The sequence below is a fragment of the Sciurus carolinensis genome, chromosome 3, assembly GCF_902686445.1.
Source record: "Sciurus carolinensis chromosome 3, mSciCar1.2, whole genome shotgun sequence".
In the NCBI taxonomy this organism is placed as follows: domain Eukaryota; kingdom Metazoa; phylum Chordata; class Mammalia; order Rodentia; family Sciuridae; genus Sciurus; species Sciurus carolinensis.
In genome coordinates, this window is record NC_062215.1 from 112,614,896 (window position 1) to 112,716,606 (window position 101,711).

General features: G+C 34.4%; 2 protein-coding genes across 4 annotated transcripts; one reads left to right on the top strand and one right to left on the bottom strand.

Moving 5' to 3' along the window:
- Positions 1-8,167: 8,167 nt before the first annotated feature.
- On the bottom strand, positions 8,168-61,674 carry Ifih1 (interferon induced with helicase C domain 1). Of its 2 annotated transcripts, XM_047545430.1 has the most exons (17): positions 60,857-61,674; positions 53,717-53,885; positions 45,729-45,875; positions 44,964-45,110; positions 33,476-33,580; positions 27,667-27,887; positions 22,084-22,294; positions 21,062-21,279; positions 19,878-19,994; positions 18,132-18,255; positions 17,342-17,620; positions 16,628-16,887; positions 13,153-13,302; positions 11,733-11,894; positions 9,406-9,596; positions 8,795-8,885; positions 8,169-8,694 (listed from the first exon to the last, which is right to left on the bottom strand). In XM_047545430.1, the coding sequence occupies exons 1-17, from the start codon at positions 61,307-61,309 to the stop codon at positions 8,515-8,517; spliced, it is 3,225 nt and encodes a 1,074-aa protein (XP_047401386.1). In that variant the 5' UTR covers positions 61,310-61,674; the 3' UTR covers positions 8,169-8,514. The 2 variants fall into 2 exon arrangements, with proteins under 2 accessions (XP_047401387.1, XP_047401386.1); XM_047545431.1 differs by lacking the exon at positions 11,733-11,894 and having other exon boundaries at positions 8,168-8,694.
- Positions 61,675-79,667: 17,993 nt separating this feature from the next.
- Positions 79,668-99,118, top strand: Gca (grancalcin). 2 transcript variants are annotated; one of them, XM_047542771.1, is made up of 8 exons: positions 79,668-79,823; positions 83,640-83,795; positions 90,573-90,642; positions 94,281-94,324; positions 94,612-94,759; positions 97,248-97,361; positions 97,674-97,732; positions 98,386-99,118. In XM_047542771.1, the coding sequence occupies exons 1-8, from the start codon at positions 79,797-79,799 to the stop codon at positions 98,410-98,412; spliced, it is 645 nt and encodes a 214-aa protein (XP_047398727.1). In that variant the 5' UTR covers positions 79,668-79,796; the 3' UTR covers positions 98,413-99,118. The 2 variants fall into 2 exon arrangements, with proteins under 2 accessions (XP_047398727.1, XP_047398728.1); XM_047542772.1 differs by lacking the exon at positions 79,668-79,823 and adding an exon at positions 80,009-80,124.
- The last annotated feature ends 2,593 nt before the right edge of the window (positions 99,119-101,711 follow it).

Below are 101,711 nucleotides of genomic sequence, written 5' to 3' on the forward strand. Positions count from 1 at the left end.
CATCCTTCTTCCATTCTTGCCTCCTTCCCACCCCATGTTATGTAACATCATCTGCTTATCAGAGAGATCATTCAGGCTTTGATTTTTGGGGATTGTTTTATCTTACTTAACATGATATTCTCCAACTGCATCCATTTACCTGCAAATACCATAATTTTATTATTCTTTATAGCTGAGTAATATTCCATTGTGTATACATACCACAGTTTATTTATCCATTCATCAGTTGAAGGGCATTTAGTTTGGTTGCACAATCTAGCTGTTGTGAATTGAGCAGCTATGAACATTGATGTGGCTGCTTCACTGTACTATGCTGACTTTAAGTCCTTTGGGTATAGGCCAAGGAGTGAAATAGCTGGGTCAAATGGTGGTTCCACTCCAAGTTTTCTAAGGAATCTCCACGCTGCTTTCCAGATTGACTGCACTAATTTGCAATCCCACCAGCAATGTATGAGTGTACCTTTCTCCCCACATCCTCTCCAACACCTATTGTTGCTTGTATTCTTGATAATTGCCATTCTAATTGGGGTGAGATTGAATCTTAGGGTAGTTTTGATCTGCATTTCTCTTATTACTAGAGATGTTGAACATTTTTTCATATATCTGTTGATTGCTTGTAAATCTTCTGTGAAGTGTCTGCTCGTTTCCTTATCCCATTTGTTGATTGGGTTATTTGTATTCTTGGTGTAAAGTTTTTTGAGTTCTTTATAGATTCTGGAGATTAGTACTCTATCTGAAGTATGAGTGGCAAAGATTTTCTCCCACTCTGTAGGCTTTCTCTTTGTATTGCTGATAGTTTCCTTTGCTGAGAAAAAGCTTTTTAGTTTGAATCTATCACAATTATTGATTCCTGATTTTATTTCTTGTGCTTTGGGAGTCATGTTAAGGAAGTCTGGTCCTAAGCTGACATGATGAAGATTTGGACCTACTTTTTCTTCTATAAGGTTCAGGTTCTCTGGTCTGATTCTGAGGTCCTTGATCCATTTTGAGTAGATATTTGTACAGGCTGAGAGATAGGGATTTAATTTCATTTTGCTGCATATGGATTTCCAGTTTTCCCAACACTGTTTGTTGTACATTTGTCTTTTCTCCATTGCATGTTTTTGGCACCTTTGTCTAGTATGAGATAATTGTATTTATGTGGGTTTGTCTCTGTGTCCTCTATTCTGTACTATTGATCTACCTATTTTAGTGCCCTCTTTCACCACTTACATTCAACATTGTCCTTGAAACTCTAACCAGAGCAATTAGACAGACCAAAGAAATTAAAGGGATATGAATAGGAAAAGAAGAACCCAAACTATCGCTATTTGCCAGTGACATGATTCTATATTTAGAGGAAAAAAAAATCCACTAGAAAACTTCTAGAACTCATAAATGAATTCAGTAAAGTAGTAGGATATAAAATCAACACTCATAAATCGAATGCATTTCTATTCATAAGTGATGAACCCTCTGAAAGAGAAATTAGGAAAACTACCCCATTCATAATAGCCTCAAAAAAAAATTGGGAATCAATCTAACAAAAGAGGTGAAAGACCTCTACAATGAAAACTACAGAACACTAAAGAAAAAAAATTAAAGAAAACCTTAGAAGATGGAAAGATCTCCCATGTTCTTGGATAGGCAGAATTAATATTGTCAAAATAGCCATACTATCAAAAGTGCTATACAAATTCAGTGCAATCCCAATTAAAATCCCAATGACATACTTTATAGAAACAGAGCAAACAATAATGAAATTCATTTGGAAGAATAAGGAACCCAGAATAGCTAAAGCAATACTTAGCAGGAAGAGTGAAGCAGCGGGTATCACAAAACCAGAACTTCAACTATACTACAGAGCAATAGTAACAAAAATGGCATGGTATTGGCACCAAAATAGACAGGTAGATCAATGGCAGAAAATAGAGGACACAGAGACAAGCCTCCTTGTCTTTGGCTAATAAACGGGAGCTCCGCGTTTGGAATTTTCAGGATTCACTCTCCTTAACTTCAGGAGTTCGAGCCCCAACACCAGTCCTTTTTTATTTTTTATATTGAGACACTGTCCACTAAGTTGTCTAGGCTGGCCTTGAACTCGAGATCCTCCAGCATCAGCCTCCTGAGTTGCAGGTATTGCAGGCATGCATCACTATGCCTAGCAAGTTTAAAAATATCCTTTATGTCAATATTATTTTCTTTATACATTGCTGACATTAACAAAATCATCTCTAATTATACTCTTCAAACCATAAAAGACTTTATTCTGAATGTAGTCCCAATGACTTGCTTTTCCAAAACATAAAATATTTTATAATAAATTATCATTTATGGGTTATCACTTGTTCTCTTTTCCTATCTCTACAACATCTATCCTTGATACTTCCAACCACCAAATGGAATAACAAAAATAAATTTGAGAAATCTCCTAGGCATTCTATGATCCAATGTGACCTTTTTTCTCCATTAAAAGTTAGTTTCCCAAAACCATGCAGGTTATAGCTCCCCCTCCTCTATTTCTCCTCTTACTGTATTAATCACTGTCTTCAACATGTTAGCCGAGGACTCAGTTAATCTGTGTGTGCAAATTCTGAAAGCCGTATCCCCTATAACTTGCACCTAAAATACTATTCCTTATGTAAAAATTCCTTAAATATATTTATTAAATACATTAAATATATTTAAATAAATATTTAAATTATTTATATATTTAATTCCTTAAATACATTTGATAAATGAACGAAGGTATAATTGGCAATTATTATATGTTTGTATCTACCTCAATAAAATTTATTTTTCATTCTTTCTTTCTTATTTTATTGTCTACCTGCCTTAATGTTGGTATCTTTAATTTCCTATTGCCTATGTTTTATTTTTGTACCTATTTATTCCCTTTCTACCTTTGTTTCCTCTTTTTTCCTCTTCCACATGGGACACATTTTATATAGACTGAAACATTTTAAATGTTCATTGTAATCATTCAAGTTTTGCATTTTATTATAAAATAAGTGATAAGAATAAAACACAGAATTAAGTGTTGTTTCCTATAAGATTGTGACTTTCGAAAGAAAAGGTATTTGGTGCAACTAAACACAAAAGATGTTAATGTTTCCCATCCAAGAACTAACCAGTTCTGCTTAGCTTCCAAGATCAGACAAATCAGGCATATTCAGGGTGGTATGGCCATAGACTAAAGAAAATATGGTATATATACACAATGGAATATTACTCAGTCATAAAAAAAAAACAAAATTAAGTATTTGCCAGTAAATGAATGGAACTGGAGAATATCATGCCACATGAAATAAGTCTATCTCAAAAGAACCAAAGACCACATGTCTTCTCTGATATGAGGATGCTAACTTCACAATAAGGGGGGGTTGGTGGTTAGGGAAGAATAGAAGTGCTTTAGATGAGAAAAAAGGGGAATGAAAGGAAGGGAGGGGGAATGGGAATAAGAAAGATAGTAGAATTAATCAGACATTACTATCCTATGTGCATATGTAATTATACAACCAATGTAATTCTACATCATGTACGACTAGAAGAATGAGACTCCATATATGTATAATACATCAAAAATACATTCTACAATCATGTATAACTAATTAAAACAAATTAAAAAGTCACACAAAAAATGTCACTGTTTCAAGATTCACTTATCAAATAAGACATTCTATGAAAATTATTCTAAGTTGTAATTTTGAACTCAACAGGTTATTTATCATAAATTGTGCACAGTCAAATCATAAAAATACAAATCAGGTTCAAATTCACAGAAAAGGGTAAATTTATTATTAGAAATGTTGCAGTGATATTCATCTCAGATGGGCAAATGAGTTCTGAATAACTCTAAATCAATTATTTTGGTCACTTTAGTATTGTACAAATCTGCACAGATTGATGAATTGTGAGAATATTTGCATGACATGTGAAGGGGTTCAAAATGAAAAAACTAGCCATCCAGAAATCCAGTCATTCTTTGTGTATGCAGTCAGATACACAAACTCATTAATATGGAGGAGATAGGATTTAAAAGAGACATCTATCTAAAAGTGATCGTCTTTGGTTTATTCTTTTTTTCTATAGGTAACTAAATCAATCACTTAAATTTGTCCTCATGAGTATCAAATATGTCCATTTTTAAAATTAGTATATAAAAAACTAAAATATTTTATAAAATACATTCAACTTAAGTAGTGGTCTGAGTATATAAAAACTGTATGGTTAAGTATTGCTTCCTATAAACAGTTATCTTACCACAGTCCTATAAGATCTGACCTCTTCTTGGATTTTAAAATATTAAATAGGGCTCAGTTATGTCACATTTCATCTTCAAATGAGATGCATATGGAATGAGTAATTTCACAAAGACAGACTTTGTTTTACACTGCAAAAATTTTTCTGAAATTACAAAGAATATCTTCAATGCTTTCCACATATATTTCATATTTTATAACTTAGGCCCTGTGAAAAAGTTTTGGGGTTTAGAAGCAAAAGACAACCATTATTAGTGCCACATAAAAACTACTGTTGACATCTCAGTTTTGTTTTACTCCCTCTCTCTCTTTTTTGCAGTTGCTGATTAACTCAGAACAACTGCATTATCATACTTACTTGAAGATGAAGACAGGATCTAATTAAAATGGCATCTATGTAATGGACCTAGTTAAGTCTAATAACCACTTAATATGTTGATGTTTGTATTTATATTAATACATATCTTTCAGTTGTAGCCATAGAAGATCTGGATATTAAATTCACTCCTGAGTTTCACTGAATAGTGTAGTCATAATAATCATATTTTATTACAGCTACTACTAACTTCTTGTTGAGGTGGGGGATTCCAATCTCATCTATGTCCTATTAAAAATTGAACATAAGTCTAAAATTTACTATTATTATTATGTATCCCTGACATCTGTGCTGACTACAGCTGCTGATCCTCTTCTAGCAACACTTGTTACTATATTTCATATATCATTCCTGCTAAGTGCCAACCGTAGGATATGTTCCATGCAATATCCAAAATTTCACGACAGTATCTCAATGTCAGTAGTAGTTTCCTTGACCTTAGAGACATTAAATGGCTTGCCCAAGTCACAAAGCTAGTGAAGATCCAAACCCAAGTTTGACTCATTCCAGACTCCACATTCTTATGCGTAAAGTCACATATTCAATAAGACTAAAGAGAAATGCACAAACCAAAGAGAACAGAAGTTTGTAGTTGTTTGAAAATAACTTCGTAACTCTTAGAAGGAAACAGAATTCTTGTTTGTCTTTATTACTATGTTTACCAGACTCATACAATTGTTTACCAGATTTTGGATGTGAGTATTTTATTATGTTCGGGGTAAGCACGTGATATTTTGCTTCCATGTACTCTCCACTTAATTTCTGAAAGTGTGACTCGGCTTGATTCTGGTAACTGACATCTGGGTTTTGTTTTTGACATCGTAAGGGATATCTGCTTAAGATGTGTTAAAGAATACTTTTAATCATGTGCAAAGGCATATTTGAGCAAAGATCAGAGTGACCAGAAAAGATTGTAGCAAGAGCATTTGGCAGAAAATATCAATAACAGCCAACAAGCAATTACTTCGAGGGTAGAGAATGCTAATATTTTCTACTACCTATTGCTCTTCTCCAACATCAGTTAAGACTGTTCAGGTCTCTTACATCTTAAAAGCAACAATGACACAGAGAAACTCCAAATTCTTCTGTTTTCATGTTTAACTGAATTTAAACAGTCCCTTAAATGTCTTTCTCCAAAGCAAGGCCCTCTACTGCTGTAGGGACTACTAAATTGCAGAGAAGAAAATATTCACCTCTTTTAAAGTTCTATATGTTTTCAACAATGACTTGCGACATGTATTAATCATCCCTTTGGAAGCTATTTCTTATTCATGTTCATGTTACCTCAATGTCTTGTATTCAAGACATTTGTACACACTCTAAGTTACTATATTTTATTTCATTTGGTCTGAAAGAATCCCAGACTGTTTGGGGTTTATGCTTTACATTTCTTACCCTTAATGTCTTCTGAAGTTCTATTGATTTGGAAATGTTTGTTCTAAAATTTCCAGTCACTTTTGGGTCCTTTGAACCTGCTTTGTGACATATGACTCCAGCCAGTGTACCCATTCTTTGGGATACCTGGAAAATTCTTTAGCAGACATGAGTTACATTCAACTGTAGAATGTACGCAGCAGGTATTGAGTCAATAGCTGATGTTACTACAAGTTATTGGACAAGGTCTCAAAGTAAAAGCAACCAGACAGCAAGAAGTATGGACTATGATAACAATATAGTTTTAAGGGGGTTTGAATATTGTTTAATCCAACCCTTTGTTTTCAAGGAGAAGCAGCACAGGCTCTGTGAGACAAACTTACTCAAAGTCATTCAATCAAATGGGAACTAAAACTTAGGCGTTCTGTCTTCCACACTGATGTCTTCTTGTCATCAGCATATTCTGTAAGTGATACTGAAACAGTGTGAGCATTGAACTGTTCAGTAACAATCAAAATGCCACAATTACAGTTGTTTATAAGTGACATATATACATCTTAGTTCAAGTTTTTAGGTACCTTCATGTATTGTTTTATTCTATTTGAAACATGTATTTTAAGCCCTAGAAATAACACTTTTTATTGAAAAAAGTTATAGAAAACATAGATGGAAAAACCTGATATTTGTTGATGTTTCAAAAACAGTCTACATATGTTACAGTAGTACATTTAGCTTTTTTATGCATTTGGTTTCTTGCATAGTTTCCAAAACATCCTAGAAGACAGCAATACTTTACCGGGGGGGGGGGGGGGTCAGTTAGAGTTTTACAAAGTGTCTTAAGAAAACCACAATCTTTTGTCCTCTTGTATCCCAGAGCTCTGATTGGTTGATATTCATCTTTACTGAGGTCTTATCGAGAAAAGATTCAGATCTTCTATAAAATTGAATTCAACCAATCCACCAAAGCTGCAGATGAATTTTCACTCTCTCCAAGGCTGTGTTGCTTCGTGGTAACAAGGAGTAACTGTTTTTGTGGAGCAAGCCATCTCTGAGACTGGGTAGTATTCAGTTTAAATATTTAGCTGTGGTTTCTGTCTCAATCCTATTGTTCTTTCATGACCAGAAGAGGTTGTGTTTCTAATGGGAGAATGTCCTGTGTGCAGACCACTGGCCTGGTGTTTATCTCCATATGATAGTGCTTTCTCATTCAGAAACACTAAAAGTGTCACTACTTGGGGTGGTTACTCTTCTACCAGGAGCTAGGGAGGGTTAGAGGAAGCCATTTTCTCTTTACTTTTAAGTAACGTCTAGCATCTGCTTCCTGCTAAATCCCAGGTGAACTCTGAACAGGAAGGTGAGCTTCTCTCTCCATGGACACAGGTAATCTCATGGGAATTAATAATTAGTTTGAATTTTAACACCACCCTGTCATTAGGAAGTTTTCCCACACAGTGTAATGTTCATGGAGGAGGAGAAGGCAAAAGAAGTAAGCCTTAAATGACAAGATGCTAGTTCTTGCTAACACTGATTTTTTGGTGATGCTTCATGATTGTCAAAGTGCTTTCCAACCATTAATGGCAGAGACTGGACAAGTGGTGTGAGGGGAAGAATTCTAACTAGGTTCCCCATATTCCCACCACCAGGTGTGATCCAGAATAATTCCCTCACTGTGAGTGGGAGCAGGGCCTACAGATATGATGGAACAGTTACTCCTGTTGTTATAGTTAAGTTACATCAAAGACTCCACCTTGGCAGACTTGAGAGTTTCTCCTACTGCCCTGAAGAGTGAAGATCAGTACTAAAAAGGGACCTTGAGCAGGTCCCATGGTAAGGGTGTTCCTAGGATGTGAGGGCAAGTCCCAGTGGACATTCAGAAAGAAAACAAAAGACAAAAACAAAACAAACAAAAAAAAAAAAAACAGGAACCCCAGTGAGACATCTCAGGAAAACAAATTCTGGCAACTCTGTATGAGCCTAGAAATGGATTCTTCCCTCAGTGCCTCCAGGTAAGAACGCAGACTGGCTGACACCTTGTGAGAACCCAGGCAGAGAACATTTCCCAGACTTCTGACAGAACATGAGCTGCAATATAGGGGTGTTGTTTGAAACCATTAAATTTGTGGTGATTCTTATGCAGCAATAGAAGACCAATAAAATCAAAAGCAAATTATGTATATTATAAAAATTCCACTGATAAGGAGCCAAGTTCAGAACTCATTTGCCTAATTTTATTCTGAAAATTAGTAACAGAACTAACATTGGTACCTTGGGTTCTCATTTATGTTGCAGTACTGTTCCAGTGGTACTAGAATGCTCCATCCTAATGAGTATTAGTGGTAGATTTTCTTTACCCTTTCAACCAGTAAGATGGATAATTGCAAGCATAATTTATGGGCTCAATGCTGATGAAAAAATGATGATTTTATTAATTCTCACATCAGAACTTTAGTATAATGAAAACATTAATCAAAATCATATTAAATTTTAAATTGATAATGTTTTAAAAGAATCTAGAATCAAATGCTAATCCTCATCACTCAACATACAATATTCTGAGTAGTCAAGATCAGGAAATGTGATAGGTAATTCAACCCACTTTTTGTATTGTTTCTTTAAGGAATTGTTTTTGAAACTCACTACAAAATTCCTTATTTTGAGACAAGGCAGATCTAAGCCTTTGTGAACCATCATTGTTCCCCAGGCCTGGAAAACAAAAGAGAAAAGGGAAGGAAAAATTAAATTTATATTCTTTTTAGCATTCCTCTTGGCCAAAGTAAAACTGAGTCCACGGCAATTTACTTACTTGACCACATTTGCAGATGATCTCTCCATTTGTTTGGTAGTCAGCAAACTTCTTTTGCAGTGTTTTGTTTTCTGTCACAACATAGAGTTCCCTAAAATCAAGGAAGAAGAGTCATCACTGGGCATTAGCAAAATACCAACATGTAGCCCATGGGTCCACACTGAACCCCAGGCTCAGCCAAAAGCCTGCATTATCCCACGCCTCATTCTTTCTCTCCCTCCGGCTTCTCAGGATGATTGTGGCAAATCTGGTTGGTGTCCCCTTTCTACACAAATCTCTCAAGGGTCATGTTTCCTTTTGTGGCTTCTTTCAAATCAATTAGTTATGTTTAACTTGACTTTAGTTGTCCAAAAATCTGAGAACAAATACAAATATCTGCAAATTATGTGCCTTGGATCAAAATGGCCATGGAATTTATATTTTTCCTTTTTAGTCCCAGTATAGATTACTTTAAAAATAGACATTTGAAATGGGAATATAATTGGAAGGGAGCAAAACAGGACAATTTCTGAAAAAAAGACCCTATTTTTCACCATTTTAGAAGAATATTTACAATATAGTATGCTTTTCCACTAGTAGAGAAACTTAAAACTGGGTCCTCCTGAACTCACTTGAATTCTGGTGTCATATTGACATGATGCATCTTCTCAATTACATAGATATCTTTCCCTGAGCAGGCTAACATATTACAGTTCTTGCAGAGAAAGGTTATTAATGATGGATTGTCCTTGCAATGCTTTGTAATACTTCTCTTGATTTTCATTTTCTTTTCCATTATACTTTGCATCTGCAATTCTGAAATCTGCATAGAGAAAAGAATAGTCAATTTTCCCCATAGTTTTATTGAAATAAGTTTCCTAGAATTCAGAGATCTTAGTTGTAAAAATATACATTAGGCTGTGTTCTACTAAAAAGAAATAATGAGGCAATGATCCCAGAAGAATGTCATCTATCACTCTCTCCTGTAGTCAGCCTAAGTCCAAATAAAACGTAATAACGGAGTAACAGTTATTGGGTCAATGTTAGGGAAAAATTTAAGCTCCTCAACTTGATCCTGATTTTATTTTAAGAAGCTTTCAGTTATGTCAGCTCTTCATATACAAGAAAAATAGATTTCCTCTCCTAGTTTACTAGTGGTTGCCTAGTGGTTGCCTGAGCACTGTGTTGAGAAGAATTCACAAACCAGAAAAAGGGAGACATTCTATTAGTAGCTGTGACTTGGTGTCACATACCACTTCACTGTCATTACTGCTCTGAGCTCATTCACCTGGAGTAATCTTAGGAAAGCAGGTCTCGTAGCCAACAAAGGCCTAGAAAGGCAATCTATTCTGGGATCCCCAAAGAGACCATATCTGCTATGGTTTAAATGTGGCTTATTATCTAAATTTATGTCAGTGTTTAATCACCAGTTCTCATGTTAAAGAGTATAAGAAGGTGAAATGGTCTGGTTATAGTGCTTAGAGATAGAACCTTTGGAGAGTGACCAGATTAGTTCATTAAGACAGAGTTCTTATTACTGAGTCCTGGAGGTTTTCATAAGGATAGGGAGAGAGATCACACAGATAAAGAGATACACATGCATTCCTACCATGATGTGGTACAGCTTGGGGGCCCTCACCGAAGCCTTCACCATGCTCTTTGGACCTTGTACTTCTAGAACCATGAATCTTTTCCTTATAAAGTAGTCTACCTCAGATATTTTGGTATAGTAATGAAAAGCTAACTAACACAAAATTTTATTTTAATGATTGGGAAAACTTGACCCATAAATTCCAGAGACTGTCCTAGAGTTTACCATAAAAAACTTGTCTTGAAACATCAGCTTTTACAAATATCTACTTGATTCTTTCTCTTTGGACATTAGATGTGAAGCAGTAACTTTCTAGTGGTATTATTTTGTGGAAAAAGTTCGACACTCTAAATGTTTGGTGTGCTCTATATCTAAAAGGGTTTTAAAATGTAAGTTTGTATAGAAACCTGGCCAGGAAACCTTGGACTTGGTTATAGTTTTGCACACCAATTTGAAAGCATCCCTTTCCTGAAACTCTATTTAGGGTACAGCCAATTCCAATGTTAAGAAACTAACATTCACACCCATATGCAAGGGTGTGAATTTTCTTCTAAATGGATTGTTTGCTATTATAGTAGTTACAGTCTTTAATTCAGTAATTTGAGGGATTTCCTGAAATATTATAAAAATACATTCTTCTTTCACTGTAGTCCTTCACACAATTCACGTAACTATGTTAGTAAACTGAGATGCAGTTAGATGACATATTCAATTTTTTTAATCATTCAGTTCTAGTTTCAGGGTCACTCCCTCTAAGAGGCCTTCCTTAAACACCCCATCTAAAGTAGCCATCTAGTAACTTGTTTTATACAATTCTGTCTAATTCTCTAGTAGTTATCTTTATATGGTGTATATGTTGCTTTTTCACTTGTACCTATGGTTTTTCTTCTCCAAACATCACCAGGGACACACTAGAATATAAGTTTCATTCTGCAGGAGTATGATCTGTGTTGTTTGTTACTGTGTTCTCTGCTCCTAGAACATTGCCTGCCTTACAGTGGGCATTTTATAGATGTTTCTAGAATTTAAAAATGTGCTTGTATAAACAGATTGGATCAAACCAAAATTACCAGATTTTGTTGAATGAGTGAGTTGCATTAGTTTTTCTATATCAAGGGTAGCCTGAATTTTTCTTATCAAAGTTTGCAGTTGGTTTTATTGGAATGAACAAAAGCTCCCTGAAAATTTCCTGCCCACCATAGATCTTGATTCTTTATATATAATTCTGGACTAAACACAACTCAGCAAATTGGAACTTGTAATTTAGCACAATTTTTGTCTGGAAAAGTAGCCACAGAGATATCAGTGGTAACCACATGCAGCCATTTCTAAATACAGACCAAATTCAGAGGTGAACAAAAACAATACCTTATGAGCATATGCCTCTGGTTTCATATTTTGAACACACTGTATAGCCTTGTACATCATTTTCTCCCGGAAATCATTAACTATCTCACGTTCAAGAACTCCCGAACTGCTGGGGGCAACCACAATGTAGGTGCTCTCGTCTGCTCTGGCTCTACCACGGGCCTGAGAACATGAAAAAAAGTCAAGCAAATGAAAGGCTATGCCTCACTACAAACTCTACTGGTTTTGGCCTGGAATGATATTCATTGCTCAGCCCCTTGCCTTCAAATGATCGCTCTATTCCTTGTTAAGTTAGTTATTATTAATTCCTTTTAGGTCAGCTCTTCAAAACTTAAAATGTGCTGCAATTCAGAAATTGGTGTTCTAGTGCAAAGATGGTGAGGCCCCCACAGTCATTTTGAAAGGCCTCTCAGCAAGGCAAGAGGGATGCATGAGAAAGGTCATCTCTGACTTGGCACCAGGACTGGTGAGGCTGCAGATCTATTCCTGGCATCCTACATTCCATTTTGATACATTTCCCAAGGACACATGCTCATTAGAAAGACAAATTTCTCTTATGCTTCTTAATAAAGTGATATTCAGGTACGTTTTGAGTAATAGAAATGTAGCCTCGCTCAGGAGCCCATCAACTATAATATAATCCTTAAGGAAAAACAAATACTCTAATAATTCCTAATTAGATGACTGCCTGGTTATCTTAGTCTTCTATGATTTGACTTTCATCCAAGGATGTTATTTACAGTATAATTAAAAATCCTTTAGTTCATGTTATGGGAAGCATATTAAACCTATTAATGAGCATAACTCCTATACTTGTTTACCAAAAGGTATTCATATCTAATGTAGGTAGATAAAAGCTAAAGTGAAATTTAAATGGAAACTGGGAAATCTTATTTATTTATTTATTTATTTATTACATTTCTTAATATGACCTTACTAAACAATTTATCATGAAAGATTTCAAACATATAGAAAAGTTGAAAGAACAAGGGAAGAAAATACAGAAACAGCAGGATTCCCTAAGGTTGGGAGAGTTAGTCTGCCAGACACTTGTGGGACAGTGTGGTTCAGATTCCTGGTCCCACTGGGGTCACAGACATCCTAGGAATAGAAGGCCTCTTGATTCTTACACATGGTCCTGTAAAGTCTCAGGTTACATAAATACCAACCTAAGAAGAGTTTTTGATTAAAAATACAATAGGTATCTAGTTGTCAAATGAATTAAACAGCAGTAATATAAATGGCAGTGCTGCTCAGTTCTTTGAGAATGCTCTTTTAGCAGAAAAGGAAATTTATTTTTAAAACTAAAGAAATTTTTTTTTTTTTTTTTTTTTTTTTTTTTTTTACTGTTTTACTAAGAGAAAGCAATCAGAACACAGAAGTAAAAATTAACACATTAGATAAAGACATCTGAATGTACCTGGACCATGGCTATTTCATTAGTGACAAGGCCATAACGGATAACGATGTTACATTCTTTGATATCCAGACCTTCCTCTGCCACTGTGGTAGCGATAAGCAGATTTATTTTTCCAGTGCGAAATTTACTAATGACTTCTTTTTGTTCATTCTGTGGAAACATTTTAATAAATTAAATTTCATGATGCTAAACACATTAAAATCTTCTAATTAAGAGAAGAAATAATAAATTGCAACTGGTCAGTGTAAATCAAAGGATTAGATCATACACGAATCTGCTGCCATCTGTTTTTGGCATTGAACAAAGACCTGATGGGGAGACAACATTTGATTTCCAATCTGGGATTACCACACAATAACAAAAATATTTCCCTCCTCCAGTCTGGAGGTGGGAAGATCATCATTTATGCCAAGGAAATAAATTGATGGATGATTTTGGGAGGAAGAAAGGAAGATGCTGTTGGCCGACAAGAGGATATGACAATGAGAAGCTAAAATGGGCTTTTACTTTCTTACATTCACTTCAGAATGTTTAATATTCAGAAAATTAGATGCAGAGATGTTTTTATAGATTGTTGAGTTTTGAGTCACAGGAAAAAAAAATGCACATTCTATACTTTATTTGGTCACCCTAAGAATCATTCAGGGAAGAAACACAGAATATTCCTGAAAGGACAAATAAGAAAGTGAAAACACTGGCTGCCTGGGGGACTGGAAAATAGTCTAAGATGAATTTTAGAGGCAACTTACCATAAGTGCATGTACAGGTATACTGAGAATTAGGGTAGCCTTATATCTTATTAATTTTAAGCAAGGTCAATATAGGATGTATTCAATGGGATAACAAAAATGGAAGAATATGTTATTAAAAACAGATTTACAAGTATTTTTAAGCAAAATGTATCTGGATTTTAAAAGTTAATATTAATATATTAAAATATGCCCTTTGGTCCTTTCATAGGAAGAATAGGTGAACTTGAACCTAGTCTGATGTAACTGGTGATGTTTTATTTTCATACCTGCCTTGATCAGCGCTCTTGGCCATTTGGTACAGATTCACACTATCTTCTGTTCCTATACATTAAACAAAAGTAAACCTCCCAGACCAACCATGTACTCTCTGATCCCTTTCATCTTAGGGGCAGTATAGGTTTTTATTTGACTCTTAATGGCTGGAGAATTCTCTAGAAAGGCCCTTCTTGCGTCTTTAAGGATTTCTCCCTCATGTTTTCACATCTGCTGATAAACTAACATGTCCTTGGTTTTTAACAGAAGTTGTCTGTGCCTCAATTCAAAGGAATAACTTTAATAATTAAATTTCAGACACAATATCAGTTCGTTAAATCAAGTAGATGCCATTTCCTCTTCTAAAGTACAAATCCACTCCAGTTTATCAGGGTGGGAAATGAGGAATGCAGGGAGTGAGGAAGGGGAGAGGGTTCAGATTTTGGCATGTAACCCCCAGATTTGAAGTGGATAAGAAGCAGAAGTAGTTTAAAAAGAGGCTTTTCATTTGTACCCCACCCCTTTTCAAACAGAAGCTGAGACCACTTATGACAAAAGTCTCAACATTAAACAAATAAGTATATAGAAAATAAAAGATAGAACTCAGAGCGAAAAAGTATAGATGTATCACTTATAAGATAAACACAGAGGCTGTGAGACTGAACTTCTGTTTTGCCTTCCAGTTACCTGGAAGCCAGGGAAAAAACAGTGTTATGGTTTCAATGTGAGTTGTTCCCAAAAAGTTCATGTGTGAGACAATGCAAGAAAGTTTAGAGATGAAATGATTGGGTTATGAAAGCCTTAATACAATCAGTGAATTAGTCCCCTGATAGGGGTTTAACTGGGTGGTAACTAAAGGAAGGTAGGGTGTGGCTGGAGGAGGCGATTCTTGGAAGTGTGCCTTTGGGGTATATATTTTGTCCTTGTAGAGGACGCTCTCTTTGTTTCCCTTTACCACACTCTTTTTTTTTCTTTCTTTGAATGCCAAGTGTCTGCTGTACTTTCTTTTATTATCATCATCATAGTCTTTGCATCAAGATACATAGCAATGATAGCAGGTTTCCTTTTAAAGCTTAGTATTAAATATTAAATATCTTTCCCCAGTTTAATTTTACATTACTCTGCCAAGAAAAAAAAATTAAAACTCAAGTTATTTGAAGCCTGGACACACTTCCATGATTAGCTGGGCTATGTAAAAGTTGGTGTCTTTATTCTTCCTGCTATGTAAGCAGAACTAGGTCCTAGAAAGATGGGACCAGGTTATAATTGTTTTTGAAAAGTGTGCTACAAAAATGGATGGCCTGTTATAAGCCAGGTTACAAAGTGAAGACGGGGGTAAGGGAGGGACATTTTCTTTCAGGGAAAAAAAAAAATTTTTTTTTCTGAAGAGTCTCAGTCCATAATTTTTTTTCTGAAAATGGTTGAAGGAAGGGGTAAAATCTCAAAATGAGTTTCCCAAAGTACTGTCTCTGTCAGGGACCAGTAGTTGTCTTGCTGAGGAGGGTGACTGCCGAGGAGAGGGATGACTATGTTGACCATCCCCACCCTCCCCAGCTAGGGGAATGGAAATTCTACCACACTCTTCCACCATGATATTCTATCTGACCTTCAGCCTAGAGGAATGGACCTGGCTATTTATCAACTGAGACCCCTGAAACCACGAGCCCCCAAATAAACTTTTCCTCCTCTAATTGTTCTTATCAGGTCTTTTCATCACAGCAGCAAAACAAAAAAAAAAAAAAAAAAAAAAAAACCAACTAAAAAAGAACATTAAGTAAATTGATTCTCATATTATGAAGAAACAAGATTGTTAACCCAAAGAAAACAGTGCTTTATCTGGTTTTAAATTTTAGAGACAACTTAACATAAGTGCATGTACAGAGTATATGGAGAGTTATGGTGGACAATTCCAAGAATTCTTTCTTCTAAAACAGATTTATTTGCTCCATTGGCCTGAATGATGATGGCCATAATAGAACTGAAGTATCTTCTTGTCCAGCAAGGGTCAGTATGACTTCAGTCTTCAGAAGAACATTTTATTTTAAAAAGAGATGGCTGTTGTACTCATACTTGAAATAAGTAAGGGTCTTTTTCTCCCCCAAGTTTTGTTTTGTTTTGCTTTGTTTTGTTTTTTAATGTGCACACAATAAGTAGTATAATGAAATGCAAATGAAATAAAACAAAAACCTTGAAAAGAAAACATTTCTCTACACTGTATTGTATCATTATTTTTTGCAAGAGAAACCCAACTTAATGATTCTTCCAAGTATGGGGGAAAAAAGGGACTCTTAAGACAATGCTTAGCTTATCAAATACCAGACTAGACTGCTGTTAAACCCAAACTTGATTCCAAGAAAAAGTGTTTCATTCTGTAAATCTATTTTAGGTGAGAGAGATGATGAAAAGCATTAAAAGCAATTTGAGACTGATAATAATGGCATGAGAAAAGAAGCCCAAAAGGGCTTTTGTACCTGTGTCATAGGCTTGAACTCACTGCTATGGCCAGCTCCAATCAGATGGTGGGCTTTCACTCCGACCTCAGCAAATTTTTCATTTTCAGTAATCCACTGTGAAAGGGCATACGCGCCCTGTCGTGTTTTTGTAAAAATTATTCCTCGTGCAGATTCCTCAGTCCTGGTATATTGTTCCAATATGGTGTTTCTTAATTTGGTCAGTTTTTCATTTTCATGTTCTGGGTTTTCAGCCAGTTTTTTCAACATTTTTTTGTTTTCTTTAAGAAATAATTATAATTACTTAATGTTAATTAACTTCATTTAGTCATTCCACAACATATATATATAGCAAAACACTAATTTGTACATCATGAATATCTGTTTTAATTATTAAGAATAAATAAATTTTAAAAACCACAATTACACTAGAGAATTTTATGTCTTGATACATTGAGATGTGACTTATCTTCCACTGATCTTATGCTATATCTAATAATCAGACTGGTCTGATTACTAAATTCATTGCAGTCATTTTGACAGTAAAACTGATGATCAAATGGTTGATTATTGTTACACAAGTAATCCTTAATCTGGTCACATCAGTAGGAGTGGACCTTCTTCTTTCAAAATGAATTTTTAAGAGGACCTTTGGGATTGCTTACAAGAAGCAGTGGTTCATGATAAAGAGGTAAACTCATGAGACCACACAAGACATGTTTCTTTGAATCTTACCAAAAAATAAAGTCATGAGAAATTTATCAGTGTCGTTCAGCTTCAAACGTTTCTTTAAGTCACCCTCATCTTCATCACCATCACAGTCATCGTCATCCACACTTGTGTCACTGTCGTGTTCTAGGACCGCAAGCTTCTTCTCTTTCTCATCATTATAGAAAGTTTCAAGGTGGTTATATGCATCGATCATCCGGATGGTGTCATTAATTTGCAGGGCTTCATTGTACTTTCTCAAATGTTCTGCACACACACGGTCTTTGCGATTTCCTTCTCTAGCAGCTGGGAAAGAATACATTGTGTAAGAGAAATAGCAAGCGAAACCCTATGACTGTGCTGCAGACTTGAATAAATTATGACTCCAAAATCAGCTTCACCTTCCTTTTGAAATGATCAAGGTAAGACTTTAAAGGTATCATGAGCTCTCAAAGGGGGAGGAAACATTTCCCAACTCCTTGATGAGCTGCTTTAAGCTCTGCATCAGCCAGAACATGTACCTGATCCATGTAGGAATGGCATGAAAAACTCGACCATGGAGCTCGCCATAGGAGACAGAGCTGTTAGTATTAATCTTCATACTTTAAATACACAATAAATGAAGGAGAAAACTGGATGAATTGGTACCTCTTTCCTCAGATAAGGGATTAGAACATGTTTATGCTTGTCCCATACAGAATACAGAAACCCAATTTAATATTCTATTTGCTTACAGTTTGCTTGTGAATATGTGCTATAATCATCTGAAATCTTGGAGTAAACATGTGATAAACTGTTAGTTCAAAACCCAAATTACCTTTTTTTTCCTGTTGAATGGCCCATTGCTCATAAGGCTGAGTTCCAAAATCTGACATTGGACTCATTTGGCAGTGATTTTGAATGCTTGTCATTATTTTTACAAGTTTCTCTTTAAATGGATCCTAAAAATAAATTATACACTTATTCTTACATATTTATGTTGTTATGGGGTACAGTTATCTTTGTTAAATTTGTTTACATGCTATAATAAATTTGAGAATCTTTGAATGTAACAGGATAATCTCTGATCACATCTTTGCATATTGCATTCATTTTTTTTGCTTCTATATTACTTCTATCATCAAGTCACACCCACACTAAAACCATATACCTCTACTGTAATTTCTAATTTAAAAGTTTTACAGAAGTAAAATTAATGGACATTATAAATCTTAAATATTAAAGGTAACTTTAAAAACACATATTGAATTAATGTCACAAGTATTTGGAAAGTCAACAAACTTAAGAAGCATTCTTCTTTGAAGAACTATTTTCAGTATTGTTTCTACCAAAATGAAAAGTTGAGTTTGAGAAAAGTCAGATATGCAAAAGTTTATGCTATATGAATCCATTGTATAAATTTCAATATCAGTCAAAACTCATCTTTGAGAAGAAATCAGGATAGTAGTTTCCTTGGGGCACTGTGATTGACAGGGTAAGGGAGGGAATTTTGAGACACTGGCCATGTTTTATCTCTTTATCTGAATTTTATTTGCATAATGTGTTCCATTTATGAAAATCCATCAATTAGTACACTTAGAATTTGTGCTTTTCTGTGCATGTGTTACACTTCAATGAAAAGCATATTGAAAAGTATATCAAAAAATTAGTAAGCTAAAAAAGAAAAAATTCTCTTCAAAAATATCCTGAGAACTTTTTAATGATTATGAGTAAGAACATGCATATAAAACAAGTAAAACTGAATGAATAACAAGTGAAAGTGAATGAAGTACATTTGAGCTCACACAGCTCAAACAGATAGTACTCTTTCAGAATTGAAAAAAATTATGGAGGCTGATCACTAACATCGGTTTAATACCTACTACATTTCAAGCACAGTATTATTTACTGAACATGTATTATTCCCTTTAATCCCAATATTCTTACGAGGTATATTTTCAATGGGATTAAGTGCATATAGCTAAAATGCAGCATGCTTTTCAATTTTATAATTGGTCATAATATCTAAATTGGCTCTCCATTCATTTTTATAATCAATAAAAATATTCATTAGAGAAATGCCATTAAAATAAATATTTCACTTCTTTAATATGACAGCATTTTACCAGAGAAAGTAAATATGCAGATATGCAAATTAGGTAAAATTTCCATTATCATTGCCAACTATAATTTAAGAGTAACAAAATGTTTCCATGCAATGTCAGAAAACTAATCCTGGAAGTCACCAAGAAAGTAAAAATCAGGATAAAGTTCACTGTTATAGTCCTTTAATTCTGAACACTGCTCCTTAGCCTCATGTCTGTTATTGGTGTCCCTCCAAGGTTCACATGTAGCCAATTACTGAGTTACTTTTCAAATAAACTAGAAAACTAAAAGAAGAATGGAAGAAACACTTAGCATCAGTGCTTTGCTGCCCAATACCAAGTTTTGAAAGCATAAAACTATAACTTGTCTGCAAAAATTTTTAAATATTATCCAGATGGTCAGTATAAAATAGCCTTTGCCATCTTTCAATTGAGTATGGCATTGCCAACCAAAGAGATACAAAATGTTAAGGACATACTTCTCTGGTGTCATCTGCAATTACAAACTTCTTACATGGCTCCTTTATTTGGACTTTGAGTTGCTCAAGGTTTTCTTTCACAGTTTTAATGGTAAATGCATCAAGATTGGCACATATCTGGAAAATAGATATTTTAAAATTCAAACAATTACTTTCCCCTTATAATTGATTCAGTATAGTTTTTGTGTAAGGAATATGTAGTATATAATTTCTGGCATAAATATGTAGAATAAAATATCATGTAAGTAGTAAAAATAAGCTTCTAAATCAAGTTGGTGAATAATTATTTCAAAAAACATATTTCTTCTCAACCCTTAAATTCCATTCTGCAACTAGAAAATTGGACATGGAAAGAGTACAGCAATTTACAGAGACTGACAGAGAATGGATATGAGATAATCATATTACACATCATCTTGACAATCATGGAACATATTACCAACCTCTCCACACAATGAAGACAGTGCAAAGCTGGAAGCAGCCTTATCTCTTGTGTCTGGATTAGACTGGAATTAGTTCCTAATCCCTGTGATAAATTTTATCTTGAAGCCAAAAATTGCACCTCGGAATGTTGTCTTCTCTAAAGATTTTTTACTGAATTTAACTGCAAAGGACTTAAAACACAAATGCAATTGCTTTGCTGCCAACATATTTCTTGGGCTACTCTGATTCATTTCACACTTGAGATCTTTAACACTTGACTGGTTTATATGGTATCACTATTCTGGGGCAGCTGACAATTTCATCTTTAATGAAAGATCCTCCTATCTCTATCTCCCATTTGAGTAGTTCAGATTCAAAGAAAGAAACATAACAGAAAAGACACAGGAAGCATGCGGTCTTGCCACTCATTGGGTAAGACATTTTAATGTGTGAAATCTATGAAATGCTCTATGTATATTTCCATATAGAGTAGGTCATTAAGTTGTAGATACTTGAGAAGAAGGCATTCTGTTTGTCTCAATCTCCCATCAATTATATTACTCTTTATAAGTGTTATGCTCTTCTGCATCACAGTTCTTTAAGGTTTATCACAGTTTTGTGGATTGTGTATTTACCATAGTTACAGCAAACAGATTTCATTTAACTGATGATCATGGAACTTGAATTCAACCTTACATAAAAAGCCTGAGGAACAGTTATTTGTTGTAGCCTTTCGATTATACATAAAGTTAATGACTTACTTTTAAAATGTGTTCTTCAGCCTTGGCTTGCTTTGTGGCCCCTCCAACACCAGGTGAAGCTGTTAGGCCCAATACCTGAGGCAGAGGAATGACTGGTTTGTTTTCTTTTTCTAGACGTTTGTTTCTCAACTTCTGTTTCAAATAACGCCTCATGATATTATTATAGACTGCTTCTTTGTTGGTGTGATGACATTCATCAATGATAATGAGGGAAAAGTCTTAGAAGAAAAATCAAATGGTCAATTTTGCAATACCCATAAGCTAGAAGAAGAGAAGTGCCCTGAAACTAGTGAACTGAGTAACCATGGGGATGTCTTTCTTGGGCAGGGAACTGGCACTGTTCTCTGTCAGATTTTAAGAGAAAGTTTAATCATACATTGCATCTGTGATACCTAAGTATGGGATACTATTCGTCTAGCTATAACTGTTGCCTACTATCCCTGGTTAACAAATGGGTTTCTGAAAGTTCATAGAGCTAAAATGTTAGGGAATGAAATTCACATTCTTTCTTTAATAAATATTTCATTTTGGGTTTGTAAATTTTATTTTTATTACTTCAACTGAAAAAATGCACTATTTGAAAAGAGATAATTTTGTTTTAACATTGTATTTAATTGTTATAATTATTTTTAGTCTTTCCCTGCCTTTCTCCTACCTTCTCAACCCATCCCAGAAAATAGGAAGGATTGTTTGTTCACTCTGCAGAGAAGGTCATGGTTCTAAAGGGATCCTTTAGCAATTAAAAAAATTAAAAAATGTTGTCAGAAGTAAACAGAGAATTCAGTGAATGCTTGATTTAATAATGATATTCTTATGCAGATAAAGTGATCTACAAAAACTTCTTTTTGTTTGTTTCTCCCAGTAAGTGAAGGGTTTTAGTGAACTCTTAAAACATGAAGGACAATGTAAATGAAGGTCAACTTCTTATCGACATTTTAAAAATCATTTGACTAATACAACCTCTGTTACTATCAGCATTATTACTAATTTTTCTTTTTCTAAAAACAAACACTTCAACCAACCTGACAAATTGACACCAGCATCTTCTCCACTTTCTGAATTTAAGAGGGAGTTTTCAAGGATTTGAGCTGTACTGATAATAACATCATAGGATTTGACAACTTCTGGAAATGATATTTTCAGTTGGGTATCACCACTTAACCCAATAACATGATACCATTTCTTCAAAAATGGTTTGAACTCTTTGAGGAAGAGCTGTTCAACTAACATTACCTTAAAAAATGAAAAGATAAAAACAAAAAGAGAGAAAACAAAGTCAAAGTAAATGGTATCAATCAAAGGCCTACTATGTGTGAAGCATTGAGATGTGTTTACATTATCAGTTAATTAGGCATAACAACCAATCCTTGTATTCATCTGTCAATGAACATTTACTGCATGCTTGTTAGGTGTAGACATCGTATCTGGCACATAAAGGTGTTTGGGATATGGTTGATGGCTTAGAGCAACTCAGTCTAGCTAAGTACATTTATCAAGACTTAAAAAAAATAACCATAATGCAATGTAATAATTCTCTTGGAGAAGGAAATACAAAATGACAGCAAAGACGAGGAAACAACTAGCTCCTCAAAGGAAGTGTTTAGAGGGAATTCAAATCTACTCAGCCATGGGTTAATAAGGATATCAGTTGAAACTAAGTTTGGATATGGAATATATTTTTAATTTGTACAGCAGAGCCAGGCTGTGCACACTAACAAGAGTATTTTAAATCTAGCATGACAGTTCATAAGATCCTTATAAGTTGTATGTAGAGGTGGTTTATCCTCAATGTTGGTTTGGGAATCAGGCTAAGAGCGACATGTCTGAAGGATTAGAAAGAGCAGGGAACTGAGAGTAAAGATGAAAGACATTGACTGGCAGCATGGGTAGGAAGTGAGGGAATGAACTACTGGCATAGTTTTGGTGACTGAACAAAAACCAAAGAACAAATACCCTTGACAAAAGAAGTGTGAAACTTTTTATCTTGTTCAGCTGATTCTTTGCAAGTTGCAGTGACTGCTGAAGTTGGCTGGGTAGACACTGCAATGCTTCCTAGTAGTAGTCACTGGGGGAGGGTCCTTTTCTAATAGGATTTATACAATGGAAGCCCAGGGTTACGTAGTATGGCAGATAGTTGCTGGGAAGAGTTTCAAGGGCAAGCCTCAACAAATATGCATTATTTTCCCCATAATATGATAACCTAATAATGCAAACAGTGGTTACCTTTCCACTAGTTTGCTGAATATCTGTTCTTCTTTTTACTTGAGGTAAGCCCCACTTATGTATTAAATGAAGTATGGGTGATCTCCCTAGTGGAGAATGGCAGAACGCAAAAAACACGACTTTGCATTATTATTTATTATTATTTAGTAGAAATGATAGAGGCTTCTAAGAGTAAATGTCTAGGGAGGGGAAAAGGGAAGAGGTAAAATGGAATCCATGAATTCCAAGGAAGTAGACTTGAAATCAATAATCAAGGTTGGTGAGTGGAAAACATTACCACAAGGTAGACAGGGTAATGAGAGGAACTGTCATTCAGTGTTGTTTTCAAAATAAGTTCTCTCTGGTTTACCTGCCACAAAATCACTTAAGAGGTTTGAAAAATGCAGAATCTTGAGCCCCATTCAAGAACTGCTGCATCTAGGGACCACCTAAGGGCAGAGCCCTGAATTCTTCACTTTAATGAAGCTCCCATGTGATATTTAAGACTTCAAAATGTGAGTGCCACAGCTCTTCTGTCTCTTCCACAAAACCATCACTGATTCATTTTTCTAAAAGTATTATTTCTACTGTGCAAGACAGGAGGAATAATCGGAGAAGGGAGTCACAAAGATTCTGAAGAAGAGAACAGAAAATTAATGTGGTGGAAAGAGAAAGCATGTGCCAGAAGGAAAACATCCCTGAAAAAGAGTCATTCCAGTGCTTGATTTGTGTGACCTGGTCAAGGTCGAATCATCTCAGGTGTGTCCACTCCTCCTTAACGAAATGAGATGACATGGACCTGTCATAGGGTTGTGAAAATTAAATGAATTAGAAGCCACCATGTTTCCAGTACTCAGAAAACTTCCCCAATACACCACTTTGCCTTTCATTCTAGTGGAAGAGGAAGGCGGAAAGAGAACAGTTGACATTAGAGGATAAGGGTTCAGGTTTCTTCTAAGCTGCTTATTGACTGGATGATCCCTGGAAGGCCAATTAAAGCTGGAACCTCAGTTTTCTGATGGAAAAAAATTGGATAATCATGACTATCTCATAGGGTAACTGTGCTTAATGAGCTAATGTACAAGAGAGTGCTTTATAAAGTCCATAAAATATTAATTATCATATTATCAACATACATCTCTCATCTCCTTTTTAAACCATAGATTCTTTGAGAATAGAATCTGCTTTTGATGTGTTTTTAAATACACTCATGCTGAATGGCATAATTAAGAATCTCTGGACCATGGAGTGACATAGCAACTTCTACCCATAAAAGATGAATTAAAACCTTCTAAGGAAGCAGCATTCTCTTATCTACAAAACAAAAATGTTGTCACAGGAGATAGCAGGTGTTGGAAGTCCTGATACTCACTCTGGGTGGCACTGACTTCCTACTGAAGGACACAGAGAAAGCCAGATGCAAGTCTGACATGGCTAATTGGGAGGTGTGTGGTCCTCTTGGAGCCTTTTCCTGAGATGTGACAGAGTGCCTGCCAAGACTAATCAAACCCAACTGCTACCCACTTCTGCTGAATCATATGGGGCTACATTATAGCATCTGAAGGAACCTGGGATTTATCTCTCATGATGTTGAAACCCTAGATAGGAAATGGAAAGTCTGGGAGCACAGGTGGTGTTTTCATTTCTCCCTGCATTTGAAGGCTATAACTTTGAAAAGGATGGAGGAAGGGAGATAAAAGTAAATGGTATTAGGAAACATGATTTCTCTTTTCTAGATCAAAGGTTACAATAACTTCCTGTTAGGCTTAAATACAGAATGCAGGTTAAGTTACTGGACCAGAGATTTCTTGACTCAACCAAAATAATTAATGCTGAAATTACTCTAAAATTTAAAAAAATGGGATAGTAAATTATGCAATTATGACATAGATGGGAAACTAGTGGAGGGATTTCTAGTATTTCTAGTATTTCTGGGGAGAAAAACAACAGGGAAGCTCAGGGACTCAAGTTAAGTCCTCAAATGTTCACAAGACAGTGCAGTGAATATGAAGAGTGAGAATGAATTAACATTTAAACATGGCTATAAAGGTACACACTCATAAAAATCACCTAGATCTGATGAGATGAAAGTTTCCTAACTAGAATCAAGCACCAAGACAAGGAAATTTCATAGAAAGGAAAGTGCATTAGACATGTACAACATCATGAGACCTGAAATGATCAGGCAACATCAGTGATATGAAGAGAGAAGCACAAGTATTTGCATTTAGGTTAAAAACTTAACTGCACAAAAATTAACTCTAGCTTAACAGATTTTCCGAAGAAAAGGAATGGGTTCTGAGTTCACAGCAAGGTGCAGGTGAGTCTGTACATGTCAAAGCAAATCCAGTCACAGGCTAGGTATCGTATCACATCTCTCCTGAACTCTGCAATGCTAAGACCATAGCTATAGTATTTTGTCCAGCTCTGGACACTGTGATTTAAGAGGATTCTAGATAAAGTTCTGGAAGAATATGAGAACTAAGAATGATGAAAGGCCTGGAAACCATGTTATACCAACAATTAAAAGAACTGTGGACATTTATTCCAGGGGACAAAAAGAAAAGTCCTTTCATGAAGGACTGTTATAAGGCATGAGAATTATGATTTACTCTTCAGAATCAAAGAGGAAAGAACTGCAACCAATGAATTTGGGTTCCAGAGAAGCAAATCTGGACTTTCTAACAGTGTCAGTGTGTCAAAGAATGGCCAGGGCTGTCTTGTAGATGGGAGATCTTGATATACGAAGTTATTCAGTGGAAATGAGAGAATGACTCCACAAAGGAAGAAAGCTGCCTCTTAAAGGCCCCTTGGAGCTCTCCTGCTCTGTGCCCCTGTGGCCACATAAAGGAAATACAGAACTAAACCAATGAAAAATGGCTCCTAGGTTTTGAGGCTGTACGGTTTAGAGTAGGTGATATAACTAACAAAGAGACAGATAAATAGGGAAGGAGAGCCCTCTGAGAGGTTAGATGGTAAGGCTGAGTTTTAAAAACAGCAGAATAGCTAAATCATATTTTTTTAAAAAAAATCAGTTTAAGTAGCTTTAAATTCTGTTAACTTTGTTCTTTCTCTGGATCTGGTACTTAACCTGTTCTCTGGTTAAAGTGTTTGATTTCATTAGCTACAAAGATTTCAGAACACGGTGATTATTATTTTGTCAATTTTATAGATGAGGCAACTGTAAAAAAAAGTTGTCTACTAATTTGTCTGAGATCACACTGCTGGTAGGCAGAAAAAGGATTCAAACTTATTCTAAAAAGCAATACCTTTACAAAGGGAATATATTAAAGGCTATGGACAAATAAATTCTAATGTATCATCATTACCAGCAAATAAATAAATAAATAAGTTCTAATAGTGTAAAAATGTAAAGGAAGATATAAAAGTGTAAAGGAGTGTTCTTTACACATACCAGATACATACAAAATGCATTTGGAACAACATGATGGAAATTACTCAAATCATGGATGCAATCACTCAATCACATTCATTACCTTTTTTAGCACTGAAAAACAAGTTGTAACAAAAAGTTTGGGCATAAAGAAATCTAAAAAATATAGGAAATTTTATAGTCTACTGGTGAATTTTTTGTCAAAAAATACATAAGAATGGGAAATAGTCTATTCCTGGTCATAAAGCGCATACTCAATTTTATTCCCCAAAATGGTAAAAATTAATATCCCCAACCCTGCAAATATATAAATTAATAAATTCTCATTTGTTTGAGTAAGGCTTAATCACCTTGATTTTGTTTCACAATGTAGAAAACATATATCTGTTTATTAAGATGACCTTCACATAACCCAATATTAATTATTAAAGGAAAATAGTTACTTATACTTATTGCATTAATATATTATACATATATGTAATATGTGTATATATATATTCTTTGCTTATTGTTTACCTGCTTAAGTAGATATACATAAACCAACATTCACTTAATTTCTCTTTATCTTCAAATCACATTATATATATTCTAGATAAAGAGGACATTTCATCATCAACTAAGGGTCAGATCTTAAAGAGACTCTAAAAGACACTATTTGATCCTAGATTCCAGGGATATGTTGAGGTCATTTATGTTCACTTGCAATGAGAAACTAAATCAATATCAGTTGACCTTAAAATACATCTTATAAATATTATCTTTAAGCCTAAGTTATAGCTATTTGATTTAATGATCTGGTTTTATAGAGAAATCCAATTTTAAGCTTTGTCACTTAGTAGAAAGACATATAAAAACAGAGATTAAAAGTAAAATAAGTGGTTTATTTTGTCTTTACATCCAATTAAACTAATCTGTGTGATACATTGCTACAAATGTTATTATATAAAGACTTGAGAATAGTAAAATGAAAAATGAACAAATGATGCCATATTATGTGTTGTCTGAATACCTTATTGACAAGAACTATAACTTTTCCAGGCTCAGATGCTTGTTTCTTCTTGTCCAAGTGATCTCTGGCAATGTAAACCGCCACTCTGGTTTTCCCACTCCCTGTGGGAAGGCATATGATGATATTCTTCCCTTCCAAGGCTGGTTGGGCAACTTCCATTTGGTAAGGCCTGAGCTGCAGTTCTGGCTCAGGGGATGCTCTTTCTGTGACCTCCTCTTCATCTAAAGAAAGTTGAAAAGAGGAAAAATAAGAGAAGAGGCAATAAAATAACCAATGCTATGAGGCCTGAAATTGAATATAGACCTCTTGTGGCCTTAAATTCCTTCTCTGTATCCAAACCATCTATTTTCTAGTTTCTGTGCCAATCAATGTCAGGTGTCCACTTAAATTTGCAGAAACCTGGTGCTCTTTCATGGAAGTGACCCAAGGAGTTGGGATACAGGAATGAATTAAGAGCATGGGAGCCTGGGAAACTAGTAACATGGGGGAGAGTTTTAAAAGAGTGAGCAAAGCCAAGAACAATTTATAGAAAGGATTGTGGTGCATGATTGGCAGTTATGGTTGTTAGTGCATCAGAATTCCCATTTCTTCATTTAGCCAATATTGTCTTGTTTTTCTGAGTTCTTCTACATGCAAAATCAAGAGAAATTGAGAAAGCAGGATTCATTAGTCCCCCTTGTTCTGCAGTTGCCCTTATTTTTTATTGCAGAGAATGTATTACAGCTGATACTGCATTCCTTCATTTGTTAAAATTTTTTCTGACATCTAAGTAACAGAAAGCATATATATGCAATTGTCCCTTGGTATCTGTGGGGAATTAGTTTCAGGAACCCCTGCAGATAGCAAAATCTGCAGGTGTTCAAGTTCCTTAGAAAATTGCATAGCATTTGCATATTACCAGCATACCTGTATCTTTACTTCAGATCATCTTTAGATTACTTATAATACCTAATACAATGAAAACATCATGTCAATAGTTGTTATTTTGTATTATTTAAGAAACAATGACAAGGAAAAATTTGCAAATGTTCAATACAAACAATTATTTTAAAGAGCATTTTTGATCTGCAGTTGGTTGAGTCTGTAACTGTGTAATATGAAGGGCAGGGTGTATATGTTTGTGTATGTGTGAACACGTGTGTGTGTGTGTGTGTGTGTGTGTGTGTGTTTCAAATTCTCTCCCATTTGAGGAAATTAAGTTGTGCAGAAGCAATATATAGGAAATAGGAGAAAACTTCTCCCTTGCTAGCCTTTAATTTGTAGGTTTTTACTGAAAGGTAAAAACTAATTTTGTTAATTTAAACTAAATTGTGATTAATTTTGTCATTTAGTTTCAAATTGTGATCTTTATTGCATCTTTATTTGTGTATCTCCACACATTCATACTTATCCTGAAACCCAAAGCACAATCTATTACAAATATTTCAAATTGACATAGAATTTTTTAAATTGAAAATACTGGTAAAGTAAGTGCATTAATTTTAGGAATGTTAGAATGAGATTAATTTTAGGAATGTTAGAATGAGATTATTATAACATACATTGGTCTAGATATATTTTATTTAGAAGTGACCATTTTTATCTATATTAGCCAAATAAAAGCTTTAAAAATGTACAGTTCACAACATGGAATGCAGTAATATAAATGTTAGACCAATTTAAAAGTCTATCTTATATTTTATATAATCACAAGAAAAAATGAAATGACAGCACTTATCAGTACCTTATCACACATGAAATAGTGTTTTTTCTCTTATCAATGGTTGCCAATAAAGCTAAACTAACATAATCCCATTAACTTTTTAAAACTTGCTGATGTCTCTGTTTCAGCAAGTGGATGATTCTATTTAAGTGGACTTTAACTTGTTGTGATAGTACTAACTGAACAGGTAGGAAATTTCACACCAAATACCACTTAGGAAGAACCATCTATAAACCTGGCAGGAAATGTGCCTTCTGTATGAATGAGTGAAGACAGATGCGAGATATTTAAGCTATCATTGGGTGGTCTGCTGATTCACTTAATATGGTTTTCATGAAAACCTCATACAAGATTATCACATTTAAAATAGACATTTACACATTTACAAGTTTTCTATCTAAGCTTACTTTGAACTCACAGTATTTATAACTCATTTATGTAAGGTTTAGATTTAAGAAAAATATTACTTCTCTGTGAAGTGGCCTTTGTAACTAATCAAAATCCTGATATTTCACCTCCATTAAGAGGATATATATTATGTGACTTTTTTTAAAACAACCAGATTCTTGTTTTGTTTCGCTTCTTTGTTTGTTTGTTTGTTTGTTTGTTGGTGTTAGGGATTGAAAGTAAGGCCTCATGCATGCTAGTAGGCTAAGTCAGATTATTTAAAGCAGTGTCTAAACCTAGACCCAGGAATTTACTCTTGTTAAATTGCTATTTGGTCTATGATATTCATTAAAAGATACTGATAAATTCTGTTTTGCATTTCACTCTACTCATTTTTGCATTGATGCTTTTAAAATAATAAAATGCTGACTTCCTCATTCCAGTTGTATGTATTTTTTAATAATCATTCTTCCCTTTTTTGTTTTTCACGCTTACTTCTGTATCCTTGGGTAATAACATACAACAATTTTATAAATCTCTTTCCCAGGAACTTAACACCCTCTCAAATGAGTAAGATATCAACATCACTTATGCATATTAGATATTTACTAAACCAATAGATTTAAGAAGAGTTAGAATGTTCAAAGGACTATCTTGTTCAAAATTTAACTCTAGAAGCAAAGTCACAAGGTTTTTATGACACTTTACTGGTCATGTACCACTACTTCATGCTGCAATAAATATTTATTGGGTGACTATCATATGCCATGCATACCCTGCCAAAATGCAACCATTTCCTGAAGGACTTCAGACAAGAGAACTATACTGCTACCATTGAAATGGCTAGACAGACAGCTCAGTAACTTTCTATAATTTTGAGTCATGATTAGGAGATCTGATGGACAGCCCAAGTTTACAAGAAAGCACAGAGTAGATATGGAAAAAAAAGTATAGAGTTGGATTCAATGTGAAAATAGCATCCAAAGGAAAAGAGCTGGGTGAGTGCTAAATATTCAGCCTGATTTCTTGCCTTATCACATCCTCTGACATAGGGATGGAAGAATTTATCCACATAAGCAATGAAAAAGGGTTTCCTCTTCTCTGTCACCAGAAGGAGAAAACTGGGCTAGTATCAATGAGTCAGAAGCCAATTTCCTTTATGAAGAAATGTTTGGGTTTTGTTTGTTTGTTTATTTTTGGCTCTCTCTGAAAAGCATAATTAAAATGCAATAATAAAAAGAGTATTTAAAATATGCACAGGCTTTGAATTATACTGTGCCCTCCCTATAAAACAAATAATGACTGATAAACTTAACATTTTATTATACTGTATAAATGGTCAAAAAATGAAATTAAATAGGGTTTAAATAATAATATTCTATTGGAACTACACCATGTGGCAAATTTCATTCTCACATTGATTTTGACAGCTGAGTTATTCTTGGAGAGAAAAGGTCTGTCACTGCATGTGTTCGAAATCCACAAAGTATTTCTTTACCTATAGCATGTAACACAGAAAAATACACCATTCCAGTTGGACACATATTAATAGGCATTACCTCAAAATAGTAAGGAAACACTTTCTAAATATCAGATCAGTTTATATTGACAAAAATATTGCCACTTTTTGTGAAACAGTTTATATCTCTGAAAATGGGAAATGGGGAAAAATCCTTTTATAATATAATTACAATATTTAAACTCTAACAGTTACCAGCAATTATGCTTTGCTCTGGCATAATACTTCCTCAAAGAACATAATATAATTGTGTTGGTTCACACCTGTGATTGTTGTGGTCCATTATACAACCTTTGAGTGAGAATGAAGGACATAGAGAATAAGACCCTTTCTGATGTCAGCCTCAAAGGTTGAAATATAATGTCAAGCACTGTAATACTTTCCAGTGACCCAATATGTGTTTAATGGTTCACCAATTTACTGAAACCTTTTATTGAATTGATTTCTGTTTCAACTATAGCATGCACCAGAAGGTAAGGAATTTCACAATTTTATCATTTCAGAATTTTATTGCCCACTATACAAAGTAATTCTTTTTCTAAACACTGACCCATCTAGAACTTCAAGGGTGTCTCTTAGAAATGTGTTTGTCTTTGAAAATGTATTTGCCTTTGAAAACGTATTTGCTTTTCAAAAGTAGGTTGCGTTCGGATTTATCATGTCTTTCATGCCACATTGAAGACTAAAAATCAGCAAATACATTTGCTAACAGCTCTAAATAGGCAAAGTGCCCTGCATACAGAGGATATGCTTTAAATATTTATTGAAGGAATGAATATTGTTGAAAAACCCTTACTTAGACAAATAAAAATTAGGATGAGGTTCAGAAGCTTAAAACAATCCATTAATGTGTTAAATATTAGCTAGAGTATATTTTGAGTTCTAGTAGCATCAATAGCATGAAATAGAAATTATAATTATTAAATTTACCAATCTTAGGACAAATATTGAAAAACAAACAAAATCCATAGAAGTAAGTCCATGACAAGAACTTAATAATACTGATGGAAGTGAATAGAAAATGATTAACCCTTTCAAATTACAATTAAAATTTCAAGTGACATTTGGTGAATTGGCTTTCTTCAAACTAACTTAGTCTCAGGAATTCAGGAGTGTGATTGAAAGAAAAGGATATAAAAACAGAAGTGGTGGTACAACTTAGAAAGCTTTTAGGGCATATGACCATGTTTACATAAACTTGTTTTCCCTTCCAGGACTATTGTACATCTGTATTTCTATGATTCTGACAATGCAGGATAATCTGAATTATACAATATTTTCTAAGTAGAAATAACCACAAATGAAGGCTAAAATAATTTGCTTCTTAGTTTCCCACATTGCCAGTCACATTGCATAGCATTTTTCCTTTGTAATTCGTTAATTTGAATTATGAATGATTCATATAGACCAATGTAGGAAGGTGTATAATAGACATTTAAAGCCCATTACTATGCTTTAAGATATCAATGTTTTAGGTCAGTAATAATTATGCAATATAAATTCAGAGAACAGAAAAAAATAATATGAATCTATCAAACTGACACGTTAAAAAAATTGGTAAGAGTTTTGATGAAGGTGTGGGGGATTAGGAACAGGCACTTTCATTTAATGCTGATATGATACAAAACCAATAGGAAAAGCAACTTGGGAACTACGTACCCAAGTTATCAGTTAGTGTCCAAAGTATTTCCTAAACTCTACTGCTATTCAAGAGCTATGTGTACAAATTGGAACTCTTAACTATATTCTTCATTTCTAGTTCTTTGTTTTAAGTGAGGCTATTTGTCATCCAGTTACCTAGAGTCACATTCCTCTTATTGATAGTATCAATGTGCTATTTAAAATGTATCTTATTAAAAAGTAACATTTAGAAACAAATACCATGCTGCATACAAAATTTAAGTGCAGTCAGATTAATCAAAACAGATCTCATAAATAAAATAGATGACATGATTCCATGAAATTCAGCATGTACCAGACCAAAAAGACACATACTGGATCAAAATGAGTTTGGTTCTGAGACTTTTGTGAGTTGTACTTTTAAAGAAAGCCAGTGGCAAAATTCCAAAACCACTCACTGGAGAAAAGAATTGCTTTAATTGCATAAGTACATTAGGGAGGGTATGAACAGCCCCCATGCATTCCACTATATGGTGTCTTATTTCACACTTTTTAAGGTTTACACAACAGTTAGGCAGTACCTGAATCACTTCCCATGGTGCCTGAATCACTGCCCATGTTGCTGTTATGTCCAAGGCTTTCATCTAAGCAGCTGACACTTCCTTCTGCCAAACTTGTGTCTGATTCTGCAAAGGAAAACATTTTAAAATATTTTTAAAATATTTCTGAGAATAAACGTATTTTAACTGCACACCTCTACAGCACACAGTACATACAGTTCAATGGAAGTGGGGAAGGCACACCCAGACAATTATGAATAAAAGGTAAGAGTTTCTGGCAGGCTACATTAGGAAAAATCCACTATGGATGAGCAGCTGCTGAGTAGTGACTCAAATCCACATTACCTACTTAAAGTGCTGTAATTCAACGTGAGAACTGATGCAAATTCTTAAGGGCTTGCGACTTTTGTTATCCCTTTCCATGTAAATTTTGCCCCCCAAAAAGCATATCCAAGTTTGATAATAGGTTTCAAACAAAAATATTATATGGAAAACATTGAAACTATATTCATGTAAAATGGCAGAGAACTAATAAATACATAAAATTAATAAAATGCATGGATCTACTGATCAGTTATGAAAATATTTCAATGATAAACATGGATTTATAATATCATAATTGAAAATCTAAAACAAATTTGTTCAACAAGAATATCACTAAAACCTGGTTTCACAGTGGTACTATGAGCTTATGCATGTGGCTAGAAATAAATGTTTTCTTAAGTATAATTAAATTAAACCTCCATCAAAGAGTTATGTTTAAACATGAACATCAAGTGCACACCCTCCAGTTAGTTAATCTGATTTTCTGATTTCAGTAATATCAATTCTTTTGAAAACCTTAATTCCCTCAAGGGAAAAATTTCTTCAATGCAATTCAATTCCCAAAACTTATGCCATCCTCATCCTCAAGGATCAAAATTATTGCCAACTTGGTAAAAATCACTGCAGTGGTTACTAATGTTGACTTTGGAATCAGAAGGACTTGTGAGATTTATTATTGATATTGCTCTGATCCTAGGTTTCTCTTATTTAAAATGGGTCTAATACCATTAACCTCACAGGATTTGATAGCCATTAAGTAATATGGGGTACAAGAAGTTTTTGACATAGTGGCTTAATTGGTGTTAGCTGGTGTTTAGAAAATGAAAAATAAAATCGAGTAGTTGGCCTATTATTGGGCAGACATTTCATTTAATAATGTTCTTACATTTAATAATATTTTATAGTGTTTATACTTCTTAGGTAATTATCATCTCATCCTAAAACTCCCTCAATGCACCAGCAAGTTATAGTAAGGTAGCTTTTAACTATATAAAACTAGTCTTAAGTTTCATATATTTAAAGTTGGAAATAGAAATTGATGATAAACAGACACAGTGTGTTATCAATAAAACTTCTCCAAAAGAAATGATGCTCAAAACTTTAAGTACATTCTCTCTTTTGAAGTAGTTCATTTTTTCAAGTCAGAAGAGGTATAACTTCTACACTGCAAACATTACTGTTTTTAGTTGTACAGTTTGATGAATGTGATAAATGTATACAGTTCTGTAACTACTACTGCAATTAAGATATTTCCATAATCAAATTTCCCCCAAGTCTCTTTATAGTCAATGCCCTCCACTGTCTGCTGGTAATCACAGATCTGGTTGCTGTCCCTATGGTTTTGCCCTTTTCAGAATTCCATATCAATGGATTCATGCAACATGTAACCTTATGTCTTGCTTCTTTAATTTAGCATAAGATGTGTGAGCTTTGTCTATGTTGTTGTATCTGTAATTTCTTCCTATTTATTTCAAGTTATTATTCCATTTGTGTGTCCGTTAATGACATCTAAAACATCACCCCTCCAATTTAGTTAATCCTGTTTAACTTGGGAGATGTAAAGGAATTTCAGTCAATACCAATCAAATATGTAAGGTATCTTTCTTAAAAGTTAAAAGAAAGCTGATAAGAAAGTTGTAGAAAAATTCTCAATGGACATCCATACTGTTTAAGTATATTAGTACAACATAAATATACTAATGTGAAAATACTGTGCTTATCAGTTGTTGTAGATTAGCTCTAAAACTCAGATTTGAGGAATCCCTTATGATCACACGGGAAAACCTGTATATCTCACTGAGAGATTTTAAATATGGCACTTTGCAATTCCCAGAGGTATGTCTTGTTAGAAGCTCAGAGGCGAGTGTGGGATAGAACTGTCAAGTCGAAGAGCGTTTGGGCAGATGCACTGATGAAAAGAGAATATGATTTGTAAGGAAAAGGCAAGGTGTAAAATAAGATGGGGAAAATGTCATTGCAAGGATAATTCTAGATGTAGAAATATAGGCCAAGATTTTGAGGTAAAAAAAAGTAAATTTTGATGTGCTCTACATTTGTTGTTTTAAATGTAGGTAGGATTGAGAACTGAAGAGAATAACAAAATTACTGGAAAATACTAACAAGTGTAATCTAAATTCTAACATTGTTATCATTAAGTTTTCCACTAAGCTTAACAGAAATGAAAATTTTATTTGATCTTCATTTTCTAAGCATTTAGCAGTTAAACCACAATCTTAAACCTGTCCTTCGTATATGTAAAGTCAAGCTTCCTTCTAGCATGCATAAATTTTGGGGGAGCTATTTATGCAGTGTACACAATTTATAGAGAAAGTGGCTACCTAAACCAAGGTGTTATTAATTAAGTTCATTATCTGGATTATTTTGATCTCACAATCATATCTGCAATGTGTCAGGAAGACACTGAGCTCATAGTTTTCACAGATGTAAATTATGTCTGAAGTTCTAGGTAGATACTGATTATCAGTTTACTTTTATAGGTGAGAAACCAAGACTCAGAGAGGTTAATTTATCAGATCATGCAGTTATGGAGAAGAGTCCCCATTTTCTGAGTTCTTCAAGACTAGTGTTCCAGTGACTGATGACTGTGTGGAGCTTTATAAACAAGTAAGCAATCCTAAATCCATAGTGTTAAGAGAAATCAAAGTAGCTTAAAAAAATCAATGGACATTTTCATTGTGATGTCAAGTTTTTCACCAAACTTAAAACAGAGCTTATCTCTTCAAGAAAAAAAAAATAAGTTAGAGGGATGATTATATTTTACTAGCACTTCTAATTCACTGAACTCCCATTAACTTTTCATTTATGCAACCAAACTCATTTTGCACATTAAGACTTCTGTCCTCATTGCACAAATATCAATTGCAACAATTTGTTAGAGATTATTAAAAATGAAAGAGCTCTATTTCTTTGTCATTTTAAGGATATACAAATCTTCAGCTTCTCCACACAAAAATAATTTAGTTTCCTAGGCAGCAAAATTTTATGCACATATATATATATATATATATATTTTTTTTTTTTTTTGCTTTCTTAGAAACAGAATTACTAAAGGAAAGAAATTTAATAATAAAAGACAATATATCTCCTTTAAACTTGAAAACACTGTACTGTACCCAGGAGTTTTTCTCCTATATTCACTTAAAAATCATTACTCCCTCTCTCTCTCACACACAAAAACACACCACACACACACACACACACACACACACACACACACACAGTGAGATAAAGAAAGTGCTCACAGAAGATGCACCAAATAAACCAACCTATTGAGTTTATATACCAAAACTTCCTATAACTGAATTATTCAGAATCATCTTGTTTTGTTCTTTGAATATTTCAGAGCATGTCTTCTGGAGTTAGGTGCTAATAAAAGTCATGTGCATATGATTTTAAAGTAGATCTATAAAGTCAAGTCAATCAGAGGAAGGATGTTTCTGTACAAAGATCATGTGCTTTGGAGTCCAGTGGATTGATCTCCTGATATGAACACAGTCACTGCTAGCAAATGACCTAACCTGTTCTAAGAAATAGTTTTTACTTTTTATTTATAGTAAAAATGATTTTGTTCAATCAAGGAAAATAATCACAGAGAGAAATAAGGCTTAAATTCTTGTGAAGTTGCTGCTTAAAGGGGTGTTGAACATTGGAGTTACATTGTGTAATAGGTTTAATTAACTTTTATATAGGTGTTATTTCCTCTAGGGAAAATAGCAAAACTAACTATGAAATAGATTAGAAAATAGTTGTAATTTATATCAAACTCTAGTGGAATGAAAGAAACTTATGTCTGTTTGATTAAGAAATAGGATTTTCTGTAATAATTTTGTAAGTAAAAGAAACAGAAAAGAACAGTTTTGCTTACAATGATAGGAAATATCTAAGACCAGTTCATAAGTCATAGAAAACTACTGCCTCATTTTGGAATCCCATCTTGAATATTTTGCTAATATAGCAGGAATATTAAATTGAATCCAAGAAATTTTATATTTAACATACCCCAGACCTTAAATGCTTTAAAATATTTAAAAATCATTTAGAAACCAAAAATATTGAAGTTAAAAAAATTCAAACAAAAAACCTCTCGAAAGCCTTTTCAGATTTATTTTAATGTAAAGTCTGCCCTCTGCTGGAACGTGGTATTATAACAAGTAGTAGACAGACAATACTGTTCTTATTCCAAGAGCTAAGGTTCATCAGGCAAAATACAAATTGTTTCTTACTTTTGTTCTTTCCAGGTAATGTTCCTCCTACTTTCAGTCTAGAATCATCGTTTACTCCATACCCTCTCTCTCTCCTTTCTTGTAGAGTTTCTTTCCTGAAAGGCAATTTTGCCTTCCAGAAGGAAACAATGTGAGGGGCAAGGGACCATGTGGATACTGAGGGAGAACAACACCAACTGCTCTCTTCTCCTGAAATTGGTGCTTACAAGGCCTTCGAGTTGTCTCATCTCACTTTTCACAGTAGTTGTATGTTAGTCTTGTCCTGACCTCACGGTGCATTTCAGCATCACATCTAGCCATCCTCACCTTCCCTCCAGTTTCAGCATCCTCCCAGCCTGGAGTGTCAGACTGCCCCCAAAGCCGGAAACATGCGTCCACATATGGGCACACATGCAGAGATTGCATAGACTTCTTAAATGTGTTTACTTTTCATACTACTAATAATATATATTTCCTTTTTCTTTTGAAATAACTTAATCTTTTTAAGAGGAAATAGATCACTTTTATTTTCAGCTCTATGTATATGTATCTACACACACACACACACACACACACACACACACACACACACACAATTTTGGTCTGTCAGATTTTGCTCTCTGTGCCAGGGAACATGTGTTCCCACAGAATGGAGAGAAGCCACCTCCACCCACCTTGCATATTCTCTCCTGGATCCAAGCTTCTAGGAAATGAGTTCCCCAAAGAGAAAAATCTCTCTTGGAGCCACAGTCGCACATGGCTATCCATGGAGCTCCTCGGCTCCTGTTTATAGAATTTCTACTGCTGAAATATTTCAACCAGAATTAAATTTGAATTGCATGTAATGATTTTAACTTAAATACTAACATCTATGCCTGTTAGCCTTTGGACTTGGTCTAATGCAGAAAGACAACTATTAAAATATAAAGTTGTAAGGACAGTCACACCCTCAAGAATGACTCATTCATTCCCTGTCAATCAGTAAAGGAGGCAGAAAGTCCTAAAGACAGTCATGACTGATAATCTGAATGACATGGACGTAAGTCTGGGCCAGAACAAGGTTTAGGGATGGCAAAGTAAAAGAAAAGGAATTGGAAACCTCTTTAACTTTTGGTTGCTTATCCAGAAAGGACACAGGAGGTTAGCAGACTTAAGTAGGTGCCAAAGAAAGAAAAGGAGAGATATTTTGAGTGTCCAGGCAATATTCAACAATTGATGACTTGCAGAAGAAAAACCCCATAATTTAATAGTGTTTACCAATCTTTACAGTGTGAATATTTCCACCACAACCAATTTCAGGGTGTCTGTGCCATACCCTGAGTAAAGTTGTCACTAAATACCTTCTTCTAATTAAGGACTTTCCTACAGTTATCATCTGAAACCATCACAAATGCATTGTGCTGGCATTTCATAATTACCCAAACAATGAATCATTAATTTTTAACAGTTTTTTTCACCTTAGGAAAAACAATTGTAAAAATTACCTTTACGGAGACCCATTAATTCATTGATCCTTCACAAATACTTCCCTCTCAGTACAATGTTCTTCTGAACACATTTTGAGCTTTTTTATACCTGCGCTTTTACTCATTATGTACATGCAACCTGAAATGTGGCCTGACACCTCTATTCACAAATCCAGCACTGGACCATCAAGGCTCAGATGGAATGTCTCACATTCCTCCTCTGGTAAACTTTCTTGGATTAGTCTTCCTTCTTTCACGAGTCATCTCAGCTGTCCTCAAGCTTTGATACACACATTTGTGTCTCTTTATGAATTGATTACTCTTTCTCTTTGGGGGTAATGTGACTTGTTTTCTTTTTTGGGTACCAGGGACTGAACTCGGGCACTCGACCACTGAGTCATAACCCCAGCCCTATTTCGTATTTTATTTAGAGACAGGGTCTCACTGAGTAGCTTAGCGCCTCGCTTTTGCTAAGACTGACTTTGAACTCTTGATCCTCCTGCCTCAGCCTCCTAGTCACTGGGATTATAGGTGCACCCCACCGCACTAGGCATGTGACTTGTTTTCTTGAACCAGACTGGAACACAAAGGCTCAGGGTTTAGTTCCCTAATATGATTTCACAAACTCACTTCTTGCTTCCTACTATTCCGGCTCTGTCCTCATTCACATTCCCACATAGAGAAGGCAAGAGCTAATAATCAAATTAAAGTTGAAATGATCACTTTTGGTAAAACTCTATTTAAAATATTTGCAGTCATAAAGGGATGTCACAAAAATAAATCCAATCTGAACCAAGTATATACTGGGGAGGTTTCTTTCTGATAAAATATGTCCTCATCCTTAAGATATGAATGCTAACCCGTTTTAGAACTATTATGCAATTGTAAGTCATTTAACTGATCCATGTAGCTCAAGATAGTTTTGAAATAAAATACGAACCTATACAATCTATTAACAAACACCAGTACTGGCAGCACTAATCTCTCTCTCTCTCTTTCAGCTCAAAATATTATCTGCATTTGAATTGCCTCACTAGTACTGCTTTCTTAGTAATTAATAATAAGAAAATTTAGCAAGTAAAGGAAAGCTATCTTAATTTGAACCAATCCTGAAACAGTATGGATGATTCTGAGACAATATTATTGTATATGACTATAGCAATTATCTTTTCTACTTAGGTCTCAAATGCTATGATATTTATTTCTAGAGAGACTAAAAAAAAAATCACTGAATTTCTACAGGTTAGTGTTATAGAATGTTATTCTGGTCCTCAACTGCAAGGATAAAATTTGTGGCACTTTTACAGAAATTAGTATATAACAAATCTAAGATTGGACTTAGGTCTATAAAAAGGCAAAACAAAACAACAACAACAACAAAAGCGATTTAACAGATTGGGCCAGGGAGAAGGAGGCTGTTTTATAAAGGTCAATTTTTAAACTCCTCCTACAGAACATGATCTATGCAAAATATATCCACAATATATTCCAAAGCATAATGTCACCGGATAAACCTAAGGAGTTGAACATATGGGGAAATATGAAAAAGAAGGTATTAAAGTCTGAAAACAAGCAGGTTGGTAAGCTCATTAGCTGGGTGGAATTTTAAAATCTTCACGTGAACGAATATATAAATCAAAATATACACATGCAATCCCAGTCATGCGCAGTGTGTATTCACACACAGCACACTGCAGTTACGTTGTAATCTTCCACTTTGGAACAGTGAGATCCCACTCTTTATAAGTGTCAACGCGCCCTCTTCTGGTCAACATGAGGTATTTGTATTTCTTGATTCACAACAGGGAGATCCAACAGAATAATAAAAGAAATTTTCAGGACTTTTGAATTAAATTCAGCATGTAACATAAATTTTACTTAATTCTAAATATCCCCTACTTTAATTTTATTTTTATACATCATTAATTTCTAAAATTATATAACAAAAGTGTCCTGCTAAAATAACTACTCACTCTGACAAAGCAGCAATAGCAGTGAATTAAAAAATGGTTATATGACATTTTTGCTGGAAACTATAATAATAAATATAATTGGATTTAAATAATTGGTATAATTTAAATGGTTCACATGATTGCTTAATTGCTATAATGGAAATATTTTAATAGAAGAAAAACGTGGTTTTTATGTCTCTCTGTCCCCCCCCCCCCCAGGAAATTATGGTCTGAAGAGACATCAAAGTTTTAAATAGTTTTGTTATAAAGTGGCTTCAGAAAGCAGAATGATCACTTTCAGCATTAAAATAGTATTGACAGCCTAAAGAATGTTCAAATGTTGTTTAGGAATTATTGAATTAATTTGGAAAAGGGTGATTAAAAACTTTTTTGGTGTATTTTAATTACTAACTATCTTTTTAATGGGAAGCAGCTGATTTTCAATAGTGAATGAGGAGGAAGTAGGAAGAAATGCAAGTCCCCAATAATGGAGACAGGATGAAATCTCTCTCCTTAACTATCCCTTGGAGAATTTTGATATATTTCCTTTTAGGTGAAGGTGGCGTGATTTAAATTGGTTTCACAGTAATCCACTGTTACTAATGGTAGTGGTTAGATATGTTAGAAGTAAAAGGGGCAGAAAACAACATATGAAGAATCTTTGCATTATAGTTAATAATTAATAATATTTGAGTACCCCAAAATTACTATGCACTGAAAAAAAATGGCATATAAACTAGTTCAGAAATAATAATTAGAAAAGTTTTACTTTAAAATCAGAAATAATCTCACTTTTTTCTGCACGTAAAATATTCATATCTGAAGAATGTATGCAGCTTAAGTAACAAATTTCTTTCAATACTACAGTGGTAACTATTTGAAATATTAACCAATATATTGGAATTCAAAATAAAGAGTATACATTATCAACACCAAGAAGATACATACAAAAAATTATGCAAATGCATATAAGAAACTATAGAACACTTTCATATTTATTCTGATTGTTAATTCTAAGAATGCCCATGTAAGCAAAATCATTCTATATTAACTTTGTAGCAAACTTCAAACAAACTCTAATAACTTCTCTGTGATAATAATACTTTACAAGTTATTTATACCAGCAATTCTTAGTTTTTAAGATCAAGAAAATGAACAGATTTTTGGAAAGATCCATACCATGTATCATCAGCAGTGCCTAAAGCAAAGGCCCAGAACCAAGGCACTGCATTTTTGTTGCAGTTATGCTTTGTTACTGCTCTGGCAAGGGATAGAACGGATTGGACTAACCTGCTCACCAATGCACACAGAAGTCTGCACATCATAAGATCCTACAGACATGAAGATTTTTGTGAACTGGACGGAGTCCTCAACTCCTGTCCAGCTTACTGTACTAGTATATGCCCTCAGACTATTAGATATTTTAATATTCTGTATTTTTCTTTCATAGGATTTACTGTCATTGTAGCTAAGAGGTGACTACTTTGGCCTGATACCCACCACCACAGTGGGAAGCTCCATGGGAACTGAAGCCATTTCTGTTAAATATCTCACTGTCAATACAGTATTGTGCAAGGAGCGTGGCAAAGGAGAGGTGTTTAATTAATATTTCTAAGTAAAAAGTGCAACACAGGGTGTAGGAAGGATAAAGAGAAAGGGAGGGAGAGAAGATCTCAAGAGGAAAAAAAATGAAAAAGCCCAAAACCTTTCTAGTCCCTAAAAGCATTATTTATGATCCAGATTTTCACACAAGATACACTAAAAAAAAAAAAAAAAAAAAAAAAAAAAATTAAAATAAGGAGGAAGAAGAAGAAGAAAAGGTTTAAATCCTCTGCTTTTTGTTTTTGTGTTTTGTCCCCTTGAAACTCAGACTACATAAAGTGCAAAGTGATAAGATGCACCTGGTAACTTTTTAGAAATCCTAATTTGAGATGCAGGATCTTTTACCAGCCTCAGTTTAGTCTTCCATTCTTTCTAGTGTGGACTTGGAAAGCCATGTAACCCAGAGAGATATCAGGTAGCCTATCAAGAATGTTTATTAAAAAATAAAACTCTACTTTCAGATAGTCAATTTTGGCATTTCAATAGAATCATGATCTCTGAAAGAAAGAACCGGTGATTTTAAAAAATCTTCTAGAATTCAACTTTAAGAGCTTTGCTGTATTACACATAACAACCTTCCTGCTTAAAGTGTGGACCAGGACCAGAAGCAGCAGCATCACCTGAGAGCTTGTGAGAAAGGTGGAATCTCAGGTCCCACTGAGTATTGACTGAATCACATCTGCTTTTCAATAAGACTCTCCTACAGGTGGTTAATTTGATCATTAGAATCTCAGAAGCATTGCATTAAAAAAATACTATAAACAGGCTAAAAAGCAAGTAAGCCACAAAAAAACTGCCATCATTTCTGAAAAATATCAATATCCTAAATACTTTAATAGTTCAGATAAATCAGCAAAAATATAAATTTAGAACATAAATACCTTAATAGAAAAATGAATGTGTAATAAACAAAGAAAGAATAAACGTGCAAAAATGGTTTACAGTAGAAATCAGAAAATCAAATAAAAATCATATTTAACAGCAACCAAATTGGCAAAGATTAAAAATCATATTACCTACTCCCCTAGAAGGGAATCAAGAAAATAAGATACTCTCCTACACTGTGGGAGAACAAGTAAATTGGCGTGAATTACCACAGAGAATTCGACATTAAGTATCAAACGTGTTAAAATTGTATAAATCATTTGATCCAGAAATTCTAATTATATGTTTTTATAAGTAAACTGTGGCATCAGTAAGAAGGCCACCATGGCATTATTCATGACGGATTAATTTGGAAATAAGCTAAATATTTGACAATTGGTTAATTAATTATGCTGCTCCAAGTTGTGGGACTATTTTCAATAATTAAAAACCTTGATTTAGAAGAATATCTAATGAACACAGGAGAAATGCCGTTTTACATATACACATCCAGGAATGTAAAAAGACTGGAAGAACACATACCCAAATGTTATGTATAATAACTATCATGTGGGAATATGGGAGACTTCTCTGTGTGTTTCTATGTATTCCAAATTTTCTTCAATGCATCTGTATTGTTTTTATGAGTAGAAATAATGTACTTTACAGTGGTGTACTGGAGTCAGTTCATACTAGCTCTATTAGCTCACAAGAGTCAATTGTTAAATTTTCAGGAATTTTGTGAGCCAGTTACTAAACACAGCCATTACAAAAATAAATTTAAAGATAAATTATGTAAATTTTCAATTAGATAAATTCTAACTAGAGAGGGAGTAAATATTTAAAACTCATTATCTCCCAATTGTTTTACCACCTAAGTATAATCTATGACCTTAATGCTGCTCAGACCTATCCTACCTGTGCAGTGGGAACACTAATGGTTCTTCATCTTTGTGGAAAAAAGTATTACAGCAAGCCCAAATTTTCCTGTCTTTAATAGGTTATGATGTCATTGGTGCATCAATTAATTTTTCTGGAAGAAATAATTAATGGATATAAATTATCTACATTTCAATACCTGAAACCATAAAAGAATCTGCAAAAGATGACTCTGGTGTATTATTCTCAATGTCCTGATCCTCTTCCTCTAGGTTTGGCTGTTCTGTGGCTGAAAGAAGTGACTCATTTACTTCAGGACCATCTTCATGGCATGAATTCCCAATTTCTGTGAATTGAAGCATTAGAATGTCAATGGTAGTGCAGCACAGTTTTTCATTCAGTACATACAATCCATTGTTATTTTGAAAAAAACAAAAACAAAAAAATGGGTTGCCAAATAGAGGTTACCTGAATACCCTTAGATATTTTAGAATCTTGAACTGAATCTAAATTGAATTGCAAAGCAAATATTATACAATGTAAATAACTGTTATTGTTACTTTGAAAATATAATGTTGCCCCCTAAAACAAATTAGGTGAAAACCACTTCTCAACTTTGTGTCCAGAGACCTTATGTTGAAAGTATTTAGAAACCAAGAAACATAGCACATGCTTATGATGCTAGTTATCACATCAGAATGGTTATGGACTTCATATAAAGTAATATTAGAAGCAAGTATGTTCATATTTACAACATTTTAATACTGTGTTCATTTAAAATATTTTAGGGAAAGAGGAATCATTTTAATTTAATTTCCTGTAAAAATACTTTAATAAAAGTGCTCATAAATTCCAAAGCCCAGAGTTTCCCCTCTGTTTAATAGGTCATCAAACATCAGCGTACCAACCAATTTTTCTGAAAGCATTAATTAGTAGATATAAAGTACCTCGATATTTCAAGTACCTGAAACCATAGGAGAATCTGCAAGAGATAACTCTGATGTAATATTCTCCATGTTCTGGCCCTCTTTCTCTAGGTTTGACTGATAAGTGGCTGAAAGAAATGACTCATTTACTTCAGAACCATCTTCATGGGATGAATTCTCAATCTCTGTGAATCAAAGTATTAGAATGTAAATGGTAGTGCAACACAGGTTTTCATACAGTACACATAAGCCACTGATATTATGATAAGAACCCAGAGTTCAAAATACACTGAATACCCTTAAATATCTTAAAATTCTGAGCAGAATGTAAATTAAATTGCAATGCAAATTTTTATACACTATAAACAGCTGTTATTTTGAAAATAAAATGTGGGCCCCAATAGAGATTTACTATGATATACTTTGAATCTTTGACATTTTTAAAGATGTACAGCATGTTTTCATTATGGCATAATATTTTATTTTTAATATGAACATAGTGAGTAGTTTTTTGTAATGACTAAATTTTATCTAAAAAGACAATAAGTGTATGTTAATCACAAATAAAGTGAGATTATCTGCTGTCTGACCATGAACTTCGCTGACTCAGTGGTTCAAAGTTACATTTAGGGCTGAATTAGTGAAAATGCAAATTTGGCAGTTTTTCTTTAGCTTGTGCTCTTGCCATTTTGTTCCCTCACTGTATGTTCTGTGCAAGTTGTACATCTGCTTTAATGTCAGACTAAATTCATGTGTTCTGAATTCCTGGGGATTTTTTTTAATTCAAGGAAGTATTCTGTATTCCTCCTTTCCTTTTTTTTTTATCCATTCCTCTATTCCTGCTTTCCAGCTTTGTTTTATTAAGGGCTTTTATAGAACAACAAACAAAACAAAACTAAAAAAAAAAAAAAAAAAAAAAAAAAAAAAAAAAAAAAAAACTCAATCTGTCCAATGCCATAAGGAAAATTTCTTAAAGTCTGAATACACATTGACCTACCTTGAAGTATAAGGGAAGCTGCATCCAACTTTGCAAGGAGATTTTCTTGATGAAAGGGCTGTAAATTCTGACAAGCAGCCAACTTGACCATGTTTATAGCTAGCTGTTGAGCATGTTTGGGGCTTACAGCTAAAATAGTCAGTTTATTCTGGGCTTACCATATATTAAATAATTGCATATATTAAATAATTTAATCATTGAAATAAGCCTACATGTTAAATAATATTACTATTTCCACTTTACAGAGGAGTAAAGTGAGGGGCAGAGAAGTAAAGAGTGTGGCTAAAGGTCACATATTCAGGCAAGGAACCAGGAGTCAATAAATGTTAAGAATCCAGAGCCTGGGCTCATGCACCAACCTGCTTGGGCTGCTGCAACAACATGCCATAGACAGGCGATTTCAACAACTGAGATTTCATCTCTCAGTTCTGGACTTTGGGCAGAACATGACCATGGTACCCGCAGGGTTGATGTGTGCTGCAAGTTCTCTTTTTTAGAGTGTACACACACACACCTTTTCAGTGTGTCCTCACATGAGAAGAGAGAGAGAGAGATGCTTCTCTTTCTTCCTCTTCTTAGAAGGCCACAATCACATCTGACTTGGGCCCCTCCTTTATAACCTCATTTAACCTTAATGGCCTCCTAAATATACCATCTCCAGATACAGTCGTATTAGGGGTTAGGAGTCTAACCTATGAATTTGGGGGATTTCTTCCACAGCATTCCCTTGCTCACCACCCCCATTCATATTCTTGTTGCATGGAAAATACATTTATTCCATCTCAAGACCTCTGAATGTGTCAACTCATTCCAGCATCAAATGTACAGTCAAAAGTTCAAATGTTATTATCTACATCAGATTTGGATAAGATGGTGTGATTCATTCAGAGGCAAATTCTCCCCCAGCTATGAATCTGTGAAAACAGACAAATTATGGAGTTTCAAAATACAATGGTGGAATGAGCAAAAGATCAACATTCCATTCCAAAAAGGAAGAAACAGAAAAGAAGGAAAAGGTGATTTGAACTAAACAAGTTCAGAAACTGACAAGGCAAGGCAAATTCCATAAGATCTTAAAGCTCGAGAACTCTCTCTGGTTTGATACTCTGCTCTCTTGACCCACTGGGATGGCGGGATAGACTTGCCCCTTTTGTCCTTTCAGATAGCCATGAACTTTCAGGTCTCTGGAGGGTATTTCCACCACTGAGGCACTTCTCCCAAATCAGAGAGGTAGCATTACCCATTGAAACCAAAGAGGAAAAAGCCTTGATCCCTTGGCATGTGGTGGGAGTGGCAGCCCCAATGGTCTATAAATGGCTTTGGGGTCATTCTTTTCTTTCCTTGAAGAATAGCACAGGTTCCTACCCAAATAGATTAATGGTTTGATTCTGAAGAATTCAAAAGGTCTAATAGTCTTTCTTTACCCCATCCTGCCTTCTTTCCAATTTATTTCAAACTGACAGTCTCTGTCCTGCTGAAATGACTAAGTTCAAGTGTCACATCCACAATCTATTTATTAAGAATTCATTCAGTTGTACCTTCATGTTCTCTTCACAACATACTTTTACATATTTTTTTGTAAGAGGCTGAGAATTTCCCAGATCTTCAGGTTCTGGTCTCTTCTTGATTACTAATTCCTTCTGTTATTAGCAGGAGTCAGAATCAGGTTCATGTTCCTCTGGGTGGAAGAACAAATGCCACAAACGTGGCTAAGGTAAGCAAGGGTGCAAGACTTTTATTAAGAAGGAAAGTGAGTAATATTCCATTGTGTATGTGTGTGTGTTTGTGTACATTTTCTTTATTCATTCATCTGTTAAAGGGCACCTAGGTTGGTTCCATAGTTTCACTATTGTGAGTTGAGCTGCTATGAACATTGATGTAGCTGCGTCACTGTAGCAAGCTGATTCTAAGTCCTTTGGGTATAAACTGAGGGGTGGGATAGCTGGGTCAAATGGAGGTTCCATTCCAAGTTTTCTGAGGAATCTCCATACTGCTTTACATAATGGTTGCACCAATTTGCAGTCCCATCAGCAATGTATGAGTGTACATTTTCCCCCACATTCTCACCATTTGTTGCATGTATTCTTGATAATTGCCATTATGATTGAAGTGAGATGAAATCTTAAGAGTAGTTTTGATTTGCATTTCTCTAATTGCTAGAGATGTTGAACATTTTTCATATATTTGTTGACCAATTGCATATCTTCTGTGAAGTGTCTGTTCAGTCCTTAGTTCATTTATTGATTGGGTTATTTGTTTTTTTTGGTATTAAGTTTTTTGAGTTCTTTATACATCCTGGAGATTAATGCTTTATCTGAGGTCAGTGTGGTAAAAATTTTCTCCCCATCTGTAGGCTCTCTCTTCACATTATTGTTTCTTTTGCCAAGAAGAAGCTTTTTAGTTTGAGTCCATCCCATTTATTGATTCTTGATTTAATTTTTTGTGCTTTAGTATGGCATTTTGCTGGTAAATAGATGGAGATGGAGAATATCATGCTAAATGAAATAAGCCAAATGCAGAAAATCAAAGCTGAATATTTTCTCTGATATGCAGATGCTAATTCACAATAAGGGGGTAGGAGAGGATAGGGAAGAATAGAGTTACATTATATTAGGTAGAGGCAAGTAAAGGGAGGTGAAGGGGTATGGGGATAGAAAGGATAGTAGAGTGACACAGACATTATTACCTCATGTACATATATGACTGCATGACCAATGTGATCCTATTATATGTATGATCAGAAAAATGAGAAATTATACTCCATTTATGTATGAGGTATCCAAATGCATAAATGCATTCTACTGTGAAGTACAACTAATTATAACAAATAAAAAATTTAAAAATTAATAAAAAATAATAATTTTTTGTTTTTTTAAAGGAAAGTGAGAGAAAGATTCAGAGCTCCTGGCACAGCATGCCTGGGAGGGGCAAGAGTGTCATGGAAGTCTTACAGCTCTCCTCCTTTTAAAGGCAAGTAAAGAGAAGATGATAAGATCCCCTTGATTGGTTTTTGATATTTCAATTGTCCTGTGGCAGGCATGGGCCAGATTATAGATTACACAGTCACTTTTGGCAAGATGGAGACATCTGGTCTTTCTGAGACACAGGAAATGTCTTATAACACGTTTGGGACATGTTAAAATGGCTACCCACATGCTTGCCCTCTTGTGGACCTTCTCTGTCCTTTCCCTACTTTTCACTGTCCATCCTTTGCTATCTCATTTCTTTCAGTTTCTCTTTTTTTCTCATTTTACTACAAGCAGTCAGAAGAAACAGAACCACTCCTTCACCGTCTTGCTTAGAAATCTCATCAGCTAAATATCCAGTTTCATTGCCCATAAGGTCCACCTACAAAATACTGGAGCACTCTTCCAGGTTCTTTGCCATTTTATAACAAAGATCACCTTTCTTTCAGTTTCCAATTTTCCACCTTTCGTCATCAGTATCACCCTTATACCTGTATTTCTGGCATTCTCCTCAAAATCCTTCTACTTTCCTTACATGACCTGGTTCCAGAGCCAATTTCATGTGTTTCTGGTTCAGCAGCATCCAACTTTTTGGTATCCAAATATGTATTAGTTATCTGAGATCACTGGACCAAAATATAGTAGACAGTTGGTTTAGACAACAGAAATTTTCTCACAGTTTTGGAGACTGGAAGTTCAAGATCCAAATGCCAGCAGAGTCAGTGCTTAGAAAGGTTTTCTTTCTTGAGTCACAGATGGCAGTCTTCTTACTGTGCCATCATATGATGAAGAGAGTGATCTCTTTTCCTCTTCTTATAAGGCCATAGTCTTATTAGATCAGGGTCTTACCCTTATGACCTCATCTAACCTTAACAATTTCTTATCACCCAATCTCCAGATACACCAAATACAGTTAAATTGAGAGCTATAAGTTTTTGGGAAAGTGAGAGGGTCACAATTCAATTCATAGTAGCTCCTCACCATAAGAAAAATCACAACTAACTTTGATCTGACTATCAAGGACTGCTAGAAAAATGCTTAGATAGAGTTCATCAAACAATATTTGAATCCCTGACTCTCTCCATTGGGTGTTTTGAGGCAGTGAAAAGTAAACCCTATTTATTTGGTTGGAGTGAATCTGAATGCGTGTTGGAGTGGTGGGAGAGGATAAGAACACTGAGCCAAGATAGGGGTGTGCATTTTCCATCCAGGCTTTAAAGGAAGCCCATTTCTACTCTGCCACTTTCCTCAGATATGAGGAAAATCCATCCTTACCCACTTTGGTTGAAAGGAGGGAAAGCCTAATTGTGAGAGGATACTGCTATGGGGCCAGGAAGGGAAGAGAGGGAGATGGATAATTGGAGCCACTTTTTTTCTTTACACAGGTCTTTCCCACTTATATAGAATGATTGGATAGTCTGGGAGAATTAGGACAAACTAGTCCCAATGCCATTGTTAAACAGAGTCTCAGAGACCTAAACACAATACAAATTTATGGCATATAATAAGGAAAGTAAAAACGGAGGCATGTGAATACAATGCATATGTAATAAGATGTGCTGGAATACTGGCATTACATGGCATTTCCTAAATATACTCTACTAGATTGCTATTGTTCAAAACATTATAATTTGAAATATTATACTGAACTTCCAACTAGGCACCTGGTAAAGTGTAACTTAAAAATGATCTTGGCAAGAACTGTTGCCAGACGTGCATTTATGTCAGAAAGATCTGGAAGATACTTTAAAGCAGATCTTATAGACCATTTTCTAAAGAGTTACACTACTGAATTCGAACATACAATGGATAGATACCTCTAACAGTGGTAGGGTACATGAGGGACTTTGAATTCTAAAAAACTTCCCTTTCTAACATCTTTTGATATATTAAGGCCAAATTTTCCTGGGAAACAAAAAAATCTAGACTGTAGCCATTTTCCTTTGAAAGTGAAGTCCTCAAGGATGATAATGGTCCCATGAGGTCTTCAGTAGGAACTCATCTGAGAGGAGTGATCTAGAGAGTGTCCCGGGTTTATTCCTGAGGTATGTAAGAGGGAGTTGGCCAATCATTGTATATATGTAGCTTGGACTAGAAGTCCCTTCACTTAGAAAACAACCTTAGAGTTATATTTGGGAAAAATTCCTGGAAAATAATAAATACCTAGAAAAATGTGATCTTGATATTGTAAGTAAGTGGCATCATTGAGGCCACACCAGAGAACCAAAGCAAAATAAAGATGCTTCTTGCTGTGAAGGACTTTTAATATATAGTTACACTTTGTGGTAAACAGAAATCATGGAACTTGCTTGTGAGTATACAATGGAATTACTTAACTGATTGATCACTCTTTACTAAGTCCCTCAAATTTTTTTAATAATTTCAGAGAAAGGACAATTTCAAGGTCTTTTGAACTTTTACTTTTAAGTTCTCAAACATATGACACCATACTATAATTGTTTTGGGGTGAATAAAAGTGCTCTCACCCTACCATCTTGATTACCATAACTCCTCATGGTTCATTTACACATATGTTCACTAATGCCATTTCATAATTCTTTAGAGCTTTATAAACACCCCATGGTAAAGAAAATTGATTGTCTATTACACCATTGTTATTCCATTGTCTGTCTCCCTCTGTGTGTGTGTGTGTGTCTGTCTGTCTGTCTGTCTCTCTCTCTTACATATACATGGATATTTGTACCGATACACATTCACAGAAGCAACAACAGTAGAACCCCTGGAAATTGTTGGCAAACAGAACATGGGATTAATGTCTTACTTCTGAAAGTTGGATTGACCACTTTTATTTATTTATTTATTTATTTTTGTTAGCAGGGATTGAATTCAGGGATGCTTAACCACTGAGCAACATCCCCAGCACTTTTTATGTTTTATTTTGAGACAGCACCTTGCTAAGTTGCATAGGGACTGACCAACTTGCTGCTGAGTTGCTGAGACTGGGTTTGAACTTGTGATTCTCCTGCCTCAGCCTCCCAAGCTGTAATTACAGGTGTGTACCACCACACTCATCCTTGACTGACCACTTTTAAATGAGTGAAACAAATATTTTTATATAGTTCTGTATTTTAAATTGCTACACAAAAATAAAGCTAGTCATAAAATAACATAAAACATAACATGCTGTTTCTTTAATAATTTAGCAATTTTACTCCATGATTCATATTAAACTGTTTTTGTTTTGCATATGTAATTCAGAAAATTGTCTACTCTCCACCTTGTTGCACTAAAAATCATGGTGTGTGGGAAGAAGGACTTTGCATGTCATTTAACCCCATATCCTCAGCATCAGGAACAGCCCACCACTTTTGGAACTCACTACATACTCACTGAATGAATGACTTGAGTGAGTGAGTGCAGAAAAGAAGTGAAGTCAGTCTGCAATGATTATAATAATGATAATTAATTTGTTAACAATTAACTTTTAATTTGTTTTACAAATTATATTTTTGAAAGCATAGGTTATATATTATGGAAACAAAATTAGTTGGCAGTTTTAATTAGATATGAAATAATATATGTAAAAGGCCTACAAATATTGATATTAATTAATTTTTAAAATTCACATTACATGAAGTTGAGATGTGCTGGTGGTAATTACAAGTCCTTTATCAAATGCTCAAAAATTACTTAAAATTTTAAAAAAATATTCAGAAGTATATGTAGCAGAGTTTTAATAACCACTAAGATAATTTCTTATGATTTATTTCTGTCTTTTTAATGCTAAAAATACCTTGTTAAAAATTTCAGGTCATTCTCTTGCTTTTAAAATTTTACTGATAGTGGAATGTTGATTGGTCTATGAGTCAATCATCAATATCCTAGCCCAGCTTGATGAATTCTGTGGGCTCTGATAATTTAATCTTTTCCCAGGCATTGATTTCCTTGTTTGTAAAAGAAATTAAAGCATCTACCAAATCCCTTCCCATCTGAAAATTGTGAGTTTTAAAAATCCTGATATTTGGTAATATGTCTGTAAGTTTCATTAAACTCTCATCATTGGGCAAAATGTGGAAATCACCCCTAGAAAAATGAGAAATACCTGCACTGCTTTCTGAGCAAGCAACACCAGTTAACTCCTGGGCAAGCCTGTTATTTCCTGTTTCTCGAAGAATGTCCAGAAATGTAGAAAACCAGTGTTCTTTCTGCACAATCCTGTTTAGCAACTCTCTTACACCTGATTCATTTGCATTATTTTCTGCAGCAGTAATCTGTTAAGAGAAAAGTAGAAATAAAGAAGATTCAACATCTCAATACATTTAAACAGGAAATATCCTTTAGGAAAATTGAGCAATTAAGCACAAGTATTTTTTAAAAGTTTATGTTCAAATACTAAGGAAAACAGCAATGCTACATGCAGCAATTTCAGAGTCTATCAGAAAAAAATCTCTGAGTCAAGCACCCCTTAAAACATATAATTTTTAAGCCATTGAGATGTTCAAACCTGATGCTTAAGAAGTAAATATTTTATCTCAGTTATGAATAAGGAGCACACAAGAAAGCATCTTTTATCAACAGCCACATTTTATCTCTTTTTACCAATTTCTTTCTGTATATCCATGACTTGCTCTTTCCTTTCCTCATAAGAAATTTGTAAATGGGAAATCAAATATTTCTTATCCAACTCCTCTTTCTTCGCTATTACTACTATGCAACTAAGTAATTACTACCACAGATTTACATTTTTGCCTATTTAATATCTGCATTATTTATTATTGCTATAATAAATTTTTCAAAATTTTGGTTTATTTAATTTATGACATTTTTCTATATCTATTCCTTTTGTAAGTATGAAGTAGACTTATTTCAATATCCATTCATTATAATATTTAGCCTTCATTTCCTTTCCCTTTTATATCACTTTAGTAAGTCTTTTTGTAATGTGGATCGTTTGTGAAATCATTATCACAATGCCTCTTCCTAATACAGGTCCTAATAGAATAACCAACCTTTGGAGAAAAGACCAACAAAAACCGTGTTAGACCAGAAAGAAATGAGGCCATCATTAGCTTTCTGTGGCATCAGGCAAGCCACTTCATCTCCCTAAGTCTCCATTTCCACATGTGGAAACTGAGGCCACTGGAATGAAGCTTCAGTATTACTCCATCCTGGTCGCACATAAGAATCACCTGTGGAGACTTGAAAAATATGAATGTTTAGCATCTACCCCAAGGAATTCTGGTTTATTTTGTCTATATTGGGAACACAGAACATTTTTCAAACATTTTTTTAAGTATCTTATGTGATTCTTATCAACATCCTAATTGAGAAATACTGATAGTGATATTCTCAAAGTTCCTTCTCAATATCTGCTAATCTTCTACATTTGTAGTTTGGGTTGTTTAGATTAGTTCTTTCCTGCAAAATTTATGTGTTTTCTAGTCATTTAATTATATTTCAAGACCATTTCATGTCAAGGATTTGTTAACATTTTTGCAATAATGTCTTCCACAAACTCAGTATTAGCTATTTATTTTGAATGACCTAGAAAAGTCTTTACTTTTATAAACATTTCACTAGCAGACACTATTTAGTATAAAAAATTGTTCTGCATAACCTCTACTCAAACATTATTTTAGTCCTATCAGCTAATAGGTAATTATACTGTTTTAGGGTTTTCATATATTAATCCAGAAACCCAGAAGTAGGTATCAACATAAACCTCTTTCACAGACCAGAAGGCCAAGGCACAGAGGTGTTTAGCTACCTCTCCAAGGTTACAAATCTAGTAAAAACTGTCAGAGGTAGAATTTCATCCAGGTAATTGACTTTAGAGGTTAAAACCTGACTTCTTGAGCTATAATCATAACTAAACATTTTCTCCAATTTTATTTTTTGTCAAAAAGTGATTATTTGCACTTAAAAATTAAACTTATGACATTTTAAGTGATTTCAGGCCACTTCTCCCAAGTCATTGTCTAAGCAGTGTCTTGCTCATTTACTACTTTTCTCTAAGTTCATTAATCTCCTAATGAAATTTTTTTACTTCTCTGATATTCGTAGGAGTTTTATTATTGCCTACTAATTGGAGAAGTAATTGCTATTGACACAAATAACACTGGTTTCCGCACCTCATTTTAACTCAACCCTTCCTTTTTTTTTTTCCCAATACTGGGATTGAACATTGAACCCAGGGGTACTTTATCATTGAGTTACATATCCAGCCCTTTTTATTTTTAATTTTGAGACACGATTTTGTGAAATTGCTGAGGCTGACCTTGAATTTACAATCCTCCTGCTTGGCCTCCTGAATATCTGGGATTACAGAAGTGTATCACCATATCTGGTGTCAACCATTTCCATTTTATTATCCCATTTTAATCAGTTTTAAATATACCTGAAAGAAGTAATAAGAAAGTATTCCTCTAAAAATAATTAACGGGCACTGTAATGAATACTTTTATTAAAAATCTAAGCATATTCTACTCACTAAATTTTCTTTGACTATCAATCTGGTAAGTGAATTTTTACTGTGGAAACACATTTGTCAAATTTTCTTTGCCTTTATTGAGCCCAGGCACTTGAGTATTAAGATGCCTTTATTTCCTACATCTATTTGTATTATTAGAATGCAGAACTACATATAACATCTGTGTCATTTCAGTAGCCTCATTAAGATTCTGATTTTTATGAAATCATCCCTGTGTGGGTGCTGGAAAATGCAACAGTTTCCTTTGAAGTAATTTTACACAACACACACACACATTTTTCTTAATCAATCTATTCTATAATATTGTAAAAACATTAGACCCCAATATATAAACATAATACCAGAAATTCTTTGAAGGGGAATATTTAAACTTAAGATTGATATAGAATGATTCCCTCCCCGACTGGAAGTTTTCTCTATGAATTTGAAAATGTCAATGGCAACATTGTTAACTAATTTATGGAACATAAAATATAGGTAAATTTCAATGGAGTTTTACTCAACTGTAAAGAAGAACAAAATTGTCATTTGCAGTAAAATAGATGGAATGGGAAAGCATTGTGTTGAGTGAATAAACCAAACACATAAAGTCAAGGGTCATACATTCTCATATGTGGAAGCCAGAGAGGAAAAATTTTGAAAAAAGGAACTCATGGAAACAGAATAAAGGCCAATAGAGAAGAGGAAGGGGATCAGGGGAAGGGAGGGTAGGAGGTGAAGGGGATATTGGGGGTGAAATTGATCAAATTATACCATGTGACCATATGAATATGTCACAATGAATCCCATTATAGTGTATCATTGTAGCACACCAATAAAAAAAAAAAACAAGCAAATAAATATGATAAATTTGTGGGCAAAGCAACTTTTGAATTTTTTGTTAGGTTTTTTTTTCTTCCCATGGAAAATTAGTGGAGAAACCACAATTGTACAATTAATAAAAAACGTTCTTTGTATAAAAATCTCAGATTGCTCTTTTAATAAAATGGTTTGTTTTAATCTAGTAGAGTTAAACTATCAGATAACAGTAAATTAGGAAGCAAAATTAAGTTAAAACACAGAATTTGTTCATGTTGAAACCACATGAGTGCTTAATGTCAATCCAACAACTAACTTTATTCATTTCTTTTTTTCTGTTATCTTTCCTAATTTGCTTGACAATACAATGAATAAAAGGAAAACTTACTGAGACACTCACTTCCTATTGGGAGAACAGGCCTCAATTTCTAGCTGGACCAGCCTTAGTACCTCTGGTTCTCCCAAATAAATGAAAGGTGTATGAGGTGACCAAGACTACCGGTGTTGAATGCTTTTGAGCAGAGTTGACATATGTACCTCTCTTTAGTTGTTCAGATTGACATTAAGAGTCTGTGGAAATGTTCAGATGATTACTTCTGTTACAGAGTTCATAGCTATCTAAATCAATGGGTGTGCCATGTTGTCATTATGCACCTTAAAAGAAGCCAGGCAGTGCAGGGACACTGCCTTATTGTGAAGGATGGTTCAATTGTAATGGTCTGTAAAAGGACTGGTGTTTACTGTTGTGTCTCCAGCATTTAGAATAGTGCCTCCAGTACAGTAGGCATTCTTTAGTGGTTGGTAGGAAGGATGAACTCTGACTAACAACACTGCAATGTGAGCTCTAGGGAAGCACAGACAGTGTCTCTGGTTTTCTCTTAACCTTTCTCTACCAGCTTGATATCTGGCACAAAAATGCTACTCAAAAAATTCAGTGAATGAATGAATAAACCAGTAAGTTAAATGTTTGTTGGGAACTATAGGACACAAAATTAAGTCACAGATCATTTTCAGAATCCCTACTTTAATTGGGGGAGGGGGCTGGCATAGGTAGGAATACTAAACTAAAATCACAGTCCGAGTAGGTAATGTCTACTGGAACACAAGTAAAGAATAAAAATAAAAGATAAATTTTTGGAAGTCCAGATTACTTAGTTAAGCTAAGTTTAACTTTTGACTTTTTTTTTTTTTTTTTTTTTTTAGTGCTGGGGATTGAACCCAGGGCCTTATGCTTGTGAGGCAAACACTACCAACTGAGTTACATCCCCAGCCCTTGACATCTTTTTTTAAGCTGTCAAAAATTACATTTGGAAATCTAATGCACATCATCCATTCATTCTCCAATGCCTGACAAGGCAATTTAACACTTCATGTGCTTTCAACTCATTCCAGACAATTTTTTGGAAGTGAATTCAAGCAATCAATCAAGTAATCAGTATTTATTAAGTACCAACCCTATACCTAGTCTTGGCTAGGTTCTGGGAGCTTAAAAGATGAAAGACATATTTTCTCCTTCAAATCAGTTTCATCCAGGGACTTTTAGAAGCAGATCTCTATTTCAACGTGAGAGATTTACCTAAATCCCTGAAACTTTAACTTTATAAGGAAATGTACCCAGATAAGTGTTAGTCAATATAATTATATTAAAACAATAAGTTTTTTTCTAAACACTATTTTTCATTTATGTTGACACACTATGAGAAAATAAATGATTACAATGTTCATTTTCATTGGATAAACTTAGGATTAGAAAACTTAAATAACTTCCCAAAGTTACATATATAGTAAGAAGCAAAGATAGCCCCAAATCCACATCTTCCCATTATAAACCTTCATGACTGTCCCATCATACTTTCTGCAATTGGATAAACATCATGGGTGACTTCCACATCATTACAGATTCTTCCAAGTGTAATGTTTCCTTCTCATTGTCTGCCATAGCTTAATTTTGGAAATGAAAATGTATACACACTCACACACACACAAGCATGTATATAAAATTTCAAAATTATATATATACATATATATATATATAATTATTACATTTTCTCAGAGTCCCTGTCACTCCTTAGCCTCAAATAAATAGTTCTTCATTCTTTCCAGTCTCCTATGAAATGTGAATCTGAAGGAAAGTTTGGGCTGCTTTGGCCTTAACTGCCATCATTACACAAAAGTCCCCTTACTCCCTATCATCTTTGTGTCAAATCCCTTGCAATACTGCTAGCTGCCTCCACGCTTGCCAGAATCAAGAACTTGGATAAAATGTAGCTGGCGGAAATTCAATCCAGGCAAGACAAAAGTGATGCTGATAGGCAGAAGTATTTAGAGTAAATAAGAAAAAGTGCTGTTTCACTGGCAATCGGGACATCATACCCACCAAACACAAACAGCTTTGTGGTGTTACTGGACTCTGTTGCTTCTGGACTTCCTAACAGCTACTGTGGCTGGAAATGCCATCTTCCATCTCCAGCTGGCTTGAAGGCTGCATACTTTCTTCCAAATTAAGATTCTGCCACAGTGATGTACACATTTGTCATATCCAGCTGGACTACTATAATGCGTTCTAGTTGGTGCTCAATACACAAAATGACATAAACGCTACAGACAACAGTGTAAAGTAATTTACTTGTTGGGAAAACTGGCCATCACAATTCCATGCATGTTGAGTCTTTGGATAGGCCCTGTAGCTGTTTTGTCTACAAAGAACCATTAACTTTAATCACTAAGGACCAAATCATAATACTGACTAAAGCCAACTGATCTGACACCCAGAACATTGTAATGAAGATACAAACAATTAATGAATCAAAAATAAAAAGGAAAATGTCAAAATCATAACATAGTGTAGACAAAAACCCTAGACTTGTGGTGATTTATCTACAGGCCTTTCAAAATAAGACTTTTGACTTACAACCATGAATAAGGCAGCTTCAAGTAGGCCAGCATTTGTATACTTCATAGTATATTTTCATTCCGAGAAAAATAATGAACATTACATTAAGTTTTGTAATGTTACCTGTCAAATCCACCCTATCAAAATGCTGTCTTTGAGAAAATCTGCTATTCCCTTCCCAATATGAAAAGCTGCAACTAGCAACATATTTCTCCAATGAACTATCTCCAAATTTTGATTCCAGAGAACATGGAAACTTTGATTAAACAAAGAAAAAAAATTGTGTGTGTGTGTGTGTGTGTGTGCGTGTTTGTGCACTGTATAATTTCCTCATTTGAACCATTAAATGGCATGATGAATAATATGGGGCAGAGATTGGAAAGCTTTTACTCTAAAGGGGCAGATAATTAATATTTTATGCTTTACAGCCCATATGGTCTCTGTCCAACTGTGAAAAGCACTCATAAAAAGTATGTAAACAAATGAGCACAACTGTGTTCCAATAAAACTTTATGAACACAGAAAACAGAAAATTCAAAAATCCAAAGACCATTCTTAGCTTCTGGGCCTGCAAAAATGAGTATGAGACTGGATTTAGCTTCTGGGTTATGGTTTACTGATCTCTGTTCTATGGAACCACATTAAATAAGAAATAAAATTTAGTACCATCAGGACTTGAATTTTAGCTCTATACTGCTCTTCCTGGGAAAAGTTGAGGAAATTGACCTACCTCAGCTTTTTCTTTCATAAAAAGAAACAAATTTCATTAGGAATTCACGGGTTATTTAAACATGAAATTATTGTAATTGTACATAGTAATTGTTCAGTTAACATTATTTAATATAAATTCTTGCCTTAATGTTACCTTAGTTTATTTCAGTGAAAGGATTAGAACATTAACTCTTTCGTGTTTAAAATTTCAAAAGTATGTTAAGTGCCTGCATAGTCCCTTTTTAAAGAAGGAGAAAACTAGATTTGCCCACAGAAATAAAAAATCTTTTGTAAACCCTACTTTGCAAAAATCTTTCTTAAAGCCCAGCTCCATTTGAAATGACACCTACCCAATTTCTGTCTTCAATTGTCAGCAGTTCCTTCTCCATGCATTTGTCCAAGACATCTCTAACCAGAAGCTTGTCCACCAAAGTGGGCTGAAGGAGGTTCAGCAGTTGAAGACATTCATCATGAGCCTTCTCGAAAGATGGGGAGGGCAAGTCGGCGAGCTCAGGGTTCACATAACGGGCCGCTAAGGTGTTGCCAGTTTTCTGGAGGGCCACCACAAATTCCCGAGTCCAACCAGGGGACCAGACCTCCTTCTCCAAGGTATTCAGAAGCAATTCAACTGCATGCATGTTACCAGAAGTAGCCACGGTCCTGCGAATTTGCTCCTTCACTTCATTAGTCAGAAAGGTCAGGTAGTCCAATACAGGCTCTACCTGGATGTACGTTTTCAGTCGGACCCTGAAGCAAGAGATGAGATAGCGAAAGTTCTTGTCTGCAGAGTACCCATTCGACATCTTTCTTTCTCAGAGAGGAAGAGGATTCTCCCAAGTAGACGGTCTAGGGTTGAGTGTTTGGAAGGAGCAGGGTCTTCAGCGCTGTGCCTAACCACAAGTTGCCCGCAGAGCCCGGGGCCGGCGCTGGATAGCGGGGTAGCACCTGAGCAGGTGGACAGGTGGTCAGTGCGCGCGGTGACCCGGGCGCGGAAGCGGCAGGTTCCACTGACAGGCGCGGTCGCTTGGGCTCTACCAGGGCCACAGGATTGTACCCTGGAGCGGGAGCGCTGAGTCCTGCTTTCCGCCAGCCAGTCCTTACAGTTTGCCTGTCTGGTTCCTGTTTCGATTCTCTCCTCAGGACTTTCCAGGGCAGGGAGTGCGTTTCGCGGGAGGGGCCACCCTTGGGTCACTGCGGGTAAGAAGGCTTTGACAAAGAGCACCAAGGGAAACAGAAAGGAAAGTGAAATCTCTCGGATCCATTAAGACACCAAAGCTCTGACAACCTGTGTTTTGTCTTCCTGCAGCCTGTGTTTTGTCTTCCTGGCTGGGTTCTGCCTCAGCAATTAGACCCTTTGTCAGCTAAAGGGTAGAGGGCAGGAAAGTGTGAGATTTGGGACTTCCCATTCTGAACATGAAGAGAAACTGCCCCAGATCCTGATGTGAGCAGAAAGGAATTACCCTTTGCTAGTGAATGTAGGTAAATCTGGTCCAGCCAGAGGGTGAGACTGCAAGGAACAGGCAGGGAGATGAAGCTAAGAAAACGTGGTTCCAAAACTGAGGAACCCCAAAACCCCAGGAGAAAGTCACCTTTGCACCCTTCCTAAAATAAACCTGACCTTTGGACTCCCAAGAACTAATTTGTTCCTCCAGGAATTTGGGTGTCAGTATGAAAAAGAAAATAAGTAATAATAAACAGTTATAGCCTTATTTCCTCTGGCTTAGAGTGCTAGTATGTATATAACCTTCACCAGGACCTGGTGACAGATGCAGAAGTACTTTGACCACTAACTCAGTTCAGGAGGAAGTCAAGACTGAAGTTTTCCTCTCTTCCAGCATGTGAGTTTCCCATATTCTTTAATAGACAACTTTCTTTTAATAAAACAAAACAAAACAAAAAACCCCAACAACTTATTTTTGATATAGCTGCCATTCTTTTCTTGGATTCAATACAGCAAGTTTTGGCTGAAGCAACTAGGAACTTAATTAGCAACTAATGTACCAACTTGTAGTAAACATCAACATTTGTCTATGTCATGAGAGAGAGAGAGAGAGAAAAAAAAAAAGAGACATTCACACTGAAAAATGGCAGCTTCATTTCAGTACAGAAGCCACAAAAACATAAGTGCTTCAGGTTGCGACTCCCTAGAAGGCATTCTGCAGCCCTGGGTGACTGCTGGTGGTAGCATATGATTAGAATCTCATGGTTCAGAATTATGTAGTAGATGGAGGGGTCATTTAGAACATCAAAAATATGTTTAGGAAAAGTAATGTTAGTAAAGCATATTCAGTGACGTGTGGATAGTTCACTGAAGCCTGGTGGTTCTTTGGACCTTGGGAATTGCAGTCTTCAGGCTTATTTACTGGAGGTACACAAAATATACAAATAAGAATTTATAGCATATTGTCTTATTTTATTCTAGAATTATATTACATAACTAAGACTCTCCTCCAAAGAATTATAAGCTCATGGAAGAAGGGACATATTTATAGTGACCAGGAAAATGGTATTCAAATAGGAGGCCCTTGATGATTTCTCCCCTGAATTGGAATTTTGAGTTGGCTAACAACTGGCCTAATGGTTAGCACACAGAGTTGTTGAAGTGAATGGAATCGTGGCCCTGTGGGTTCTTTTCTGTTTCTCCATAGGACCCTATTGTTTCTTTATTTTGTTTTGGAAGTTGACTTGTAACTAGATGGAAGAGAACAAATTCGATGTTTCTACACAAGTTTTCAGCTTATTAATTTTAGTTATTAGGTCTACAAAGATCTCTTTTAGGGCTATTGAAAAATTGGTATTTCCCAATCCACCGTGTCCCTGGCCCCCCACCAGCTACCTGTGGGTTTAATTCAATATCCTGATGCACAAATTGACCAACCTACCAAAAACCATTCTGTTCCCTGGCACCTATGCTTCTGTCTTTCAGTTTCAAATACTGGAGAAAGAGAAGGGATTGATTATTTACTATGGGGAAACAGATAATATCATTTTCTTAACCAACAAATTGTTGTCCTAGTGGAAAAAGAGTTAAAAGTAAATGCCTAAGTGTTGTTATTCAAATTGTATCATATGTTCACTTGCTTAAAAATATTTACTAACACTTTATGATCAGCTCTGTTCTAAATGCAGTTAATAAAATAAAAAATACAAAATAAAAGAAATAAAAAATAATAAAATTTAAGAGGTCCTACTTCTGTAGGGCCCACATACTAAATGGGAGTGGAAAGACAGATAATTAAAAGCAACCAAAAATATTCAATATGGCAGATAAGGACAAATGCTATGAGGACAGTGGTAAGAGCTAGACAAAAATGCACAGGTACAGTTTTGCTGTTTGTTTTTCCATGTATAGCTCTCCATACTTACCTGGTCTGTCATTATCAACACCACATGATAACACCAAAAATACTTCATGATCATTGTCAGTTGAGAGTTGTTGAATGAGAATCGAGTGATGAGGACTGAGTGAGATGGAACGCTAAGGGAAACAGAAAGGAACCTCTCTTTCAGGAATCTGCCATAATTTTAATAGGGTTCCTTTCGGAGAAAAAGTTGAAGAAACAAAAACCAAGCCTGTCACTCAAAAACAAAACAATCCTTTTTCTTCATATATAGTTTTACATAGTGATTTAGTTTATTTTCTGCCTTTTCTTTGGGTATTTTACTCTGTTGGGTTTCCTCTAATAACTTTCATTTTCATTATTTTCTCAGTGTGAATTTCAGTTTCCTTTCTCTTTTGAAATAGGAAAGGCTGCTGATCTATGTCTTTCCCTTTTTTCTAGACCTGCCTGGTCTTTACACCACACACCCCTCCACCCCCAATTTTTTTTTTTTTTCAGCCTCCTCAGTTTTAAAAGTCATTCTTTAGAATTTTGTTCTTTAAATGATAGTTCAGGGAGATCCTGGATAACAGATTCTCATTACTGTTCAACTTTTCATTTGAGTTTTTTACATGTAAGAAATAGGATCAATCATAGTTGCCATGAGAATATAATGGCCACCTGAAGCAGTAATGTTTTTTCCAAAGAAATTGACAATGAATTTAATTTAATGAGAAAATTCTTATGATAGTCTTTCATTTATTTACAAAATTGCATCAATAGAGTCAACTCTATTTAATTTAAAGTGTTAAATTAAAAGCAACCAAAATATCCAATGTGGCAGATAAGGACAAATGCTATGAGGACCTAGGAGGATGGAATTTTATCCTAGCAGGATGGAATTGTGGTTCAGCACACAGACTGAGCCCAGAGTGTTAGGTTCACAGGTTAGCATTATCTAAGTGTTATATGATTAGGAGAATCACCTAATATACTTTAGTCATAAAATAATGAGGCCAGTACCATATCATAAAGTTATTCTCCTCTAAGGATGGACTATATAGCATTATCACTAGACCTGAAATGTTATATGCCTAGTAAGCAACTACAGCCCAATATGCTTACAGAAATCACAGGAAAGAGATTATACCAGTCTTCAATGTACATTCTATAAAGGAAATGATTTAATTTTGTATATAATAAGCAGCCATTTAACTAAGTCTATACTCAGCATCCTTTTTTTTTTTTTTTTTTTTTTTTTTTGCAAGAAACTGATAGGCTAATTTAGCAGGAATGTTTATTAAATGATGCTCTTATAACTTTATATTTCAAAACATTAGTGGTCCTGTAATAGGGTAAAAAAGAGTTTTATCCAAGTTTACTTGATTTTGATAATCATTTCCTAGTTACTTCTACAACTTCAATTAAAGTTGTAGTTTCCAGTGTTCACATATAAAAGTTGGTTTTTTGTTTTGTTTTGTTTTTGTTTTTGTTTTTACATAACAGTTTTGACAAACATATCATATTTCAATGGATGGACAGTTTTCCAAACATCCAGTTTTTAAATGCTTCCCCTAGAGCTTAAGTCTTTTGAAAACAATTCCTTTCATGTGTTTTTGTTAAAATGGTGCCTTCACCTCAAAGGCATAGATTTTGTTTCTTTTATTTTATTTTAAATGCTGGCTGGGCACAGTGGTGCACAAATGTAATCCCAGTGACTTGTGAGGCGGAGGCAGGAAGATCACAAGGTTAAATGTAGCAAGACCCTAAGTGACGTAGTGAGACCCTGTCTCAAAATAAAAACCGAAAGAGCTGAGAAAGTGGCTCAGTGGTAAAGCACCTCTGAGTTCAATCCCCAATACCAAATAAATAAGTAAATAAATAAATAAATAAAAATGCTTAAGAGCAACTTCTAGGCAAATGTAATTAGACTGCCATTTTCTTTATCCTGCAATGATCACTGTGGGGTTAGAAGTTCCAACCTGTGTCCATTTTGATTAAGAAGTGGAGGTTTTAATTGCTTCCTGCCCAACTTGCTTCCTGCAAGTTGTTAAATATGTTTTACTCCACTCGTGCTCATTTTACAACTGATAGTCTCCAAGTAGGAATAGGAATAGGAGGGCTATACAATGAGGTATTGAAATAAAATATTGTGAAACACTGACACAAATTTATAAACTGCTAAATAACAAAAATTAAACTAAAAAATTTTAAAAATGAAACATTTTAAACTCTAAATTATTGTTTATCATTAATGCACTAGATCATATAAATCACATTCAAAAATTCTTATTTCATTCACCTGATTCCTTACTTTTTAGTTTTGGTTATATTTTATAATATTATATAGTTGTACATGTAAGTGCTTTTTAAATAAATGCAACTACATTCGTAGGAGTCTGTGTTCAAATTTTCTTTTTTTTTTTTTTTTTTCATTATTGGAGGTTGAAACCAGGGCCTTGCACATGCTAGGCATGTGTTCTACTACTGAGCTACTTTCCAGTCCTTTCCATTTTTTATTTTGAGACACGGTCTTGCTAAGTTGCTCAGGCTGGCCTCAAACTTGCAATCCTCCTATCTCAGTCTCCCTAGTAGCTAAGTTACAGGCATCGTTCCCAGTTCATGTTCAACTATTTTTAATGACAAGGAACAAATATTCTGATTTTTGAGAGTAAGGCAATGCTACAGGATCTTCATGCATTTTATTGGAATATTAAAATAACATGATGACCCAATGACGCCGTCCAGCAGAGTCAATTTGGTGCCGGGGACAAAAGAGTAGTGAGGCTCTTAAATTCAGAACAGTTTATTGATGAATCAGGAAACCCAGGAACTGGAACCTTGAACCTGGAACCTCCAACCTCGAACCTGGGCCTTGGGCCTCAAACCTGGAACACCGGCGCTCTCGGTGAGCCGGCTTGTATCCCCTCTAGGAGGTGAAGGGTAGGTCTAATGCCAATTATGCAAAGATTAGGCGAGGAGCTAGCTGCCCAATCATGGTAAAGGTCAAAAAGAGCAGGCATCAGGAGCACTTGGAAACACCTGTGCAAGCGTTGTGTGCGTGGACTTAATTGGATACGGCTAATGACAAATCACCTGGGTGTGCTTATGTTAATCAACCTCCTCACCGCCCATGTGATCAAAGCAACCTCTGGCTGGCTGCCAGGCACCATCCTGGTGTAGTCTGCGCGGCATAGCCCCCAACAACCCAAAGAATTCTAGAAAATTTGTTTTTCTGTTTCTTTACCTTCCTGAATATACACATTGCCCTTGAAGAGTATCCCCAACAGGAAGCACCAAACAGCATACATAATTCCATTTTCGTAGTGGCAAAGTGAGCCAGATGCCATTATAGGAAATTTTTTCTCAGCCCCATCTTTAGAATAGCCTCACATGGAAAGATGTTTGACCCTTGCATAATGATCGCTATGATTTGAAACTTTAATGTCAGTTAATTTTCCCTTCAAACCCACTTGTGATCACACTGTCTAGTCTGAGGTGAGAACTAGGGATTAGAGACTCTGCTAGCCTAGGGCCAATGGAGAATATGATGCTCAATGGTGGGAGTTATGTTCTGTACCATTGTGCCAAGTAGTTCTTTGTGAATACTGAGCTTCTCAGGGGAAATTCTTTTGAGCCTTTTACCTTGCCTTGTGTTTATTTCTGTTTAAAGATGTCTTATTTAATATATATTGTTGATTCTTTAACAGTGAATTATTCATGACCAACAATGCTATAACTTATGCCTGAACAAAATTTATCTAACATATTTATTTTCTCTGTAAGGTACATGAAATCCTTTCTATGTTTAGGAACATTAGACAGTACTTCACCACTATTGAAGGGCATCTCAAACAGTCGAACACCAACAAAACATATATATGCACACGTGTACACACACACACACACACACACACACACACACAACTACTAAAAGGACACTTGCTGTAGTGTGAGAGCAGAAACAAAAAGGCAGAACATTGCCTTATTTGACCTCAGCTGGAAGCACGTGGGGCGGGTGATTCAATGTTTTATTTTTCTATACATGTTTGCAAATGACTGGAAAAATACCAGAAATATTGATTTGGGGGTTACAAATAAAGTTCAGCAAGTAACTGAATTCACAAATAGGAAATCCATGAGTAATGATTATCAACTGTGCTGTGGTTTGGATACTTGTATCCTCTCCAGTTTTCAGGTTGATACTGCGTCCCCTGGTGAAACAATGTTTAGAGATAGGCCTTTAGGAGTTGATTAGGCCACAGGGGTTTTGCCTTCATATGTGGGATCTATGCTCTTATAAAAGGGCATGAGAAATCGAGTTCATTCTCTTTTGCCCTTCTATCCAACATATTAGAACCACCATTCAAGGCACTATCTTGAAAGTAGAAATTGGGGCCTCACCAACACAGAAGTTGCCAGCATCTTGATCTGGGACTTTTTGTCCTCCAGAACTATGATGCAGTAGATGTCTGTTCTATATAAATCACCCAGTATGTATTTTGTTCTCATCGGTAACAGACTGAGAAAAACTATGTGTAGGCAAACACATAAACACAAACATATACACACTGAGCCTAACCAGGGTTATTTGAAAAACTAGGTTGTATATTGTAAATATATTCCTGAATTATTTATAATTCAGCTTGGCTAAGGCTATGACTTAAATGGCCTTGTATTTTCAGAAATTTATTAAGGAATATGCTGTAGTTTGGAACATTCATCTGCCAAGTCCATTGACCTGGACAATGTCACATATTTGCTTAGAACACATAAAGCCTATCATATATTATATAAAATATGTAGATTCATGGTAGTAGCACTTTGGACTCTTCAGAGTACAAATTTGTATCTAGCATTTGGAAAAGAATGGAATGCAAAAAAATGGATTGCATATAATTAAACTGAAAAGTCACCTAATGCCTATAAACTGGAGAATAAGAAGCAAGTACAAGGAATATGATTCAGTTACTTTGGAACAATGTCTGCTTACCTCATACCTTATTGTTACCTACCCCCTTTGTAGTTCTTCGACCTATAGGTTTAGCAAAGGGACAGGGAGAGAAGAAGAACCAAATCATATAATTCAAAGAGCTGTCTTGTTAGGGTATGTAATTGTAGTTTTTAATACTTTTACTAACCACAAAGAGGGTAGTTATTGATGTTATCATGAAATTCAACTTCCATACAAAAATAATGTAGTTATTTTTGTTGCAAGATGAACAGTGTTCAAACTGAGAAGACTCAGTGTACCTTAATGATACCTTATAGGGTGATGAACAGAAACTCAGCTGGTGAAGCTTTGGGCCATGCCCCCTATTCCAAAGAAAGCATATCTCTCTCTCTCAGTTTTGAAGACTTTGGGGTATTTCAGAAATACTCTTATGTATTTTTGAAAAGGTGTTTGAAAATCTCTGTATAGAAAGATCAAAACATGATGTATAAAGAAGTTTTACAAAAATAGAAATATTGTATCAGAGCCTTCTTGGACTACCTCCCCCTGGACCCCACCCCTGTCTCTTTCACACACACACACACACACACACACACACACACACACACACTTGACAAGTAGTCAGATGGGTTCAGGACAGGAAGCTTGCTTTACCCACAGGCTCCGAAACCTGTGTACCATTTTGTAGAGTGAGGGAGAGGGGTTTCAATGATATTGCTTTGCTATTGTGGTACATGAGAGAATGGATGGATAATGTTGGTAAATGAGTGAAGAGATGGTGTATTTATTTATTGAGGTCACAAATTATGCCATATTTCACAATGTGAAATTATACTGAATTATAAAAATATTTCCTAATTACTCCTAAAGGAATTAAATTTTTTATTCTCTGTCTCCCTAATTAATATGTATGTGATGTGTTTGCTTATGTGGGTATTTGTATTGAGAGTACAAAAATTTAGCAGCTCTCAGAGCTTGTATAGTTCTTCCTAATCCTTAGAAATCGGTCGAATTTTTAGAACTTCTTCAGCACAGATGATCTCATTTTGCTCATTGTTTTCTCCCTTAAAGGCAGGAAAACCCTCAGTGAGGAAGTATTTACACTATGAGAAAGATTTTTCTCTTTTTAGTGACAAAGTTGTTCGAATTATTTTATTGCTTCAAATGATCTACTTAGTAATACTCTGGGGCCTGGAGGTGTAGCTCAGTGGCAGAGCATGTGCTCAGCACGTGTGAGGCCTTGAGTTCAGTTCCTGGCTCTGAAAAATACAATCAACCAATGAATCAATTAAAAGGTACTTCAAGATGAATGATTTATGGTTTTAATAGAAAGGCAAAAGTAAATAAGGTTGCAGGCACAGACTGTGAGTGATATCTAGTATATGCCTCAGAACTGCTTTAGTTATTTCAAAAAAACTGCTTATATGCTCATAAATGTGATGCATGCTGTTCCTTAAGAATTAAGTTATAGTAACATTTTATATTATTAAACACCTAAAATGAACCTTACCAAAAAAACAAGACAAAACAAAACAAATAAACCCTGAAACTTGTCTCACAAAAAAAAAAAGAATTCTGTAGGTTGAACAAATTTCTCTGATGGGGCCAAGAACTAACTACGGTTCATGATATTCACAGAAATCTAAATAACAAGGTGTTTTCTCTGAAGACTTGGTGGACACAAAGCACTCAAAGTCAAATCCTTATTTTGGTTGTACTCAAGCCTTATCAGAAAGGTAGGAAGTGGGATCCCCTTCTGAGACTTTCTTCCTGAGCTTTCTCTGTACAACTACCGGTACATGAAGCTTCCTCTGCTGCCACCTTGTGGAGCTTTATCAAATCTTAACTGCATTAGAAGGGATTAAGCTGACATCAATTAAGCAAAATTGTAACTATGTACAATTATAGGATTCTTTGGCAGTTAATAGAAAAGTTAAGTAATCTATATTTTAGTGGCTTCCCACAACTATAATTTAAAGTGTTTTTTTTTTATAACATTATCTGTGCTAATACTCTGTCCAATCTTGGAAAGAAATTCATTTTAAATTAAGCTGCTCAGGGCCCATGGTACTTCTGCTACAGAGCCAGAGGATAAGAGGGGAAGCATCTATATCTAGGGCACAGGGTAACATGCATTGAGACTCTATAGGGCTATGCCCACCTTATACCTCCCTGACCTCCTTATGTGATCCCATGGTGTCCTGGGCTTCCTATAGGTACAGCACTTGACTTACTTGGTTGAAACTTCTTTTTGACATATCAGCCATTTCTAGTAAGCTGTAAGCTCCACAATGCCAGAAAACATATCTTCATCCTTTGTGAATCCTCTCATCAGCAGTAGAGCCTAGCACATAGGCAGCACTCAATGAATATTTAGTGAATGAGTGAATATCAAATGCCCAACATGTGCTAGGAACAGAAGGAAAATAAAGATCTTTATTTATTCTTTTCCATAATTTTCTACATGTTACAACATTTAATCTCAGATCTGTTATTCTCTGAGTGAGTCTTTCATTTTCTCCTGCTAAGTAGTCATTCTTTTTGGTTTCGGTAAAACTGCTCCTAGCCTTTCTTTGGGGAATCCCTTTTCCATAGAAAAGGAAAATTATAGGACTCTGATCAGATTGATTTAATCTAATCAAAATACCCCACCTTCCAGTTATAGTGATTAAGTACCCCAATTAGAACCAGAGTGATCAAGTGGGAATTGCCTGCATTATTTGTGAAGGTGGGATATTGCTGAATCAAGGGTTGAGAAGGGGGCTTCCCTCCTGTCCTAAGGATGGAGGAAGAGGGACAGAGGGACAGATATGGTCCTAGAGAAACTTGATATACCAGAAGAAGCCTAATCTAAATTAATTGCTCTAATGGGGAAAATTTATTGATCTAGTGGGGAATATCTCCATTTGCACAGGAGAATCTGAGATTCAAACTGAGTTGCTTTATACTTGCTAATGTCTCACAGTCAATAAAGTTGGAGTCAGTTTCAATCCATAATATGCTTATTGCACAGTTCCATCAAGAGAATAACTAGAATCAATTAACATATTCTCTTGAAATCAGACTGTGTATGTGAATTAATGAAATTTGTATTAATGAAGTTTAAAATAATCAGTGTGAGTAAAGAAAATTTGTTTCAACTTTGGCATTGGTACTAATTTTTTATCTATATGATGTGGTTAAAATCTGATATACAGATTTTAGGCACATGTCTTTCCAATAGATATCAGTCTTATTTTCTTCAAAACATTTCTCAACTAATGGACAGATTTATTTAAAATAATGTACAGAGAAATATTTTACATAGGAAATTTAATATAAATTATTATTTTATCTTATTCTTATACCTAATGTTTTCCTCCTATGTTCCAACTGAACCCTTTTTGTACCTTCTTTTCATTTAATTATATTTTTGGATATCATTAACTATGATTTATTAGACAATTTATGGGGAAACTCTTGCATAAAGATTCTGTTGCTAGGTAACACCCTCCCTTCTCCTCCCTTTCTCCTGGGCTGGTTGCCTAGTTCTCTTATAATACGTGGCCTGTAATCCAATGGTAGCTGAATAGGTTTTTTTTCTCTCTGTCCTAGACAGCCTAGTTGCTCAGTCATGTGTTTTGATTGAATTGAAAACAGATGCACTATTTAATATAATCATTCTATAAATATTACCTTATGCAATTTATTTGAATCTTTTCTTTCCTTACAGAATAATTACATATGTTGAGACTCTCATTGAAAAGTTGTTAAATTGAAAGGGTAAGTTTCAGAACTTACTTTTTCTTTAATATAGTTGATATTTTTCAATTGCCCTTGAAGATCTGTTCTCCGTCCTTCTCTACATTGCTCTATGTCCTAAGAGATTGACCTTTATTGACTGCATTGGTGAACTTCCTTTTCCTCTGGTTTCTGATCAGGTTTAGCTGATAGAAGCATTGGTAGGAGATCAAAATCACAAGAAGGGTGAGGTTTTGGAAGTTATTCCCTCAACTTTATATCATCTGGCTCAGCATGCATCTCTCCACTAAAGGTCATATGTCAGGGATGTTCTTCATATAGCGACTTTATCTGGGTTTCTGCATCCTTCTTTTGCACCCTCAGCCTAAGGGTGGTATGGTGCCTCATTGTTGTTTGCAAGAGGATGCTTTATTATCCCTTATTGGTGTCTCTTACCTATGTGGATAACTTTGTGAATAATGACTGTATTACAACCCTTTCATTGGTGTGTTTCAAGTGTGCCGTCTGCTACTTTTTTGGTGGAAGTGGCAGCAGCTAAACATTATGTTTAAAGACCAGAAAGTAAGACCAGTGTCCAAAGTGAGCTTGGTTGAGTGGATCTCAGGGGATGAATTTACTGGACTTGTTGCACCCACTCTGGGTTCTCCTGGCACCATAACTGACAAATCTTCATCTATGTCAGTACACATCATAATTGTGACCTTCAGGGACTTTAAAAGAAAGAGTACCAAGTTTGTTCTTTTTATTTTGATTCATTTTCTAATTATGGAAAATATTAAGTGTTACATCAGTTAATTCTCAGATTTTAAATAACTTCAAAAGCTCTAAGAATGGGACTTTACTTGTTCACTCATTCATCCATTCAAAACTGCAGAAGCACTGTGGGTCATTATTTTGCTTGAAAAACATGTGATGTTTTGTTTGAAAAACATTTTGCAATTGTTTTGGTCTGTGTCCATCTTAATGATGCAACTTATTACTATATTAGTTTCCTCTCAAAATACAATTGATGCTATTTATTTCCCAAGATTGTTGTGAAGATCAAATGTGATAATGTGCAAAACTGTCTGTGAAAGACATCATGTGCTATGTGAATAAACAGATTGTAATTTGGTCTTTCTTATTACAAGTCTTATTTGCACAAATAGTTTTAGAAAGTTGGGAGTGTCTTATTTTACACATAAAAAAAACACCTGAGGATTAATATGGAAATGTGTTGATCTCAGCTTTCATCCAGTCTAAAATCTACTGAAAAACTGGGCCATTTTTCTTTTTTAATGAAACTATTTTTAATTTTTGTAATAGGAGTTCTCTCACTTAATTCACATTATACTTAAGCAAGTTACTAATAAAAGCATTAAGCATCAACAAAAAGGTATTCAGTTGACATTTAGTTTATATATTTCTAAAGTTAGTTTTCTGAATTTATTGAACCATATTATGTTTATGTAATCTAAACAATATTCATGAGCATGCAACTGATTTAAATTTTTAGATAAGACAATTTTCCAATGTTGCCTGAATAACATATTACTTTATCGAGGATAGTAGCTATAGTGTTTCTGCTCTTATTGGGTATTAGTTGTGGACACATATTGTGATCAACATTTCTCAAGAAGATTTCATTTAATACAAATTGCTTAATAGGGATCAATAATAAAGTAAGGATATATATGATCAGGAACCTTTCAAAGAGCTCTGTGGATGCTTTTCATATGTGCACTATTTATTACATTACTGTAAAGTTTGTGCTTCTGCCAAAAGACTACTTTAAATTACTAGAAACAAAAATAGAAAACTTGGTTAAGCTTAGTTAAAGAAAGGTCATTTTGTCATTTGATTGGTCAAGGTAATAAATGGTGAAGAGTATTCATTTTTGTTTTATTTAAAAAGTTTATTCTTTTCTCTCTGTCTTTACTGTTGGACAGTAACCTTTAGGTAGTTAATGAAAACTACTGTGGGTTTATACTAAAATGTCATTTTATAAATGAAATAAAATGACTTCATTTTATACTGTCATATTCTTATGCATTATGCAAATAGTACGTATATAATCCTTCATTATTCCGTGTTAAAACACAATGAATAATTTCTGGAGCAAGTTTGATAATTATTGCATGTATTTCAATTCAATAAATTCATGTAATACATTTTAGCATGGTACAGATAAATAAATACTAGGGTGGATCCATGGTGGCATCAAAACAGAGGACATTATGACAAAGTGTCTATTCTTCTTCACCTTTCAGATTTTGTGTGCTGTGGACTGAATTGTATCTCTCCACAAATTATTATTATTTTTTTTGGTATGGGAGATTGAATCCAGGGGTGCTCAACCACTGAGCCACATCCTCAGCCTTTTTTATATTTTTATTTAGAGACAGGGTCTGGTTAAGTTGCTTAGGTCCTTGCTAAGTTGCCAAGGTTGGCTTTGAACTTTCGATCCTCCTGCCTCTGCCTCCTGAGTTGCTGCGATTACAGGAATGAGCCACTGCAACCAGCGCACAAATTCTTTTGTTTAAACACAGACTCCTAATGTGATAGGATTTAGAGATGGGGACCTTAAGAGGTAATTTGGTCTAATGAAGTCATAAGAATGGGGTCCTTTTGATGGAATGAATGCCCTTGTAAGAAGAGAACCAATAGAAATTAACTTGCCTCCTCTCTCTGGATCCTCACTTACCAAGCACAAGGTGATGTTAGAACACAGGAAGAAGGCAGGTATCTGCAACCCAAGAACTGAGTCATTGCCAGGCACTGACCCTGCAAGCACCTTGATCTTAAGCTTCCAGTTTCCAGAACAGTGAGAAATAAGTTCCTGTTCTTCTTCTTTTTTTTTTTTTACTGTTTTTTTTTTAATTGTAAACAAATGGGATACATGTTGTTTCTCTGTACATGGAGTAAAGGCATACCATTTGTGTAATCATAAATTTACATAGGGTATAAATTCCTGTTATTTAAGCTACCCAGATTGTGGTATTTTGTTCTGGTCACCTGAACTGACTGAGATACCTTCTGTACACTTCTCAAGTGCTAAATAGATTCAGGAGCTGCCCACAATTATTTTACACATGCAATTGACTGTTATCTTCAATGCATTAAGTTATAAAGTTATTTCTATTATTTATTAATTTCATGGGTCACATCAATTAATTAATTTAAAGTAATTAATTTTTAGTGATACCAAAGAAGTATTAATTTCTCAGGCACCCTTCTCTTTCACTAGTAGCATTAACAATTAGTCTTCCCATTAGAGTCATTTTGGAATAAACCTCCCACTCCTTAAAAAGTAGTTAGTTATCATTTCTCTACAGTTTCTATATATGCAGTGGAGAATAACACAATCCATTAAGATGCAGATACGAGGAGGTTGGTAGGCAGCATTGACAGTCAAGCTCTAGTATCCTCTAAGATCAACACCATACCTGACCTCTTTACCTAATCTCAAATTTAACATGTCTAGTATTATTACTTGGGCACATACCAAATAGTGCCATCTACAGGTTTTACCATGTCATTAAAGAGCAAATCTGAAAACACCTATAAATCCTGCAGTTTTACCTTAAAATAGAACAGTAATCTTACCACTTCTCACCATCTCAACTGCTACACTGATAAATCACCATCAACTCTAGAATATCAACAGATTGCTAAAAGATCTCCTTGTCTCATTCTATTATCAACATAGCTGAAAGGGTAACCCTTTCCAGATGAAGTCAGATCATGTCCCATTTAGGTTCCAACCTGCAGCTCCCTCCCATCCAGATCTTGGAGGAAAGTCTTCAAAGTGGTCTATAAGACTCCTATGGTCTGCTCCAATCTCTCTGCTCTGTAACTGCTCTGACCTATGGTTTCATCTACTCCAGATTCACTGCCCTCCTTACTGTACTCAGACAGGTTAGGCAGGCTTCTGCTTTAGGACCTGAGCTCTAGTGCTGCCTAGAATACTCTTCCAACTCATACCTACATGTCTAACTTGCTCATGTCCTTTAAGGTTTTGCTCAAATCTCACCTTTATAATGAGGCTAACCTTCATCACTCTTAAGTACTGCAACCTATTCTGTCTTCTCTCTCTACTTAATTTTGCTTTAGTTTCCATTTTTATATAGTAGCCCTTACCATCTTCTCATACACTGCCTCATCTTTGTATTATCTTTATTCACTATTGTCTTTTCTCCTTGCTTGAATGTAAGGTCTTCAAGGGCATGGACATCTGTCACCTCCCATTGCTAGACTTTTGCCCATCTAAAATAGCATTACTTTATATGTGTCCAATAAATCATTGTTGAATAAATGAATTCTACTATGTAAATGAATCTTCTTGGTGACAAAAAGTAAACTCCATTGATGTTGGTTTTTATTAGCTGACAGGTATTTTTTTGTGGTATTTAGTATAAATTGACTTATATGAAAGAGGTAGGCTCTGACTGCAACTAAAGTTTGCTGAGGCAGTAAGATATATACTCTTATTTCTCCTTTCTGTATCCCCACTCTCTGTTAATATAGAAAGAAAAAAATGATGGTGGCAATAGATGGGGAAGAGAACCAGAATTAATTTAGTGTTTATAATGTACTAGTAATTGTGTTAATTGAATATCTAAACTTATGATAAGACCAACACCACCATGATTCAGAAGAAACCCATAAGTGAACATAATCATGTAAGACTTGTGGTCACCAGAAAGCATGTATGCTCTGTAAAAGAAGTGACTAAATTGGTTAAACTTGGTCAGAACAATGCATCTTCCTATTTCTCTAAATATTTTTTCTACTGTCATTTTCTATTCTTTAAATCCTTTCTTCTTTTCCTGTGTAAATAATAAATAATTTTTATTAAATCTGAAATACTAGTTGGAGATAGGCAGAGAAGGAGAAATGCACTAAGAGATCATGTTCTGTTGCCAAACTGCATGGGTTCTAATCTCTACTTTTCTACTGCACAACCATAGGCAAATGAAATACAATTTGCTACTGTACTTATTGCATTAACAAAATAAGATTAACAATAGTACATGCCACATAGGGTTGTTTTGAGGAATAGCACCTCACAATAACAATGCCTACTACATAAAATTCAATCCAGAAACAGCTATTTTACAGGATAATGAAATATTTTCTGAAAGAAAAGTATTTAAAATTTTTTGTCTGCATTACATTTTCATAAAATGCTATTGTTCAAACCAAATAAACTGATTCATGTAGACAAATTATCATTACTTTTATTCTAAAAACTCCAGGGTCATCTCATCCGAGTTTTTTATTCTTGAAACATAATTTGAAATACTAAGTTTAGGGAGTGAGATCTGCAGAATGTGGTTTTCAAAGTTTTCTCTGTATCTATCTTCATGATAGGAACTTTCCTGAGTAGCCCTTTCTCTAAGGAAGAGATACATTGTCAGGATCTATAAAGGATCTAATATTTTACCCAACTTGCAAGCTAATGAAGTTTCAGAGAAGTTGGCAGAAGGCACCAGATGCCTGATCCCGTGATAAAGGACTTTATTACTCAAAGCACCAAAGCAGCTTGAGTAAATTCCCCCAGGCAAAGTGGAGCTGTCAGAAGGGTGCTGCAATGCAGTGGGTTTGTCACCAGACTGGAGGAACTGCATACTTATAGGAAAGTACTGTCTTCTAAAAGGGCTACTAATAAACCTCTCCAAACTTTGCCCTGGACAAAAACATTATCTTTAAAATTGCACATGCATAAATGCAAGAGACCCATGGAAATCTGACACCCACTATGCACAAATGCTATGCATGAGTATGATTATTTTGATGAAGATGCCTGAAAGTTCTGTTCCTAGATTTAGACCAACAGAGTAAATATACATAATCATTTCTAAGTACTTATTTAAATATATGGTTAATTCCGTGTATTTGCTTGGCAACAATTTGTTCTGCTTTCTAATATATTATCACTAGACACCTTAATGATTCATACATTCTTTCCTGTTACCAAATAGGATTTACCATTCCTCTCTACTTATTTATTTATCCCAGTAATTTCACTATATTGGTTAAGTATTTCTTATTGTGTCAGAGGAACTGACACTTTCTCAAGAGTAGCCTGTCCATTTGCAATCTTCCTTTATCTCTGCCTCTTCCTGGTAAAATTGTTTCACAATGTCTAAGATATTCCTCTGTGGCGGAGCTAAACAATAGTTAAGCTTTGCAAAACTGATTTCATGTGCTAATAGTTAACGCTTTTTTTGACATCCTTATATTACAAAATATGTTAGCTCTTCTCTTATTCTTCAGCAGTCACTAGAAATATCATCATCTTGGTTTTGTCTTAAAACTGAATCTATGGTTATTCTGTTCTTTTAAACTCAGAGCTATAAATTTCATTTGCATTGCAGAAAAAAGCAGATTTGTCATTTACTTAATAAATCGAAACTAATTAACTTTTTAACCAAATGATAAAAACCAAGATATTCTCTGGTATATAAAGTTAGGAAGAACATTTAAGTGTTTCCCAAAGTTTGAGTCTCTGGTAGGGTTGCCAGATAATGTACAAGACACCTGCATTATTGATATATAAGCAGCAAAAGAATTTTAAATATAAATGTATATGAGTATAATATTTGGGACATACCCTACTTGAAAATCAAATTTAACTAGATGTCCTATATTTTTATTTTCCTGCCTTTGACAATTGGGGCCAGACTCCTAAATTTGGGGTCAAGTGGGGTTTACTATAGAAGTACTCCCTTGGGGCATACCTATGGTCACGGCTTCGAAGTTCTGCTGTAACATCAACACTACACAAAAGCAAATATTATTTAATTGCATATTTTGAAATTCAAAGATGACTGAAGTCCAAGCTCAAAAGAGTCTGAGTAGACGTACTGACCGGTTTTGGTTTTCTAGGGAGAAAAGAAACTTTAGGAAACGGTGGCCTAGAGAATCTTTCGGGAGAGAGTAGGAAATTATAGAAGACGCTTGTTGGTTAAGAACTTGAGTGAGCCAATAAGAGCTGAACAGGCATGAACTCGGCTCCCAGAGCCCTGATAGCCAATCAGAGCCGAGGAGGGTGCGGCTAGACTCCGGGAAGGGGCGGGCTCTTTCCGTGCCGGCGCCGAAAGGCAGGATTCGGCCAATCGGAACTAGGCAGGGCGAGGGCTGGACCTCAGGGAGGCGGGCTTGAAGGCGTGAACGCGACCCGTAGGGACTGAGTGGCTTTCAGCCTGAGCTGCACCTGCACCTGCCCTTTTCCCACCAGGGCGAACGCCTACTCAGAAGAGTGACAAGTGGGTGATACTCGATCGGCTCTTTATGGCCTACCCGGGATACGGAGGAGGGGTGAGTCCTGGTTACTTCATCACGGCCTCAGTCCTTGCCGGGCGTGTGGCCCGGGCGGGCGGTGCCACTGTGCGGTTCCGCCCACTGCCCCTGAGCCCTTCTCTGGTGACTGGTACTAGACGGCTTGGAGCAGAATCGTGGGTGGCGCTGGAAGCGGGGGCTGGGCGGGCTAATGTGGAACTGCAGGTGTTCCGGTCCTTGGGGATCCCCAGGGCTCGACCCTCAATGTGACATTGCGTGTGAAGTGTGTTTTTGAAACTTCTTTTCCTGGAATGGAGGAACAAAACATCCTTCTCCTTTGGTAATAATCTTTTAGGGTTCTCCCCGCTTCCCCATGCAGTTTTGCTACAGATTCTCATTCTGAAATTTCTTTCTTACCACTTCTCATTTTTTATATTCCTTACATTCAAATGTACTCCAAATACCCCTATACTTTTTATTATTTAAAGGGCGATCTGTTTTTCTAGACTTTGTTTTTGAAGGTGTGAAGATTACTCTTTCTTATGTTACTGTTTATTCTCCATCGCCTTTGAAAGTCTTAATTGTAGTATCTTGTGGCTAGTATCTTCCTTTTGGAAAGGAATCCAAATCTTCAGCCTTTCTATCAGTAATTTTCAGAGTGCCTGGAGCATGCTTTGTGTTTACAAAGTGGTAGTGTGGGAAGGTCCACTAGGGTGCAGGCAGAAGGTAACCTGTTTTCCATTTTTATTTGAATTATTTTTTTTCCTAAAAAGGGAAATTGTGTTTTGTTAATTTTAATAGAAGAATTGACATTGGTGTGTGGTAGTGGTGTTGAAAGGAATTATTCCTAATCCCTAGGACTAAGTGGGAATCATTTTTTAAGATAATGGATTTACAGGCCCTCAACTTTGGACACATACTCGTTCCTAAAATTGATTTGTTTGAAAAGGTACATGAATTCCCTCTGTCATCTTCCAGTTTCCAATGTCTGCCTTCAGTCCTTAAATTTACTAAGGAAGTTTAAATTGCCTAAGGAAAGTAAAATCTCCTTCAAAATTAATCAGAATAGCTTGAAACCATGGGGCATTTGAAATTTCACTACTTTCTACATATTTTAATTAGATTGAAGTTTCCGGTTAGAAACTTTTACTAATGATTTCGTGTATGTGGTAGAGCACATTGAAGATAGTAATAAAATATTCATCAAAAAAATTTGCCACTTCCTTATCCCCATTTTTATCAGTGTTTGTATTTAATGGAAGGAAAGTTCTGAACATATTTTAAACATTTAATGCTTTTCTCTACTTAACCAAACAGAAGCAACTCTTCACAGCTATTCTCTAACTCCTTATTAGTAGCTCAGACAAAAAAACCCTTTAACCCAGGAAGCAGTATAGATTAATAAAGTTAATTCTTTTCAGTGGAACTCTTTTAAGATGTATTGGGTAAAATCCAAGGGTAAAATATGCATTATATCTTTACATGGAATATATTGATGAGATAGTTAATATTGTTTTATGAAATATATTAAGTATAATCAATCTATACCTTATTAATATTTTTATATATAAAAAATAGAAAATGGTAGCTGTTAGACCTGTTTGTTTTGAAAGTATCCTTTTATCTGACCCAGTAAATGATTCATCTTTTGAAATGCATTTATAATAAATTTTTACTTGTTTAATAATAATTTTTATATCAAAATTGTATTATTTTCATCATACTAATTGTATACTAAAAATTATAATTGAATCTGAAGGATTTTTCTTCACTTCTCATGTTGGTCACAAAAAATAAATTTTTAATTTTTAGATGACATATATTTTTGAGTTCAAAGAGTAAAAATGAGTTCAAAGAATAAAAAGAAAATGCAAAATTTAGCCAGGCTTGATGGCCCATGTCTGTAAACCCAGTGGGCTCTCGAGATTGCGACAGGAGGATCTGGAATTGAAAGCCAGCCTCAGAAATTTGGTGAGGCCCTAAGCAACTCGGGAGACCCTATTTCTAAAATAAAATATAATAAAAGACCTGGGGCTGGGGCTCAGTGGTTAAGTACTCCTGGGTTCAATCCCTGTTACCAAAAACAAACAAACAAACAAAAAACATGCAAAATTGTAAATATTATAGAAGGAATCATTTCATGATTTTTAAATGAGTGGATGGGAGCAGTTATCTAACCATTATAGCTCATAGATGACAATGGACACATTCCAAAGAGTTATGTGGAATGTTTTATTTTTAAATAAAAATAACTAACAAATAATTTTTAAAAATTATCATAATATTTTATTTTATTTTTATAAAATAACTTTTTCTTATTTGTAAATGTCAGTATTTACATGTGACATTGCATTTATAATATGTATAATAGTATAATGTACAATAAAAAACTTTGTATATGAACATAAAATATGGAAAAAGGTATATGATTTTTCAAAACATGTTTAGGAATAGTGAAGCAGAACATTTAAAGAATACTAATGTGTTCAACCACTGAGCCACACCATCCCCCTTATTTTTTTATTTTGAGTCAGGGTCTCACTAAGTTGCAGAGGCTGTATTTGAACTTGCAATTCTCCTTCCTCAGTCTCCCAAGCTGCTGGGATTACAGGCATGTGCCACTATACCCAGCTCAACATATTGTTTTAAGGTTGACTATCTTATGTTTTCTACTTCATTGCTTCATATTCTTCATTTTGTCCACTTTTCTTGAATGCATTTCCCCAGACCTTTGCCTTGATGGATCCTATTCAAAATACTTGTAGGTTCCTGCTTAATATGCCTCTTTTTTTCTCCCTCATACTTGAAATTCTTTTTTCTTTTTGCCTTTGCCATCTCTGTGCATCCTTCAAAGATGCAGGTCTTGAAGATTTTTGTTTAAAATGGGATAACTGCACAACCTTACTACCTCTTCCTCCTCAGGACTCTTAAAAAGTACTGAGCAAAATGCTTTTCTAAGGTATTAAAAGTGTATACCACGTCCCAAAGTGAAAAGTAAAGAAGAGAGAAACTGTAGCCATAGCAGGAAATAAATGTGGATAGGATTTATCCACACGTCTCTAAGGATAACTATATTTGAATATGTGGTCTACTTCTTACTAGCGATTTTACCTTTACCAATTCATGAAATCTTGAAGTTTCAGAACCTCAACTGCAAAAAGGACATATCTCATACTTTCATATCTCACAGAGTTGTGAAAATTTAATAACATAATCAATGGTAAGTACCGAGAGTAGTACTTGGGATATCAAAAGCTCTCAAAAAATATTAACTGCCTAATATTATTATTTCATGAGTATTATTATTTTTTCACATTAGTATTGGAGATGACTGTTCTTAGGATTATCACTCTGGATTTTTTTTCTTGCCATCTTGATTTTTTGAAAAATAAATCTTTTATAGTGGAGAGGGTAATTGAGCTGTAAGCAGTTTCCCATGATTAGGTCACAGGTTCATTGTATTGACCACATTTTCTTCTAAGTATGTGATGTGTCTTGATGTATAATCCCTAGTTTTACTATAGGTGAAATTTTACATGTTTTACTTTTTATTTATTTCAATGATGATGGTGGTACACTTTAAAAACTTATACCTTATATTCTTTTGTTGAATTAAGTTCTTAGTGCCTAGAATTTTTTTTAACCTTCTTTTAATGCTGGATAACAAATGATAATGAACTGTGTCTTAATGTTAGGTATGCAGCATTTTGTAGCTTAAACTTTTGTGATAATTATGTTTGGAAGCTTTTGGAAACTATAGTTTTACTTTTCAGTGGACTTTCAATAAATATTTTCTTTGCAGTCAACTGTAATGGATAACTTTTGTATTATTTATCTTCTCTTTTACTCTTTTAGTTTGGAAATTTTAGTGGTCAGATGCCAGGAATGCAGGTGCCAGGAACAGGTCCAAACATGTTTCCTGGTGGTTACTCTGGGTACCCAGCATATTCAGACAATTATTCTTCAGCTGATGACGCCATGTGGTCTTATTTCACTGCTGTTGCTGGACAGGTAAGATGTTAAAATCATTGCACAAATATTAGTTTTAAAAAATGATTGGTATTCAAAAGAAATGTCAAGTATTTCACATAGTATATCAGTTTAAATGCATTTGGAACTTAGTTTTAAATTTATCTAGGCTGATTTTGTTCTTGACATTAAAGATGAGGACAGTCACAATTATTTTATTTTTAAAAGTCACTTGACATGAATGAGTACCTAATATATTATAGTTATTGACTGAAAGAGGAAACATTTTCAAAGTGGAAAAATCTAATTCTTCTCTACATAGTAGGAGATCTTCTGTGGTTTGATGTGGTTTGTCTCCACCAAAACTCATGTTGAAATGTAAATGCTGGTGCAATGGTATTGAGAGGTAGTAGAGCCTTTAAGAGGCCTTTAGGGCATCTTCATCAAATGATGATGGGATTCCTGAAAGAGTGGGTTAATTATTTTGAGAGTGGATTGTTTTGAAGTGAGTCAGTCACCTCCCATTTTTCTCTCTGGCACACTTGTCTCTGGTCTTCACACTTTTGCCCTTTCTGCTTTTTTTTGCCAACAGCACCCGGCCCTTGCAAAAACAGAGCTCATGCCCGTGTCTTCCAAGCTTCTGGAAACATAAGCAAAAATAAACCTCTTTTCTTTATAAATTACACAGCCTCAGTTATAGCTACAGAAAACAGACTAAGACACTTTTCTTGCTGAAATGTTTTGACAAAGGATTCTGTTACTAGTATTTAAGTATATCACCAAAACATAAGTATTATAGTACTTAGATGTTTTCTTATTTTGAACTATCTTATCTCTTACTTAAATCTTTTTAATAATTCCTTCACTATGTTTGACAATGAGAAGCATTTGAGTGATTGATAATGTAAAGCTAACTACATTTAGCTTGAACATCCTTTTATAGCAAATGAGGATGAATATTGCAAATTTGAGGAAAGGTAAGAGATATTTACAGCAATTAGTATATAATCTAAGTAGCAATTTTTTTTAACTTTGCTCTTCATTCCATTAAAAAAAAAGTGTGTGTGTGTATGCATGTGTGTGCGTATAATTTTAAACCCAAATATGTCAAACAGTATAATAGGAAATCACCTCAAAATATCATAAATTTATTCAAGTTGTCCACAGAAGTTATATCATTTGTAGTGATTTTTTATTTATATGACTGTGCAGTTTTTCAAAAAGATTATCCATATAATCATGTGAGGACATATTTTTCTATCTTTAACAAAAATATTACAGAAATTATTATCTTAATGGTATACTATGGTATTATCATGTTATTAATCTCTAATAAATTTGAATAAATATTTAAAAGGCAGGCTTTATTATAACTAATAGGGTCATAATACCTGCCAATTCAGGTACATGAGTTCTGCATGTGAAATATTAGTAACAATAAGTAATTATGTGGTCAGGCAAAATTTTTTCCTTTATTCCTACTGCAACTACTATTTACTATACCACAATTTATTCCTTTTAAAATAATTTTATATTCATTATCTTGTGGAAGTTCAGGTGGAATTAAATGAAGTATGTATCACATCCATTTTTATGAGTTATCAGTTGCATTTTTTATAAAAGAATTTTTGAGTATTCAAAACAGGAAAGAATATAATTGTGATATATATTTGTATATGTATGTATATTATATAATTGTAATAATTATATATACACACACATATAAATATTTATTTATATTTTTGTATATGTTTTTGTCCATAGTTCTTAGCTCATAAGTCCTTCCCTGTGGCAGGACAAAGGGCATAGAAATTAGGATTTCTCTTCCCCAAGGCAAATCATAGAAATTTTCCCTTTTCTGATATAGCCGAAATTCTCTGTATTCTCTGACTTACCTTACCTGACAGGAGTTCATAAGACTCTTTTCCAGAGGAGTTCCCTCCCATACCCTGAAGGAAGGAATGCTGCACAGAGGCCAAGCAGAGTAAAAAGACAGGTCTTGTGGGGTTTTCTTACCTAGTCTATTAGCAATCATGCTGATGCCATGAAGTCTGAACCCGAAAAGATGGGGTTCACAGAGCTGCTCGGTAGCTAAGTGTGTGGCGGTTCATGGAAGGTTCTTATTCATCTATCCAAGGGATGGAAGCTTCTGGGCTCAGGACCCTTCCAGACCATGCCCTATGCATCTCTTCCTCTGGTTGCTGGTTTGAATCCTTCAAAATATATTTTATCACATATGTAAATATAGTGTTTCCCTGAGTTCTGTGAACCAGTCTACCAAATAATCAAACATGAAGAAGGGCCTGTGGGAACCCCAACTTGTAGGTGGGTCAGTCAGAAGTTCTGGAAGCCTGGAAATAGTGACTGGGTCTAAAGTGGGTACAGTTGGAGACTGAATGCTGTGGGATCAGGTGCTATTTCTAGGTTCATAGTGTAAGAACTACGTTGAACTAGAGGACACCTACCTGGTATCTACCTCAGAATTGGTTTTTTTTAGTACCATGGGGAGAGAAATCCCCATATATCTGTGTCAGAAGATTTCTGTGTGTTGACTGAAGTGTGAGAGCAGAGAAGAAATAAGACACTTTTTTTCTTGAGACGCAACAGTATTAGAAGATGGCAGTTTTTTCCAAATAATATTTGAATCAAATTCCTAAGTTTTTTTAATTTTGTTTTTTATCTACTTCCCTAAGTGATTCTAAAGTTTATTTAGGAGATTATATCACTGAGAATAAATATTAAATCAAAATAAAATATCATACTGATACTAATGAATCATAAAAAATACAATCACAGTCATGCCTTGCTTAACTACTGGGACACATTCTGAATCATTAGACAATTTCATCTTTGACCAAACATAGAGTGTACTTATAGAAGCATAGGTGGTAAGTCAGTAATTTCATGTGGCCTTTGGATGTAATCAAGACACATAGTAAACATGAGATGTATGAGGCTACTGCCAGGGTAATGTGGCATCCTGTTTTACAGTAAACATTTTTTAATATATAAGAAGTACACTCTAAAATAATGATTAAGAAATATAGATAGTAAGTACATAAACCAGTAACATAGCCATTTATTTTCATAATCAAATATTTTGTACCATTCCTAGTTGTATGTGCCATGCTTTTATACAACTGGCTGCACAGCATGTTTGTATATATCATCAGCATCACAGCAAATGTGAATAATGCATTGTGATCTGACATTATGACATATAAAACCACTCTAGATGTATTAGTCAGCTTTGTGTTACTGTAATGAAATTCCTGAGGCAGTTAACTTATAAAGAGAAAAAGGTTATTTTGGCTCATAGTTCTGGAGGTTCCAGTCTAGAATTGAATGGTCACATTACTAAGGGTCCTTGGCCAGGGAAGCACATCATGGTGGTACTGTGTAACAGAACAAACTACTAATATATTGGGTCAGGACGCAGATAGAGGATGACATCAGAGCCCCACAATCACCATTGAGGGCATATTCTGGGTGACCTAATTTTCTTCTGCTAGGCTCCATTTCCAAAAGATTCTACCACCTCCCAGTAGTGCCACACTAGTGGCCAAACCTTTTACACATGGAGACTCATCCAAATGATTACATTAGGTGATAGAATTTTTCAACTCTATTATAATCTTTTGGGACTACTAGTGTGTGTGTTGTCTTTGTTTAGTGAAACATTGTTATGTGGCAAATTACTGCATAATGGTGATAATATAACTGTTTAAAAATAAACAGGTAGACTAAAACTTATTCCTGAATTCTGTATATGATGAAGGTAGCATTTCATATCAGTAGGGGAAAGAATGGGCTCTTAACTGTCCTGAAATAATTAACAGCTTATCTAAAAGTAAATTTAAATCCTTATACAGCAGCCATCTTGTGACCTTCAGGCAATAAACTTGAGAAGCAAAATTTAAGAGGGTTTTAAAAAACAGTAATTACAATAAATCATGCTTTAATATATATTTGTAAAAAATCAAAATTAACCAAAAAAAGTCAGGGATGAGCAACGTGACCAATTCTTTTTCTTGATTTTAAGTAAAGACAGGATCTGATCCTTTGCTTGCATTTGCTCCATATTAGTATTGACTGTACTTGAGTCTGTAAAGCTTCTACAGCCAATTCAAGAATGTTTACATTTATAACATTAAAATACAGACAAGTTTACCAATCATGTTTAAGTCTGCTTAGTTTTAGAAGATAAACCCAAGTATCTAGTTGCACAGTGTACCTGGAAGGAAAGGATTTTATATTTCAGTGACTTTACTTATATCTCTCATAAAGGTTTCATATGATGAGCTGGATACAACTGCATCTGCCTATAATCCCAGCTATTCAGGAGACTGAAGTGGGAGGATCACTTGAGACCAACCTGGACAACATGTCAAGACCCTGTCTCAAAAAAAAAAAAAAAAAAAAAAAGAGAGAGAGAGAGAGAGAGAGAGGAGAGAGAGAGAGAGAGAGGGAGAGAGGGAGAGAGAGATATTAAAAAAAAACAAAACAAAACAGATAAAATATCAGAGATTTAACTGGCACTTTTTGAGGCAATTAATGGACGATGTCCTGCATTTTATAGCCTCTGATTTTCAACTTTGGTAAAATAGTAAATTTATTTTTTCTTAGGGAGAATACATATTTACTTCTGAAGAACAAGACATATAAGTTGACTTTTTCTAGGTTGTATCTATCTAGACAAAGGAGTGTGTGAGGGAAGCTTAGGCCTTTGCAAATAAATGAGCACATAGAAATGTGGCACGCAAGAGTTTAAAGCTGTTTTATTTTGTAGGAGAAGAAATAGTGAGCTGTTTCCTAGTTTTCATTCAATTCATAAAAATGATACTAAAATAACTTTCATGTTTTTCAACTAAAATTTGCAATAAATTTTGCTTTGTATCTTTTCAAGTTTTTCATGTCTGATTTCTCTATTCACTGCAAAGAATCTCCACACCCTTCAGTTCCTTCTTCATTGTCTAAAAGTATAGAATTTAGAGAAATATTTGGTATGGGCTGGTGGACTTCTGTGTAAAATGTTACAGAACAAGCTGGTGGTTGAATAGAAAATATCATCTGACATATAGGATTTATTTCTTTTCTTTTTAATTGGATTGGTGTAAATTTTCAGTACACTCAAATTTTTCTTGAAAGTTTCAAGTTTGTATGGTATGCACATTCCATTCTTTGCATTCTTTGTGTTTTCTGCATGATACATTGTTTTTTTAAATGGAAAAAAAACTCAGGAGGCTTAGTAACTTCTCATTAATTTAATCCTCAAATAGAATAGCATTTTCCCACTTAACAAGAGTTAAGGAAAAAGATAATTTATAATCACATCACTTTCAGTGTGCTAAAAGACATTTTTTTTAAATCAAAAAGAAAGAAAAGTCACTTTCTACCTTTGCCTCTTCTAATAATTTGTAAAAGAGTCTTAAAATTTAGTATGCCATAGTGACAGCAGCATGGCATTTGTGTCTGTCATTTCACCGAGGTGGTATTGACAGTGGCAGGTCTCCAAATTAATTAGTAGGGTGTTTTATTGTTCATTTTTGCTCAGAACATGTAGTTTTGGAAAGAGGTTTGTAATATAATAGTCATTTGAAGCAGTCGCTTCAAGACTTCTAATAGGGAGGTGGATAAATGTTGGTTAAATAAAATGTGCCCCAAAGTTCTTGTAAAGTTCCTATAACTTGAAAATATTTGTAATATAGCTGTAAGTCTAAAGAAATGGGTAGTTTTTCTTAAAGTATAATTTTATGACTATAGAATATAAAATTTAATAAAGATACCCAAACCATGCAGAACCTAGGAAGGAGCAATCAGATACTCTTAGTTGGCAGTACTTTAAGGATGCTCCATTGAGAAGACTCTTTTCAATACTTTTTAATTTCTATTAGAACCATTATTTGGCATTGTGTTTAGGGGTTCATGGCCAAAGATCTGGTAGAATGTGAGTATTTAAGTACTTCTTAAAAGTTTTTTTTAAGTTTTTGTTTTTTGATTTTTATGAAGCATATGTCTTAAATTTACCTTCTTAATCTTTTCTCATAGTCTTAGTTTGCATGTGTAGCAATGTATGTGATATTTCCAAGTGAATTACTTTACTGTACATTTGTGTAGAAAATAGGATTAGGTATGATACATAAGGAGAATACTCTGTTTCATTTCTATTGTCGTTTCCCATAAATTCAAACAGGAATGTTTGGACACTAATTGGAATAGCAATACAATGTAGGGGACTATACAATTTTGCTAGAGGTAATTATGAGATGACAAAAGGATATGTTTCCCTGCTCGTAAGCATTCAACATGAAGTTTTCTTTTAGAAATAGTTCCTTTCCAAAATGAACTGACTGGGAATGTTTTGGAGAACTTTTTGAAAAAAAAGTAGGGATTTTTCTAATTACTTTAAAAAGTGGTTAAATGACTTCCACAATATATTGTTTAGAACTATGATAGGACAGAGTGAGTGTGCTATTTTTTCAGAAATAGAGAAAATGATTCATTGCATGATGTTCTGTAATACACCTTTGCTGTCAATAATGCTCTTTAAAATTTTGCACTGTTCTGAGAAATGGATGTTTCCTGTTTGAGCTGCCATGGTTAATTAACATTTTAATATGTTTTAAAATTTTTAAAAAATTTTAGTCATAGATGGAAACAATACCCTTATTTCATTTATTTATTTTTTATGTGGTGCTGAGTATCAAACCCAGTGCCTCACTCGTGCTAAGCATGCACTCTACCACTGAGCCACAACCACAGCCCTTTAATAGGCTTTTATATAACTACACATTAAATAAGTTTATCATTTTTTAACAGGATGGTGAAGTGGATGCTGAAGAACTTCAGAAATGTTTGACACAGTCTGGAATTAGTGGAACTTATTCTCGTAAGATCTTTTCCCCCTCTTTTCTTGAAACTGGAATAAGATCTTCATTTTCTAATTTTCGTGTCCCCATAATTAAAATATATTTAAAATTTTCATAGCAGTTTATACATGCACATGAAGAGTTTGATGGTTCAGCCAAATGGTCCAGTTATGAATATAAACTATTCATTGTACATTCCTTTCTTCTCAACATTAACTACAGATAGAAGAGGCCTCTTTTTAGATGATTCTTCTGGAATTGAGAGGATTAAACTCTCTTTCAACCTTGAAGTGATCCTGTCCCTCCCCTCCATACAGGAATACTTCCCATTCTCCCATCACACAATACAGTGGTATGGTAATTTTGGTTAGGTAATCAGTATTTTTTTGGTATGTACATACTGTTCATAACTGTGTCTTTTGAAAATATATGATTACTTTTCCTCTTTATTTAACTTTTTGTTTTTCCTGAAATTAATGAAGTTGGGTATTCTATCTTTCTCATCACCTAGAACTTTCCATTGTGCTCTGTTTTCTATGTGTGACTCTCATACTGGCTTTCTTTCAGCATTATTCTGGAGCTGTCTTTCCCTTCTTGAGTTTGTTGACCCCTTCACTCAATCTCTTGACACATTGCTTTCCACATTAAAAAAAAAAAAAACTCTAATCTCTTAATTCAATGAAATTTATCTTTAAGTAGCTTCTTAATAAAAGTTCATTGGTGGTAAATTTTGAGGACCATATATATATATGATTCATTATATATATAAATTATTTCATTCTATCTTCAGAATGGAGTGATTTGAGGTCAGGTACAGAGTCTTAGGTTACAAATCATTTCCATCTTGAATTTTAGAGGCATTCCTTCATTGTTTCCAGCTTCCATTGTTGTTTTGTCTTTTCATTTACAGCCCATATGTGATTTGCTTTTCTTCTCTGGAAGTTTGCGAGCTTCGTTCCTCGTATTCTGGAATTCCACAGTGATTTGCCTAGTGACATTGTGTGGAAAACTCAGTGCTTGTGCTCAGTCTGGAAACTTATTTACTCTAGTTCTGGGTAATTTTCTTCAATAATGTTTTCTCTATTTTTTCTTTCTGTAATGCATGTTATTTTAACTAGGTCTTCTACTTTTCTCTTTCTTCTATACTGTTTGGGAAATGTCCTCAACTTTATTTTCTAAAACATCTATTGAGTCTTTTGTTTTCACTGTCATGTCTTTCTTTTTAATCTCTCAAAGACTATTAATATACTTGATTTTTTCTTCCCTCATTACTGTTACTTCTTACAAGTTGTTTTTATATCCCCAGTTTGTTTGGTTATCTTTCCTGTGTTTTCTCAGGTGCTTGATGATACTTTTGTTGCTCATATTTAGCTAAAATGCTGACCACAAGTCCTGACATCATGGTTAAGTTTGATCATGGACCTCAGTACATGGTTTCTCATCTGGGCACTTCTGTTGTAGAACTTTGAGTGTTGGTATCTTTAGGGATTTCTTTTGTGGGTGGTTATCCAGTTTATCTTCTGACAGCAAGGGAGATGAAGTGGACTCAACAGGTTTCTCAAAACTTTTGTAAATATTCAGTTAATTACCTTATTTTTAGTAAATAACTCATTTGAGCTGTGCCTGATATACTACAGTCTAGAGACTTCTCTGGAGAATAAAATTCTGCTGGATTTAGAGCAGGAATGAGAACCATCCAACCAAATGGAAACTGAGAGGGGATTAGGGGCTTTAAATGCTCCTTATGTGGACATTCACACAATTCTGTTTGTATCTCCACATTTACACGCATTTTCAGAAGTACTGCCCATTCAACTTTTGATACTTGGAGTCTTTCCTAAGGTAACTAGGTTGCTTCTGAGCTTTTGTTAATTTTGAGTAAACATTACTTAACTCACATCCTTTGACTTTATAACTTACAATGTCTTTTCCTTTTGTTTCCTCTCTCATTCTCTTTCTCTCTACAGGTTTTTATCTTTTAAAATAACTACCCATTCTAGTGGGTTGTGGGGAGGAAGTAAAAACCTGTCAACTTTCTTGAACTAAAATCTTCTCTACCCTTTGTCAAAAATGTGTCATCCTTACATGATTCTATTCTCAGATTGAAGATGTGCTTATTTGTCTGTTTAATTTTTGCCATTTATTATCATCCATTCAGATTCTCTTACTTTGTGAATATATGCCAAGTTAATCTTAAAGCAAAACAGATATTATTTACTTGGCAGGTGGTAGAATACTATTCCAGAAATTTCTAATATTAATACCCCCTCCCCAGTAGTTTTTATATGAAGGAACATTGGATATCAGACATGATCATTCTGTTAGCTTTATCAACTTGGGTAGCTATCTTTCTGGGCCTATGTTTCTTCATCTGCAAAACTGAGACTGTTATACATTTAGTATGCTTATGTGAAATCACATAACATTCACTACCTGATTCTTTTTTTTTTTTTTTTTCCTACAGTGCTGGGGATTGAACCCAGGGCCTCATGCTTGCGAGACAAGCATTCTACCAACTGAGCTATATCCCCAGCTCACTACCTGATTCTTAATGAGTTCTCATTCAGTATTGTCAATTCAAAAATACTATTACCAACAACTCTAACAGTGGCACTTTATTGTTTCATGAAAATCATCTACTTTAACTTGTAGAATGTTTTATAATTTTTTCTTAGTGAGTCTAAATTTAACTGGTGTAATTTTCTTTTTAAATTTTCAAATATGTCATCAAGTAGCATAAGATGAAGTTGATTAATTTAAAAGTTATTTATCCACTCATTCATTCTTCTAAGTAAGATTTTTTTAGGCCTAAGTGAACAGTGGTAATAATTATTCTTCTCAAAATAAATCAGTATAGTGGTTGGATGAAATTGTGATAAGGATTAGAACAATTAAAGTTTATCTAATGGGCTCTTTCTAGTAATATAAGTGAAAGTGTTACTATGTCTAACAACCCCTGACTTTAAGATAGCTTGTGTTGATTTCTTCTTCCTTTCTTCTCCCCTCCCCCTCAAAGTGGGGAAGGGGGAAAGTGACTTCAGTCAGAGGCTCATTTTTTTCTTCCTTAGTCTGTTGTATTAAGCCACCAAATGCTTTTCTTCCCTCTATATCATCTCACTTTATAGTCTATGCATTGTAAGCTAGTCTCTAGAATGGAAAATTTAGAATTTCTCTTCTGCTTCTTAAAATTCTTCAGTGACCTTAAATTAGTCTTTTGAGTGGCATTGAAGAGGTTATTATCTGGCCCTTGTTTGTCTTTCTGATGTACTTACATGCCACTTATGGGTACTCTTAAATCTTTCACACTTTGTGATCTCTGAATACAGGTCAAAGTTCTACTTAAACCCCAGTTAGCATTTGCATTGGAAGACTGAAGCCCTTCCCTTCTCCAGACCCCAGGCAAAATCAAGTGCTTTAAACACCTGTGACACCTCTAGCACTGTAATTTTCAGTTATTTCATAATTGCTTATCCCTCATGACATATGATTAGTTTGAAGACATTAAATTTTCTGCTTAAAATTCAATAAAAGTTTGTTAATTATGGTGATTTTGTATTTGGGATAATTTTAAAATATTTTCTTTGGGAAATAAAGGTTGTCATAATTTTACATAGATAAAATTGAGCAGATTCCAGTTAAAATATGGAATGTCTTTCAGCCTTCAGTTTGGAAACCTGCAGAATTATGATTGCCATGTTGGATGTATCCTTGAATGAAAATAGAAAATACTAGAATATAGTTATTGCTTTCTGAATATTAAGCCCGTTTTTAGTTTTAAATGACCACCAATTAGTAAACGAGAGTTTAAAAATATTTTTGAGCTCCTGCTAGCTGTCTAGACATTTCTATTTTTATGCAGAAATCTATTCATATGCTGATTTAGGCTACCCTTGTAGATGTGTACTTATTTTTTAGCCAATTATATAAAGTTTGGCTCAGGTGAATTTTTTTCAGGTCCCAAAACTTATTTTCATTAACAAAACTATCAGAGAGATTATACAGGAAAAATGGGATTTAATGAATTCAAGGAGCTTTGGGCAGCTCTTAATGCCTGGAAACAGAACTTCATGACCATGGATCAAGACCGAAGTGGCACAGTGGAGCATCATGAGTTGAGTCAAGCCATTGCTATCATGGGTAAGAATCTTAAAATTTTGTCGATCTATGCAGATCATCTTTGATCATATGAATCTTAATTTCTTCAGTTTACTAAGATAATAAGGGCTGTATTTTTCACCAACAGTTCCCTAATTGAGGTAAAGCTGTAGGTAAATTCTGACAAAAGACCTTAACAAAATTATATTAACTGTGTTTTTTTTGTTTTTGTTTTTGTTTTTTTTTCCAAAAGGTGATCTTCCATTCTATTCTAAATTTTTTGGGTGTATTTAAATTTATTCTTTAATGGTTAGTACTCACACTTATATTGTATTCTTTGGTTAGTTGGGGAGGATCTCTAATTTGGGAACAAAGTTAATCTTAATCACAAATTTCTGTCTAGTTTTTTAGCACCTAAAACCAAGCTTTCTCACCTTTTTCACTTAGTAATATAGAACACCCAAGAGGTACCATAATACTTCAGTATGGGAAGATAGCGTTTTAGAATATTTCAAAAGAATTTAACTTTATTTTAATCACACTTCTAATAAGCTAAGGTTCTTTCTTGGTCTGCTTTCAAAAGGTAAAAATACACAAAGGTGCTTAATTTGTTCACAGTTAATGCAGTTTTAAGTAACTTTATTTTTCTTACCCTCATACTTTTATTCGTAATTATTTATAATCAAAATATATGAAAATTAACTTTTTGAAAATTAAAATATGAACTCAATGCACATGGACTTGTCTCAAATACAATTTAAAGAACTCAAACCAGTGATATTTTTGTTTTATAAATAGACTTTTGAATTTATTTATTACTGACAGTACTAGTCATATAAAAATGTATAGTTCATTTATAGAGCCTTAATATCTAATGGATTAAACTTGGTCTTTTATTCAGCCAAATGTTAGAAAATAAATATAATTTTCAGAAGATCCATATGCATTTTCATATAACTATAGTAGTTTGCATGTTTTGCCATTTCTCTCACTTTATAATTTACTTTTTAAAAGTTTCCTATGTTACAAATTATTGCAAATTCAGGTGGAATATTCTCTTCTTACATTTGTTTTTAATTGCTGTTGCCTTTGAATACATTGGAATCTTTTCTTCGAATTTACCCATTCACTAACATATAGACAATAACAGCAGGCCAGCCTTGTTCATAGGAAAGTGTGTGCACCTCATTAAATTTGTAGGACCATCCTAGGGGTATAGCAAATATAACACATTAATTAACATTTCTATTTTGTATCTTATTGTTTTAAATTTTTGTTTTTTTGTGTATATTTTAAGAGATAAGTAATAAAACAATAATGTATGTATAGAATTTAAAATTAACACAAAAGACGCTGGAGGTGAAAGATCAGAAACAATTTTTTTTTTTCAAACACTTTACCAACTGAGCTATCTCTCCAGTCCCAATCAGAAACATTTTGATAAGAGCACCCAATGTCTCCTATTGGAGACAATAGGACTAGAATAAAGAACCAAAGAAATAGTAAAATCTGTGTGGAAAAAAAAAACAAAATAAAAATTTGGAAGAAAAGAAAGAATAACATTTTGGGTGTTTGGGGACTAGGGATCAAACTTGAGCCTTAGGATTTCTAGGCAGGTGCTCTACCACAGAGCTACATCCACAGTCCTTTTCTGCTTTTGAGTAAACATGTTGATCCTTAAGAAGGGAAGATGGGAACAGGAAGACAATAGACTAAATCAGACATAACTTTCCTATGTTCATATATGAATACATGACCAGTGTAATTCCACATCATGTACAACTACAATAATGGGATCCTAATTAGAATAAATTATATTCAGTGTATGTATAATACGTCAATAAACGCTCTACTGTCATGTATACCTAATAAGAACAAATAAAAAGAGTCAATGGGAAATGTAGAATTTGATTGATAGGAAAGATCACTAAGAGTATTTGCTTTGATATTCTTTTTTTTTTCTTTCATTACTGGAGATCGAACCAGGCCTGGCATATGCTAAGCAAATTCTTAACCCCTGAGCTACATCTTCAGCCATTTTTTCATTTTTTGTTTTGAGACAGGATGTCTCTAGTTGCCCAGGTTTTAAATTTGTGTTCTCTTTCCTCAGCCTCCTGAGTAGCAGGGATTACAGGTTTGTGTGGCACTATACCTGGCTTGCTTTGATATTCTTTAGGAACTATAAAATGTTACAGAACTGAAATATTGAAGGGTTAAAACCTAGGAAATATACATAGACATTTTAAACCAAAATATATTTTAAAAACGAAAGGTAATTATTTTCTTTTCCTTAGCTTTTACTTTATTACAAGGTGAGAATAGAATTATGATGCTTATGTACTCCTTAATAGTATTAATAATGAAGCCTTTTGATTATTTTTAATATTAATGTGCTTTATTTTTAATATTTTTTGTGAAATGACTTTGAAAGGTAATCTACTGTATGACTTCATTAATGAAAAAAATAATATTGCTATGTTCTTTTGGTGTTTAGTTTAAGAAGTTATACTTTATTGATCTCTTTTTTTAGGCTATAGGTTGAGTCCTCAAACATTAACTGCTATTGTTAAACGTTATAGTAAGAATGGCAGAATTTTCTTTGATGATTACGTTGCTTGCTGTGTGAAGCTTCGAGCATTGACAGGTATTGACTTTTTAAAAATTGATTCAATATTATGCTGTTTCCTTATAACATTTACCCCCTTTATATGTCCCTTCCCCTTTATTCATTGTTACATCTAATCAGTTTTAAGTCATTAAAATTTATTGATATAAATAGTGAAAAATTATTTTAATTCAGTTATGGCATTTCCTTCCTATCTCAGTTGCCTGGAATATTAAATCACTTACGATTTAAATGAATATGAAATTGTTCAGTCTTTGTACCTGGAGACATTATATATTTGAAATTATAGGTTTTAAATTGTAATATTAAAAGTAATTTCTTTGTGTAAAGATTTCTTTAGGAGAAGAGATCACTTGCAACAAGGGTGTGTGAACTTAATGTATGATGATGTAAGTATCTTGCTTGCCACTTTGTTACTGTTTTCTAAATGTGTTCTTAGTTGTCCAAAAAAGTAAGTGATTTAGGGTATAAATGCTGGAAGTAATTTATTTTATATACCATATTATTTTCTGTATTTCTGAGCTGAATGTAAAGATAACATTCAAAATTAGTACAGATACCAATTTTTCTTCACATTAAACCTAAATGTACTTTAAAATTTCATGACAGGTTTTTGATCAGTTTATCTTCCAAATAAATGTTAAGGGTTAAAAACTATCATTTCCACAGAGTAGTTTACTTTTGGCAGATCTCACTTTTCAGAGAGATGGGATATTTTAATCTATGACAATTTATAAAGCTCTTCATTCCTCATTTCAAATGTTTGCTGTTAACATGATTCTAGTTTTTTTTTTTTTTTAATTGAAGCTGTTAGGAAGTGATAGTTCACATGTGCTTTAATGTTTCAGGATTGTGGTTCTGTTTTTGTTATGTTTACTGAAGGAAGTCATAAAATCAGCAGTCTCTTACTAGTACATACTGGCCTGAATTATAAGCCTTAGAAACTCTTAAACATTTCCAGTTATTAAAAAGCTTTTAAGGGATGTAATCAGTTGAAAACCATTTTATTGTTACCATGTGATAATTTTACTTATGTAATTAGTTTTTGCAGGGTACCATGATAATTTGAATGCCTTATATTTGAACCTGAAGAAATACTGTGAATTATTTTACTTGGAAGAAGTGAACTGGACTAACTTAAATTAAAACTTTCGGAGCTTTTTCTGTTCCTACTTGTTTAATCTTTTACTTAACTATGTTTTCACTTTAATTCATAGTTCAAAGCAAGAAAAGATAGGCAGGTAGGTAGGTAGATGATATATAGAATTTTTTTTCAGAAGTTATCACTTTAGAAAAGTTATCATTTTGCAAATATCTGTACACTGTTGTAGAATACTGGCACAGAATTAATTGATGTCAAAACTTCTTAACCTTAAATTTTAACAATGAAAACTAGAGGAATGTACTAAAGAAAAAGATTGTATAAGAGGCCAAATGACTAAAGCCTAGATAAACTTATTTATACTTATATGAGAGATACAGATTATACTTTTGAATTTTATTTGTAGATATGGGTGTTTGAGGGTCAGCTAGAAGGGAAAGTCTGGATATTTTGCCATCTCTGTAGCAGGATTTGTTCTTTGATCACGTAATCAAACATAACCTAGGTTTTTGCCTGTGAAGAAGAAAATTGCAATTACAAAAATTTATCCTAATTTGAATCTATAGTGAAAAAACTATAGGAGGCATTGTTTTTCCTTTTTTAAATTTTTTTTTGTGGTTTGTATTTTTCTTCAATATATTTTACTGTCTACTGTGAAATAAAAAGTTCTTAAATAAACAGATTTTTCTTCTGCTTTGTATTCATTAGTGAAACATAGATAACCTGAAATTTCATTTTTCTCTAAATCTAGGTTTGGGGAGTAATACATTTTTAAAAAATAATCAACTTTTAAATTTGTTGTTAAACCAAGTAGCTGTTATTTAATGCCAACTGTTTATAAAGTTATAAATCAAGTAAGCTATCCCTCTATTTAGATATTACAAAATTATAAGTTTGACTTATTTGACAATATTAGCAAGTAGCTTTGGTATTAGTAAACCAGTAAGTATTTTGATTATGTGTAATGTGGGGTATTGCATATGGGAGATACCACAACAACATTTCAGGGTAGTTTTACTGCAACAATTTGTAAAGCATAGTCACCAGGTCTTAGCCTTTAAGATCCCAAGCATAAGCTGTCATAATTAATTTAGTTTCTTTCTTGGCAAACATCCTAAGTCTTTCTTAATGAAGATTTAATAAACCACATGTTTTTCTCACACTTTAACTGAACATCTTCCAGCCTGAAGGTGACTATAAATTGACATAATTTTAGTCTGGCTGGTGATCAAATTAACATACAGTTTTTATAAAGCTCCATATTTTGTGAAGGATGTAAGATGGATGGTAGTCCATCTTGGAAATGGAACCCTTTTATAAATTAATATAATTTTAAATAATATTTTACTTTTAAAAATCATAGAAAGGAAGTATAGTTATTTGGGCATTGACAGTTTTTTATAATTTACTGTCAAATTCACTTAGTTTATTAAGAATGGGTCAAAATATATTCTGTATACTTTTGTCCTCTGACTGTTATTTTCTTTTTCATGGACATATATTTATTAATGTGAGAGGACATTACCTGAGCCATAACAATACAGAATAATAATTAAAAGTGTTGTAGGAAAAAGCAGCTAGATAGTGTAATCATTCAAATTGAATAATGGTGATGATATGACCCAGGAACTTGGAACCTTAATTTATAGGTGATACATTACCAAGTTATGCTGTTCCGTGGTCAGTTATGATAATCTTCCTGACTTGGGAACTCACAGTTGAGGTAAAACTTTAAATTTGACATACACTATCATTCTTAAATGTTTCTGCCAAATGACCCTCTGTATTAGAACTCTTCACTCAATTCCCTCATTCCTTTATAAAGATGTTTCTGTGCACTTTGGTTTTGGGAGGTTTGTGAAGTTTCCATGACCAAACATAATTGGAAATTCTCATCTTCCTGAGGAAGTTTAATAACATACATTAGCATATGAAAATGTAAGGTACCTACGATCATGTGAAATTAGACAGGGTTTGACCCAGGTTATTGCAAAATGTTAACCACAGAACCCTTTTTTCTAGTGAAACATGTATTCCACTCTGATTCAGCTTCATTGTCAGGCAATTCTTTTATACTGTAATCAAATGAACAATCTTATAATCACACTTGACAGAATCTTTTACCAGGATTTTTGTAACAGAAATGCAGTTCACTTTTTTGATGCTTTTAGCATAATTAATGTGAACAGATATGGTTTTTTGTTTTGTGATGGATACAATTGCAACATAGTGATAGTTTGTACTGGTTAACTTATTCCCCACTTATGATGATGTAAATTACTGAATGATGTACACTCTTAATGTATAAGTACTTTTATTTATACAGTAAACATGTTTCCATGTCATTTTGAGAATTTTTTAATAAACATTCAAATAGCTTGCTGTAAAGTTTTGTATCATACAAAATTTATTACATATATAGTATTATGCTTCATTTCAAACAACAGTGCATTAATTCACCTATATCTAAAAGACTGCCAAATGGTTAAATGTCAGGTATTGCACTTCTACCTCGAGTGGCAGTTTACACATTTTAAATTACATCAAGGGGAAGTCAATACTATGGGAATTTTCATTTGGTCCATTTTGATTGTAATTTCAAGGACTGTGCTCATTTAATCTATTTGAAACATGCATCCAGAAAAAAATGTAACAAAAATGTACTCAAGTTATTTATTTCCAGAAAAGGCATTTACCCTGAAAGAAAGTATTTTATTAAGGTAGTTTAAGCTCTGTGCAATTTAAAAAATGACAAAAAATCATTTTGTGATTTTTCTTCAAAATATGCAAATCAAGTTTACTTGTAATCTTATGGCATTACTAAACTGGACAAACAAAATAAATACTATTTGTCAGAAATGTGCTTTTCTGTGTCCTTTTGTGTCTAACAATCTTATAAATGATATGTTTTATCTCATTTATGACAGTATTTTTGGGAAATCAATAGGAATAACTTTATTAAAATCTTGTAAATTAAATCTGTTGAGTAGAATCCAGAACTTCTTTTGTGTTAGCACATTCTTTTCCTTAAACTTTAAAATGCAACCAGGGTTGTTTTACTACTTTGAAATTTGTATTAAAAGATCCCATTTTTATCTTTAATCATTTCATGGTGCATTAAGCATTTTCAAATGAATGCATGATGCTAATGTATTATCTAATAGTATGTCTAAAGTATACACATAATATTAGATGATACGTATAAAATATTTAGAACTTGTAATACAGACAAAATTTTAATTGTACATTTTGTGTGTGCGTGCAGT

Bases quoted from the DNA above. Each gene is read 5' to 3' on its own strand.
- Ifih1 (XM_047545430.1), bottom strand. From the start codon at position 61,309: ATGTCGAATGGGTACTCTGCAGACAAGAACTTTCGCTATCTCATCTCT. The intron at 16,888-17,341 runs GTAAGATTCAAA...TATTTCTTAAAG, and splicing joins TCTCATGACTTTATTTTTTG to AAAACAAAAAAATGTTGAAA. The intron at 13,303-16,627 runs GTACAAAAGCCC...ATGTTTCCACAG, and splicing joins AGTTCAAGCCTATGACACAG to AATGAACAAAAAGAAGTCAT.
- Gca (XM_047542771.1), top strand. From the start codon at position 79,797: ATGGCCTACCCGGGATACGGAGGAGGG. The intron at 90,643-94,280 runs GTAAGATCTTTT...AATGTCTTTCAG, and splicing joins AATTAGTGGAACTTATTCTC to CCTTCAGTTTGGAAACCTGC. The intron at 97,733-98,385 runs GTAAGTATCTTG...TTATGTAATTAG, and splicing joins TGAACTTAATGTATGATGAT to TTTTTGCAGGGTACCATGAT.